A 131,498-nucleotide genomic window follows, 5' to 3' on the forward strand; every position below is an offset into this window, starting at 1 on the left:
ATTTACTTATTTACTTGGCTTCCAGAAGAAGAGGACTGGAAAGGGGGAAAGAGGAGACAGAGCAAATGAAGACAGAGATATGACACAGATAGAGAAAGTAGAGGGAAGAAGGGAAGGGGATAGAGAGAGAGAGAGAGAGAGAGAGAGAGAGAGAGAGAGAGAGAGAGAGAGAAATACAGAGAACCACATCTGGCATATTCTCATCTGTTTCCTGGGATCTTAGAATTCAAAAAGTCTAGTCTCAGTTTATTGATGAGAAAACTGAGGCCCATTCTCATAGTGACTTAACCAGGAATACAGGTATTGAGTGAGTAATAGAGTCAACTTTTGAAATCATGGCTTTGATTCCAAATCCAGTGCTTATTTTATTCTAGAGATGGAATTCACACGACCTTTTTTCAGATTCAAACATCTTGCTAAAAATTCTTGACCCAATAGTTTCATCATTATACTATATATTTCATAAATTAGGTTATTCCAGTTGGCCAAATATACCTTCTTGTTAGCCACAGAAGCTATGCAAAGAGTTGTATGTGAAATGATTGATCCATCTGTTTTGTTTCTGATAAAGAATATATTTAACTTATTTGTGATATTACTTCATTTAATAATGATTGGACCATAGCATCTTAGAATTAGAATAGGATGGGACTCCCCAAGTTACTTTACCTAAATATTTGAGGGCTATAAGTGACCTAGTTGCCTGAATGGATGGATAGATAGATATATAGATGGATAGATAGATAGATAGATAGATAGATAGATAGATAGATAGATAGACAGACAGACAAACAAACAGATACATAAGGATTTTAGTCATGGTTTCACCTTACTTGTTTCAACTTTTAAGAGCATATTAGTTTTTATGTCTTAATTGCCTCACCAAGATGTGTGAATATCACAGTACCTTGGAGGGCTACATCTATGTATTCATGTTTTGCAATCTTAAGAGAAATACAGTTTAAAAATGGTATAATTTTAGCAATTATGAGGGCATACTATTATCTCCTTATAACACTCTTTGACCTCTAAGTAACATTTGACACTGTTAATCACACTCTTCTCAATATTATAGGATTCATGGAACCACACTCTTCTGGCTCTCCTTCTATTGCTCTGACCTCTCCACAGCTCCATTTTTGAGTTCTTTATTCTTTATTTATGTCATACTCTATAACCAAAGGTATTCCCCAAGCTCTGTTTTATGTCCCCTTCTCTTCCCTGTACATACTACTTCACTTGGTGATCTCATCAGCTTCCTAGGTTTCAGTTATTATCTTTAGGGAGATGATTTTAAAATTTCTATATCTAATGCAATTGTCCCTCCTGAGCAACCCAACTATCTCTTGCACATCTCAGCCTAAGCATCCTATAGGCATATCAGACTTCAGCATGTCCAAAATGGAACTCATTCTCTTTTACCCCAAAATCTCCCCTTTTCTGAAATTCCCTGTTACTATTAAGGTCACCTCCATCTCCCCAAATGGGGCAAGTAGCTGGCACAGAGGACACCAAGTCTGGAGTTAGGAAGACTCATCTTCCTTAGATCAAATATGGCTTTAGACACTTACTAGCTATATGATCCTGGTCAAGTCACTTCACCCTATTTGTCACAATTTCTTCAACTGTAAAATGAATTGGAGAAGGAAATGGCAAATCATTGACAAGATAACCACAAATGGCACCTTGAAGAGTTGGACATAACTAAAGAAACAACTGAACAACAAATCTTCCCCATCACTCAGGCCCACAACCTCAATGTCACCCACTTGTACTCATTCAATATATCCAATCTATTGCCAAGTCCTGTCATTTCTGCCTTCACAACAAGTTTTATATGTATCTTTCTCTCTACTCATATAACTACAATGTTAGCTCAGACCCTCACTTCCTCTTTCCTGGTGTATTATAAGAACTTTCTAGGTGGTCTTTCTGCTTCATGCTTCTCCTTATTCCAATCCATCCTTCACTCAGTTCCCAATATCCTTTTTCTAAAGCATGTGTATGGCTTATTCCATTCTTCAGTGGTCAAAGACTTTGGTGTATTTATATCTATATCTATATCTATATCTATATCTATATCTATATCTATATCTATATATAGCAGTTAAGGACTGGGGAGGAGGATGTTGTAAAGGAAGTAGAATGAAAGAAAAATTCTTATGTCTGTTGTTATTTGATCATTTTCAACTCTTCATGACCCCATTTGGATTTTTTGTTTCTTTGTTCTGTTTTTAAGGAAAGATAATGGAATGGTTTGCCATTTCCTTCTCTAAGACATTTTCCAGATGAGGAATTGAGGCAAAAAGGGTTAAGTGACTTAGTCAGGGTTACACACCTATTAAGTATCTAAGACCATATTTGAACTTAGGAATATGAGTCTTCCTGACTCCAGGCTCAGCATTCTATTTATTGTACTACATAGCTAACCCCGTAGTCTTTTTGGTTGGTCAGTCATTTTTCAGGTATGCCTAACTCTTCCTGACACCATTTGGATTTCCTTGACAAAGATAATGGAGTGGTTTATCATTTCCTTCTCCGGTGAGGAACTAAGACAAACAGGGTTCAATGACTTACCCAGGGGCACACAGCTAGATTTGTCTGAGTATAGATTTGAATTCATGAGGGTGAGTTTTCTTGATTCCAAGGTCAATCAATGCTCCATCCATGGAACCATGTACCTGACATTTAGAGGTAGAGCAAATAATAGTTCCTGTCTTATATCATAGAAGTATGCTAGATAAAATATAAAGCCCTTTCAGTAGCTAGATCCTCAGTTTTCATTTTAAATAAATTAGTGGACACTTATACTTGGGGGTTGCTCCAGTTGTCAGTCTTAGTGTCACTTTGTATTTAAAGTTTATATATGTTGTATGAGTTTAGATGGATTGAAATACAGCAAGAAAACAAGTAGGCATTCGAAACTCATACTAACAGTTAAACCTGAGGTATTATTACTTTTGTTGGTCCCCACCTACTTTGAATTTCTCTTTTAAAGGGTTCCTTTATCAGTCTTGCTAAACAATGGGAAGGATAAAAATATTGTTAAAATTGAGGAACAGAAATGAGTGATAACTGACAAATGATGACTAGCCTTTCCATAGTGCTTTAAGCTTTACAAAAACACTTTCTCTACTAATCTTTAATTTAATCTTCCCAACTATCCTGTGAAGTAAGGGGTGTAGTTATTATTATTCCTACTTTACAGGTAAGAAAACTGAGTCTGATAAAAGTTGTGATTTGCCCAGAGTCAAACAGCTGGTATGGATATTTGAGGCAGGATTAAAACCCAGGTCTTCCCAACTCTGAGTTCTTTCCTCTGTCTATTGTAATAAAACATGCACTGTTAAGTAAAAAGGAAGACAGACATTAAAGTGGGGAAGTAATATCTGTGAACTTAATGGTTAAATGCTTTAGGTGACTAAAACTTTACATTTCAGAGATGTCAGTCTGTGTTAGTAGAGTGAATTCCCCATAGATTCAGTTCCTATTCTAATTGTATTTTTAAGTTAATCTATTTATTTAGTGTTACTTATAGAGAAGATTAAAATGTTATTAGGTATATATTCCATAGTTTCCTATTAACTATAAATAAGAGAATATTAGCTAATAATTTCTGCATTACTTTTGTGTAAGTAGTCCACCTTGTACAGTACTGACTTCACAGCTGGGCAATTCACTTAACCTGTCTCAGCCTTAATTTCTTCATCTCCAAAATATGGATAACAATACACTAACCTCACAACATTGTTATGAGGATAAAATAAGAGTATTTATAGCACTCTAAAAACCCTAAGTTGCTATATGAATACTATTATCTTTATGATTATTAATTAAAGCTATTATATTCTCTTCATTTTTTCTTTTTCTTTTAGCCTGGAAGTCTAAGGTTTTATTATATATGTAGAGTACTTTCTCTGGAACTACTTTTCCAACTCCCAGTTATATTGGTAAACTGGGATTAGGGCTCCATAAGATAGCCGACTACTTCCCTCATAGACATAATCTTAAGAGGCTAGACTTTTTAGTACTATCGGCTCATGACCCCAGTCTGATGTGCTGGGAAACTTTAATAGAGTTTGTGAGCAAGATTCACAGGGTCTTCAAATTTTCCAACTTGTTGAAGTTTACGATGCTGTTATTTAGACAACTCCCCCCTCCTATGGTTAATTATGCTTAACCTCTTTTTAAGAAATTTATTTATTTTTAATATTCTTTTAAAAAATTTTAGAGTTCCAAATTCTCACCCTCTATCTAGCTTCTCTCCCACCCAGGAAGAAAGCAAGCAATATGATATAATTTATTCATATAGAATCATACAAAATATACTTCCATATCAACCATGTTACAGAAAAATAAAGAAAAATAAAAAAAAGCAAAAAAATAGACTACATTTTTCATTTAAAGTTAATCAGTTCTCTCTCTGCAGGTGGGTAATATTGTTCATCCTGAATCTTTTGAAACTGTCATTATATTGATCAGAGCAACTGCCACATTTTTTATAATTGATGCTTACACTGCATACAATGATCTTGTTCTGCTCAATTTGGCCTACATCAGTTCATATAAGTTTTTCCAGTTTTTAAAGAAATATCTCCTATGGCATTTCTTATAGCACAATAGTATCCCATCATATTTATATACCACAATTTGTTCAGTTATTTCTCAAATTGATAGGCATCCCTTCAATTTCTAATTATTTTTCTACCACAAAAAACTACTATAAATATTTTTATACAAATAGGTTCTTCTCTCGTTTCTTTGATCTCTTTGGCATGCAGTTCTAGTAGATGTATTACTATATCAAAGGGTATGCACTATTTCATAGCATTTATCTTTTCCCTTTTCTGTCCTGTTAGCTAATCTGAGAGGTCTGAGGTGATACCTAAGAGTCATTTTGATTTGTATTTTTCTAATCATTAGTGATTTACAGTATTTTTTCATATCTATGGCTTTGATTTTTTTTTTTGAAAACTACCTGATCATATCCTTTGACCATTTATCAGTTGGGGATTGGCTTTTATTTTTATACATTTGACTCCATGTCCTAAATATTTGAGAAATATGCCTCCTTTTGCTACTCTGAAAAATTCTGTCTCCTCAAGGTTCTCTTGAACCTGGAAGCTTTTGAATCTTGACTGTGTCACTGTGAGACACCTTGCTTCTGAAATGGCTTGCCCTATTACACATAGCCCCACAGAGCATCACTAATCAAAAAATAACATCAGAACACTTGAATCCATAATTGACTAAGAACTGTCTTCCTTTAATATGTACCTTTAATTGTTTGATCCAATTAAGAAGATTAAATCGTCTGTATTTAACTGGGGTATGGGTCAATACCCTTTTTAATTACCCAAATATATTCTTAAAACAGGTTGTTTAATCAGATTTCTATGCTAAAGACCTACATCCTTACTATGTATAAATGACCTTGGGTTCAAATGTTTAGCCAGTACAACATAAGATATGAGAGGTCCTAACTAAATTGGAAAAAGTTTCATATGTAGTCTTGGAAAAAGACTTTCTGTTAGTTGAGGATAATAAAAGTTCATCCCCAAAAGACTGGCCATAGAGTGATGATCTTTTTTCCCTCCATCAGTTCATTAAACCATCTCCTACCTAAACATAAGCAAAGAACTTTCTGTATTGGTAAAGAGAATACCTGTAGGGATGAATTGTAGATCCTCAAAGTACTGAACAAATAATAATTAGAATGAATATATTCCATTTGTACCTATTAGTAAACAGAGGCATTCTCATAAATGATAACTAATTTGCTCCTATATTTAAGAATGTTCCTAAATTGAATTTCAAATGGGCTTCAGACAACTAGGCAGAAGGCCAAATTATTTCAGAATCTGCTAGGAAACTCTTTAGAGGAGATGAAAATTTTCCTCATTAGGGCTATTGTTACTGGAACACCTAATTAGTAGATGTGTTCATGTGTTAAATGGAAGAGTGCACTGCAGCTGGATTTGATTCTTTACATTTCTCAGGCATTAGAAATGGATAGATTTAAATAAGTCTGGACCATTATGACAAAAGTTATCCAGTGGTTTTACTTTTATCCTCAGTGGGTTGACTGTGGATTGTTTCCAGATGCATCCTAGGTTAGTATAAAGAATAATGGAATATGAGTCTAAACTTTGTTGCTTATTTTCTATGTAATAATGGAACAGTCATTTATGCTTTCTGGGACTCAGTGTCCTAAAAGGGGGTGTTTAACTAGATATTCTTGAAAGTCCATTATAATTCTGAATCCTATGAATATGAAGAGTAAAGATAAAATATATATGAAGCAGATTTTCTGCTATTATTTCAAAGATTCATCATGATTCACAGTTAGGTCTTCCTATTTTTAGGATGATCCCATGGCAACCTCTCTGTAAATCTTATCACAGGTCCCTAGTTGTTACTATTTATCAATTTTCATTTCTGAGTCTATTTCCTAACATTGTATATTTTTAACTTCTGACATCTCAGGCTCTTGTAATAAGTTCAATGCTCTGACATTGGGAGAAACATTTGTCTTATTGATAATGATAGAATGCCATTTTCATTGTTCCATTTTTAAAACTCTTAGCATTCTAGATATGACCTATTTTTCCAGGCTAATTACAGACTATTTCCCCTCTCACTTGTTGGTCCTACTATTCATTTTCCCAGTACTTGACATTCAAAATTCTACCTTCTTTCTCCATGTCTTTACACAGAGTTTTACTCTGTGCCTGGAAAGCTTTCCCTTTTCACCTCTACCTTTTCAATCCCTCAGCTCCCTTCAAGGCTCTTCCCAAATGAATCTCCTATAAGAGGTCTTTTTTGACTATTACAGTTTTAGTAAACTGACTTTCAATTACTTGATATTTATTTTGTATGAATTTTGCATCTGCATATGTAGGTACATATCCCCCCTCCAATAGAATATATGTTCTGTGAGGCCAGGAACTAGTTCATTATTTTATCTTCAACACCTATCACTAAGTCAGCACTTAATACATTTTTATTGAATTGAATATCTGGTATTAAAAACAAAATCAAGACATTTTATTGTTTTCATTAAAAGTACTCTCTATGTGGTAGACAGAAAATACATTGATTAATTAATCAGTGGTTTGGCTATTCTTTCTTTTTCTTATTTATTTCTTATGCTAGGTGGCTTAGTAGATTTAGAACTTCAGGTTTGGAGACAGGAAGAACCGAGGTATAATCCTGTCTAGTTGTGTGATCCTGGGCAAGTTACTTAGCTTTTCCTGCTTCAGGTTCCTCATGTGTAAAATGGGCTGGAGAAGAAAATAGCAAACCATTCATGTATCTTTCCTAAGAAAACCATAAATGGAGTCAAAAAGCTAGACATGACTGAAAATGACTGAAAATGACAACAATAAATGTTTATTGATTAGTTGGCTGGGGGACAAGGGGATGTCACGTGCTGATGATTCTCTAAATTTCATCAGAGCACTAGAATAAAGAAGCTAGACATGAGAAACTGTAGCAGAAGAAATGTGGCTCTTAGAACTTGCACAGGAATTTCTCCTCATATCTTCAATCAGCTCATTTGCTTCATCTACTCTGTAACTATTTGTTGAGAGTTTATTGTGTGGAAATTGTGGCATGGAGAAGAACCCAAGGAATTATAATTTGAAACAAATCTTGAAAGATAGGTAAGATTTGCACAAAAAAGATTCAGTAGAACACTTCCCAGCTGAGTGACCCTGGGCAAGTCACTTGACCCCCATTGCCTACCCTTACCATTCTTCTACCTTGGAGCCAATACACAGTATTGACTCCAAGACGGAAGGTAAAGGTTTAAAAAAAAGATTCAGTAGAGCAGAAGACATAGGGAACAAGGGGGTAAGCAAAAACACAGGAAAAGCATGCAGCCCAATATGTCTGGACATTAAATAACACAAATAAAGGGGTATAGTAGAAATTAATCTGGAAAGGTAAGCTGGATTCAAATTATAGGAGGTCTTGAATGTAAGATAGTATTTATGATAATACTTATGGGAAGTCACTGGAGGATTCTGAGGAAGTGATCATGCTACATGATCAAAGCTATACTTTAAGGAGATGACTCTGCTGCCAGTGAATTGTGAGAATGGAGAAAGCTTAGGAGCAGAGAATCTGGTAGAAAATTATTGTAGTAGCAAATAAAGAAAGAATGATAAGATTAATCTAGAATGGTAAACTTGGAATGGAAAGAAGGAGGTAAATTGAAAAGATATTTTGGTGATTAAAAATTATTTCAGCATTTGACTACATGGTATAGAATGGAAAAAAGAAAAAAAAGAGTAAAAGATTATTTAAAGGATTTAAGCCTAAATCTAAAGATGCTCATATCAGGAGGACATCAGAAGTGAAAGCAGAATTGGGGATAAGATTAATGACTTCTATTTTGGATATGTTGAGTCTGAAGTACCAGGGTGACATTAAAGTTGAGATATTCAGGAGGTGCCGAGAAATGTCAATGTGGAGTTCAGGAGAGAAGTGTTATAGTATAGATTTTAAAGTCTTTTACAAAAATGTAATCATCGAATCCTTGGAAGCAAATGAGCTCATCAAAGGGGAGAATAGAGAAAGTGAAAAGAGAGAAAGGCTAAGGACAGAATTCTGGGGTAGGTTAACACTGATGGGGTTCAAAAAAGAAGAACTTCTTTAATTGCTGGTATTGTTTTAATTTTATTTGTCTACTGTATAGTCAAGTCCCTAAAATAAATTTACTGATGGATATTATGGTTACATTGTTATAGAATTTTTAAAAACAGGGTCAAACTTACCAGAACCACTTAAATCCATCTGCTACTAGACTCTGCAAACTTGCAAATGCTTATTACTAGTACTCCTTAAACAGATTTGAATTCTCTTCTCTTTGTGTTTAACAACTTCCTGGAAGTTAGTTAAACCTTTTGTTGCTGAGTAGCAAAGGTAATATGTCATGTCAAATAAAGAAATACATGGTAATGTAGGACTGAAAAATGAATTTCTAAACCTAGAGGCAAAGAATGATGTAGCCATGATGGGGCTATGTATCTGACTTATTTTTATGCAACGATTCATCTTGTTTCTATTTCTAACCTAAGAATAGTTGATCGAAGTATAATGAACCTCCCAAAACTAGTCTGCATCTGCATAGCCCCATACAATTCTTCAATTGCATTATTTCATTTTATCTTGTAGCTCTTTAAGGAAAGGAAAGTAATTTTTACCATCTCCATCATATAAGATGAAACTGAATTCCAGAAGAGTTAACTGAATGGCCTCAAATCATAGGACAGCTAAGAAATGTCAGATTTGGAAGTTCCCATCCTAATGTGCTGCCTTATATTTTACTTATGGTCAATAGTATACAAACCAGAATGGGGAGCCCCCATTGAATTTCTAACCTAGACTTAATCAAAACTCCTTGTTTGTAATATACAGAAACTTGTGATATCTCAAATAATATTTTGAAGTTCATGACATTCAGGACTCACTGAAGATGCCACTCATGGGAATCCAAGAGAATATGTTACTGCTGGTAGAACGGCCTATAAAAGTAGACTCTGTATCTAATGGTTCCACAGAGGAGATGGTTGCTTCTCATTGCATTCAAGGAGATATCTATAGCAATACCATGGAGAAGATCAGTGATATTAAAAAGAAGAATGATGGAAAAGGTCATTGCTATATCTAGGAAGATATTGGTCAAGGAAAAAAATTTGAGAAGTTTCAATAAATTCCAATCACCTAAGCACTTCAACAGAGCCAAAGTGTTTTCCCACTGCCTTCACACAAACAAAATGATATTTGTAGCCCTTCTCCTCTTAAATAACTAGTAGAGATTTCAATAACAGGTTAGGTGCTGTGCAATTTCTAGCCACAGTCTCCTACTCTGCTCTTCTCTATTACCTGCCACACCAGCCAGTTCTAGCTGATAAAAGGCTGATTCAGATGACTCATTCATTTTTGAGATTCTCCTGTTCTCCAAGAGAAAGAAGTTTACTCTAGCTATTTCCTGTATTTTTAAAGGTGATAATTATCTCAACACTTTTAGGATATGTCCCTTAACAAAAACTAGATGAAATAAAAAATCATTTCTCATTTTGTAACCCCTATTTTTGAACCTTCTATCAAACTTATATACAAACACCATGCAAGAGTTTATGCCATGTAGCAGATGACACTGCTGCTCTTGAATGCAAGAGAGATCATATCAGTCCCTCCCCATCACCACCCACTTTGACCAAGGTTTCCTACCTATCTGTTTCATGGTGTCAATTAACAATAATTTCCCTGGAGAGAGTCCAATTTAGAGTTACATCATTGATAACTAAACTTCAAAAGATTTAGAGTAAACCTTCAGAGAAGAAAACACTCTTCGCCTCATAACACGTTCTAAACGAGTGGTTATGCTATAGAACTATCATTATTCCTCTTTACCCCAATGGAAAAAAACTGGAGAACAGTACAAGATAGTATTAAATAAATGACTATATTGTACAGTAAAGGTCAAGAAAAAATGAATGAAAAAGATATTTATCATTGTACACAGTAACAGCCGTATTGTTCAATGATCAACTATAAATGGCTTAGCTATTTTCAGCAGTCCCAAGACAATTCTGAATTACTTATGATAAAAAAATGCTATCTACTTTCAGAAAAAGAACTAATGGAGCCTGAATTTAGATCAAAGGATACTATTTTTTACTTTATTTTTTTTATAGTTTTTTGGGTGTGTGTGTGTTTTTTTTTTACAATGAGACTAATGAAAATATATTTTGCATGTCCACACAGATATAACCTATATCGATTTGCTTACCATCTTAGGGAAGGGCAAGAGAAGGGAGTAAGGGAGAGAATTTGGAGAATAAAAAAAATTAGAAACAAATATTAAAATTGTTTTTACATATAATTAAAAAATAAAATATTATAAAATATTTAAAGGTGTTTATTAAGTACTATATGCCAAACACTGAGGTTAACAACAGAGATACAATTAAAAAAAAGAAAAACAGATCTTGCCCTATGGAGGTTATATTTTAATGAAGAAGACAATGCATTGGAATTGTGGCCTGAGAGGAAGATCATTTTACTTGGAAAGTTATAGGGATGGTTAGTGGAAAGACTCATCTTGAAGTATATTCTCTGCTTACTTCTCCCTGTTGGAAACCCTTCTTTTTCTTCAAGACTCATCTCAGGGAGTAACTTCTTTGAGAAGCCTTTCTCTGTTAGAAGGGATCCTTTCCTCCTTCTTACATGCCTGGGTAAACTCACTTGTGTACTTATCATCCTCCCATCTGTATTATATATTACAGACATGGTTTTACTCTGCCACCCTGCTCCCCAACTATGTTGTAAGCTCAGTGGTGAAAATTATGCCATTTTTCATCTTTTCATCCCTAGAAGCTAAAACAACCCTAAGACATATAGTAAGTAGATAATAGTTTGCGATGATATGAAGAATAGTAAGCCTATATACAGGCAAGAGTATTTCTGTTTTGGCCAAAAGGCACAGGTAAATTCTGAATGAAGTTATTTTGCAATAACATCATTGTTATAGTATCACCAAACCCCTCTAAAATGGTGACACCCTATTGTAACATCCTTTGAGTGATCATTCATTTCCAATATTGTTCTTGTGCAAGTAACTGCTCTTCATCATCTCACCTAACATTCAATTTTCACAGAACCAATTAACAGTGTTAAGCAAGAAATACCTGGTATAAATTTCCAAAATCAGTCTATTTCCCTTAAAATGTATATACCAATGAGAAGCAGCTCTTCTCTAGATATGACCTTCTATTTAAAAAAAATTGTTTATTACATTGAAATATCCAGTTAACACCTTGCTTTCTTCCTTTCCTCCTCTTAGAGAAGGCATCATTTGAGAGAAAGATATATGGTTATATAAAAATATGTCTTACTTATTTCTATTTATCAGTACTTTCTCTGGAGGTAAAAATATACATTGTTCTCCAAACAGTATTTCTTTTGCTATATATGATGTTTTCTTGGTTCTGTTCATTTCACTTTTTGGAATTTCATGTAGATCTTCCACATTTTTCTAAGAGAAACCTGATTGCCATCTCTTATTGCATAGTAATATTCCATCACAATCATATGCTACAACTTGTTTAGTCATTCCTCAATTGATGACCTTGAATTTTCAGTTCTTTGTCACTATAAAGAAAGCTACCATAAATATTTTAGAACATATAGGTTCTTTTCCCTGATCACTTTAGAAAATAAATCAAATAATGGTATTGCTGTATCAAAATGTATTTACAGTTTTATAACTCTTTCGAGTTACATAATTCCAAATTACTCTCCAAAATGGGTTGATCAGTTGTAAAATATATTTTGGAAGCTTTTAGTACTGAACCAAAAAGTTACAATGGAACATAAGCAGTAATAATACTGTACAGAGGACCTAAGAATTACAGAATCAAAGGCCAACTAACCAAATACTTCTATTCCTAGGAACTGTGATATAACACATATATCAAGATTTATCTTATTTCTATATCCCAGCAAAGGAGCAGTGCTATATAATCAAGAAATCATTAAGTAAGCATTAAGTATCTTCTCAGTGCTAATCACTGTGCTAAGTGATGTAGATACAAAAACAAAAATCACTTAATACTTTCGCTCAAGAAAAGGGCAAAAATTATATGTAATTGTTGTTTTTTTTTTTGGAGGGGGGGAATGTTAGAGGGAAGAGCTGAGGAGACGATATGTCCATAAATCTAGATAGGGAGAAGACATCAATATAGGGAACTTCCTGGTGAAAAAAATTTGCCCACCAACTTAGGTTGCTACTTTGTGTGGTGTCACAGTCTTTGAAAGATGACTGAAGACAGACAGTTTAAGTGAAAATGCTCTGGTCACATGGGATAGATATTTATCAGAGAAGATTTGAACTCATGTCTTCTGCCTTTAAGATTATATCTCTCTTCAGTGTGCCATATATACAAATACACAGAAGGTAATGTGTCAAGGACAGAGTCAGGGAGGAAGAGGACACTAGAGGCTGAGGGCAGGAATCAGGCACAGTTTCAAGTAGAAGTTGGCATTTGAGGTGGGTTTTAAAGGAAACCAGAATTCTAAGAGATAAAGATGAGGACAGAGTACATTCTATGCATGAGGATGAGTTGCAGTAGGGTCATCAGTACATAAACATGAATATGAGACATGGAATATTCTAATAGACCAAATACATGGAAAATAACAGGATATATATATATATATATATACATATATATATATATATACACACACACACATATATATATATATATATAACAAGGTTTAAAAAATATGTTGCGGCCAAGTTGGGAAGGGTTTAAAAAACCCAACAAAGGGAGTTATATTTGATGTTAAGGGCAGCAGGAAACTATTCAACTGATTGAATAGAATAATACTTGAGAAAAAAATAACTTTGGCAAGGAGACTGATTAGAAGTCTATTTCAATAATCCAAGTAAGGTGCTGAGGACCTGAACAAGGGTGGTAACAAGAGGAGATAGATGTGAGTAATGTTACTTTAGTCGCCTCAACAAGACTTAACAATTGACTAGATATGAAGGATGAGGGAAAGTGAGTAGTCAGGGTTGAAAACTCAAGTCATTATAAGGATGATGTTACTCTCAACAGCTACAAAGAAATGCAGAAGAGGCTTAGGTTTAGAGGAAAGATAAATTCTGTCTTGGTAAGACTGAGTTTGAGATGTTGATGGGAAATTCAAATAGATATGTCCAATAGTCCACATGTCTATTTAGAGATAAGAGACTGAAAGTCAGGAGTCATTATGGCGGGGATAATTAAAAACATGGAAGATAATGAAGTCACCCTCAGGAAACACAGGGCACAGCTTTGAGGTAAAGCAACAGTTGGTGGCAGGATATGAATGAGGAACCAGAAAAGAAAATTGTGAAGAAGCTTTCAGATAGGTAGGAAAAAATAGTAATGTCACAAAAGCCAAGAGAAGAGTTATCTATAAGTTAGCAAGTCAAATGCTACAAAGAGATCACGAATAAGGGAAAAAATTAGAAATCAGCAATTAAGAGATCATTGATGAATTTTGAGAGAGTGGTTTTAGTCCAGGGTACAGTTAGACATCAGGCACAATGATGAGGTTGGAAACCAGAATAGAGAGGATTGAGAATTGAGGGAAAGGAAAGAAAGTAGAGGTAGCGAGCACAATTGACTTTTTAAAGTATTTGTGAAAAAGAGAATTTATATACATAAACATATGTAATACATATGTACATATATATAGATATATAAATACATATGATACATATATTAGATGATAGCTAGCTAGATAGGTAGACAGATAGATAGGCAGATAGATAGACAGACAGGCAGCTAAATAGATAGACAGATAGGCAGATAGATAGATAGATAGGTAGATAGATAGATAGATAGATAGATAGATAGATAGATAGATAGATAGATAGATAGATAGATAGATAGATGAATAAATTGATTGATTGATGATAGGGTCCAATGAGGGTTTTTTCTTTTCTTTCAGAATGGAAGTAGCTTGGGGGGGCAGCTAGGTAGCTCAATGGATTGAGAGCCAGGCCTAGAGATGGGAGGTCCTAGGTTCAAGTCTGGCCTCAGTCACTTCCCAGCTGTGTGACCCTGGGCAAGTCACTTGACCCCCATTGCCTACCCTTACAACTTTTCTGCCTTGGAGTCAATACATAGTATTGTAAGGGTTTAAAAAAAAGAATGGAAGTAGCTTGGTCACATAGGTAACAGAGAAGGCAGAGAAAGATAGAGGATCATTGTGGACACAATTTGTTGGAAAAGACCAAACAGGGTGGGATCAAGAGGGATTAATTTTTGTTAATAGAAGGTTACCTCTTCATCAGAGATTGATGTAAAGAGGAGAGGATGGTGGATAATGTCAAATTCTCTTGAGATTTAGAGGGAGAAGTGACAGATCATGTCAGATTCCTTCTGTTTTCTCCAATGAAGTGTGAATGGTGGTCCTTAGCTTGGAATATAGTGAGAGAAGAGAAGATTTGGCATTTCTGTGTGGGGAGTGGAATAAAGAATCAGTTTTGGTGTTTTGGAAATTAGTTCAGTTATTCTCCTTCCTAGGCTTGGGACATATTAAATATATAAAACGGAAGACAAGAAATGCATATTCTGGATGCAATCTTGTACCTATCTAGGATCATAGAATTTAGAACTGAAATTGATGTAAGATATCATTTACTGTAAACCTTTAATCTTATAGAGCAACAAATTGATGCCCTGGAAGATTAAGTAACTTGTCCAAGATCACAGAAGTAGTAATCAAATTATATTTTTCTACTTAATGCTGGGATTCAAGGAAGACACTAATTACCACTGGTTCTTATAATTTTGTGATTTGGTGTCAATTGTCACTAACTTACAAACTACCCTTTAGTGGAGTTGTGTGCCAGTTCATAACACTTTGTGCTAGTGGATAACTTCAATTTTCTCTTGTGCATTACTACGTTCCTCATGAATAAACAAAAGTAGTTATATATGTGATAGTTAACAAAGCAATTTGCATATATTATCTCATTATATTTTGTGTTGGTCAGTGCTATTATTGGCCCCCTTTTACAGAAGAGAAAACTGAGGTTGGAAGAAGTCAAGTGACTTGATCAGGATCACAGAGGTAATAAGTCCCTAGATCATGATTTGAACTCGGTTGCTGTTTGCCTCAGCTTCTTCATCTATAAAACAGAGTGCTTACCTCAAAATGTTGTTGCAAAGATTAAATGAGGAAACAAAGTATTTTGCAAAATTTAATTTCTTCATAAACACTAAAAATAATTTTCAGGAACGTTAAGTGAAAAGACAATAGGGGAAAGAAAGCATATGTGGTTCCATCATTTGACAATTATTTCAATTTAGCTTCTTAAGAATTTTGAATGAGACAGTACTAATCACTGAGCAGCAAGTGATAGTCCAGTGTCTGGGTATCAGCCACTTTTGAAATCACAAACCAGAGAGCTTATTAAAATTAATTAGTGGGGGGGGTGGGCTTTCACACCTATCTATTTAACCATGATTGCACCCTTCTCATCAAAGGACTTGCCTCTTAAAGAAGACATAGCTCACAGTCTTAATTGTTCATCCACCCAGAAGGGTTATTTTTGGAGGGTATTGTTGACATTGTTTGGTCTCTCTTTTAGACACAAGGAGGGAGGCTAAAAGACACAAAAAGAGGTTTCAGGTCACACTATTTTAGGACTTAACTTTCTGATCTGTCAGCCAATGGGGTTTACTAGGCTCTCCTGCTTGTGCTGCTTGGCTGAGTTAGAAAGTAATAGAAATTGTTTAGTTTCATTTAGATAAAAGGGGGTCCTGGCAATTAGCAATAAGTACCGGAGAGGAATATAGCAAGAATGGCAACTGTAAAAACTAAAAGAAAATTAAAATTAATTTCTCTTTGTTACCAATGCTTAAAGCTTGGAAAGAAATATTCTTGGTTTGTAGCTTCTTCTCTAGTAGCAATGGTTTCAGAGACAGCCAGAATATACCAAAGATCTTACTCCTTAATCTCAGAAGCTTCACAGGAATGGCAGCATCTCATGACATGCATAGTATGCTTTACTTTCAATATTTGCTGAGTTGTTTGAAGTGTACAGAATGTCCTCAAATGTTGCCATTTCCATTTGGAAGGTAATACTGGATTTGTAGTAACTAGTTGTTATCTGTCATATGCAAAAACACACATCATATTCCGCACAAAACCTGCTTTTCTCTATAGCATATGCTTTCATTGTTGGCACTATCATTCTCTCAGTCACACAAATCAAAAACTTTAAAGTCAATTTTAATTCTTCACTGACCTTGACCTGCTTTATCCAACCACCAGTCAATTCCTGTCTAATTTGTCTCCAAGGTATCTTGTGCATCTGACCTTATCCCTTCTACAACCAGTCCAGCTCAGATATTCATTCTTCTCTATGGTAATAATCTGCTCTGTCCTGCCTCAACTCTCTCAGTCTCTCCTAGGTAATCAATCATTCACATGGCTTCAAAAATATTCTTTCTAATGCACATCTCTAGTCATATCCCTAATTTATTCAAAACCTTTAGGGATATCCCATTACCTAATGAATAAAGTATCAACCGCATATCCTGGCATTCAGGACCCTCCAAATTTCAGTGCCAATTTAGCTTTCAGACTTCCATTTCAGACTATATCTATTCAGGAATGTTATCTTCTAACAATTCCTCTGTGTCTCCCATTGTGAGCTAACATTATCCCATTTCTATGACTTGTTCATGCTATCTTCCAACTTGTAATAGGTCTTCCCTGATTCCATTTGTAGAAATCTATTGTTTCCCTCAAACCTGGAGTCTTTTTATGGCAGTTCTTTCCTTCAGTGATTGTAATGACCTCACCAGATTTTCATTTCTTTTAATTAAAAAATTATCTTTTTAAATAATTTTTAAATTTAGAATATTTTTCCATTGTTACATTATTCATGATTCAATTTTCCCTCCCCCCTTCTGGAGCTGACAAGTAGTTCCACTGGGTTATACATGTATCATTATTCAAAACCCATTTCCATGTTATTCATATTTGCAGTAGAGTGATCTTTTAACATCAAAACCCTAATCATATCCCTATCAAACTATGTGATTGATCGTATGTTTTTCTTCTGTGTCTCTCCTCCCACAGTTCTTTCTCTAAATGTGGATAGAGTTCTTTCTCATAAATTCCTCTGAATTGTCCTGGGTCATTGCATTGCTGCTAGTAGAAAAGTTAGTTTCATTCGATTGTGCCATAGTGTATCAGTCTCTGTGTACAATCTTATCCTGGTTCTGCTCCTTTCACTCTGCTTCAATTCCTGGAGTTCTTTCCAGTTCACATGGAATTCCTCTAGTTCATCATTCCTTTCAGCACAATAGTATTCCATCACCATCAGAGACCACAACTTGTTCAGCCATTCCCCAATCGATGGGCACCCCCTCATTTTCCAAATTTTTGTCACCACAAAGAGCATGGCTATAAATATTTTTGTAAAAAATTATTTTTATATCACATTAATTTCCTAATATAATCGTACCAATTCTCTATCTAATGAATCATCCCTTGTAATAAAAATGACAATAAAGAAGTTTATAAAAGAGGTTGGTAACATTAATCAATAGAGTGAGATAGAATGTAAAATATTCCACATTCATTCCCCCTTCTTGCAAAGAAGTAAGATAGGTACATTTTCAAAACTCTTCTTTAGGATAGAGTTGGTCATGCTGATTAGATAGCAATAGGTTTCTTTTGTTGCTATTCTCTTCATTCATATTATTATAGTGGTTCTGTATATTATTTTCTGGGGTCTGCCTGCTTTATGCAAATTAGTAGATTTAAGTCTTTCTCATGCTTTGCTGAAACTTCAGATCTACTATTTCTTATGGTATGGTGAATATGGAACTATATCACTCTCTTTGACCTCCTTGAGGAATATACATAACAATGGGATTTCTAGGTCAAAGGGGTATGGACGTTTCAGTGATTTTCTTAGAATTATTCAGAACAGTTTTTTCCAGATTACTTAAATAATTTGTACTCCCTATAAAAATTTTTAAAAATGAATGCCACACAGAGATCAATGGCTTATGAGTGTGACTAGGTAGTGACATAAACAATGAGATTCCAAAGAATATGTAAAAGGTGCTTGTAAGGGATTGTATGATTAGAATAAAAAATAGGCTGATCATATGGCAAGGACAGGCAGGCAGCCAGAAGGCTCCATTGCTACCATTCTGATGTCAGGGAAAGTGAGAAAGCCTCTGGGAGGACATGAACAAAAGCCACATAGAACATATAGGCATGGATGGATTGTGATCCATATTGTGGAGAGAAAGTTTGACTATATGACCTTATGTTTATTTGAGTATTTGAGAACATGTCACATGAATTAGTTCTACTTTACACTTGATGTATTCCATCTAGGCTGGATTAAAAGTCATTTCCTGAACTTGCCCAGTATTCTCCTATCTCTGTGAACTTTCAAAGGACACAGCCCATGACTGAAATGGATACCTTTCATTATTCCACTTATTAAAACTCTTCTCTTCTAAGGCTTACTATAGGGATGTTCTCCTACATGAAGCCTTCTGAGATACCCTCTGCTGAAAGTAATCTCATCCCATGCAAATTTTTCATAATGCTTGGGTTGGAGGAATAATTGTGCTCTATTTCTACTGTATATTACTTTTTTGTATACTAATTATTCCCCCAAACTCCTATAAAATTGTAAGTTCTTTGAAAGAAGAGACTTTAAAAAATATAATATTTTACATGTAAGTGATGAATAAATTCATAAATTTTAACTGAATTGTAGTAATCGAAACCAAAATGAACTGAATTGATATTTGAGAAAAGAGCATTCATTATATTCAGTCAGAAGACTCACTATCTATTCTGCTCCTGGATCTCCTTATTAATACAATTTTAGACAAATCACTTAATTTTTCTGGGTCTCACTTTTTGTTCCTAAAGTGAGAGGGTTAAGCTAAAAGATTTCTACAGTATATTTTACTTCTTCTTTTGCTCTGATGTTGATCCAAACAGGAAAAAACATTCAACATCATTCATTACCATTAGGATCATTGACTCTCATTTAGCTAAACAAGATAAATACATCGTGGGCCAAGTAGGAACAGGTTCAGCTCCTTTCCCCTGTCTCTCCAATTCAGACAAAGCCAACGTGATTTTTAAAAAACCACTTTATTTTTATTATTATTTTTTTTAAATCCTTATGGCTAGGCAATGGGGGTTAAGTGATTTGGCTAGGGTCACACATCTAGAACATGTCGAAGGTCTCCTGTTCTGATGCCTGGCTCTCACTCCACCAAGCCACTTAGCAGTCCCCAAGGTGATGTTCTTTAATATGTAGTGGCAAGAACACTGATGCCTTGTAGATAGGAGGACTGGATTCACAATTCCATGTCAGCTATTTAAACCTGCCAAGCTTCAGATTCTTCCTTCATTAATTATTATTAGTACTTGTATGACCTATCGCATAAGTTTATTTGGAGTAGAATCCTTTGAAAAATATAAAATGATAGACTGCCATGTCATTGCTATAATTATTTAAGACAATTTTTGATTGTTCAAACTGTGTTCAATTATTCCAAGTCATAAATAACCGGTAGAATATTTCTTCTGGTGCAGCAAGCACACTTTTGTAGAAGATATAAGATTTATCAGTAAGCTTAGCTGCATAAATTACACAGATAGCATGTACGTGCAAATGGAACAATTAGCCCTAATACATTTGGAAGAAACTTTAAAGGCCATTCAAAAATACTGGGATAATTTATTCTATCTTTAGATAAACAGAGTAAACCAATATTGGGCCAAGTAAAAACTGGTTTAGCTTCCTTTCTTGGCCTCTCTAATTTAGTCAAGACAAGTTCTCTAAATTGAATTTTGCGGAAGTCACTCTGTTGTTTGCCGTGTTCATCAGAAGTAACTTTACATTTGCATCACTAATAGATCTAGCTCAAAACATGTTGACATTTCAGCAGTTTTTTTTTTTTTAAATAACCTCTAGTGTTTTCGTCAATTGGGGCAAACCCCACCTCTCAGGAAATCCTCATTATGTTTCCGCATTCTATAGAGCCATAGGCATGAATAACTCTGGAAACCAATACCCAGTGCACATTATTTCAGATACTATAAAACATAGTTGTAAATGCTCCAGGTCATTCTGGAAAACGTAGCGACTCTACAAAAGGGCCAACTGAGTCAGGGGTGTGTGTACATGTAATTGAGAGAGGGAAGGTTTGGGAAGGAGAGAGGAAAGGGGAGAAAGAGAAGGGGTGGGGGATCTAGGCAGTTCAATAAACATGAGACACTAGAATTGTCTTTTGAACTGGAAGAATTTTTTCATTACTTCTTCATTCTCTTGTCTGTACTGCTCCTGCTCCCACCAAGGGTCAATAATGAAAGTAGTTAGAAAAAGCATCCAGATAAAGCACAACCTGAATAACCCAATAGAATTGTCCAGTGCCCCATGGTGATCCACAGATCTATTGAGTTTGGATAGCAAAGTTTCCTTACTTTATGTCAGGAACTAGTATCCTCAACCTAAAATGCAGCACGCCCCTTTTCTTTTTTCTTTTTAAATTTGTCTAAGAGATGCAAGTTAAAACTCAAAATTGGATATTAGAGAGACAGTGAGGAGGAAATCATCTTAAAGATGTTTTCTTTTTGATCCATTCCTAAGGATAAGATCAAGTAACAAATTACCAGTGAAGAAAAAAAGCCCTAGAGGTCCATGTCTTCTGGCAGCACATCAATTCAATTTACTTTTATAAACATTTACAAAACACCTGCCTATTACCGTCAGGCACTGTGTAGACAAGAACAACAAATCATCTTTGGTCTCAAGGAATTTACATTCTGCTATCAAAGACTACAAATGTAAATAAATAAGTGAATATAAAATGATATGAAATTTTATACTTTTGATGGACCAATCCATATCCTCAGGGAGCTCAATAACTATCAAAATTTTGGGATAATATTGAACTCAAGATATATTAAAGCAGGAAGCATTACACTTGATGGAGAAAATAAGGGAGGATCAGCAATGTGGGTTGAGAGACTTTATATGTAGAGAGGAAAAAAATCTCGAGATTTGGAATATATATTTCTGTTTTGGTGAGATCATTTGCTCAGTTACAAATCAGATAACCTCACTTTTATATGACCAGTTGAATCTTCTTGAGTACAAAAACTTCATTCTGAGTATAAAAAAGAATAATTTATTTGAAAGATAAAAAAGAATCACTTCCATTATGTTGAAAAATAGAAGGCAATAAAAGAAAAACTGAATAAAAAATGAATGCTATATTAACTTTATTTGTAAAATTATTATCAATGTGATGTTTTAAGATTAATTTTATGTTTTGGGAAGAGCATGGAAAGTGGATAGGAGACTGGTTTTGGAGTCAGAATGTTGCCATCTGAAATATACTACTTATCTAATCATTAAAGTCACTTACCCTCCCAGCATCTCCTTAAGACTGTAAGTCACAAATGAAGTACCAATTCACATCAGTAGAGGGAGTTACTAATGTAGGAGTTCTCTTTATCATACCAGAAATATCAGAAATTCAAACTTCCTCCTTTCACACACAAAATTAGTAGTTAAAATCATCTTTAACATTTTCTCTAGTGATATTTGAGGGTTTGAATCTTCCAAAAATGCCAAATATGATAGAAGTTTAGTAGCAAAATGTTCTTACTTGCAAATATTAAAAATTTAAGAATAAAAATTATTCTTCCTATCATCATCATCATCCCATTTCTACTATAAAAAATGAGAAAGACTTGATGGCTAACCAGAATACAGAAAATCTTCCTGAGATAGGATGCTGCATAGTTCAAAATATTTTTCTTTTTATATAAATCAAACCAGAAAATAGTTCTGAAGATAAGAATCGAATTTGTCATGAGCTAAAAGATGATTTCTTTGATCCTGTGAAAAGAAAACAAGATGAATCTGCTTATCAACAGAAGATCTTTTAGATAATTACAATCTCAGTAAATCAGCCTGAAAGCTAAGGAGCTAGATATCTATGAATGAAAGTCTAGTGACATATTTAAGGTCTACAAATTTGGATATTGTACAAACATGAGGTTTTCCCAAATGAAACATGGTTTAAAAATAATATGGGTAGGATTATGATCCCTGCTTAGTACTATCTAAGTTTTATATTTCTTTCTGTCACCATAGACCAGTCGTGTGCCCACAAGCCAAGTATCCACGAGCTAACTATCCAAGAAGACAAGACCAATTTTGGAACCCTCTCAGGCTTGCTATTCTCACATTGGTAATTGTGATAATCATAGCGATCGCCATTGCTATTGTTGCACGCTTGGTCATTGCGGGTAAGTATCAATAGCAATCTCTGTTTATGATCAAAATTCATTACAACTTAATACTTTGACATGTGTTTAAGAATAATATTTGAATAATGTAAAAAAGTCATATTGGTTAACTTTTGAAAATAATCTGTATTTTAGGATTGACAGTGCTAACAGAGGTAACCATGATCCTGGGTCTTTACAGTCTGATCTAAACTAGACAAATAAATATCTCCTTCAGTAGTATATTTACTTATTGGTCATCGGACAAAGATACCTCAGTTACCAATAGCTACATTAAAGTTTATCAGTACTTTAAAATGTTTGTGATTCTTTGGACCTTTTGTCCCCCTTTTTTGCCACTCTATATAAGCAGAGGGGTGTCAACCATGGTAAGGGCTTCTTCATGTGTTGCCATGATCAAATAATTCATCATTAAGCATCCCACCTCTGTGATAAACCTCTCTTTACTTAGTGAGGCTGAACATTGGAAAGATAACTCAATTTGCTGCCAAGACCACATTGTAAAGATTAAAAGGAAATTTCGGGAAATACTAAGGGACTTGTGGGGGATGCAGTCCAAGGTTCAAAATCTCCATTTATACAATATCCAGTGCCTTTGCATGATGGTGGAAACTTTCAGAATTTTTGCTCTATTGGAATAACCTTTGAGACACCAGAGGACCTTCCACACAATATTGAGATTTTGGAATAGGACCTTGGGGAAGAAATAAACTAACACTTGTTAGTTTAGAATAGATCATCAAAAGAGAGAATAGTAATGAAAAGTGCGTGGTAGAATAGAAAGAGCACTACCTCTAGGGTAAGAGGACTGAGTTTGAATCCAAGATATGTTACTTGTCAGCTCTATGACTTTGAACGTGTCAATCAATCTGCCTGAGCCTTAATTCCTCCCGCTGTCAAATGGGAGGATTGAGTTAGCTAATGTCTAAGGTTCTATTCCTCTCTAATCTTATGATTATCTTACAATAAAGATGTCACAAAAAATACAAAAGTTAATGTATTGCCATAAGATCATGAATCAATTAATGTATTTTCATAAGAATCAGTATCTTGAAGTAAACTTAGGGTGGTATAAGAAGACTTCTTGAAAGATTAATAGAATTTTAAAACTGTAAGGGATAGAGATAATTTCTTAATGGCCAATAGTACACATTTGCATATTCAACAGACTTGAGAAATAGCTCTCTTTCTTCTGAAACCAGGGGTGTGCTGCTTTTGAAACTGGCCCAGGTGGGAAACACTAGGACCATTTATGGGCACAGAAGCACCTGCTCTGTTTTTGATCCAGGACAGTTTGTCCCTCATTAAGAACTACTACATGCCAGACACAAACCCTCACAACAATCTTGGGAGGTAGATGCTGTTATTAAGGGAAGCTAGGTGGCGAAGTGGATAGAGTACTGGACCTAGAGTCAATGAGACCTGAATTAGAATCTGGTCTCATATACTTACTTGCTGTGTGACCTTGGACAAGTCACTTAGCCCTGTTTGCCTCAGTTTCCTCATCTGTAAAATGAGCTAGAGATGGAATAGAAAACTACTCTAGTATCTATGCCAGGAAAACCTCAAATGTGGTCATGAAGAGTCAGACATGACTGAAATGACCGAAAAACAAAAAGAAGATGCTGTTTGTTATCCCCACTTTATAGCTGAGGAAACTGCATCAAACACAGGTTAAGTGATTTTCCCAGCTATTAAATATCTGAAATCAAATCTGAACTCGGGTTTTCCTGACTCCACTACATCCACCATGCGACCAAGCTGCCTCTAGTGCCTAGCCCATCGGTGCCTGACTTGGTGCAGACAACCAATCAGCGTTAGCCCTATTGTAGCTCAGAACAGCTCACAGAGTATAAGAAGAAGAGGAGGAGGAAGAGGGGGAGGAGGAAAACAGTAATACGTTAAAAATATGTAGAATAGAGAAGAGGGGAGTTGAAAAGGGGACATAGAGAAGCAGATAAGTGTCCAAACTAGCATACTTTGAAAAAAACTCAGGCTGTACAGAGCGGATTCGTAGCTTTATAGATAAACCTTTCTTTCTGGCCTTTATATGTGGAAATGTTTATGTCTGCTGATTTTCTAGTTCATAATGAAAATATACAAATTAAAGAATTAGAGAAATAGATGCTCCATGACTAAAAAATAAATGAATGAATGGAGAATTGATTCTTCCTTTTACCTAGCAGTAAAAGAAAGAAACGCTATTCAAAATGATAGACAACTTGTGGTCTTTGGAACATGTTTTTGCACTGACATCTGAATATGGGTGTGCCTGATGCTTGGGGAAATCATGTCAAACAAGATTAAAATGTTGTCTTGTGAAGACCTAACTAGGGAGGAGCTGAAAATGTATTCATTGTCTCCAGCTTACCTCACTGCTCACCTCCCTCCTCCCTACTGCCCACTCCATTCTGGACATAGAAAGAGTCAGTCAGCTCTGAGAGTGCCACAGTGCATTCATCTAAACTGAGTTAACACCTCCCTGATTTTTTTTTTTTTTTTGCCTTTCTTGTTTACACTTTTCTTAAGTTGGGGGAATGTAATTAAGTCTTCAAATTTGTCTTGGGGGGAAAGCTGGGTGGCTCAATGGATTGAGAGCCAGGTCTCAGATACTTCCTAGCTGTGTGACCCTGGGCAAGTCTTTTAACTCTCATTGCTTAGCTCTTACCACTATTCTGCCTTGGAACCAATATATAGTATTGATTCTAAGATGGAAGGTCAGGGTTCTTTTTTAAAAATTGTCTTCTGGGCTAAAGGCTTCATGAAAGAATAGAACTAAAGAAAAGATAGAAAATAATAGCACTAAAAACTTTATGTTTGCAAGGAAAATGGCAACTTTAAGAATTAGACAAATTTATCTATTGATAGTGGAAATAGGACCACACATAGATTAAAATTTATTTTAAAATCTTGAGTTAACAAATTCTGAACTTCAGTGGGCTAAGTCAATTAGATGTTTGTACTAATATAGAACACAAAATCATGAGGTCCTGGAAATGGGGATTAAAGTAGATGAGGGGTAGCAGGTAGCTTAAGGAGGAATAAATTGATTTATGTCAGAAAATAGGGAATGGGAAAGATCACAGATCTATTAGAATAGACCAAACTAATGATTACCCTTGTACTTCCAGCCTGGAAAAAAAAAGAGAGACAGAGACAGAGACAGAAAGAGACAGAGAAAGAGACAGAGAGAAAGAGAGAGAAAGGTAAAAAGGAAGAAATGTAGAGAGACAGAAAGAAAAAAAGAATGAGAGAGAGAAAGAAAAAGACAAAGAAAGAGAAAAGGAAGAGAGAGAGAAAGAAGGATGGAGGGAAGAAAAGGAAAAAAGAATAGGAAATAAAGGAAAATAAAATAAGAGTCATGTGAGGGAGTTTTAACAGTTGTCACTGTTATTAGTAATATACAACAAATATTCAGCCACGGTGGGGGGGAGCTCGGGGTGGGGTGAAGGGGAAAGTAAGATCATGAATTATGTAACCATGTTAACTTTTCTAAAAAATAAATATTAATAAATGTTTAAAAAAAGAAATAAAGGAACTTTCAAAAATATACAACAAATATTATTTCAGCAGCATTCTTCTTTTTTTTTTTTAAACCCTTACCTTCTGTCTTAGAGTCAATACTGTGTATTGGCTCCAAGGCAATGGGGGTCAAGTGACTTGCCCAGGGTCACACAACTGGGAAGTGTCTGAAGCCGGATTTGAACCTAGGACCTCCCATCTTTAGGCCTGACTCTCAATCCACTGAGCTACCCAGCTGCCCCCTCAGCAGCATTATTCTGAAGAAATAGAACTGAGGGATAGGAAGGCAATACTATTTAAACAATTGAAAAAAAACTTGTTAGTTTTCACAGTAAAGAATACAGCTCCTAGTAGATCAAAAGTAGATTTACCTTATTCATAAACACTGAGGATGGCAGGGGTGGGAGCAGATAGGGAACAATCATTAAACCTCATCTTTCCTGGCTGTATCTTAAGCCACTCATTCCATGGACCTTCCTCAACATTCATCTAACATTTATAAACAGTTGAAAGTCAGCATGCTTTAGTGGCTAGAGCATTGCCTTGATGGTAGGAAGGCCTGAGTTCGAGTCCCACCTCAGAAAAATATTTGCTGTGTGACACTAGGCAGGTTATCTAACCTCTTTGTGCCCTGGGCAACTTTCTTAAGTTGAAAAGAAGCTTCCAGCCTGGGTTGATAGAGGAAATTTCTTCATCAAAGAATTCCCAATAACAATGAAATCATAGTTCTAGTCCCTATGAATACCTCTCTGAAGGACCTCCTGTTTGCTTTTATTATAGCATTACAGTTTTCCCTTATATCTTTCCCATTTCTAGATTAGTCATGTTGGAACTTCTGAGTAATCCAACCTTCGGTATCTCTTATTTGACATTTTAATGTTACACTGGATCTAGCTCATTTCCTTAAGTATGTAGATTGATAACTAACACCATTTATGGCAGACAGACACTAATGAATATGTCACAATCTCAAACTATTACAAGATCCAACCTAGATCACAAAGAGATTTGTTGTTTTCCTTAAGGAATGTCCACCTTTGCAAACCTACACAACTTGGATTAACTAAGAGAATACATTTTCCCATGCTGGAAAGACTGTTTAGAACCTTTCTAGTGAATCTTGACCCCACCTAAAATAAAAGAGATCTTGAAAAATGAATGGAAATTTACCAATGGGTGACAGGTCTTATCAGGCTTCTTTGGAACTTTGTAGTCTCCCACACTGAAATAAAGGAATTTTCTGTAAAGTATAGGTGTTCTCTTCATCAGCACGTGAAAATGTGATTGTGAAAGTGTTATGATAACAATTTGGTAAGCACACCTCTGAAGATACTCTTCATGCCTGCTTCGGGAAGGTAGGCTGTAATTTATTCAATTCAAATCAATTTAACACAAATATAGTTAATATCTACTATATGCTCAAGGTTGCAATGTAGCTTCCCTTAATGAACAAGAACTACCTTTAGAGATAAGATCTGGTTTGAAGATCTGCCTCTGTGTCATACTGGCTGTCTGGCCCTGGGGAAGTCACTTAACTTTTTAGGGCTGTGGGCCACTATCTAAGGTCATAAATTGCAAAGAAAGTTTTGGATATGTATTCTCAAAGGGAGCTTCTGCACTTGGGATATGTCTGTAAATAGGCAGCTAGGAGATAAAGTGGAGTGAGAGCTGGACATGGGATCAAAAGATCTGACAGGTCCATATCCCGCTTCAGATACTACCCTATGACCTTAGATAAGTTATTTAATGTCTCAGTTTCCTCAGCTGTAAATCATAGATGATAATAGCATCTATTTCCCAAGATTGTTGTGAGAATCAAATAAAATAATATTAGCAGAATCCCTAGAATATAATAGACCCTTGAAAATGTTTGTTCTCTTTCCCTTCTCCATGCCGATTAAATCACAGGTCCAGTTCCCATCCTTACACCTAAGGTGGTATAGAAACATAGATATAACACAGGTCCTATTCTAAAAAAAGTTTATAATCTAGTAGGGGTGTTTTCTTTCTAGTGACTCTTGACCCCACATAAAATAAAATGGATCTCGAATAATGTATGGAAAGTTTTCTTCCTGATTTTTAATATGAATAGTTCCTAAATTTTTCTTCTTGGTTTGCTCCTCTTCCTACTCCCTTGATAATTTAATTCATGCACATGGATTCAACTCTTTAACATCACTTCTTTTTAGATGATTCCAAACATCCATTCATCCACATCCCTGCCTTTATTTTTCTTTCTCTGCCTCTTTTCCCCTGGGAGATTCACTGATATCTCAAATAACCTTCACCTGATACTGACTTTACTATTTCTGCCTTTATTACAATCATCATTTGCCCATTGTTGGGTTATCTTTGATTTTTCTTTCACTTCTCCTATCCATTTTGTTATTAGGTTTGGTTGACTCTACTTTCATAATATTCCCTTCTGTTTCTCTTATTTCTTTTCCTTTCTCTATATTCCCACTGTTACTATCCCAGTCATCAAAATTTCTTAAGAGATTGTCCACCTCCTTTTATTCTTTCTTTAATTCATCTGTTGGTTTATTGTAAGCCTAAATAACTAATATATATAAAGGCTTAGAATATGTTTATTCCCATTTAAAAGAGTAGCAGATGAAGATTTTCCTGGCACTTTAAATAATATGATAAAAATGTTATAACGATTATACTAGTAATGGCATACCATGAATTTGTACAGCTTATCAAATCATGAATTACATTTTCATATGTTATTTCATTTTCTCCTCTACATGACTCCAGGGGATACATTGTTTCACCATGGGAAATCAGGATGAGGAACTGGAATTCATATTTATTACACAATGATTAGAAGTGATTCTTTTACATTTAGGAAATCTTAATTTTAATTTATGCAAAATTATTTACATTATGAAATCTCATTGCTGCAATGTCATGATCAGAGTTTATATGTAGTATTAGAAAAGCACATTTTAAAAAATAGATGGATCAGATTAAAGTAGTAATTTGGAAAATCCAAATAATTATTTTTTAATTCTTAAAGATAATTACTGAAAAAATATGTTGTTTTATACAGAGACTAGGATTTTGCTTATGGGATTTGTCGAACCAGAAATATTCTCCCATCTCTTCTCAACATCACTGTCATAAATTCCTCCCTCTCCTCTAAAGTAGAGTTCTTTTAGCTTCTTTCATATAAATTAACTTTTAATTACATGTTGTCTTGTATTGAAATTTAGTTGTGTCATTTATATCAATTTTGACTTTCCAAATAGCATGTAAGCTCTTTGAGGGCATGAAAGTAATGATCAATACCTTTTTGCTGACTTCTGACTGACACTCCCAATGATCAGTTAAATTGTAATAGTAGTTAAATTTTCATTAAAATAAAACATTAAATTCTAACCTTTTCCATTTGCTAATAACAATGATAACTTACTAAGTTACACAAAACGGTCACTTCAGCCATCTGGCCAAAATAGGTGATGTAGTACATTATCTATACAAAACAATAGCAGAAAAATAACTTCTCATTGAGAAGAGAAAAATGAGATAAATGATGATGATATAGTATCCACTATATAGTGCTCTGAGGTGGGGAATGCATGAAAATACTATTAAATATGAATGTTTTGTGGAGAAGAAAACTAAAACTTAAAAGGGGATAAGTGATTTATCCATGGCCACACTGCTCATAAATATCAGATCCTGAATCTGAACCAAAGTCTCTTGACAACAAGGACTAATGCTCCTTTTGTTGTAGACACATCCAGTGATGCTCTAGGCTGTACAAATATTTGAGACTTCCCCTTCCCCTGCACCTCTCCTGCCCCAAGTTTAACTAAAAGTACTTCTTTTTCCCATGTGGAGACTGCTGGGTTCTCGGTTCTACCCAGTATGACAGGAAACATCACTGTTTCCCAAAATATTGGAATGACTCCATGGAGAGAAAGTTAGGACTCTATGTGTGCATACCCTTACCAGCTAGCCCATAGGCTTCCTGCCTTTGTGCTTGCCTCTTATCTGCAACTCTCCTTGCATTACTTTAATTAACATTTAACCCAGGACAAACCCAGATCTCTAAGAATCCATACTCAAATTCAGGTATAAACTTCTCTGACTCTAGACCCAAACAGCCCCTCATTTACACTCTCTAACAAATTATTTTCTCTGTCCCTCTCAGTGGTATTCTAGGACTTTCTCAATAGTACCTCCCTCTCTCACACTAGTATTTTATTTTCATGTTTTATATACATTCAATAACTGCTACTAACCAGATTCCGAGCTAGTCCTACCAATTCATGGTTACTAGCAATAGGAGAAGGGAAGCTAGGTGGGACAGTAGAGAGAGCACCTGGTCTGGGGTCAAGAAGACCTGAGTAAAAATCTGGTCTCAACGTTTACTAGTTATGTGACCCTGGGCAAGTTTCTTAACCCTGTTTGCCTCGGTTTCCTCATCTGTAAAATGAACTAGAGAAGGAAATGACAAACTACTCCAGTGCCTTTGCCAAGAAAACCTCAAATGGGGTCATGAAGAGTCTGACATGATGGAAACAAATGAACAAAGCCTCAGCAGAATATACTGTAATGATCCTTTATGGCCATAATGAATAATTATGGAATGTTCTGAACCCTCTTTCATTCAGCTGCAAAGCTATTCACTTCTAAGTTTCTATACTTTCCACTCTATCATTCTGCTTCAAAACACTTGGCATCAAGTCAAATTTTAGGAAATGCAAAATTACCCTCCTTCGTCGCACAGACAATTGGACTATTAAATGCATCTTCAAAAATATATGCTAGCTATGACGTGGCAGAGTTAGCATTTCTATGAAGGTGGTGACAGTTTCACAATATGACTTGATATTTATTTACATTAGATGTAATTTTCATGCCTAATTGTACACGTTCCTAAACTGTACTAAATGAATTGTCAGACTCTCTGTTGTCTGATTAATTTGATGAATGGATACTGCTAGGAAATGTGACATCAGCAAAGCAGAATGGGGGGGGGAGGTAGGGTTAAGTCTTTCTATAATAATCAAGGGAAGAAACAATTTTCAACTATGCTTCTCTGGTGTGTAATACATTTCATACATGTGACCAAATGTTTATATGTATAAGTATGTGTCATATATGTGTGTGTAAATATATCGATCAGTGTTTCATTTACTTTACCTTACAGATGAAAGGACCTTCTATTACCTTGTAACCTTTAAGGTCACCAACATCAAATATAAAGAAAAATATGCAAGAAAAACTTCAAGAGAATTCGTAGAACGGAGCCATCAGATTGAAAGAATGGTAAGGTTAATTGCCTTTATGAAATGCTTATATTGGCCTTAGTATAGTGACTGCTATTTCTTTTCTTTCAGTGCCACTTAGCATAATACTATATACAACCCAGGACTTATAAATGCCATATCAGCTCTACATTCTTATTCCTATCCTGTTCAATAAGGAAATAAAGCGTTTTAATTCACTCTGACAAATTTCACTAAATGTTCTTATGTCCAAGGCATATCCTAGGTGGTAGGGTTAGGAAGACAAAAGAAAAATATTCCCCACCCTCAAGGAGCTTACTGTTTACTTGGAAAACTGTTCAAATCAGATCAGTGTATAAGCAATTAATTTTTTAGCTCCTTAGCAAATGGATTGGAGAAGGGATCTGATTCCAGTGTTTCCCTCTTCTCCAATCCATCACCCACAAAACTGAAAAATTAATTTGGTTATACACTGATCTGATAACACACACAACACAGATGGAGGCAAAGAAGGTAAAATTGAATGATTAAAGTCCTACTAAGACTTAGTGGCAGAGTTAGATCTATTTTTTTATTTGTCTTTATTTTTTTTAATCTTTGAAAATTTTATTTAATAAATTTAGAATATTTTTCCATGGTTACAAGATTCATGTTCTTTCCATCCCCTCCCCCCTCTCATAGCTGACGCACAATTCTACTGGGTTTTACATGTGTCATTGATCAAGATTTATTTCCATACTATTGATATTTGGAGCAGGGTGATGGTTTAGAGTCAACACCCCCCAATCATTTCCCCATCCAACCATGTGATAAAGCACTTGTTTTTCTTCTGTGTTTTCACTCCCAGAGTACTTCCTCTGAATGTGGATAGCATTCTTTCTTATAAGTCCTTCCGAGTCATCCTGGATCCTTGCATTTCCACTAGTAGAGAAGTCCTTTATGTTGGATTGTGCCACAGTGTATCAGTCTCTGTGTACAATGTTCTCCAGATTTTGCTCCTTTTGCTCTTCATCAGTTCCTGGAGGTTGTTACAGTTCACATGGAATTCCTCCAGTTCATTATTCCTTTGAGCACAATAGTATTCCACCACCAGCATATACCACAATTTGTTCAGCTGTTCCCCAATTGAAGGACATTCTCTCATTTTCCAATTTTTTGCTAACACAAAGAGTGCAGCTATAAATATTTTTGCACAAGTATTTTTCCTTATTATCTCTTTGGGGTACAAACCCAGCAGTGGTATAGCTGGGTCAAAGGGCAGACAGTCTTTTAAAGCCCCTTGGGCTTAATTCCAAATTGCCATTCAGAATGGTTGGATCAATTCACAACTTCACTAGCAATGCATTAAAGTCCCAATTTTGCCACAACCCCTCCAACACTCATTACTTTCCTTTGCTGTCATTTTATTCACTTATTCACTTATTTAAAAGTGTTTTAAATTTAAGTTATTAATTTATAAAATTTCTCCATGGTTCCACCTATGAGACAATACACTGAAGTACAAGGGTTTTAAAAAAAAGGCTACATGATTAAAAAAAACAAACTCTTACCTTATGTCTTAGAATCAATATTAAGTATCAGTTCCAAGGCAGAAGAGCAGTAAGAGCTAAGAAATTGGGGCTAGATGACTTGCCCAGGGTCACACAGCAATCTGAGTATTTGAACCCAAGTCCTCTCAACTACAGATCTGACCCTCTTTATCTGTTGTGCTAGCTAGCTGCCCCAAGACTTATATGCTTTTGAAGCTCAAGGCCTTGCAGGTTTTATCAAGATATAAAGGTTTTACATATAAGCTTGTCAACAGACTTTGTCATCTGAGAACCAAACTCATAAAAATTTGGAGGTTTTCCACAGCAATTATTAAAGAATATTTACTAAATAACAGAGAGATTGAAATCAGCATCAGTGGAGGGAGCACCCATACCTCTGAAATAACAGATTCTTGAAATATTTATTTGTCCCAGGATGATTTTTTCTCAAAATAGGTAATTCTCTTCTATTTCTGGTGTATTGTGTTTCAATGGACAAATCTACTATCGATTTATCTGTAGATTTCAGTCATATTATTTGTTATTGATTGTCTTTTCAGATTGATGTATCCTAATCTTTTTAGCCACCTTCTCATTCAACAGGCATCCCATCTGAAACTGATCTACTTTTCTATTAAAAAAAAAAACTCTTACCTTCCACTTTGGAATCAATACTGAGTACTGGTTTTGAGGCAGAAGAGCAGTAGAAGGGCAATGCAATGGGGATTAAGTGATTTTCCCTGGATCTCACAGCTGGGAAGTGTCTGAAGCCAGATTTGAACCTGGGACCTCCACTCCCTATGCCTAGCTCTTAATCCACTAAGCCACTTAGCTGCCCCTTGCTTTTCTATTTTTTTAAAATTATCATCAAAAAGCTTTGATGATTATGGTTTTAAATGTAATTTGAGGTCTTCAAGTACTATTCTCCTTTCAGTCCTACAATTTTTCTCCCATAAGACCTCTTTTCTCTAGATGGATTTTGTGATTTCTCTGTCTAGCTCTAAAGAACTTGTTTGGCAGTCTTATTGGTGGCACACTTTGGTTTGGGGCCAGCCTTGTGATAACTCTAGTGTAAGAAACTACTTCTAAGGAAACTCTATGCCAAAGCAGATCTGCAAATGTTCTGCAACTTCAAGTTTTAGGTTGTTACCTAGGCTCTGAGAAAGCAGTGCATTTCTATAAAAAGCAGACGTATACATGATACCATAGTGAGGAAATCTGGGGAAAGGGAAGTTGGAATACCAAGATTAACAAATGGTATCTATGTGTGTGTTTAGCCTAAAGGTGATATATAGTCAGTGGCCTTGAGAGGTGCAGTTATCCCATGATAGGAAGTGTGACTTTTTTAGATACTAATAAATATTCTGAGAGTGACCCCAATAGAAGCTACCATTATCTTCAAGTTGGGGTGTAAGGTAAGGGAAGGGCATTTACAGAAATTAGGAGAAAAGAAAAAAGACTTTTTCACTTTTAAGGTAAAGTTACAAGGAGCTTCCAAAGATATTGTTCTAAGTACTATAAAGAAAACTATTAACTCTTAAAATACAAACAAAAAAGAGATTCTCTTTCTTATCATTATAGCATATCATAAAAACCTTGTGAGGTAAGTGCTATTATTATCCACATTTTACAAATGAGAAAACTAAGGCTGAGAGAGGTTAAATAACTTCTTTCTCATCACACAACTTGTATCTGAGGTAGAAATTAAATTCTCTACTCAAAGTCCAGCACTCAGTGCACTATATATATATAGTACCTAACTGCCTAATATAGATTGTTTTTAGTTAGTAAAGGATTCTCCTCAAATTGATGACATGGGGAAAAAAGGGATTTGCATTTTCAGTTTCAGTATGCAATAGCTAGTAACAACAATAACAACAAAACAATAATGCAGGCTAAGTACATCCCAGCCTCATTATTGTTTTAGCCTCATTTTAGCAGGTGGAATTCATACATCAGTAGTATCTCAAACCATAAGGTGGATCAAAACAATGCACTGGTACTCCCCAAGACAATTCCATCTCTAGCCAGGAGCCTTTCTTTCCAATATTTTAAGCTATGATCTATAAATCCAAATCCTCTTCTCAGACACCATCTCCATAATCCATGGTTACCTAACTCTCTTCGGTATTGCTTGTCTTCAAACATCAAAAGCAGAGATGAAATTGCCACCTTTGCCCTAAAGTCATTAGTTTCTTATCAAAGACTTTAATTCTATAGATTCCTCCAGGCTGTATCGTTTGTGCTCTCATGAATCACTAGAAGTGAGAAGTCATCTAGTTTGAGCTCTCTTGGAAGGTTTTCTTTCACATCATATACATTTCCTGGGGGAAAATAGTAAACCCAAGACACTTCAATAACTGGCAGACTTGTTGGCTAAAATTCTGGAGATGGTCTTGGAGGAATTGTGGAGAAAGTGGGAGAGGTGCCACAGGACTAAGGTTAACAAATCAAACCTGATGAAATTCTAAAGTGTTTTACAAACAGGATTTACAACCAGCACTTAGAGGAAGGGCAGCAGTGATCACTAGAAGCCAATATGTATTCATGAAGAATAGGTCCCACCATACCAAATCACCTTGTTTCCTTTTCTAACAAGGCTAGTAAACTGGTTTATTTATTGCTTTATCTTGTGGAGAATATGGAAAAATTTGAGACAGATAATAGTACAAATAGTCTCAATCATTATTGATTGAATGTTCTTACCCAATAATTGATCAATGGAAGTCTGATCCCTAGTAGTATGCTTCAAGACAATATTATTAGTCCTCTTCCTTTATGCATAACTTTCTGAAGATTTGAATCTAAAATAATGAAATTTAATAGTGCTAAATGTAAAATTATTCTCTTTGGTTTTAAAAATCTTCTGTACAAATATAGAATGGAAGAGATGTGGCTAGGCAAAAATTCATTAGAAGAATATCTGAGGCCTAGAGACAAGAGGTTCTGGATTCAAATCTGACCTTGGACACTTCCTAGCTTTGTGTTCATGGGCAAGTTACTTAACGCCCATTCCATAACCCTTCCCATTCTTCTACCTTGGAACCAATATACATTATTGATTCTAAGATAGAAGATAAGAGTTTCAAAAAGAGAAAACACATGGGGATTTTAATGGACTTTAAGCTGAGTACAATCCAGTGGTGTGATGAGTCAACCAAAAAAGTTAATGTAATCTTGGGCTGAATTTGAAGAAATATACTGCTGAGAATAAGAGAGATGTTAGCAGTCCTGCTTCTTTTTTTTTTTTTATCAAGAAGTAATATGTTCAATGCTGGGCTTTGCATTTTTGAAGGGTTATTGATATTCTATAGAACCTTCAAAGCAAGACAGTTATGAGGATGGGGAGGCCAGACATTTGAAAATATATGACATAAGGATCACCTAAAGAGATAAAGGATCTTTAAATCAGAAAATAAAAAAATCATGAGAAGTAGCTTTTGTGAGAGTAGCTTTTGTGAAGAGTTGTCCATGGGGAAGTGATGGGACTTCTTAGATATAGCCCCAAAGGTCAAAAGTGGGTAAAATGGCTAGAAATTATAGGGAGGCAACTTTTAGATCAATAAAAGAAAAACACAATACCTCCATTGGGCATCACTGGAATGAAGTCAATTCAGTGCCATATGTGACTCAATTGAAGAGCTAACAAAACACACACACACACACACACACACATGTATATCTAATAAGAAAAAAACACTGAATAGAACTAGAAAAGGGCATTCACTATTTTTGGTGAATGATTGCCATCTACTCCAAGGAGCCCATCTGCTACACAAATAAATCCATATTCCAATTAATACATTTATTTCCTTAGTGAGCAACTGAAAATCATAGGTTCTACCATCTTGGATAAACTCTAAAGGATGATATTCTGAATGAGAACTATCCATGGTCTACTCTCTAGATTCAAATATGGTGAGACTCTAGCTATGAGGTTGGTATTTTGCTTAAGAAGAACATATACATGCCCATGACTAATATGTTTTGGCTAATTCTGAAGAGTGCATACCACCTTCTCTCTCTCACCTCCCCCTCCAAATAAAGTCATAAATTACTCACTCCTTAGGGTTAGCATTAGAGTTTCTATTAAGATAGAAATGTTCCCAGAGAGCATTGAGTCATTATCATCCATTATGATCTCAAAGTAAATACGTACAAAAATTAGCTAGCAGGATATCTGGCAGTTCCTGACAGAATGAAACTCAAAGCAAGATGTATTTTGATAAAAAAAGAAAGAGTCCAAGGAAGATCAAGAGCTTTGAGCACTGTCCATAGATGGTACCTACATAGGCAGAGAATTATGGAATAATAAACAGGAGGGCAATGAGCATGGGATACAATGGAAAGGACAGAATATGATGATGAAATGATCAGGGAATGCTGAAATAGAAGTGAAGAGAATAAAAGGTGCTTCAGGGTTTTGATTCAATAGAGTTCTATCTGTAAGACTCCAAAAAATAAATCAAGACATATCTCCTGGCGGAATGGAAAGAACCCCTGATTAGAGGACCTGGGTTCTAATCCCTGCTGTGCCATAAACTTTCTGCATAGTCTTGTATAAATTATTTCATTTCTCTGGGCTTCACTTAACCTGTAAAATGAGAGGGATTGATTAGAAATCTTGTCAGAAGGGTCAAACATACTGTGGGATGTGCTTAACAGTCTTGAGTATGTCTTGAACCAGTTTAAAATGTAATTGTGGAATATTTAACAAAATAAAAATGAAATGGAATATAGATAATATTAATATGAAATTTTCTAAGTCAGTTTGAAACCTTCAGACATCTTTATGTATGTATTTTATATTTATACATTTTACATGTGTATATTTGTGGACCCTATTTCTGAGTTTGACACTGCTAGACTACATGACACTCAACTTTCTGAGAATTCTAAAAATGATCCAGTGCCCTTTCCCATGCAGACCTACCTAGAACTGTGGTAGGCACTATCAGGGCACAAAGCATTTGCATATTTCTATTTAATGCCAACCCTTAAATGAATTTACCATCTAATTAGGTAAAGAAAATAAATTGTAAATGCACAGTACAAGAGAATCATTAGTAGTTCATTATAAAAAAAACAAGAAAAATCATGTGTCAAGCAATATAATTCTGAGGAGGGGAAGGTCATCGTGAGCTGGAACAAACCTGAAAGAGCTGAGAATGACTCAAATTTTTTTGCCCTCTGGTGTATCCTTACCACTGGGTATCTTACACTAATGACATGAAGACTGCAGGGCTTAGAAGGCTTCCTTTCATGGGTGTACCTTGTAGTCTTCCCCATTTTTAATCTGAGATAAAGGATCTTCCTAGAATACTTAATCACAGAGCAATTACAAACTATGAAAACCTACATGTTCAAACTTGCAAAACATAGTAACTAGGTGTGTACAGGACCATTCAAAAATATATTGCTTTGAAGATGTCACTTGTTTTTTTTTTCTGTTGTAGTTCAAAACAGTTGTATTTTTGCACGAATTGATTTGTTCTTACTGCCATGAATCCAATGTTTTAGATACGATCTTGCCTGAAATGGCATAGCAGCCTGAGTGTAAAACAACCTAAATCATTACTTTGAACTGAAACCATCAAAGGAGACAATTGATTTATAGGGAGAGGATCAAGATCTGAGCCAGGATAGAACAGAGTATAAGAAACTATTGACTTTCCTGGAGGAAAAATGTCGCAAACATTAATTACATTAACTAACAAATTGGTCACAGGAATTATAAGTCACTGAAGAACATCAGCTGCCTCATAACAGTCTTTATAAGCCAAATTGAGCAGCTTTGTAATAGACAACCCTCTTCATGAGGTTAAGATAAAAAGAGAGGGAACCTCAGGTTTTCAAAGAACCGTCTCTACTCTCCTAACTTATACTGTTATACCTTTGCTTTTATGCAAAGGAGGAGTTGGATATCATGGAAATGACTTTTGCACTAATTCCAAATATCACAGAACCATTTCTAGGCTTTATTCTTTATTGAAGTAGATAACTTAGTGGGTTAATATCAAATGCATTTAATTTTTTGATTTTGATATTTTCTAAAAAATTTCTGGAAGGACATTAGCCTTCTCTAGCTCAGTGTTCAGAAAAGAAATCATGAACCCCTTTTCTGAGGCTTTACTTTGATGGAAGAGATGAGACTCCCAACAGATCTGGAGAAGACCAAAGTAGAGATAACATCAGATTGAACCCCTCTAACTACTGTCTCTCTGGGAACTGATTCCTTTGATTTTTGTTGTTGTTGAGTCATAATTGGGCTTTCCTAGTGTCTTATTCCTCCTTGATTGATACATATGATCTCTACATTTCCTAATTTCCTAATTTGCTTTATTTCTTAGAAAGGAAAGTAAGTTATATATTAATACCTCATTGAATTATATGTCAATACCTCTTGAAGTGATGTTAACACAACTTCATCTAGTTGGTGAAGGGTCTCAAAGCTTTGCCATCTATCTCACTACTTTACCCTTAGAATTTCTGGGCCTTTTCATCTGATCTGCAGCTGAATCTTCCTTGAGAGCAAGGTTTATTCTATTCAGGAATTCTTAGGCTTTTTGTGCTATGGGTCTATTTGGCAGTTGATTTAAGCCCATTGACTTTAATATTACTGTAGTATATTGCCTATATTCATAATAAAAATGCTAAATTTCATTTAGAAATGAATGAAAATAAGGATGTAATCTCCCCCCCCACAAAGTTTATGTGCCATCTAAAATCCGTCTATATATTCCAGATTATGGACTCAGCTAGATTTTTTTTCTTGATTGATATCCCTAACTTCTAACATAGTGATTGGTACAGAGCAAATGCTTATTTAATAAATGTTTTTTCATTCATTCATTCATGAATTCATTCATTCATTTGTGCATTCAAAGAAATGGATCTCCATCTTATTTTCCTCTTGGATTCACTCTGCTTTCTTTCTCACACAATGACTTATAATTTCAGGAACCTTCCCTGACTCTTGGCAGTAACCCTTGGGACGCAGGTGCCTTTAGAGAATTGTGAAATTTTGGTAATCCCATCAATGACTCTGATTCAAAGGGCTGGACAAAAAGATATTTACCTTACAGGCTACACTAAAACCAGCTCATAACTGTAATCTTCATTATGAAAGAGTATGAACCAGAGAAATAGATGACTAACACTTGGAGTTCCACAACAGACATTCCACAACAGACATTCCTATGTCAACTGCCTTCCTAAGGCTATAGGAATGGGAAACAGACTGTAAATTTGTATCTAATAACATATTCTGGATCCAAGTATATAGCCTCTTTATTGTGAGACCTCTCATAACAGTGTTGAAATGGGAATTAATTAAATTAAATTAATCAAGTAACTTAATGACCTTGACACTATGTTCTCATTTGATTATGTTTTCTCTTACTACTGATTTAAATGCACTTCAAGGTCATCAAATTTCCTGATTTTTTTTTTATAGATAGAAAAGTTAAGTTGGTGTGTATGAATAAGCTATTCCATTTTCTTAGTTCACAAATTGAAATGACTTGCAAACCATAAAACAGCTAGAATTTTGTGTTCTTTCTTTTTATCTTTTATTGATCTCAAGTACTGTCTAATCTTTTTTTCGTAACAAAATAGATGTCTAAGATCTTTCGACAGTCATCTCAGAAAGGGAGATTCATCAAATCCCATGTTATCAAACTGAGGTATGTGAAACCAGCTTTCTATATCTAAATATTTGCCATCATAATGAAATTAATTAATTGTATGGGGCTTGTAGTACAATAAGGTTTCCTATTGAAAACTCTCTATCTTGTGGCTTTCATGGAAGGGAGAGTGCCAACCTGAACATGACTTTGACAGATCTCAAACTCAGCTACTACTACCTATTCTTAGTATGGATTGAAAAAGACTTACAAAAAGACATTGACATACTAGACATCTCCCATGAATTAAAACATAACAACCCAGAAGGAATTTCTGTCATTAGTCTGTGCCTCTGGGTACCGATTCTTTTACGTTACATAGACTGATGATATATTGAGCAGTTAAGAAACCCCACCCCACTTTAAAAATAATTTATTTGATTTATGTAAATAGTCTGGTGGCACATTTACAATGATTTAATTTAAACAAACATTATTTACATCCAATCTTTTACCAATAAAGAAATATACAAAATATAGTATGATTTTATTAATGTTTAAATCATTCGTTTGTTCTCTACTTATGACATTGCTTTTAGATTTATGTCACATGTTGCTTAGGTCAATTAAAGGTGAATAATAGCATTTACAGGAAAGTTAGGTTCCAGGTCACCACAATGAAGAACAAGCTAAACCAATTTTTTGGTTTCCCAGTACATATAAAAGTTAAGTTTAGGTCAAACTGTTGCAAGTGTGAAAGAGCATTATAGCTAAAAGAGCAGTATATGTACCTTAATTAAAAGTAATTTATTGCCAAAAATTATCATTGGAGCCTTCAGTGAGTTATCAACTTTTTGTTGGTAGACAGTTTTACCTCAATTTTCGTGGTTATTGACTGATCAGGGTGACGCTTGCTGAAGACTGAGGTGGCTGTGGCAAATTCTTAAACTAAGGCAACAATGAAATTTGCCACATTGATTGGCTCTTCCTTTCACTTGAACACTTAAAGGCCACTGTAGGGTTATTAGTTGGACTAGTCTCAATGCTATAGTGTCTCAGGGAATAGGGAAGCCTGAGGGGAGAGAGAGAGAGAGAGAGAGAGAGAGAGAGAGAGAGAGAGAGAGAGAGAGAGAGANAGGTCAAACTGTTGCAAGTGTGAAAGAGCATTATAGCTAAAAGAGCAGTATATGTACCTTAATTAAAAGTAATTTATTGCCAAAAATTATCATTGGAGCCTTCAGTGAGTTATCAACTTTTTGTTGGTAGACAGTTTTACCTCAATTTTCGTGGTTATTGACTGATCAGGGTGACGCTTGCTGAAGACTGAGGTGGCTGTGGCAAATTCTTAAACTAAGGCAACAATGAAATTTGCCACATTGATTGGCTCTTCCTTTCACTTGAACACTTAAAGGCCACTGTAGGGTTATTAGTTGGACTAGTCTCAATGCTATAGTGTCTCAGGGAATAGGGAAGCCTGAGGGGGGAGAGAGAGAGAGAGACAGAGAGAGAGAGAGAGAGAGAGAGAGAGAGAGAGAGAGAGAGAGAGAGAGAGAGAGAGAGACTGGGAACAGCCAGTTAGGGGGGCAGTCAGAACCTATATGACATTTATTAAGTTAGCAGTAAAACAAATATAATAGTAACATCAAAGATCATTGATCAAAGATCATCGTAACATGTAATAATAATGAAAAAGTGAAAAATAGTGCAAGAAGTGCCAAAATAGGACACAAACATGATGTGAGCACATGCTGTTGGTTCAAAAATAGACTTGTTCAATGCAGGGTTGCTACAAAACTTCAATTAAAAAATGCAATATCTGCAAAGTGTAATAAAATGATATATGCCTACATATGACATTAAGCACTTTTATAAAACTTTACAATTTGCAAAGGGGTTTACAAAAGACTCAGCTAGATAACCCACTGGATAGATCATCAGACCTGAAGTCAAGAAAATGGAGTTCAAATGTGGCTTTAGATGCTTACTAGCTGTATGAATCTTGGCGAGTCACTTCATCTCCATTTACTTCAGTTTCTTCTCCTGTAAAATGAACATAATCATAGCACCTAATTCCCAGGGTTATTGTGAAGATCAAATGAGATAATAATTATAAAGGATCTTGCACATAGTAAGCACCACATGAATGCTAGTTAAGTTTATTATTATATATAATAATTTTTAAAAATATTCAAGGCCAGATTTGAGCTCATTTTCCTAATTCCAGGTCTAATGCCTTTGTACCACTGGGGTGGATAATATAGCTTCTGGGATAGAAAGAGTTGATGATGATGGAATGCCAGTACTGACTTTTACTTTTATTTTTGTGGATGACCTACAGCCCTGATACAGATGGTGTGAAAGTTCTTATGTTGCTCCTTTTTCGCTACCCTGCCTCGGTTGGTGTAGTAAGAATTAAGAAAAAACTTGAAAGTATAATATATCAAGCCCTGAAAACCAAAAAGTTCTCTTTGGCCATAAGTAATCCTTCAATTAAAATCACACGTAAGTGGCTTTCCCTCCATTCCCTACCCCTGCCCCAAGTCTTCATCTTTGTTTCATTTTTTTTCTGTGTAATTGCTTTAGTATGAAATGAATTGGAATCATCACTTGTCTTTTATCAAGAATCTGCCACCAAGAGTACAATCATTTATGTATTACCCCTGGAATTATAATAGAGGATTAATTCAGGTTAGTTTTATGGTTGAATTACTCAAGTCCTAAAGGTTTATTAAATAAAAGACCTTAAAGGTTTATCTTTAGGAAACACGGTGGAATGGCACATAAGGATAGCATTATAGAGAATGCCTAGGTTTCTTCTTAGCTCAGTATTGTTTTTCAGTTCTTTTGACATTTATTTCTTATAATTAAAAAATGAAAATGGTTTTGGACATTCTATAGAAGAAATTGATGTTCAGGGGCTTGATTTTCCTTGAAGTCACACAAGTGGTTGGTAGAAATACCCAGATTAATGGCCAATAGTTTATTATTTAAACACTTTGACAGTTTGCCAGGGACTCACCACCAATGGTATCTTTGTACAACTAGATAAAAGTCAGATGACTATGTGCTTTATATTGTTTTCTGAGGGTAGACACTTCAACTTGTCTTTCTTTATAGCCCCACAATGCCTTGTATACTGTAGACATTTAATAATCCTTTGATTTAGGGTTAACCTATATTCTATGTCTCTAAAGTCAAACTAGAATAGCATTTTTCAGTATTAGCAAAGATTTAGCCTCTGATTTAATATCTAATCACTTTCCCAAACCCAAGATGGAACTTTGTAAAGGAGAAAAGTTTATATCTCCATCATTGAAAGAAGTTCTATTTCTGTCACCATTTCTGGATTCCTACTGAAATTTTGGGCACACAGTCTCATCCTTTAGCCTAGAAATATATAGTCAATCATTATGTTTTAATGGTCTAGTTAAAAAATCCTAAAAGGCCCCAGAGAAAAAGTCCATGGACTCTCCACAAAGGTTTTTAAAGCTTCAGAATAGCCTACAATGAGAAATAATGTTCATAAAGAAGAACCTGAGGTAATATAAGATTATGAAGTCCTTTTGCAATCATCAAATTAAAACTAAATCTTAAAGAACTGTATATATATACATATATATATGTGAGTGTTGATGACATTACTCAAGTACAAATTTAGGTTCAATATCTTATTTTACATAAATTCTTTGAGAACTGCTTAAAACAGTTATTGAATCTAGGTTAATAGTTATTAATTATTTTATTGAATATTATATAAGAAGCTTATTATTTACACAAGTATATAATTAATTTATCTAATACATTTAATATCATATATTAATATAGTAAAACAAATTCAACAAAATAGATGTATTTTTTGCATACTATTATTATTTAATAATTTACTATATACAATTATTTATTAATCAAAATATCTGAGCCATTAGAATACTATACTGCATGCAAAACTAGAGGGCAAAAGGTTATGTAAGTAGACAAATGAGTAAAATTATAATAAGTAGTCTATATTTACATTTGCTAAATCCATATTTATATGAATATAAATGGATGAAGACAAAGAAAATAGGATGTCTGGATATATCCTGTGGAGCTTAGACCTAGTTTATCCTTAAAAGGTATCTGATGACAATAACAATGCATTTCTTTATTCTCTATTATTAAATCATAGTTATACATATACAAGAACAAACACACAGATATATAAATATTTAATGCCAAATTACTGTGTATATATATATATATGTGTGTGTATGCATATATATTGACATTACACCAAATTAAAATGTAATCTGAATTCAAAGGTAACAAAGGAGGAAGAAATTATAAAGTTCAAACATGAGCCTGAGGGCTCTGTAGGGAAGAAGGAAAGCAAGAGATTTGTCTACTTTGACTCAGTGACGGAAGAAGAAATCGTGCACTGACTTGATACAAAGATGCTCAGATACTTTTTATTATGAGCTGGGAAAGCAGCTTCTACTAGTTGTCTCCTTCCTTAGATCACTACCTCAGCAACAATGGGACTCTCAAAGACTAAGTATTTCAATTTGCCCTGCCCAAGAGAAAGCTCTGGTTGTGTCATCTTTTTCAGACTTCTAATGCTCAGTCAAGAAACAAAACAAGCAAACCAAAAGATAGTTGCATCTAAAATCAGAAAATACTTTAATTTGTACCAGACAGAACTTTTTTTCATTCTTTTCACTAACTTGCTCACTAATATTTCCTATCTTTAGCTATCATCTAAGTAATGTATTTTTTCTGGTAAATATTCTTATTATAGAGCACTTGAAAGAAATCAAGTCAACTATCATAGCATGCTTCTGACATGAATGTATTCACATTTCATTTGTTTTAGCCATTGATTCATTGAGGACAAGAGACCTTCTCAACAGCCGTGAGTTTAAAAGCATATTTAATTTTTCCATAGCATGATCCACAGTTCATCAACTGGATGAGAAACAGAGTGACATTGTCAATAAAAAAAACTGACATTGGAGTCAGGAAAGCTGGGGTCAGATCCTCCCTCTGTCACATATCATAAGAAAGTCATTTTTAGTATTTCAAGCAATTCTCTGGAATTTTCACACCCAGATAAAATGCTACTTGTGCAGATTAATTAATTAATGAGTATGAGGTGATCATGAGTGCTATGGCTAGATCTCAAGGGTCAATCAGGAAGCTCCAAGTCAAATCCAGCTTCAGACATTTACTTGCTTCAAGGAATTCACTTAGTTTCTGTCTGCCTTAGTTTCCACATGTATACAAAGAGAACAATAATAATAATATCTACCTGTAGGATTGCAGTGAAGCTAAAATAAGATAATATTTGCAAAGCCTTTTTAAACTAAAGTGCTACATAAATGCTATAATTAATAGAGGGAGTTCCCCAGTGGAAGTTCCCCACACTGAAGAAACCACAGGTCCAGTCCCCTCTTTCCAAAGGAAAAAAAGACAGCAATTTGTAACCACAGCTAATGAGTAAAGATCAGGAAGACTTTTTAGTCAGAGTCTGTCTCACAGTGATTTAATTTGAGACATATTCCTTATGTTGAGGAAAAGTACAAGAATGTCTATTATGCAAAGTCCCAAAGGAAAAAAAAATAGAGCTTAAGACTTCTCCAGGACCATGTTGTCTTAAATAGAGCTTTTCAAAATTTCCATATCTGAATTTGAGACTTTTTGTTTTTGGTGAGGTAGATTTTTTCCCCTCTTGAATGTTTACTTCTCCTTTCAACTCATTTTCCAATACAATTGTATGATACAATATCATGCAGTTCTCTTCAATGAAGCCCTTACCACTGGAAGAGGTTATAAATCCATTATAAATTTATAAACCTAGCTTGGGGGAAGATGTTAGCTGTTTTCCTTTTAGAATACTCTATCTCTAAGTTACAATAATAGAGATAACTCAAAATTTATCATTCATTGATCGACTTGAAAAATAGGGCTTTATTAGTGCTAGCTCAATATTATAACGCAGGCAGTGGGAAATCAATGTTTAGAAATGCTGGATATTGAACTAGAGATCTATTATTTAAAAATTAATGAGTTCAAAATGTAGTAATGTAGGATGATGGAAAGAAAATTTAATTATGTGTCAGATGAATTGAATACAATTCCTGGTGCTGTTATTTACTACCTTCATGATCTTGGGAATGTCAGTCTCTTCATCTGTAAGATGAATGGACTGGACTAGATGATGTATAATAACCTTTTCAACTCTAGAAATTCTATTTTTAGTAAGTAAAAACCCAATTTTAGTAAGGACTGTTCTTTTGATCAATAGAAGCTTTCTATTAATCAATAGAAAATATTATAAGGTACTTTCTGAGGCCAGGTGTTATGGATGGAAGGATAGAGACAATGTTGACCTCTCTAGTCCTTCATTTCCTCATCTATAAAATGAGGGGGTGGGACTAATTCCCTTCCATCTTTATATCTGTTTTAAGGGAAAATGACATAGAATTGACTGGATATGATGACAACAAAAATTAATCAAATGAATACTGAATGACATTTTCTCTTTTTTTGATGAAAACAAATTGATCAGTCTTTCTGTGGCAGGTTGTGGGATACGTACAACCTCAGGATCCTTGCCATTAACAGCAGCTTCAACAACCGATAGGATAGTCATGGGTACTTCAGCTGCATTAACAGGAGAGTGGCCCTGGCAAGCTAGCCTCCAGTTAAAGGATGCTGGCCACCAATGTGGTGGCAGCTTGATCAGTAACACATGGATCGTGACAGCAGCTCACTGTTTTCAGAAGTAAGTTCACAAGGACTAATGTATACCAACTACTCTGTGTGGGTAAGTTATTTTCCCTTCAGACTTCAGTTTTCTCATCTGTGAAATGAGGGGCTTTGATCAGGTTCTCTCAAGTCTCAAGCAGTTCTAATGGTCAATGATTCTATTACCTGTTTTTTTAACATCATCATCATGTGACAGCCTTTGGGTGGGTAAAGAATAGAAAACTTCATCATCTCCAAATGTACTTAATTTTCTCTTGCACAAAGTATGGTCACACTTTTATTCTTCCTCCACCATTCTACTTTTCTCTCTTCTGGGAAAAAAAAACACTTTTCTCCTCCCTTTGAAGAGACTCCTATAGTACTTTGGCTGTACCATTCTTATGACTTGGTAAGCAGTGTTACAAATGACCTCAGGGACATTGTGCCATAAAATAAACATTTACAACAATTCCTGCTATAGTGCACATACTGGAGTCTCAGTAAATATTTATTATATAATTTTGGAGATTATTTGGATAGTTTGGCAAAAACTAGGAAAGGTAGCTAATATACTGAAAAACAAATCATATATATATATATTAATATAGATATAGATATGCTGACTGTGACAATGTAAATGAAAAAGAATACTGATGAAATTGTAATTAAATGTTAAGCTATTTGATAATCAAGCTTGCTCCAGTGAAGAGAAATAAGAATGTATTTTCCTCCTCTCCTGGCAGAGATAGAGAATTATAGTTGTGTAATATTGCATATGACATGAGTTGATTGATGCACTATTTAATTTTACAGAATTGTTTTTCCCCATCTTTTTAATTCTTTGCTATAAGGGGATGTCTCCTGGGAAAGTAGAAAAACATATTAGAAAATTAAGTTGATATAAAAATAAGGTTTTATTTTTTATTTATTTTAATTAATTTATTTTAGAAACTCTTACCTTCTGTATCAATCAATATTGTGTATTGGTTGAAAGGCAGAAGAGTGTTGAGGGCTAATCAATGAGGTTTAAGTGACTTGCCAAAAGTCACAAATTTGGGAAGTGTCTGAGGTCACTCCCCTTCTCTGAGTCTGGCTCTTAGTATACTGAGCTACATAGGTGCCCTCTAATTTTCTTCTTTAAATTATATTTTACTCCCCCAATTACTTGCAAAAATTATTTTTATCATTTTTAAAAAATTTTTTGAATCCCAAATTTTTTCTCTTATCTCCACTCTCAGCACCCAACTCCCTGAGACATTAAGCAATCTGATATAGAGTTTACATTGCAATCATGTAAAGCATATATGTCTATACATATAATTTTGTGGAAGAGATCTCAAACAAAAAATAATAAAGAAGAAAAAGAGAAACATGGTATGCTCTGGTCTACATTTAGACTCTTTCAGTTCTTTCTCTGGAAGTGGATGGCATTTTTCATCATGAGTCCTTTGGAATTATCTTTGATCATAGTATTACTGAGAATAGCTAGATTCCATTATTACTTTTACTGGGCATAATGTTCTTTTGGTTCTGCTCACTACACCTTGAATCAGTTTATGTAAGTCTTTCCAGGTTTCTCTGAAATCATCTTATTTGTCATTTCATACTGTGCAATAGTATTACATTATAATCATATACCACAACTTGGTCAGCCCCAAATGGTGGTTATCGCCTGAATTTTTAATTCTTTGCTACCACAAAAGAGAACTGCTATGAATATTAAAATTTTTTTGCAAATAGGTCCTTTTTCCCATTTTTTAATCTCTTTAGGATACAGTCCTAGTAGTAGTATTGCTGGATCAAAGGATATACACAATTTTAGAGCCCTTTGGGTATAGTTCCAAATTGCTCTCCAGAATGGTTATAACAGAACACAACTCTACCAACAGTGCATCAATGTCCTAATTTTTTCATACTCCCTCTGACATTGATCATTTTTCTTTTCTGTCATGCTGACCATTCTGATGTATGAGGTGGTACCTCAGAGTTGTTTTAATTCAAATTTCTCTAATCAAGAGTAATTTAGAATATTTTTTCATAAGACTATATATGTAGCAAGATATAATTTTCTAAAAATCTCTTGGCAGTCTAGAACATTGCCTTAATTCAAACAATATTGAATTTAATAGAAGTACAAATAAATTCTTATCCTATCCTTCAAAAATCTGTTTCACTAGCACAAGGTTAGAGAGGCCTGGCTAAATAGAACTTTCCTAAAATGATTGGAGAATTTTAGTGGATTATAAGGTCAATATGAATCTACAACATGACTAGGTATCCAAAAGAGCAAATGAGATCTTAGGCTCTATTCAGAAAGACTTAGCATTCAGGCATAGATAGGTTTCATATATTCAGCCCTGCTCAGACTACTGGAGTACTGTGTTCATTTCTGAGAAGCTATAACAACCATGATCTTAAGTAGGGTGAAACTGCCTGACAGAATTCCACAGGATGACCCAGAACTCCAGGAGAGGGGGCATTTGGGGCAGTTAAAAATGTGTCTATATAAGCTAGGACCCCCAACTTGCAAGGGCACTCTTTTTGGGGGGTTTCATGGGTGGCTGAGGAGAGTAGGATTGTTCTTTTTGTTAGCTCATCTCTGACCTCAGGGAGAGGGAGTTACTTTGCTGTTTACTCCATACAGATGATAGCAGGCTGTGTGCACTGGGAAAATACCTCATGTGCAATATCTCAACTAATTTCTAATTTAAATAGATCTTCAATCAAGATTACCTTTACCATCTTAAAATTGATAACATTAGATTAAGAGATAAGTTAGTTTGTGAGGGAGATAGAAGTTAAGTTAGTCAAAAACACATTCCCCAAGTTTCCTAAAGATAGTAGGTAGCTTACCTCACCCTTATCCTAAAATTTACCTCTCCTTCCCCTGTTTTCCTGAAATTAATAAATCCCTTCCCTTGTTAAGTCTGAGAGCCTGTGTGAAGTTATTCTTGGGTTATTCAACCAATGTCATACATTACCTAGGTAAAATCTTCATCCAGGCAAGCACTGGAACAGCTGTTATCCAGAGAGCAAGTCTGCTGTAATTAGAAGACATCCTGAACCTTTATCTATCTCAGGTTTTGGGAAATAATCTTCTAACAGTAGAAGTTGCTAATCTCAGTGGGATTATTTCCTATCTGTCTACCAATTTAGACTTGGATTAGTCAAGCCTAAACAGCCTCCATTTCTTGATGTAAAGGGGATTCAGTTAAAACTGTTACCCCTTCTGCTACAACTGCCTCAGGAGGGCGTGGAGAAATAATTCTATTGACTCTCACCCCTCCCCCTTGCTAGGATAACCAGCTTGATCCTTTGCACTGACTCCATTACCAAACATTGTCAATCTTAATCAATCATACAAAGAACATTTTGAAAAGGGTATTGATAGGGAGAGTACTAGAGGAAGTAGACCAGGACATTCTAAGTCTCGAAGTTCATGCCATATGAGGATAAGTTAAAGAAATTGTTTGTGTTTCGCCTAGAGAAGACACAGGGAAATCATGAAAACAATCTTTAAGTATCTGAAGACTTAACATGATGAAGCAAGATTAGATTTATTCTGTGTCCCCAGAGGGAAGACAAGGATAAATGGATGTTGTTACAGAAAAGAAGCTTTCAGGAAATGTAAGAAAAATCTTCTTAAACTTGAGGTATCCTGAAATACAACTGATAACTTTAGGAGCCAGTGGTCTCTCTCTCCCTGGAGGCCCTTGGACATGTTGTTAAAAGCAAATTAGGTGACAAACAGGATAGATCATTTGTCTTGGTGTCAGGAAGAATTAGTTTCAAATTCTTATCTCAAATACTTACTGCAGAAGTTACTAAATTTCTCTTGTTTTACAAATAGCTTCACATTATGCCCTTACAGCAACCGTAAGAGGTAGGCACCATTATTATCCCCGTTTTATAGTCAAGGAACCTAAGGCAGCCAGAGATTAAGTGACTTGCCCAGGGTCACATAGCCAGTAAGTGTCTGATGCTAGATTTGAATTTGGACCTTCTTGACTCTAAGCTCAGCACTCTGGTTTCCAAACTACTTAGCTGCTTCTGTGTACATAGTTTGTCTTTTCCTAACATTTCTGGCAAAAATGAAGGAAAGGATAGTAAAAAATAGCAAATAGTAAAAAATTCCACCTAAATCTCAGTTTTAGTAAGCTAAATGCCTTTTGAAAGCTTTTCACATATATTGTATAAACCTGAGAGAGAGAGTAGAGAGATCTGGACTTAAAGACAACTAGATAGCCTCAAATATTTATTACCTGTGTGACCCTGGGAAAGCCACTTAACTTCTCTGCCTGCCTCTGTTTCCACATCTATAACAAGAGGATATCAATAGCACCTTCCTATTAGAGTTGTTGTAAGGGAAAAAATGATAATATTTGCAAAGTTCAGTGTAAAAGCTTCTTAAGAATACTTTGACTTGAATTCTTACCCTGTCACTTACTAGGTATGTGATAAAGTCATTCAGTTCTGCTTGTTGCTTCATAGGCAAAATTGGAAAAATAATCTTTATATCGCTTTCCTAATTGGATAAGGTGAGGATCAAATGAAATACTTTATATGAAAGCACTTCTCAATCAGAAAATGCTACCTAAATATATTCTATTTGTAGTATTGTTATTTCATCTTTCATCTTTTTTAAAGAGGTCCAGATAGAAATGTTCTTGGCATTAAATGCTATCCTAGTATTATTATTTTACATTTAATATTTTGTGAACTATTGTAGAGGTAGATTAAAATTGTTGCATTTTGTAATTCATTAAAATATGATAATGGAAGCTTACCTTCTGTAGGCTCACTGAAAGTATCTTCAATACAACTCTAGGAACACATGGGAGGACTAGAATGATCTGAGCCTAATCCTGTGTCCATATGGATTTGAACTCCTCTGCTAGGTCTTCATATTTTAAAAGCTCTTTGTTCCAACTAGCTTGAAGATTAAGGCTATCTGGTATATTTACGTCTCTTAAACTATTGTTTTCAATTACATATGTAGTCTATGTATGGTCTGATATACAATATTATATATACATAGATGTATAGCTATACATACATGTATAGAGATATACATACATATATACTAAATAAGACTATAATTCTTGAGGATCCATAATGAAGCATGTACTCCATTCAGGAGAGAAGAGTGATTGACTCAAGGGATAGTCTGAGACAAGTATGTTATATTATTTTTTAAAATACATAGCCAATGCAGGAATTTATTTTGACTATGTATATTCATTATATGGATGTTGTTTTAATTTTTTTAAAGAGGATATGGTAGCAAGAAAAATATATATTTTGTTAATGGAAAATAAATTTATGTACTCACCACACACCTAGCAAGACATTAACTTGTAACTATAAAACTGGTGATGTATACATACATACATATATATAAATATATATATATGTGTGTGTGTGTTAATCCTTATAGTCATATCTTGTTAGACATGTGATTGATGAACATATTTTTACAGACTCTAATGATATATTAAATAGTTTAAAGCACTTCCTTACATAAACTACAATTATCACTAAATTTAGTCTTCTTAAGTAGTCAAATATAAAATAATTGTAAGTAGGGATTATTGCTTTCTTTGTACTTGCATCTCTAGGACCTAAAAGAGTACCTGGCACTAGGCAAGTGCTTAATAAATACTTATTGGTTGACTGACATAACTTTTTATAATTTGCCAATAACTGCCATCTTAAATCCAAGAATCTCCACAAACAAATCCACATGATTCAGTCATTTGTTTGTGTCATCTCTGTTGAGCGAGAATTGGTAAATTCATGTAGATATTGCCTACAGAAGGACTTATAAATCCATTCTTGGATTTTAGTCATTTCATAGGATTCATCTACAATTAAATTACTTTCAGTTACATTCTCAAATCCAATGGTATAAACCTATTACATGCTTTGAATATTGCTGGGTGAAATGAAACCTGTTCTCAAAGTATTTCTGTAGGTCAGAGGTTCTCAAAGTACAGTCTATAGATCTTTGAGATCTCTGAGACTTTGCAAGGGGCTGGGGAGGTCAAAATTATTTTCATAATAATGTTTTGAAGTTGCCTTTTAAAATATTCCTCTTTTTCCGATTACGTATCTGTGCCCAGATTTTCTTCATATACAGCAACATATACAGCTGAATGCAGAAGCAGATATGAGAACCTAACTCTATTATTAAGCCAAATATTAAAGAGATTTGTGAAAATTTGTAAAACAATACCATACTTCAATTTTTTGTTTTTGGAAAATATAGATTTTTAAAGTGAAATTTTATTTATGCTAATGTATGATGAATTTATAATTATTTTTAAAAATTATTGATCTCAATCTTTAAATTAAATATTGATAGATATGACTCACATTATGAAAGTTGAAAAGAAATGTTTATTAAGCACTACAGTCAGATATTATGTGAAAGTGCTTTAAAAATATTATTTCATTTGCTTTGTATAACAACCCTAAAAAGTAGGTTCTATGGTTTTCCCCATTTTATGTTGTACAAACTGAGTCAGACAGAAGTTAAATCATCTATACAGCTATTAAATATCTATTAATGATCGATATAGCTATTAAGTATCTGAGGCCTGATTTGAACACATATTTTTCTGACTCTAGGTACAGTGCTCTACCTATTGCATCACCTAGCCCTTTCAAAATAAAGGATCTTTGGAGTCCACAATAATTTTTTTTTTTTGTTTAAACCCTTAACTTCTGTGTATTGACTCCTTGGTGAAAAAGTGGTAAGGGTGGGCAATGGGGGTCAAGTGACTTGCCCAGGGTCACACAGCTGGGAAGTGTCTGAGGCCGGATTTGAACCTAGGACCTCCTGCCTCTAGGCCTGACTCTCAATCCACTGAGCTACCCAGATGCCCCTCCACAATAATTTTTGATTATAAATTTATCCTAAGAACAAAAACATTTTAGAATTGGCACCATAGATTTATCATTTGCTTTAATTATATCTATCAATCATCACCCTCCTTTTTTGTGCCAAGGAAGTGTTCATTCTTCCAGAATTTACAAGAGACAATATTTGTAAATACACTTATCATAGTGCCTGGCACGGAGTAGTATATAAATGCTTATCTGTCTTTCCTTCTTCTCTAATGGTGATGGATTCTGTATTTTGATATAATAGGGAGTTTTGTGAGGATTCTTTCCAACTCTGTTCTAGACGATTTTAGGGTTCCAAAAGTTTATTATTATTGTTGTTAACCTCTGCTAAATACTTATTTTGATGTTTCATTTAATTTAAGAGATTCCAGAAAATCATTCCTGGTTCTAGAATGTCTTTCCAGTGGAATTCAATATTTAGCAGTTCTTATCAAGCTGCAAAAGCTTCAGGTATAGGCTTGATGGCTGACTCTGCTTGGTGTACAAGGATCATTCTAGTTATGTTCCTTCATGAACAGATTATCTGCAGGGGGATTTTTTTTTGGTGGGGGAGGGTATAGTAATTCTTAAAGACTGTCTACCATTGGCATATGATCCACACCAATGGAAAGAGTATCCATAATGATCCCTTAAATATTGAAAAATTATAATTAAATGTTTAAATTCTGTTTTATGGCAGTTAGACAAAAATCTCAATGCTCCAATAGTGAAAAAATTCTGGATTAAATATCAGGACACATAGACCCTAGATGTAGCTCAGTCAATAACTATATATAGAGTATTGGGTAAGTTTCTTCAACTTTCTATGCCTTAACTGTTTCTTCTAGCAAATGAAAAGGTTGGACTCACTTTTCTTCATGATCTCTTTTTCAATCATAAAGTTATGCATCCTGATATCTCTACTTGATAAAGGTAAAGGTTAAACTTAGCACATTATCTGAAGGTTAATTTTGGCACATTATACAAAACAGTACTTGTTTAAATTTTTTGCAGAATCAAGAATCCAAAACAATGGATTGTGACCTTTGGAACAACCATTATTCCACCTTTAGCAAGACGAAATGTTGGCACAATTATTGTTCATGAAAAGTACAACAACATCACACATGAAAATGATATTGCCTTGCTGCAATTAGCTGAACAAGTTGAATATTCCCATGATATCCAACGAGTTTGTCTCCCAGAATCTTATATAAAATTGCCACCTCAAACAAGTGTGTTTGTCACTGGATTTGGATCTGTAGAAGATGATGGTGAGTACTTTTTAAATTGCACAGTTTAATTGTAAACAGAGATCTAGTTATTTGTTATTGGGAAAGCATGTTTTGGTTCATCTTTTGAAGAGATGCAGTCTACTCTAATAGAAAGTGAATTCAGGTGATAAGTGAGTTAATTCTCAGTCTTATTCTCCTTTTCTGTAAAATGAAAGAATGATATCTATACTATCAACAACACATTGTTTTAAGGAAAGCATTTTTTAAAACTAAAGTACTGGATCCAAGTGAGCTATTACTGGAAGGGATTCAGAAACTGGAAAAAAGCAATCATATTTATACTTTGGAAGCACAAGAGCCATTCAGCAATATAAAAATCCATTGTTAGGGTCTTCAGTAATCTAACTTCCAAGGAACTATAAGACCCCTTGAATGTAACTATCAAAAAGAATGAGGAAGGGCCATTAGGTGCAAAGATATAGCTATGAAAGATCTAGGTGCAAAGATATAGCTATGAAAGATCTTGTAATAAGGGACCACCACCCAGGCCCTTCTCTGTTTTCTATGGCCAAGACATCATTTAGAAAGCACATAGCACCATTTAGTTCTGGGTCTTTTGTATTTTATTTATGGCCTCTTCTTCCAAGTTTTCTCAACCTTTTAAAATCTTTCTAAATACAGTTTTTAATATCAACATCTTTCTAAAAATTCTTTTAGGATGATCCTCTTACTGGCCTGAAAATCTTCTTTTTGACCTATTAATATTTAAGGGACTTAATACAAGTTGTCCATCTTTGTTGATTATTTTCACTATGTGATATCTAATTTTCAAATCATTCATATACCAAATAATGTGTTTTATCTTCATGTTGGTAAAGAAATCAAGAAACAAATTTTAACATACAACTTATACCTAGTACCTTCTAACTATTTCATTGAGAATACCTACTACACAGGAATTTGTCTTAATCCATATTTAACTAACATAGCAGTTCCAAACTTTTAGACGATTTTTTTGCTTGTTGATGATTTTCTGTCGAATATGACATTTTTTAATTCCTTTTGGAGTTTTCTTGGCAAAGATATTAGAGTGGGGTGGAACTAAAATGGCAGAGAAGATATATACACATACCCACCTAATTTCTACCAAGTTACCTTCTATAAAACTATGATTTAATGCCTCAAAATAATATTCTGGAGTAGCAAAAAACAAACTCAGAAGATGACAACCAAGCCAATACTGCTGGATCCAAAGCCTCCCAGAAAAATAGTAATTACTCTCAAGCTGAAAAACGAATTAATTGAGGAGATCAGAAAGGACTTTAAAAATCAAATAAGAGAGGTAGAAAAAATGGGAAAAGAAACTAGAGTGATATAGGAAAATCTTGAAAAAGAATCGCCAGCTTGGTTAAGGAGGCACAAAAATACTGAAGATATTAATATCTTAAAAAACAGAAATAGAATAATTGATAAAAAGAGGCAAAAATCAAATAAAGAAAATAATTCTTAAAAGCAGAATTGTCCATATGGAGAAAAGGAACACAAATTTATCGAAGAAAGGAACTCTTTACAAAGTAGAATTGCCTAAATGAAAAAAAAAGGGACAAAAGTTCACTCAAGAAAATCATGACTTAAAAATTAGAATAGGGCAAGTGAAAGCTAATGACTTCCTGCAATATCAATAGACAATCAAACAAAGTAAAAAGTATGAAAAAATAAAAGACAATGTGAAGTATCTCATTGGAAAAACAACAAAATAAATCAAAGAGAGATAATCTAAAAATTATTGGACTACTTGAAAGCCATGTTTGAAAAAAAAAGCAGCTTAGACAACATCATTCAAGAAATTGCTAAGAAATTATCAGGAAAATTGCTCTGATATTCTAGAACCGGAGGGTAAAATAGAAATGGAAAGAATTCTTAGATCACCTTCTGAAAGTGATCCCCAAACATTAACTTCTAGGAATATAATAGTCAAATTCCAGAACTTCCAGGTCAAGGAAAAAATATTGCAAGCAACCAAAAAGAAACAATTCATATATTAAAGAGTCATAGTAAGGATTACAAAAGACTTAGCAGTTATTTCATTAACTGGAATATGATATTCCAGAGGTCAAAATAGCTGAATGGAAAACCTGATACTCAAAAACTCAAGAGAAGCATAAAAACAGTAAACAAAAAAGAGAAATCAAGAGACATTCAATAAGATTAAACTGTTTATATACCTAAGCGGAAATAAGATTCTTGTAACTCCAGAATTTTAGCATTATTAGGGCAATTAGAAGGAGTATACAAAGTATACAAAGAAGGAGTATACAAAGGGCAAGAATGTGAGTTGAATATGATAGGATGATTAAAAAAATTAAAGCATAAGAAAGAGAAATATATTGGGAGGAGGGGAAAGGGAAAAAGAAAATGGGGTAAATTATCTATGTAAAAGAGGCATGAAAGAACTTTTACAGTGTAGGGAAAGATGAAGGAGGTCAGGAAGGAGTATGTGAACCTCACTCTCACTGGAATTGACTCAGTGAGAAAAGAACATACACAATAAATTGGCATAGAAATCAATTTTAACCAACCGGAAAGTAGGAGGGGGAGGGGATAAGAGAAGGAGGTACAGCTGATAGAAAAGAGTGCAAATAGGGAAGGTGGTGGTCAGAAACTAAGAAGAGGGAAATAGGATACAGAGTAATATACAGCATAATGGCACAAAATTTTTACAAGTCTTTCTAATAAAGGCCTCATCTATTAAAAATTTAAAAGATAATAGAGTGGTTTGCCACTCCCTTCTCCAGCTCATTTTATAGATGAGAAAACTGAGGCAAACAAGGTTAAGTGACTTGCCCAATGTCACACAGCTAGGAAGTGTCTGAGGTCAGATTTGAACTTGGGTCTTTCTGGCACTCTATCCACTGCATCACTTAGCTGCCCCAGACAATAAGTACTTCTTTTGAATATTAAAAAAAATTCATAGATTCCTACCGAAGAGTAGCTGTATTCACAGTAGGAATTAAAGAAGATGAAGGCCTTGAAAAGGACCAGAGATGAAGAGAAAAATGGGATTCAAGGAGAAGATAGTTAATAAGATAGTAAGAGGCTAGCTTGGTAGGGATTTGCTTATCAGAATGTCAATAAGATTCAAACAGGGCAAGATGAAGAGGGTAAAGAAAGAAAAGAAGGAAATGGGAGACAGGACTAGAAAATAAAATAAATGAACACAGAAGTCCTGGTTGAATGGTTGGATCCAAGGAGCAGTCACTAATAGCTGTGTTTCAAATTGAAACTTGATGTCCCATGAAATGCCACAGGGAACTTTACTTTTCAACAATTAAAAATTTAAATTTCTATGCCTTTCAGAATTTTAGATATCTGAGGGGTGGCTAACATATTTGGTGACAATTAAATTTCAAAAACTTATTGACATACCAGAATATTGTATTGAACCAAACAAGATGAAATTTATTATTATAATATTATTATTATTTTATTAATAATTAACATTTGTGTCAAGCTTTAAAGGTTAGCATGCTGTCTTATGTTGTTTTGTCTTCATGACTACCCTCTTATTTACTAAGGCTAAATGTAAAATTTCATCATTTGTTTTAAAAAATAAATTTCTTAAGTACAGGAGCTACAGTGAGATGAAAATTCATGAGAAAGAAATCTAGGGACTTTAGTAGCCTGCATGTAGACCTACTCGAAATAAGTAGTTTGATAACATTGTCAAGAAAGTCAATGTGATCTTGGGTTACATTAAGAGGGCCATACCAAAAAATTGTCCCCTTAAACTATATCCTAGTCAGTTCTTCTCTAAAATGTTCAATGTTATCACACAAATGTCAGTTGCTGTTACTATGATATGATGATGATGATGATGATATGTTAAATTAATTCATACATGTTCGTGGTTCACACTATCCATATTTTTACAGAATGAAAAATGAACACTGAACAATATTCAAATGATTTTAATAAATTCATTCATACATTTGATCTTGTCTTGTCTTGACCTTGCTAGTCTTGGCTTCACATACAATGCTGTATCCACTAAAGGCCTTTTGTGTTCATAGGACCAACTCAAAACGTTCTTCGCCAAGCTAGAGTGGAAACCATTAGCACTGAAGTGTGTAACAGAACAGATGTGTATAATGGCCTTATAAAAAAGGGAATGCTGTGTGCTGGATTCATGGAAGGAAAAGTTGATGCCTGTAAGGTAGGTTTAATGTTCATATGAATCACTTTTAGACAGATATTTAGTATTCCAAAGTTATCAAAAACTACTCCATGGAATTATGAACCATATTTCACTTGCCTGAGGACAAATTGTCCATAGTTTAAACCAAGATCAGTCTTAAAGACTTATAAAGTGAAGTGGACTTTCGAAGAAAACAAAATCTGAAGAAATTTCCCCTATGTTCTCACAAACTAAGATTAGGTATATACTAATGAGTGCATATTATAATTCTTTAACAAATTAAAGACTATTTTCAAATACTCCAAATACCAAATAGTACAGTTGATTCCTACAATGGAATAATAAGATATCTAATTACATGATTTACTTGCAAGTTATGGAAGCGTTCTGTAACATAATGTTCAGCTTTTGTTCAATTTCAATTCTTCTTACCCTACTAAATTACAGTACTCTACTGGATATTTATCTTTTTATTTCTTTTTCCCTAGGGTGATTCTGGTGGACCTCTGGTTTACCCTGATCATAGGGATATCTGGTACCTTATTGGAATAGTAAGTTGGGGAGAATCATGTGCTCGTCCCAAAAGACCTGGAGTCTACACTCAAGTGACTCAGTATCTGAGCTGGATTAATTCCAAAATTGGTATATAATGCAAAGTCTGCAGTTGAGTAAAATGCAAGCATTCGATATAAGTAATATTCATTTGAAATTCTTACATCATATGTATTTTTCATCTGCATGAGGTTTGGGTCAATAGCCTGAAGACATCGTGAATAACAAAAGGCTCCTATTCACTTTTTGTTGTGCAAATCACTTATATTCTTCCAACCATGAAGAAAATGGAAACTAAGATGACAGATAAAACAAAGCTCTAACAAAGGACCTCTCTAATATGATTTTAAAAATAAGTCTCATTAATGTCTTTTGTTTTAACATCATATCCTTTCCCAAATATATGACCCACATATTAGACCTATCCTTAAAAACAATGAAATATAATTCCCCCAAATCAACATGTATTTGATAATGCATTCAACATTCTGTACCTATAGTCCCCACATCTTTTCACTAAGAAGATCTCTGTCATATTATTTTATTTCCTAACTTTATAATGCTTTTCTCCATGGAGAAGGGAGAGGGCATTTTCCTCTAAAATATGAGGGAAATTCCACCATTGTATAACAATTCTTGCCACTTCTTGGTTCTTGCAATAAATACAACCACTTCATTTGTGGTTGGGGACCATAGGTAGAACCATTTCTTCTAGGGACATAGTAACTGAATTATGTAACTTATTTACACTATCTACCAGTGCCAGAGCATAGATGTTCATATATATAAACTCTGAAGTTTTACCTGAGACCAATAGCTCAAAGGACAGAACATTAACAAGAGAGCCAGGATTCACAAAGAATAGGCTGACATTTGGGGATAATAGTACAATTTCTTCTTTATATGCTTCAAAGTTCACCCAACTTAAAATAATTTGCATAAATATATTTTCTTAAAACCATATGATTGACTTCATTTCATTTGCAAAACAAAAACAAAAAATGAAGGAAATTCCTGGACTTTCATAATGATTTGCATTTCTGATTAATATGTTTCAAAGAACTTTTGCCCATAAACAAGATTTCATGAGATACTAAGATCTACTGGCTTCAACAGCAGCATGGAGATTCCGGATGCATTTATGCTCAACTCAGAGAATAATGTGCAAAGCACATTCTCTTGTAGCTGTGAATTATTAATGAAGAGTCTAACTTGTGTTTTTTCATTTTTTGTCTTGACCTCCCTCTACCCCCAGTTGTCAGTGCTTTCTCTTTCCTCAAATTACCTCATATTTATTACTTATCTGTAACATTGGTATCCCCTAACTGCCTCTCCCCCTATAGATCATAAGGTTTTTGAGAGCAGGCAATACTCATTTTTTCTTTGTCTCTAAAAAAATGCCTAGCGCAGTACCTGATACATAATGAAGAGTTTTAAAATGTTTGTTGAATCAAGTCGAAATACACAGGGTTACTGACAAAGCCTCGGTTAGCAACTCTCACAGATGGTACCAATTTTTATTAATTTTTTGTTAGTTTGTTTTTTTAAAGGTGCCACATATGAGAAAGATAGAAGCTTGAGGAAAAAAAAAATCTCATAATAATCATTAGCCTCTAAGTACTGACTAGATTTAGGAGGAAATATTCCTATTGTGTTTTCATTTTATAGAAATGTTTATTCTTAAATTCCATGTGAATAGCAGCTAACAGTAAAAAATAGAGTCTGTATGGTGTAGTGGATAGCACACTAGCCTTAGAGTCAGTAAAAATTGGGTTCAAATCCTTTTTCTGACACACTCACGTGGCTGTGTAAGCTTTGGCAAGTCATTTAATTTCTCCATTCCAGGAAAAATTCTTTAGTACTCTACATTTAAAAAAAAAACCCACCTATTACTGATCTGTGCTGGTGGATGGAGTTTCTACATCAGGAGATGCAAACATCAAAGAAATCATGTTCTGGATCAAAATAAATATAGTTGTTGAATACCACTAGGGGAAGCAAGATAAACATAAAATAAAACTCCTGTCTTTTGTAGGCAAACACTTCCAAAGTTTTCTGGGCAATCTCTATGGTTCTCAACACATATGTGGTTAATAATAAAACTTGCCTATGCTCCTCCCAAGCTTCTCAACTACTAAGAAAAAGAAGCATAGGACACTTTTAGGAATTTCCATTTTACTCAGTTTCTGTACTAGACTGATGGGTACCATACTGTTGTATCCTTCTGATTTCTCACTTAGAATTTTCATTGTAGTTAGATTGATGCTTTATCAGTCTCCATGCTGTGAGGTTTTTTTTTTTTCCTCTCAAGGTATTCTGGCTATGTATTCCTTAATTCAGTTTAATTTAATTACATTTTTGAAACGACAGCAACAGTTGAAGCTTTAAAGTTGTAGCATTACTAAAACGGTTCTGTATCATAGGTGCATCACAGGCCTCCCATGCTCTAGAATTAGTTTAGTCTCTTCTTTGTTGCGATCTTATATGTTACGTTGTATAAATCATTGTAAACGACTCATTGTATAAATGATCATATCAATCTTTTAACCTCAATTCCTCTGTCTGTTAAGTGATATACTGGCCTACCTCATATGGCTGTTGTGAGGCATAACACATGTACTAACATCTATTCGTCTTTGAGTGCTTGGATAAAAGCTGTTATAAAAATGCAAAGTCTATTATTGTAAACTGCTAGCAATGCAGAGGGTGACTTTCTGTCGCCATATACATTAAGATTTTAATGTACTTTTTATACAGTTATCAACATTTTTATGTAGGATGTTGCTTTGTATATTTTACAAATATATTTATGGTAACAAAGATCCTGGGCTTTGTCTCTTTTGTGATGGATTATATTCACATTCTGGAATTTTAAAAAGCCACGTTATGATATTTCTAGTTCACTGTTTCTGGAAATGAGGGTAAATAATGAAGCACATAATTCCACTTATCTTGTGCTAAAAATAAGTCCAATTCAAGTAATTCTGTTACTTCCTGCCAGTGTGACCTTGGGCAAGTCATTTCACATCGCTGAGCCCATTTCTTAATTTGTAAAATGAGGATGTTGGACTGGAAAGCCTGTGATATTTTCTAGATTTTAATCTGTGATTCTAAAACTACTCTCCCTGTTTCCAAATTCCAATACGCTGCTTCCTTTCCTCTCTTTTTGTGGAGAGGTAATATAATACAGCAGTCACTTCTGGATATTTACAGATAGAGAATGCTATGAACCATTGCTGTAGATAATGAACTCAGTAGTCACCAAGTTCCAAGGGACCCTTCAAAACCTATCTATAACCCTTACTTTAATAGATAAGGCTCCTGAGCCCCAGACAAGGTGACTTGTCTAAAGAGACTCAGTAAGTTGCTGATAAAGTGAGGACTTAGAATTCAGGACTCCTAAACAGCCAGAACTAATGATGGGTAAGATAGATAGCTATCAAGCTACAAAATAGAAAAGACCAAGGACAATTTTAAAGATTATTTTAAATAAACATTTTAAGGGTTAGGAAATTACCACCTCCATGGAATGTAGGTATTTATTTACTGGTAGGTCAAGTTATAAGCATTACAAGTGAAGGTTCAAAATAAAGGCTTTGATAGACAATAATGGACCTTTGCATAGATGCAACTTTGAGGGTAAACAGACTTTATTTTTAAAAAATTCAATCTGTAGAATTCTGCCCAATTCAAAGAAAAAAATAGCACTTTTTCTATTGTAATATTTTTCTGTGTGTGTAAAGCATAAAAGAGCTGCAAAATATGTGTATAGACAAGGGGTCTGTCATCCAGTCTAAAGCACTGCCTTCCTTTAGGGTTGAGACACTCATAGTTTTAATTGATATGCTTGCTGATATGGGTTTGTTCCCTTTATCTTCGTATAACATTTCCAGGAAATTGGACAATAAACCTTCTTTTAAATAGACAATTCTAGATATTAAGGTATATTTTTTAGTAACTTGATTTACTGTAACTGACTGAACATTGCCCAAAGCTTCAATTTCAAAGAAGGAAGGAAAATGAGTATTACTTTTAGGTTACTGGTTTGCCAATGGATATTGCATGTTACCCTGCAATTAAAATAATTTTTTTCCTTTTCTTACTGTAATATAGAGGAATTCCATCCTGCCATTTTCTATATTACACTTACATGAAAGGGGAAGGAAGGGGAGGGGAGGGAAAACAAGGAAAGGGAAGGGAAGGGAAGGGAAATAAAACAAGTTCTCACTATATTCTGAAAGAGGGAATTAGGTAGCTAGTATACATATTTTGAAGTCAGAAGGACATGAATTTGAATCCTACCTCAGATACTTCCTAGCTGTGTGACCCTAGGCAAGCCACTTAAACTCTCTGTGCTTTAGGTCCTTCATTTGCAAAATGGGGCTAATAATAATATTTAACTCACATGGTAGCTGAGGGGATCAATGAGTTAACATATGTAAAATCTGCCAGAGCCATAACTAAAAACTGTTGGAACCCAGGGCAGATTGCCTTGAACCAGTAGTACTAAGTTAGGTAGATGACACAGAATTCCCTTTCCCATAAGATTTAAAATTTATGTTATGAAAATAACACCAAAATAAAGTAATGAAAAAATTCTGTTTGGGACAGGAATACTTAACTACTTTATAATGACTTTGGAGTCCAATCTCAAGAATTGGAAAGGACTTCATTGATTCAGTCTAGTACAAACACAAGAATATAGAGGTCATATATTCTTTCCATTCCACCTGAGAGGGCTAGAGGAGGTTCTCAACCAAGTGCCGAATGGCATTTGGCAGAGGATCGTTACTCATCCTTATGGTGAGAAACATTACTCTTTTTAAAGAATTAATAAGATCAGTTTTATTTGATTCCTTTGATAAAGAGAAAAGAATTTAGATAATCTATAATCTAAATTCATATAAGTGGACATTCTTTTTTATAGAACATATAGAATTTAATTTAAACAGTCTCTTGCTTACCCTGTGTCCCTGGGACCATTAGCCAACCACCTATTGCCCATATTCTGTGTTCTTCACGCACACTCCCTCACCTTTTAGGAAAAAAGTTTAATATTCTCTGGTCCTGAAAGACTATGAGGGAGAAATGCCATTTGTAGGATTCAATTTTGATCATTTGAAAGATCTATGATTCAGTCAGTATAGTTGTCCTTACCTTTCTATATCATAAATTATTTCCCTTCTTTAAGGATTATATTAGGAAAAAATAACTAAAATGAGTAAATATGCCACTAACATTGAAAGAATTGCAATACATTTAAAAAACATCCTCTTCTATACATTGTAGACGATATATGGTAGTCTTAGATTTCCAGGGCTACTGTGGTCCTTGCCCAAATTTTAAGACCCTGGGAGACTTTAGAGCAGGTGTGTGTGTATGTGTCTGTGTGTGTGTGTGTGTGTGTGTGTGTGTATGCATGTTTAACAACTGGATCTCAGAAGGGGGTTATGTATGCTATGAATGACACACTTTTGAGTTTTATGTACATTATTAACATTTTCTTTATCATTTTCATCAATCTAAAAAATCAGCCGAACAATAAACCAAGCCCTGATTTGTAGCATTCACCAATTTCAGAGGTACACATGTGAACATTGAACATTTTACAATCTTATCCTGAAAACTGCTCAATCTGGCTCCAGCACACTCCTGTCCTAAGATCTATATCACTCCAGAACTAAACTAGCCATTTCTCCAACAAATATCTGTTAGTTCTATTCATCAGTAGTCTCAAAGTGACTCTGGAAGACACAAACAACAAATTCTCATTCATTAATCTTCAGATACTAGTATTTGAATTTATTCTTCACCGTATAGTGGTACATTAAAATAGAAATGTGTCTTTGGAAACTTTGTATGTAAGGAAGTTTCATTCATACTTGGACTGACTCCAGACTAAATAGAATGACAGAAGGCCATGACTCTGAATTAAGTAGTATTGAAACTAGTTCCAAGCCCTTTCCCACTCTTAAAATTAATGACAACCTTTAGGAAGGAAGGAAAATATCACAGATTAAAGTACAATTCATTGAGAAGCAGTCACAAATTTGCCACCAAGTAGAAGGTCCTTGAGTAAGTTTTTTATTGTTGTCCAGTTATGCCTGTTTGTGACTCTGTGGACCATCTTATCTATGAAGCTTTCTTGGCAGATACTGACATGGTTTGCCACTTACTTCTTGAATGGATTAAGGTAAACAGAGGTAAAGTGAGTTACCCAGGGTCAGATTTGATCTCAAGTCTTCATTCAGCATTCTACCTACTGAGCCATCATATGCCTCAGTAACTTGAGCAAGTCATACACCTAATTTCTGTGGGCTTTTGTTTTTTCAGCTGTTAGATGAAAAAGGTGGGCAACCACAAGGTCCTTCCTCTAGGTCCAGCTACCATTACTCTAACCTCTTGGCTCCTCTCTTCAGGGCCATGAACATTGCCTCTTAGATCCTTCTTCTCTCTGTTGACATGTAGCCCAGCCCTGGGTGTGGCATCATCTCCCTAGTTGTGGTTACACATCTTCCCGGAGCAGAAAGAAGGGGAGATCCAGACTGGGGAGGTATGGGATTGGTTGGGGGGTGGGGAGGCATCCTGGAAAAACCACCCAAGAAGAGTAGAGACAAAGTGGCCTTCAAGCCTGATGAGGATGCCCTGACTGGAGAAAATGAAGTTTTGGTGGAGCTGTAAGCCGTAGGTGTCATACAGGGGCACCGTGACCTCTGTAAATTCCTGAAAGATGGGAAAGGCAGCTGATCAAGAGACTAAAGAGACAACCTGACCCTCCTGAAACCAAGACTGGGCCAGTATCTGTATGGGAGAATCTTCTTGAAACATGTCTGGGGCTCTCTTCCCCCTTCCTGGGGCCCCTTGTATCTGTGGCCCTTGTACTAGTTCTAGACGTGAAATCATATGCAAATAATAAAGTACCTTATCTGTACTGGGTGGGGGCAGAGAGGAGATGCAAACAAACAAGATGAAAAGAATATGAATTAGATGAGCTCCAAGGTCCTAATAACCAAAAACTACCAACCTGTTAAGAGGGACTTCTGTTAAAATTTAAAGGCAAGACTTTATTTTGAGGACATCTGGGTGGCTCATTGGATTAAGAGCCAGGCCTAAAGATGGGAGGTCCTAGATTCAAATCTGGTCTCAGACACTTCCCAGCTGTGTGACCCTGGGCAAGTCACTTAACCCTCATTGCCTAGCCCTTACCACTCTTCTGTCTTGGAACCAATACATAGTACCAATACATTGGTTCCAAGGCAGAAGGTAAGGGTTTAAAACAAAATTGAAGACAGTAAAGGATATGTTGTAATAGAGAGACTTCTCTCTAGGATATGGAACAACCTAAATTCAGGCATTATTGAAAGCTGTGAAAAACTGAAGAGAGAAATCATAAAAAAGAAAAAAAAAACAGGCTAGGACAGAAGACACAGAAGAGAGAGGTGAGAATATAGAGGTTGGGTAGAATCTGCTGGTGAAAACCTTTGAAATCATTGTCTAAATTTTGTAGGACAGGTAGGTAGTTCAGAGGATAAAGTGCTGGGCCTGAAATCAGGAAGACATGAGTTCAAATCTAGCTTTGGATACTTACTAGCTATGACCTTTAACCCTGCTTGCTTTAGTTTTCTCATATGGAAAATGAGCTACAAAAAGAAATGGCAAATGACTCCAGTAAACTTGGCCAAGAAAAACCTAAAGGGATAAAGAGTCAGACATGTCTGAACAACAACAACAAATATTTGTAGTAATCAAAATACTTTTAGTTTCCCATCCATTCATCTTTTTAAGCTTGATATCAAATGAATTTTTAGACAAAAAAGATAGAAAAATTTCACTGCCAAAAATGAAATGAAGATGGAACAAAGATACAAACTCTTGTAACATTCCATTTTGCTATGAATTTTGCCTTTCTCAAAGATTCACTGACTCAGAAGAGACAATACCGCCTCCTGATTCACAAATGCATCACTTCCCAAAACTGAGAAAGGTGTTCTTGGTATCCTGAAATCACAATTGTTTTGTAACATTTCTAATTAACCAGAACCAGGAAATTTTTACTTCCTTACAGAAAGTTTTATCTTACACGTCTTCATTTCAAACAACACTGTTGGTTAAAGTTGCCTATTCCTGACTTGTTAAACTAGTTTTAGGTTAAATCCCTCTGTACCCTTACTTTAGTCAGTGTGCAAGCCTCATATACTGCATAGGACGTCACTCACTTGCCTGGGAATCCAAAAGCAGCACAAAAGTGGAGGAGACCAGGTCATTCTCGGCAGGGCAAAATGTACCAGTAAGTTTTGTTTGTTTTCTTTTTTGACAGATAAGTTTGCAGGCACTTACAGGTTGCCAAATGTAAAGTTTTTAGGCTTATAGACAGCTAGGTTTTTCCTACCTTTCTTTTGGGAAAATTCTGACAGTTTCCTGTTATATATTTAACATTAAGGAAAATAAATGGTGCTTAAGATATGAAATTTACAGGTACGAAAAAAATAATGCAGAGCAATGTCTGTGTGAGAAAAAGGCATAGACTGTAGGAGAAGACAAAGAAATAATAAAATAGACAGAGAAAAGGACAGAGAGTTATTAAGAAAAAGAATATGTATTTTTAGCAAGGAGGAGAAGTTTCTTATTCTTTCATATGGTAGAAGTTAAGTAAGGCTTTGGGTTGAGTTTTCTTTTAGTCCAGGAAAAAGTCTTACTAAAGAGAGGAGGGCCCAGTGACTTTAAAATAATAAAATACCAGCCTGAATATTAATTCAGTGAAACTTCTTAAAAGAACTGTTGCCATAATAAATCACGTGCATTTATAATTGCACATACCAAACAAAAGTAACATTCCATTATACAGTCTTCTTTATCAGAAGTAAAATGAGAAAAAATGAAAAAATAGGAAGGTCATATTTGATTCATAAAAATTTATATTTTCATGATTTCATAATAATTTTACTGGAAATTACAACAATTTTTTTGATTCCCAATTTTGCCCTGTTCGTTGTTTTGACCAGAATAAGGACCCGGGTTTTCACATCATCTTGATTGTGTTGCTTCACTCACAATTAATCTGGAAAAGCTGGATTTTTAAAATTTTATTTAAGTATCTTTAAGGTTCTCATACATAATCATCCTCTGTCTCTTTGCCAGTTAATGTTTGACCCAATGTCTCTCTTCAACCATTATCCTACCTTAATATTCCCGCCTCTAGGTTCCAAAACACAAATATCCTCTCTAGCTTCTTTTACAATTCTAAATTTAAATTTTTAATATGCCAGATCTAACAGTAATTACAGAACTAAATTTGTTGTAATTTTAAAATATAATATATGTATGCAAAAATTAATCAAGTTTCTTTAATAAATTAAAAGTGAAGAATAATTTTTGGAAGACATTTGGGGATTAAAATATACTTTATATGTATTTAAAATCACAATGGAAACATCTGATTTTATCAAATAAAAAAATAACTTTTAAAAAGTATATTTTAGCTCCACATTATAAAAATTTAAATGTGAAAGATATCTAGGAGAAAGAGAAGGATCCAGAGAGAGAGAGAAGCATCAAAGTCACAGAAAATGGGGACAGAATGAAGAAGGAAAAGAGATTGAAAGATTAGAAAATGCCAATATCTACTATGCAATAAGTCATTAAATATTATACTCAACCTTCTGCTTCCCTCTGTCTGCCTTGTTCTCATTTCCCATTTACACTTCAATACATAAAAATGATCCATTATTTCATCAGTGTGAATAATACTCCCTCTACTGATACATATTGAAAAATCTCCATGACTCAGGAAATTGTTTCATGATTTGCTGCATCCAAAAACCTTCATCACCTGATGGCCAACTGCTCCAGATTTAGGCTGCATCTTGTGCACAGTCAATTGCTAGACCTATTTTGAAGACTTTTTAGCTTGACTCTGATGGATAAAGTAAATGACCTACTGTTAAACTTTACTGAACCACATAAACTTCCCTAACTAGCATTCTCTGAGAATGTACCCAGAGGACCTTAATTCACCCCAAACCCCAAAGTCTTTAGTCATATCTAACCTCATTGAATTCCACCTCAAGGCAGAGACTCCTTAGCTTCTTGATGCTTGAGCTTTCTTGGTTTCTTGGGTTCAGGGGAGGACTTCATTCAATCCAAAATTATCTCATTTCCTTCTTTTGCTGCTTCTATGCTACCTAATATCCATTCCTCTTACCCCCTTCTTAACTCCCGTCTTCCACATACTCTAAACCACAAGAGTACATCTTCTAAGGTTTATTCATGAAAGAAAAGAGAATAAACATGTAAGGGCTGTATACTGTGTTGCCTTCGAAAGTTACATATATATGCATGAGTCTGTCTAGAAATCTATAGGACCTAAATGTGTGTAGTAGGCAGTTGGTGACATTGGATTACACTTCAGGAGAGAGACTATGGATGATATATAGATCTGTCAGTAACCTGCATAGAGATAATAATTTTATTCTTAGGGAAATGAATGAGGTCATCGGGTGAGAAAATACAGAGAAAGAAGAGAAGACCTGGCTAGGATAGAGCCCTGGAGTACATTTAGGGATGGCGATCTAGCAAAGGAGATTGAGAAGGGATAAATGAGATAGGTAGTCTCAATAGAATAGCATCACAAAAACTCAAAGGGGAGAGAGTGTCCAGAAGATAGGATACCACTTAATGTTGATAGGTCAAGAAGGATGTGAATGAAAAAAAAAAAAAAGACACTCTACTACAGTTAGCACACTGGTCACCTTGGAGAGGCCAGATTCAAGTGGGTAATATGGGGAGATATCAGACTGCAAGAAATTGAGAAGAGAGTGGAAGGGAAGTGATAGTTTAGGCAGCCTATTCTAAGGAATTTGGTTGTAAAAGAGAGGAGAAATGTGTGCTAATAGCTCAAGAAGATTGTGAGATTGTGATGATTTGCTAAGAATGAAGGAGAGTTGGGTATTTTTGTAGGAATTGAGGAATAAACTAGTAGATTAGGAGAAAGTGGAGATTAGAGAGAAAAAGGGAATGAGTATGGGGACAATATGCTTGGGGAGATGGGAGAGAATACAATTAAGAGTAAAAGTAGAGATGCTGACCTTTTTGAAAACAAAGGCCACCTCTTCATTAGAAAGTGTAATAAAGATGAAGAGAAGAGAGAATGATAACAGATTTTGAAACATAGAGTAGAAGGAAGAGGGAATTGGTCTCCATTTTCTTCATAAAATTAGGGGAGGTCTTCTGCTGAAGATTGCTATAGGACAGTTATGGCAAACCTTTTACAGACAGAATGCTGTGTCCCTTCCCCCATGAGTGCTGGGTGCACCCTGCCCCGCTTACCTCACACAGGGGAGCAAGAAAGTGCTCCCATTGGGCTGTTTGGTAGAGGTGCAGGTGAAGTGAAGAAGAGGAATGGCCTGAGCACTCTACTCCCATCCAGCTCTGCTACCTGTGAGCCTCCCACCTTATCTCCTGTGTGCTCCCATTGGGCTACTGGGCAGAGGAGCTGGTGATGTGAAAAAATGTCATCAGGCACGGGGAGAAGGGGAAGGGAGCAACTCCACAGGAGTCCCTCTGCCTTTCTAGTAACAAACTAGGTAGGGGGTAGGGCAGTTTTGGGCCCACTGAGAGTGTTCTGCATACCATCTTTGGCACCTGTGCCATAGGTTCACCATCATTGCTTTAGGAATACTGTGAGGGAACTGAGAAGTCTTTCTTACCTTGGCACCTTCTTACCTTTCCAGTATTTTAGTTTTAAATCATTTTACTGCCTTTTATATACTCTGCGGTGGCGGAATCCTCCTTGCTTCTCCTTACACACAACACTTAATCTTCTGATTCCGAGCACTTCGTTGGCCATCTCCTATGCATATAACGTTCCCCCTCCTCATGTCCACCTTCAAATTTAAGCTAAATTCCTACCTTCTGCAAGAAGTAATTCCCAATCCTCCTTAAGCTCAATGCATTCCCTCTGAAACAACAATCATGAGATTCTGCATTTGTCTTGTCTGTGCACAGTCAATGTTGTTACTCCCAATTAGTCTATGAGCTCTTTGGAACAAAAGATTTTTTTTGTCTTATTTTGTATTGCTGACATTTAGCACAGGACCTTGATAAATGCTACTTGATTTGACAAATATCAATACATTATTATCGATTTATAAATCAAGGCACACCTGCCTTAGTAGTTAATGAATTATTTCTCAAATTTATTTAAGAGAAGTGGTATGGCATAATGAAAAGAATACTAGATTGACAATCAGAAGCCCCAAATTCACACTCTGACTCTCATTCACTAGCTGTTTGACCCTAGGCCAGTGTTGGCAAACCTATGGCTCGTGTGCCAGAGGGGGATGCTCTCCTTCCCCTCTCTACTAAGCCTAAGGACATTTTTCACATGACTTGCCCCTCTGCCCAGCGGCCCAATGGGAGTGATTCCTCCACTGTCTAGGGTAAGGGGGCAGTTCACATGCCGTGTGAGGGTTGCAGTTTAGGCACTCAGTCTCTAAAAGGTTCACTATCACTACCCTAGGCAAATCACTTAATCTCTAAAAGGTTTTTTACCTTCAAATGGGAAGTATAATACATACAATATCTATCATATGAAGCTGTTACAAGCTAAACAATTAGTAATCTTATGTAAAACATTAAACCAGTTTTTAGGGCTTCAATATTCATATGCACCATTAAAAAGAAAATTTGAAATCTTTTTAAAGTTGCAAGGATCAGATTATGGTTCTCCTGGAAAGTAGTAGAATATTCAGTCAGTTGCCTTTGGGGTAGACTACACATGTATATACTACTTGGTAGTCTAATTACATGGTAATTCATCTTCACTTCCAAAAAGGGGGCTAAGAATACATACTTTTTTGGTTCATAAAACAAAAAAGGAGACACTGAGCACTAATTTGAGTTGTGTCACACCCTCCCAGGCTGCCAAGGAAGGAAATACAGTATTAGAATGGTCTACATATAAGAGAAAAGCAGGGTTTTCCTTTAAAATATCCTAATAACTGCCTCAGTTTCCTACTTCCATTTTCTAACTGAAGTTTGGCAAGTTGTTCAAGGCTGAAACTAGAAACTTAGCTTCAATTCAGCATAGAGCTAGAGGATGAGTCTTGGATCTGGAATCAGAGGACTGGTTCAATTTTCAACCTATGGCACTAATTATCTGTGTTACTTCAGAGAATTAATCTGACCTCTATGAGTTTTAGTTTTTTCTTCTGTAATAATGATGAAGTTGTACTAGATTATTTCTATTGTTCTTTTTAGATCTAAATTCTATTAACCCTGTAACTCAAAGCATAACAGATTCTCCAAGTTGTTAGGGACCTCTGAGGTGATCTAATTCAACTATCCCCATACAAGAACATTCCTTACTCCATTCCTGGAAAATGATTATCCATTCTCAAATTGAAAACCTCCAATGGTGGGAAAGCCATTACCTCCAAAGACTGAACCATTTCACTTCTATAGAGCTCTGAGTATTAGGTATTTTCTCTTATATTGAGTCCTTCAATTTCTATCCATTCTGTGTTCTGGGGCCAAATAGAATAAGATGAATCGCTCTTCCACATGATTTCCTTTTGAATTCTTGAAATCAGCTGTCATATTCCCACCATACCTCCATGTCACTGTCTTCTCTCCTCTAGGTTAAACATCACCAGTTCCTTCAACTGTCCTTCATATGACATAAAGTATAATTTTTCACCAACCTAGCTTCCTCCTCAGATATGTTTCATATTGTCAATATACTTCATAAAGTGGGACATCCATTAAAGACAAACATTCAGGCCAAGACAGTACAGAAGTACTATAATCTCCCTCACTTTGGATATCCACTACATCTCTCTATGTACAACATAAAAATCACATTACTTTTTTTTTGTTCCTTGTCATGTCACCCAATCAATTTACATTAAACATAAGGTCTACTAAAAAATTCAGATTTTTTATCCTTGCATTTTTTAAGTCATATCTCTTCTACATTATGCTTCTAGATTTGATTTTTAAAATTCAAATAAATACAAGGCACTACATTCATTTTTATTAAATTTCATATTATTCAATTTGAGTCATTCCTTTCTGATGAATTTTTTTATTATGAACCTATCATGTGACACTTAAGAAAAAAAGTATATATTTTTCCACTTTCATCCCAATGATTACATTAATGTCCTATTTCCTCCCTTTTTAAAAGTAGAACTGTTCAGCTAAACTAGATGATTCCTCTTAGTTTTATGTGTGGCCTATCATCTATGCTATTATTTAAGTTTGATTAGAAGTAAAGTTAAGGTAGGAGGAAGCACATATTTCTGGGAAATTCTATTCGATTCCTATTTTCAAGATAATATTAATCCATTAATGACTGCTTTTTGGTTCAAATCATTTAATCAGCTCCAAGGTCATGAAGCCATTACATCATAGAATACTTGTTTCTCCATCCAAAAGAATGCCATTAAGGACTTTGACAATTTCTTTACTGAAATGTCTAGGGAGGGAAAGAAGCAACATTTATTAAGGACCTACTATGTGCCAGGCACTGTATGTACCTAGCAACCTAGTACTAAAAATATCTCATTTGCATTTTGCTATAATCCCAAAAGGTAGGTTCTATTACTATTCCCATTTTATAGTTGAGGAATCTGAGGTACACAAAATAGTTTGTTCAGGGACTTGCAGCTAGAAAGCATTTGAGGCCATATTTAGACTCAGGTCTTCTTGACACTAGGCCTGGCTATCTCTCCACTTTGCCTTTGAGTATTCTGCCACCTTGCTGCCTCGATGGCATTTCCCTAATCTACCAGATTAGCAATGCTGTCAGAAAAGAAAAGGAGATGAAATTGTCATATGCTAGCTCTTCATGATTATTACTTTTTTGTGTAAGGGTTCACAGACCATTTTAGTCTGAAACTCTTATTATTAACTGACATTCCCTCTCTATCACACACTAAGCAATAATCTATTAATTTATCAGCAATAAATGAATCAATAATTTTTTTTTCTTAAATTTCACCAGATGGCACTGTGCTGGAGTCCTAGGAGTTCATATTCTGTCAAGTTTGTTGTTGTTTTGTTGATTAATCACGTTTAGCTCTTTGTAGTACCATATTTCCACATCCATTATACTGTGAAAGAAGACACACATAATTTACACTAGAGAAAAACTCATGGATGAAACATAATGAAGAATGGCACTCTCCAGTCTCCATTGAGACTCTATCAGTTCCTCATGTGGTGATGGATAGTCTTTTTCCTCATGAGTTCCTTGGAGCTGTCCTGGATCCTTGTATTGCCGATAATAGTTAATTCGTTCGCAGTTGAACATTGTATTTCATTGCTGTTACTGAGTACAATGGCTCCTGGTTCTGCTCACTTCTCTTTGTATTACTTCATATAAATTTTTTCCAGGTTTGTCATATGATCATCCCGTTCCTTATTTCTTAAAACATAATAGTATTCCATTACAATCACATACCACAATTTACTTACCCATTCCCCAACTGATAGACATCCCTTCAGCTTTCAGTTTTTAGCCACCACAAAAAAAGAGCTGCTTGCTAAAATATTTTTTGTACAAGTAGATCCTCTTCCCTTATCCCTGATCTCTTTGGGATTCAGAGCTCGTGATAATATTGCTGGGCCAAATGCACGGTTCTATTGTCCATTGGGCATGGTTCCAAATTGCTCTCTGGTTATATTTATGACTTTTTGTAGTAGCAAAGAATTGACAGTGGGGTGCTCATAAATTGGCAGAATGGGAGAAGAAATTTTGTTACACAAATGCAATGGTATATTAATATATCTTAAGAAATGATGAGAGACAATTTCAGAGAAATCTAGGAAGACTTGAATGGTGTGTAATCAGGATGACAATTTATATAATGCTAACAACATACAGACAACTGTGAAAGACTTAAGAACTCTGATCAATGAAAATGACCACCTGCAACAGCAGAGATGTGATGATGAAGCATAGAGCCCACTTTCTGACAGAGGTGATGAACTCAAGAAGTACAATGAGACACACTTCTTTGTATATGACCAATGATAAATTTTTTTTTGTCTGGGTATGGATATTTGTTAGAAGAGTTGCCCTCTGTTTGTTTTGTTTTTATGTTTTTAATGGAGCTGGAGATGGGAAGAGAAACTAAGGTTCAGGAGAAGAAGGCAAATATTTTCTGACAAAAACAATCTATTGATTTATTTTATTTGTTTTACTTCCTTATTATGAAGGAAGGTTTTATGGATGGGAGAATGGTGAGAGTGACATATGTTTTAGGAAGTGACATTAATTTCTATTTTTTAATTAAAGACAGCAATAAAATATTTAAAAGAAAAAATAAGGGACAAATACTGTGAACTAAAAAAACTTCAAGCAAAATCTTTTGGCTCAAAATAAATTTAGGAATTTAGCATCCCTGTCCTATTCTCTTCTTGTTTGTTTTACATGGGAATCATTTTCACAAATTATTATCTACTTTTATCAGATTTGGACATGAGTAAAAGCTGTGTGAAACTTCACCAAAACCAAATAGCTTTTTCCTGTTTTGAATACGAAATTAATATATTTCTATTCTTTCTTCCTTTCCAATTAAATACTTATGAGCACAACTTTAAGAAGCATTGTCCTTAACACTAGTGATTCAGGGATGTAGTAGATTCCCAGTTATTGAAAATCCTCAAAAAAAATTCTTGGTGACTACATATTGACTTTTGTAGAGAGAATTCCTGCTCAGGAATATACTTCAAGGTACATTACAACTTTGAGAATCTGGAACCAGTAACTTTTGGCAAAAAGGTTCAATTTAACCTTTTTGGTTTTCCTAACTGATATGACATGTAAAAAGATAAGACCAGAAATAGACTTGAAAATAACTAAAAAGAAAGAATTCTGCTATAAGAGATAATCAGAAACGTAATAGTATTCCAGAGTCCAGGAGAAACTTGGATTAAAGAAAGAAATCTTCAACATTAATAATAACATCATGAATAAGTCATAATATCTCTGACCCTCAGAATGATAATAACTGTAGTATTTATCTCACAATCTGTGTACATAAAAGCACTTTGCAAATATTTGAGTGTGAAATAAATGTATTATTATAAAACAAGAATGCTTACAAGATCCTAGTGCATCATTCTTTACCAGATCCCTTCTTGGATGAGTTTCAAGCTAAGCTCATCTTAAACCAAATTCAAAGTTATTACAGCTTTATTCTAAATAGTCTCTAGTATAGAAATAAAAAAATGGCTGGGGGAAGATTAGTGCATAATTGGCTGCCTCACAGCTGATAACTAGTCTCAAAGGGGAATATTTAAATCAATCTGAAATTTTTGGCAGGAAAATTCACTTGGGATAAATTATAGATTTTTTAAAAATAGGACTAAAATATTTCACTTTGGTTTGGAGATGACCCTGGGAGGGTTATTCTGCTAAAGAGTAAGCTCTGGGAGGTTTTAAGTATAGCCTAATGGGTAAGTTTGTGAATCAGCTGAGGACAAGTCTAGATAAATTTAAAAAGGTTTGCTATCAGATTGACCACAGGGTGATGAATTATTTTGGCCACATCCATTCTCAAAACTCATCTACTAAGGCCTAGAGGTTGTTGAAACTAAGTTAATTGGGAGGGTACCCACACCTGCAAAATCACATATCTGTAAGAGATTGGAGTTAGGAATTAAATATTATCTTGATGATGCCATAAGAAGGTAATGAAGGGGGGGGGGCGGAATAAAACTGATGATTGAAGGGAATAAGACCAAAATAATTTCAAAAACTGATCAAAATTTCTTTAGATCTATATATGTCTGAATTCTATCTTCAAAATTAAGTGCACTTATGACACATAAAAATATTTGTTAAATCTAGATAATGTGTGATAGTTGCAATATCATCCTGGAAAAAGGAAAGAAGCAAATGTTTAAGACTAGGGATTGAAACTTTAAAAGGTATTATTTTCTAATTTAATTCTATTTAATTTAATAATTTTTAAAAGTATACTTTATCCCCATAATCACTTAAAATTTGTGACAAAGAGGGGGGGAAGAAGAAAAAAATTGAGCAGTGACAGAATAATGACAAAGGGAGAACAGAAGAAACAGAAAAAGATTGACAAATAAAATAGAGAGGTATAGAAAAAGAAAGAATGATTCAAAGAGAGAAAAAAAAAAGGAAGGAGAAACAAAGAGAATGGAGAGGGGAGTTCAGAGTATGATGTATAAAGGTATAAATCTATATAAGTACATGTGTATGAAGAGCTCATACACAAATTTGTTGGAGGTTCACATTGTTTTAGAAACATAAATATGTAAAATATTCAAATACCAGCTCTATACGATAAAGATCAACATGAAATTGTTTGTGTTACATCTGAGTGGTCACTTGAGGAATGGATATTATAGTGTTATAATATCCTTTGAAATCCAGATTCCTTCTCTCTCTAAGCTCAGTAGAGAACTTCATGAAGAGAGAAACAACTTGTTGAATTGCAATTTCAAATTTAATATTTTATTTTTAGTTTTTAATTTTGTACTTTCATAAAATTCTGAAGTTTTTTTAGTGTATTATTTAGATTTTGGACATTTCTTTTGAATGCTTAGAGGTATCAGTTTATTAACTACTTTAAAAATCCCTCTAACATCTAAATATGGAAAACACTTTTATTTGTTCCTTGAAAGATTTTCAATTTGGAGGTCAAATTTGGAGACATTATTTTAACAGCTCTAAGTATTTTTTCAAATGAAATTTATTGTTTTTCTTTTTTAAAAAATATATAGCAAAAAAATAACTAAAATCACTTGAACATTTCAATTTTTTATTAATAGTTGAATTTTATATGCAATGGAAATGGGAAAGCCACAGCAGCCAAACAAGTTTTAAGTTAGCACATATATGAGAAGGAGAGTGGGAAGCCGGGATTTAGAGTCCTAGGAAGCAAATTCTAATTTTACAAAGTTACGCCAACATCAGGCATATTCTATGTGCCAAGTAGTATGCTAAATCCCTGTAGAGTAGACAAAGAAAGACAAAAACAATCTTTACTTGAAGGAGATCACAGTATAATGGGGAAGTCAAAATTAAAAAACTGATTTGTAAATGAGATTCATACATACCCAATATATACTTGTTTGTGATAAAGTGGATATAATCTTGGAAGGAAGGCACTAGCCTTAAGGAGAGTATAGGAAAGTTTTCTTAAATAAGGTTAGACTTTAGCTTGAAGGAAATCAGGGAGATCAGGAAATGGAAATGAGGAATGAGGGAGTTCCAGGCATGGAGGACAGCTGGTATAGTTTTAACTGGAACACAAAGAAAAAAACAGAAGGTAGCAAAAAATATATATCTTCCACCAAGGAGTAATTATTTTGTCTTCTCTGTTTTCAAAGCTCTATCACCTTCAATGCTGAAATGAACCCTGAAAATGAAATGTTGAGTAGGAGATAAAGTGACATAAAATGAGAGCCATATGTGAAAAAGAATTGATACTATAATAAAAGAAGCACAGAAACCAGTGCAAAGAGCATAATCATTCATTCACCTGCTCAAAAGTGAGTTCAGGTAAAACCTAACTCAATGGAATTTTTTAAATGGTGAGAATTCATTTCAACAAAGATTTATTAAGCATTTGTTAATTTTACATAACTCTATTAGGTTCTTTTGGATACAAGGGGGAAAGACTGCTCTGTGACTACATAAGGAATTAACTAAATGAATATTAATTGAGTACCTATTATGCACAAAGTACAATGCTAGGTATTGAGGAGAAACTGAAAACATGACACCCCTCCTTTAGGAAAAATAAAAAGTATATTAGAATAATATTGGGAAAATTCTTAGCAGGTTAGAAGAAAATTTTGTTGGTTTTTTTCCAGAAGACTTAAAATAAAATCTCAAAAATGGAAAACAGTAAGAATAAATAAGACATATAACATTTGTATTAAAATTAGAAGTGCTACAGAACAGAATGAACACATCATATAGGATCAGGAGTTGTTGGGGGTTTTTCTGCCACTCATTAGGTATGTGAGTTAGGAGACTCACCTAATCACTTTGGATTTCCTTTTTTTCCACTTTAAAATGGATGGTTGGACGAGCAGACCTTGAAGTTGACTTGAAAATTTAAAATTATATTATTCTAATTAAGATTTCAAACATTTATCTAGTTGTATCAATTGTAATTCTTGGGTTTCTGTTTATTTGCTCTTTAACTGAAGAACCCAAGAAGGATTCATTGGCCAGACTATGTACAAAGATCTTGTATTCATGGGATTCCAGAAGCAATTATAGAGCAGATTAAGAAAAAAATCCATTCCAATTTCCTAGTGAGAGAGGAGGAGGGAATAAATCCTTCTCAATTACGCTGACTTTAATGGAATGGTGTCACTGCCTGTCCTGAGGAAGACTAACATTTCCTTTATTGATTTTCTATTTAAAAAAAAGTAAGTTCTCCAATAGCAGTCTGAGGATGCAAATCATTAACCTTTACAACAGAAATTATTCTACTTGGAAAGTGCCCACTTCACTCAGTTCTCTTGCTTTGTAGAAGCAAAGGAGTTGCAATGGAAAGAAAGTAAAGGGAGTTGAAGGGATGTTGACAATATCCTTCATCATGGCATTACTACAACAAAATTCAACAAAACAAAAATCAACAAAATTACAGATGACAATATTGTCACAGCATTTAAATAGGCAGCTCCCTAAACATTGGGTAAGTCATTTTCACCTCTCTGGGCCTTATTCTCTCATATGCAGTAGGGGAATGTTGGACTGAATAATCACAAAAGTCCTGTTAGAATTGAAATATATCGGGAAAGCTAGGTGGCTCAGTAGATTGAAAGCCAGGCCTAGAAACAGGAGGTCCTGGGTTCAAATATGGCCGCAGACACTTCCTAACTGTGTGATCCTGGGAAAGTCACTTAACCTATAATGCCTAGCCTTTACTGCTCTTCTGCCTTAAAATCAATACATAGTATTGATTCTTAGATGGAAGGTAAGAGTTAAAAAAAGAACTGAAATATATCAACCTATGAATATGTTTTGTGAAATTAGTTGAAAAGTCATAGACAATAAGATTATGTTGATGAATGATACCACTGTATAGATACAAATATGCAAGAAGCAGAATATCGTGGGAGAAAGAACTGGCTTTGGAGACAGGAAGACCTAAGTTCAAGATCTAAGTTTAACACATATTGGCTGTTTGATCCTGGGCAAAGCATTTGATCTCTCATTTTTTGTCTTCGTTGTCTAGTCATTTCAGTAATGCCAATTCTTTGTGACTCCATTTTGGGTTTTCTTGAAAAAGATGCTGGAGTAGTCTGTTATTTCCTTCTCCAGCTCACTTTACAGATGAGGAAACTGAGACAAACAGGATTAAGTAACTTGTCCAGCTATTAAGAATCTGAGGATGAATGCGAATGTAGATCTTCCTGATTTCAGTGCTAACACTCTATCCAGTACACCATCTAGCTGCTCCTTAACCTCTCATTGTTGTGGGCAATTCTCTAATTGTTTAAATTGCAGAGAAGGTGTCAACCTGCATGGGTAGAGGAACTTTGGTACATGAGTTTTCTGCACCAACAAAATTACATATCCAATACCCATCCCTCTTTCTTTGTAGATTACAAACATAAACTTCTCTGAGGGAGGGACTATTTCATTTTTGTCTTCATGTCCCCAGCACCAAGCAGAGCGAATATTCTCCACCTTATAGGTGTTGCATAAATTTGTTGAATTGACTTGAAATTAAGCATGTAGTAAGTAGCTAAAAGCTGAATTCTCTCAGATATGACAACAAAATAAATAACTTTCTTCATGTGTTTCTAAGTATTTGTCATCTTAGAATTATAGCATTTTTGGAGCTGTAAGAGATAATTCCAGCCATATATTACAGATGACAAAACTGGGATGCAGAGAAAGGGAAGGGAACAAGCATTTATTAAATACCAATTATGTACTGGTAAATATGATAATGTTATCTCATTTAATTTTCACAATAGCCCTGAGAAAAGGGAAGTGACTTGCTAAAGGTCACACAAATATTCTAGCAAGAATGTAGAACAATAAAAACAAAATCTATCCATTGAAAAGGAACTACACTGTGACATGAGTCATTTGTTCACCTTCCATAAGTGGCTTCATCTCCATTATGAATGGCAAAAAAACAATATCAAGTTGTTCTTGTTTTGAGAAAATCATACTCTATTTTGTATTCAGAGTTCATCAGCTCTCTCTCTCTGGAAGTGGATAGCATATTTTCATCATGAGTCCTTGGGAATTGTCTGGGATCATTAATCAGAGTAGTCAAGTCTGTCACAGTTGTTCATCATTGCAACACTGCCATTATAACAACAAAGACCTCCTGGTTCTTATCACTTCACTTTTCCTCAGTATATACAAGTCTTACCATGTTGTTTTTTTCTGAACTTCCCATCCTACTTCTTATAGAACAATAACACTCCATCTCTACAATATGCCACAACTTGATCAGTCATTCCCCAACTGATGAGCATTTCCTCTATTTCCAGTTTTTTTCCACCACAAAAAGAGTTGCTCTAAGTGTTTTTGTAATATATATAGCAGATTGGGAAATTAAGAGATTAACTTTGACAAGTAAACCCTTTCAGTTGAATAATGAGATCTTAATTCATCTCTCAAAGAGTTGAAAAGTAAGTAAAAAGTAAATGAAAAGAGAAGCCACTGAGACAATGATTTTAGACAGCTTTAAAATGATCATGGGATAAGAGAATTGAAAAGGACCTCAGTCTCTTTTACCTTTTGATTTCAGGGGCTACCCTGAGGTCTGGAAAGATGAAATGAATTACTCAAATCCACTTGTGTAGTAAATAGTAAGAGAATTAATTATATTTTACATTTTTCTGTTTCACGAGTTGTCATGATCAGTTAGTTTGGAAGTTGGATTCAGGTATTTCATTTTCCAGTATATTGTCTTTTCCAGTAGACAATGTAACCTCTTTTAATTATGTATAAAACTATAGCATCAAAAAAGATCTAGGAATCCTCCTTAAACAAAGAAGAAAAAGATTATGAGAAGGGAGGAAGAAGAAAAGAAGAGAGAATAGAGAATAGGAAGAGAGGGGAGGAACACCTGAGACAGTCAAGGCAAAGAGCCATCTGGAATTAAAAATGAAGGTAGGGAAGGGATTAGAAGGACAAGACTTTTCAAAAATGCCTTGACTCCTGTTGTAGGATTTTCTGGATCAACCTGCTTAAAGAGCAACTTTTGTCACCACTTTTCTTCACTTGGGCATGAACACTTCTAGGGTGAGGTCAGTCATGTTTGGCTTGCATTGTTTGGATATCAGTAGGTTTCTATCAGCTTGGGTACAGCTCTACAGCAGTGACACTTTTTAGTTTTTCCTAATGACAGAATCAGACTAAAGCTTAATTCTTTATGGAGAGTGGTGAAGCCTGGGGAAAAAAAATGATTATCTGTTCAGATTTAGTTTAAGTGCAAAATTTGAAGGATACCTTTGTTTTCACTAGAATATTTTCAGTTAATCCTCTTCCTGGTATGGGTGGAGTATATCTCTTGTATCAAAAGGCAATGTCAAAAGAAGTTTTCATGTTGTAAATTGAGGATTGCCCTTGTAGGTTTGTGATCTGTTCATTTATTCAATCATTAACTGAAGATTGAGCACGTACTATGTACAGGGTACTGTGCTCACAGTAAGAAGTGCCATGAAAAGCAGCACGAGGCAATGAATGCTTCCAAGAAAATAAAATTGTCAGGCAAAAATCAGCTAGAGTTGTTCTTTAAAAAAAAAATCTGCAAATGTCTCAGGGTGCGTTAACATGATTAAAGGAACAAGCTATAAGCCAAGGGCCTCATATGAGCAATTCTCAGAAGTCTATTTCAGCCTTTGATTTTTCAGATGTCTCAGTTGGGACATTTCAATATGCTTTTGATGACAGGGATTCCTATGCCAAATACACTTCCTCATCCAAAAGTACTTCCTGTTTCCTGACTTGGTAAGAAGGATACTAAGGTTGGCACTGCATTTTCAGCTTTAGGAAACATTAATTATTTCTTTTTTTGGCCAGTGAATCTTTTGCTCCTTCTGGAGACTTTTATTTTTATTTTCTTAGTAATAGCTTCCCCCTAATTTTGATTATTTTTCCTCTTTGTTATTGTTGTTTGATTATTGTTGATTATTTTCCCCCTTTCCCAACTGTAATCTACTCATACATATAAATGTATAAAGAATACAAAATTGTGAGTCAGCGGACTAGAATTCTAGTCACTGCTCAGCCATTATCCAGATATGTGGTCTTCAACATGATTTTTAGGCATTGGTTTTTTTACACCTGAAAAATGAAGTTGGATTAGATCCCAATCAGATGTCTCTATTTAACCTGCCCTTTTTTTAAAAAGATTTTTTGTACTCGGGGATTTTTTTTTCAGAAAGGAGATTATTGTGAATTATGTCCCATTTGTCTGAATGTTCAGATTTAAAGTGATTTTTAAAACTGAAAAAATCCTGTGATTTTATGAGTTTTTGCTGAGCCAGATAGTTGAAATTGGATTGGCTAAAGTATAAAACTAAAAAGTTGAGAGGTTCTGGGAGGAAATTAGTCTTTTACTCTAAGCAGGATATGAAATAGTGGTAACAATGATGATAGGTAACATTTATCTATTTTTGTTTTTATTTTTTATAATTTTATACTTCATAAAGAATGTTTCTCATGACAACTTGGGAAACTAGATAGCTACAATGAGTAATCAGTAGAATGGTGAGCAATGTTTTCATCCAAATAGAGGAAGGCTAGCGAATTACATTCTTAATTTTAAAAACCTATGATTTGGAAGATAACAGTAACTTGTAAGAGGAAAATCATTAAATTAAAATTAAAATGCAAATGTTTTAAAAGCAAATTGTGACTCCCTTCCAATTAAAAAAAATTGAAAAGCTAGAAACTGAGTCTCAGCTGACAGAATTAAAATAATTATTTTTATTGCTAGTTCAGAAAAAAGTTCCCATTAACATCATGCTGTCTGCTTTACAAAGTACTTTCCTCAGAACTTTATAAGGCAAAAAGCATAAGTAATATTATAAGTGTTCTACAAATAAGGAAACTGGGTTTCAAATAGGTCACATTTCTTGCTCCAGGTTGCAGAAGTAGTGTGGGTCAAGGCAAGCTTCCCATCTATGTCTTCGAATTCTATGAGCAGGCAGCGTTCCTTCCTTTATTCAAAGTGCCTCTCTCTCATGTACAATGTCTATGTTTTCTTTTCTCAAGACCACCAAGACTAGGCTTCAGAAAGCTCCCTCTGAATCCTTGGAAGATTGGCCTTATGGTTGGGGCTGTTGTTTTGGTTCTGGCACTTGTCATTGGTCTCCCTGTTCATTTTTTAGTATTTGGTAAGTATGAATTTATGCTCATTTTGTCAGTTTATTGCGTAGTTCTCTTCTTCTTCAAGAACATAGCAGTTCTTTTATTTCAACATTCATTTATTATCCAAATCAATATCATATCTAGGAAATAACAAGACATTATATAGACAAGTCTATATTATTAATAATAATTTCTTTTTCATTTAAATTCTATGGTTTATTTCATATTGTGATGTCTCCATGTCATGCCTCATATATTGATATTTTAATATTGATATCACCGTATAATATATCATATAATGATGCTTCCATATAATGATATTTCTTGTTGAATAGGATAGCAAGTATTATCATTCTTTTCTCTCTGGAGTGTGCTTATTAGGTTTAATGATTTAATAATTCTGATGATGTGCTTGGGATAGTCTTTATTTTTTTTAAACCCTTACCTTCTCTCTTTATAATCAATATCAGGTTTTGGTTCCTAGGCAAAAGAATGGTAAGGGCCAGGCAATGTGGGATAAGTGATTTGCTCAGGATCACACAGCGAGAAAATATATGAGGTCAGAAATGAACCAAGAACCACCTGTCTCCAGGTCTGGCTCTCAATTAATTGAGCCACCCAGTTGCTGCCATGGCATAGTCTTCTGAGATGTGTCTTTAAAGTCAGGAAGACCTGGGTTCAAGTCATTTATCTTATACACACTGGCTTTCTGATCCTAGGAAATCATATCTTTTTGTTCCTTAGGCACTTCTCTAATATCAGTGTTGACCTCCACTGGTAGAAGGAGTTTCCTCACTTAACAGTTCCCTCTAACAATAAAATCATATTTTTAGTCCCCTTCCTAAAGCTCACAATTCACCCCAACACAAATTCTGATCTGTAGAGGCAATCATTAGACTCTCCTGTTATCTACCATATTTAATGTGGCTATTCAGACTTTCATCATTCTCCCAGTGTTCCCGTATCCCAAGTCTCCAGGGGCCATCTATCCAATATGTCAGATACTTTCCCCACAGATGTAGTTGTTAAATACTGAAGATCTGAATGCTGAGCTTTCAGTGACCTTTGTAATCTTTAGACCAGTTTGCAAACTACTAATTCTAGAACTAAAATGTATATATTAGTTAAGAATAAAGGAATTTGTTGGGTGTCAGACTAATGCTTTTAATCATTGTTCCTCAGGAGAAAGGCTAGTGGACCACTGGAACTTGGGAATTTTGGTTTGTAGTGGGTTTAGCTATAAGGTATCTTCAATAAACCTGGGACAAATATGGTGTGTCTATGGTATGAAGAGGCCACCAGTTTCCCTAAGGGTTTTGAGTAAGGGGGAAAACCAGGCTAGATCAGAAAAATATAGCAGATCAAAGTTACTGAGTCAATCTGAAAGGGATTGATTCCACCAACAGTCCCTGAACCTCCAGTCTGAATGGCATGGGGAAGTCTAGTTTAAAAAGAAAAATTAAAGGAATCCATGTATGCATCTCTCACATACATTCTAATCTGTAAATAGAAAAAAAATAGCTGCATCAGTTTTCTTCATTAAAGGAATATTTACTAAATTATTTCAAATTTAAATGATATTTTTCAAATCAAAAATCACACAAGAATGATTCATTAATTATACAGGAATAATGTTTCAAACCTTCGTAGATTAGAATTAATAGGTCATTCATTATCAGTCATAATGAGAAATCATTTACTAAAAATGTAACATCCTGAAAGAGTGAGCCTGTAAGATTTCCAAATTAAATTTTCTAGTTTTCATAAACCATAAACATTATCATCAAATATCATGCATTAAGTGCCCATCAGGGATGAACGTGGACTCACTCCGCCTAAGTACGTGTACTTTCCACATTGAATTTTGGAATTTGTTTATCTGTCCATTATCCTCCAATATATTATAAACTCCAGAGTGACAATGACCATATCTTCATACCTGGTCTTCCTTGCCTTTCTTCAGGTTCTACCTAAAATCTCTTTCTTCAATAAGCCTTTCTTGATCCCCTTCAGTGCTAATATCTTTCCTCTATGATCCTTTTCACTTAAAGCTATATTTAACTTGTTTGTATATAATTGTTCATATCTTTTCTCCCTCATTGGAGCAGCTACGTGGTGCAATAGACAAGGAGCTTGAGACTGGGTTTGGGAAGACCAAAGTTCAAATCTGATCTCAAGCACTTATTGCTCGGTGACCCTGGGCAAGTCACTTAATCTTATTTCCTAAATTTTCTCTTCTGTTAAATAAGCTGAGGAAAGAAATGGCAAACCCCTCCATTATCACTACAAAGAAAACCCAAAATGGGGTTACAAAGAGTTGCACACAACTGAATAAATTAGCACACGATTTCTCCTGCAAAGGACTAGGAACCCTTTGAGAGAAAGGACTTTTTTTGTTTTTAAACCTTTACTTTCCATCTTGGAGTTAATATTGTGTATTGGTTCCAAGACAGAAGAGTGGTAAGGGTAGGCAATGGGAGGTCAAGTGACTTGCCCAGGGTCACACAGCTGGGAAGTGTCTGAGGTGAGATTTGAACCTAGAACCTCCAGTCTCTAGGCTTGGCTCTTAATCCACTGAGCTACCCAGCTACCCCTTAGAGAAAGGACTTTTGCCTTGTTTGGTTTTACTTTTCTTTTTATTCCCACTACTTAGCATAATGACTAGAATATAGTAGGTACTTTTTAGTGCTTATCAATTTGACTTATGAAAGACTTTGGGCTACAATGTTAATAGCATTAAATTTGGAGTCAAAGGCCTTTGAAGGTGAAACAGAGCATTTCATCTTTTATCCTAGAACCAATAGGGAATTGGTAAACTTTATTAAATGGAGGGAGTGATAGGGCTAGACAGGCATGGATTATAGTGGATTTGTGACAGGCAGATCAACAGGCAAGCTATTCCAGTAACCCAGGCATCAGGGAATGAGGGCCTGCACTGGGGTGGTAGCAGTTTCAGAAGAGAGAAGGAGGTACACATGGGGGATGCTACACAGCTAAAAATGACAAGATCTGACTACTGAGGGTATATGGAGAGACAGCGAGATAAAACCTAGGTTCCTAGCTTGGGTGACAATAATGTGGAAGTTCAGAAGAAGGAAAGAGAAAAAGATGGGTTCAGTTTTGGAAATACTGGTTTTAAGATGTCTACAAGACATCTAGTTCAAGATACACGAGAAGCAATTTTGGGATGCGGCACTCTAAGCTAGGAAGAAAGCAAGGGTTGGATGAGTTGACCTGAGATTCATCTACATAGAGATGGTGATTAAAACAATAGATATTGATGAGATACCAAGTGAAATAGTCTAGAAAGAGAAGAGAAAATGGCTCAGAAAAGAGCATTAGGGGATACTCACTATTTGGGTGGGGGTGATAGGGATGAAGATATAGCAAAACAGAGAAGGAGAGATCAGACAGGTAGGATGAGATCCTGAAGAGATCTGTATCACAAAAACCTAGAGAGAAGAGTTTTATGAAGAGGATGACCAACAGTAAGTACCAAAGCCTATAGAGAAGTCCAGAAGGATGAAGACTGAGAAAAAGCCATGAGACTTGGCCATTAAGAGACCACTGAGAACTACAGGGAATACAAAGATGGATTTGGCGCAGGTCCTGCTCATAAGTTTATAATCTAATAGATGAGACACAGCTATGACATAATTCAAGAAAAATGTACTAAGTACTTACTATGTGCAAGGCCTTATGCTAGGTGTTGGGAATACAAAGGATATTCTTTATTTAGAAGCTGAATTAATGAAAATAATGATAACAATTATAATTAATTATTATAAAAAGCACTAGTAGTACTTTAAGGCTTGCAAAGTGCTGTGCAAACATATACATATGTAAACTTATTTGACAATCATAACAATCCAATGAGACAGGCGATATTATCTTCATTTTATAGATCGAGAAACTGAGGCACAGAGAGATTAAGGTCATGGTATATTGGACTTTAGATCTTCAGATAATTTTAAATTTGGGCAGCTGGGTAGAGAATGGATAGAGGGGCTGGGCCTGGAGTTAGGAAGACCTGAGTTCAAATCCAATATCAGATACTAGCTGTGTGACCCTGAACAAGTCACTTAACTCTTGTCTGCCTCTGTTTCCTCATATGTAAAATGTGGATAATAATAACACCTCCCTTTCAGGGTTTTTGTAAAGATTAAATGAGATAATAATTGTCAAGTGTTTAGCATAGTTTCTGGTATACAGTAAATGCTACATAAATGTTAGTTAAGAGGGAGGAGAAGGAGGAGGAAGAGGAAGAAGGAGAAAAAGAAGAGGAAGAAGAAAAATAGTAGTTAGAAGTACATAAATACATGACAATTTCCTCAATTATCCTTCTACTTCATATATTTCTTCTTATTCTCAAAAACAAGTTCCCTCTGGTCTTGCTTTCCCTTCCAGATCAGAAGCCACATTACTATCAAACCTCTTTCAGGATACCTGGAGTGGAATATAATAATGAATTGGAGGCATCACATTCTGAATCTGGGAACCTCCTGAAAACAAGGATCACCAACTGGGTAAGCTGGACTGATGCTGATCTTCTTCTGCAAGCATCAATACATACCCAAGAATGGTATTAGAAAGAATTCTAGTGGAGGGAGAGGTTAGTTGTGGTTAAATCTGTCTGAGACAGTTACAAAAGGGCAACTAAAGGGGAACATTATATCTGCTAGAGAAGACAGCAGTCAAAAGAAAAACAATTTATGCAAGTTCATAATAACAGCAACTAGTATAGTCATCTGAAGATAATTATATTGAATCTTCAACAAAAGTCATCACTACCATTTATAGAGAGAACATTAATTTTAGACCATTACCTTATAGGACATGCCACAATCATTAAAACTGAATACATAATTTAAATATTAAAAGTCATACCATAAAATATTAGAACAGAATCAAACCAGGTTCCTTTCATGCATAAAAGTAGGAGTGGGATGAAATTTTAATCAAACAGGAATATAAGCAACCACAAAAGAGATAGATAATTTTAATTATATCAAACTTAAAAGAGTTTACAGGAACATATGATGAGACCAGGATAAGAAATATGAAGATGAATAAAAAGAAAAATTTTTTTACCAAATATCTTTGAAAGGCAACAGAAGAAATACAACATGTTCCAAAAGTCTTAGTTCAGGTTTAAGCTGTTGCAACTGAATAGTTTCACGCTATTAGCATTTAAACCAAATTAAGGCTTTTGGTGCATATTGTATAAAATCAAAATCCACTTCCCAGTACTTAAGTGCTCAAAGTATGTAAACAAACTGTTCTCAAAATAGTTACAAACTATTAACAATCATATAAAAGAATGCTCCAGATCACTCATAATTAAAGTTTCAATTCAAAACAACTAAGAGCTTTCACTTCATACTCAAGGAGTTAAGATAACAAAAGATTAGACTAGATCAGTGATGGGCAAACTATGGCCCTGCGGGCCAGGTGCCACCCCCTGAAATGTTCTATCCAGCCGTGTGACATTATTTCTAATCTGACAAATATGAGTAGGATACAATACAATGAAACTTCAAAAGATTTGCCTTAGAAACAGACTGACAGATGAGCATTTCCTTTCCTTTGGCCCCCCTCTTTTAGTTTGCCCATCATTGGACTAGATAATGCTAAAGGAGTGTATGGAAAGAAGGACATTAACGCATCTTTGGTGGAGTTATGGATTAGCTAAACCTTTGGGAAAAGCAATTTGGAATCATGCTAAGAGAATGATTAAAAAAACTCCATATTTCTGGGCCCAAGAAAGTCTGTTGCTAGGTATATGATATAATGGAAGGAGATCAATGACGAAAATAAAGATTCTAAAAGCAACAAAAAATTATAGCAATTCTTTTCATAGTAGCAAAGAAATGGAAATTAAATAAGTATCCTAGAAACCTAATGTTTGGGTAATGATTGGACAAGCTGTGGCACATGATTGTGAGAGAAAATTAATTACTATGATTATAATAAATATAGAAATATATGGACAGACACATAAGCTGCCGTGAAGTGAAGGAAGCAGAATCAGAAGGAAAAAAAGGAGTTCACACAATAATTATAACATTGTTAATAGAAGGAATAACTAGAAACAAAACAATTGAAATAATATATGAAATTATAAGTATACCTTGAAATTTAACAAAAAGGCAAATAGAGGCAATTCTCCACACCCAGGTAACCATTTATTAATAGAGTATCAAATTTATTAATAAAGGATGGATCTATTTCACTACTTCCGGCCAGAATTATAGATGCAACTCATTTTTATCAGCATAGAACAAAGAACAGAACAGAAATCATATAATTGGTCAGCATCACAAGAATGAGGATATATGATTAGTTACCTTTAAAAAAGTGAGCATCGCATACACATGGGGAAGAATATTCCCTTTCTCTAACTCTAAGGAATGCTTTTGTGAATGTTATGGGTCCTAGATGCCAGCTGAGGTCACCAATAAAGACGTAGTAGGCTTGTAGCTTCACCAGTTCCTGGGGGATTTGGTAAGACCATCTTTTTAATGACTAACTATGGGATAAGGTCAGCAGGTTTATCTTTTAAGAATAACATACGAACCTTGCAGGAAGTGCTGAGATAATGTTTTATGATAGTGAGAACAGAGTTTTTCTTTAAGAGTGATTGTGGGAAAAGTATACATCTTTGGCATCTAATTTCAGAAGGAATAGGCAGGCTTTGAACTCGTGAGCTTCTTCACTCCAATACAGAGAAGAGACTTAAGTTTGTTACACAAAATACCAAATATGGTTAGAGAATAAAATCATTCAGAATGTAAAAATATAAAATGCACAAACAATGGCTGATTTTGCCATCAGCTTGGCCCAAAAGTCAATCAGTGAACAAGAATTTGTAAAATTCTTACAGTTTTAGCACTGTGCTAATGAAAGATCTTCTTTGCAGAGGCAGAGGGGGTAATAAGTATAGAATAGCAGATATATTGTCAGATTTTTGTGATGTGTTGGTTAGTTTTACTGGATTTTATTTCCTCTCATTTTCTTACTTTTTCTTATATTGATTATCATTGGAGGGGAGAGATACATGGAGAAGTTTAGATGATCTAAAAATGAAAAAATGCTCATACAATTTATTAAAAAAAACACCAAAGAATGAACTTCATTACATATTCTTGGTCCACTACACAAGACAATGTTTTTCCTTTCATATCAGCATATGCACCTAGTTTGCTTTTAATAATATATAGAAAGAGTAAAATCAGTGAAGCCAAAAGCCATTGTTGAATGCAATGAACAGCACTGTAATACGGCACACATTAAGCCCTGAAAAAAAAGCATATATAATAACTAACAAAGAAAGTCAGTGAATAGCTGAATCATATCTTTAAGAAGACCCTCAAGGGAAAATGAGCAGACAGTGAAGAGAGTTGGGGATAGAATAAATCATTTCAAAAACATGTTTAGGGGGCAGTTAGGTAGCTCAGTAGATGGAGAGCCAGGCCTAGATGGGAAGTCCTGGGTTCAAATCTTGATTCAGATATTTCCTAGCCCTTACTGCTCTTCTGCCTTGGAATCAATATATAGTATTGATTTCCAGATAGAAAGTAAGAGTTTAAAAAAGGGGGGCAGGCAGCTGGGTGGTTCAGTGGACTGAGAGCTAGGTCTAGAGATGGGAACTCCTGGGTTCAAATCTGTACTCAGACACTTCCTAGTTGTGTGACCCTGGGCAAGTCACTTAACCTTCATTGTCTAGCTCTTACCACTTTTCTGTCTTGGAACCAATACACCATATTGAGTCTAGGACAGAAGGTGAAAGTTTTAATATATATGCTAGAAAAATATGATTAATTATGGGACTACAAATATCAGGAGTGGGGTGGGATATATGTCAGTGCCAAAGGGATAATCACAGTGGTCCTTCCCATTTGGGAGAAAATCAGAATAAGAATCACTGGCTTGTTATGCATGCCATAAGATTAGCACAGCACAGTCATAACAGCCCAGATTCTATGTTAATTCAGAAACTTTTTTTTAAAACCCTTACCTTCTGTCTTGGAGTCAATCCCATGTATTGGCTCCAAGGCAGAAGAGTGGTAAGGGCTAGGCAATGGGGGTTAAGTGACTTGCTCAGGGTCACACAGCTGGGAAGTGTCTGAGGCCAGATTTGAACTGAGGACCTCCCATCTCTAGGTCTGGCTCTCAATCCACTGAGCTACCCAGCTGCCCCAAATTCAAAACTTTTAGGGCACCAAAGATGCCCTCTGCCCAAGTTGAGGAGCAAAGTTAGGAATAGTCTGAATACAAGGTGAATTCTATATTATTATATAAGCATTTTAATTAGTTCCATAGGTCACAAAGCATAACAAAACATCTATTTCCTTCTTAGAGTCCCCTATATATTCTATAGATAGAAAACACAAAGAAAAAAACAAAAAGCAAAATGAACCCAAATTGGAGATAAAAAACAAAAGGTGTCTGTAAATCATAAACTGAAATTATTCATACCCTAAGGCTGACCTTCTAGATATCCTTTACTTTACCAGATTACCTCTAAACTAGAATTAGTTGCCCTATCTGATGGCATCCATGACCATAGAACCAACCTGAGGTAGAAAGAAATCAATACAAGTAAAACCTTGTAGATAGCACTGTGAGAAGCACTGCGGAAGACACAAAACACCACATCGTACGTACGTAGTCTGTGATATGATTTTGTATCCTGAGAGTTTACAACACAAATGGGGAGAGATAAGACAACTACAAGTGAAATAGTAACAACGTAATGTATAGTATGATTTCTTTAAATGTCAAATGAATTGTAGTTATTAAGTGAAATAGAACTTTAGAAGAGGCAGTGAAGTCATTCTAGGCTGGAACAGTCAGGGCTGAAGCCTCTGTGAAGGAGATGTGACTTGAGACAGATCCTGAAAGGAGGGTGCAGAGGAAGGTGGAGCGAGAGTAAAAGTATGCAAGAATAAAAGGACAGAGAGAAGTTACTATATAAATGGCTCCACTCTTAATTAGTTGATCATTTTAGGCAAATTGTTTAAGTTTCTCCAAGCCTCAGCTTCCTCTCTATAAAATTGGAGGATTTATACTAGATCCCTGAGATACTTTCCAGATTTAAAATTATCCTAGGGATGGGGACAGAAGGACAAAATGGTGAAGGTAGAGAAAAATGTCAATGACAGGACCTCAGGGAACCAGGAAATCCAGCAATCCTTTGATGTTGTGAGAATTAGTTGCAGATGATAAAGACAAAACTTAATTAATAGGGAATTAATGATACCACTTCTGGATCTTTTCATCTCCTCCCTTTCCCTTCTGCCACCCACTTTGTGGCTTAATCTTTCTTTATTCTAAAAATATATTGAGCCATAGATTCACTTAAGGTTTGGCACATGATCAGTCAATTCCCCCACATCTAGTTTGACAGGTAAGTGATGATAGAGAATCAAGAGGGTAAGACCATATATTTCGAAAACCAGCTGTGGTTTGGGGAATAACAATTTACACTACGAGTTTAGCCTACAATGGGATTACTCCACAGGGGCAGTGTGTAAGAACACAAGTGGGTTTTGTAGTTTTGTTCTATTTATTCTTTTCTACTTAGCTCTCCATTTGTATTTTTCTTTTCCTGAAAGTGTTAAATGTATATACGCCTCAGTTAATATAAATAACAAACAACTAGGCAATCTCATTTTACCTTTGGAAAGAGACGGTCAAATTAGATCAAGAATTCCAGCCTAAAATGATACATACATTGTTTTGACAACCAGATGGTCCATGATCTTAAGGTTATATGATAATGGTTGAAGAAAAGGGCGCAAAATTATTCAAAATGATCCTTCAGTGAGAATGCCCTCCCTCAAAGACCCTAACTTTTAAATCTGCATTGTTCTATACTGTATATTATTATGTTATATATATTGTATATGTACTATATATATATAAAATGTATATACAGTACCAACACTAGGCTAAACCAAATGCTATCACTTATCTGTAACTACTGGTCAAGTTTGCTGTATATTCGCTCCATCTCACCTTATATGAGGTTGATCTTGGTACAAGCAGAATAGTTAGTGCTTAGTATACAAAGACTTTTCTGAAGGCAATTATAAATAAATACTGACATAAGCATTAAAAATTGTAATACCATCCTATTCAAGTCCTTTTTATCTCAGAGGCAGGTTGAGGTAACTGGCTATTCTTCAGAGTATCATCTTTAATTTTGCTAATATTTCCTTTTCTTTTCTCAGGTAGATAATATATTTCGAAAATCCAATTTAAACCGACAATATGTCAAATCTCACGTCACCAAATTCAGGTAATCACAAATAATCACTTTGTAAATTGAAATTGGAAAATTTGAATGTTTTAGTTTCTCTTTAATCATATATTTATAAGAAGGATGAAAATGGCGATTACAATTTTAAATGCACCAAGAGAATAAGTAATTTAATAATATCACAGTTAAATTATTCCCAAGTATATGTTGGAAAAAGAAGTGTCAAACCACTCCAGTTGGATCTTTGCCAAGAAAACCCCACAGACAGATCTATGGAGTCATGAAGAGTCAGATGTGACTGAACTGCTAAACATCAAAAACAAAACATATTTACCAAAAAAAATTCAGAATTAGGAAACATGGGAAGTGTAAAAAGCATGACCTTGCTTTTTAAGTTATTTTTGAAGGGCCGGTTAAGTTTTCTTGTAATTAATCAGAATGCCCCATCTGCCAGTAGTCATGAAACTTTGTCCCACAATAGATATACTTATGTAGTTATTATGGATATTGAAGGCTTAAGTTATTCATGACATTGATTGAGATAACAATAATTTTTTTCTTCAGAAAAAAGAAAAAAATCTAAAATTTCCCAAGACTTTAAGGGAACTCTGCTCCCTCAGTATGACTAATGCCTTAAAAATACAAAAACACTAGGTAGTACATCTTTTTTCTCTGAGAGGGCAAAAAAGTAACTAAACATAATTCTAATCAGAGTCATAAGCTATGTTTTTTTTTTGAGAATGTAACTCATGATAAATAAAATAATTAAGGAAACTATCATGCTTTGCATTACTTAACCTATTTTGCTTTTATTAATTTCCAGGCCAAGCACTAATGGTCTGAAAGCTGATATATTGCTTAAATTTCAATTTGCTTCTGCTGACAATGAAAATAAAATAAAAAATACGGCTGAGAACATTTTGAATCAGAACCTAAAAGATGGCACAGATTTCTTGGAATTAGATGATTCATCACCTTATCTTGGAGGCAAGGAGTATTTTCTTTTATCTCAATCTTCTAGGCCTCTTGATTTTCCTCATTAACCCATATATTTCTTTTCTAGCACAATTTTATTTCTGTTTTCTCACAAAATGCGTTTTAACAATTAATTTATTTTATGCTTTCGATCTGTTATCTACTGGAATGTGAATTAGACCCCTCGCAATGTGTACAGACAATTTTATGTTCCTCAGTTACTTTGGAAGTGATTACATTTATTTAAGCATCTCTTTAGCACTATTACAAATATCACCACAGAAGGAAATCCATTTCGACTTCAAGTCCACCCTTACCTTCAAGGTATGATCCTATTCCCTAAATAAAGTCTTCTCAGACCCCAGTCCCAGGTACCTTTCTTACCTCACAAGTGAAAGCACTTTCTCCCTTTTCATATTTTCCTAGCTTATTTTTCTCTGGATCTTCCCTTTGCTCTGATACAAAACCACGTTGAGCATGTATGTGTTTATACATCCTATCACCTAAAGTAGACTGTAGACTTCATGAGGGTTGGGAGTACATTGTTTTTCATCTTTGAATGCCCAGAATTCCTAGCATGCTGGCTTGCACATAAGAGGATGGTTGGACTGTAGATTTAGAGCTGAAAGGGACCTCAGCTATCATCTAGTCCAAATTAAGATGTTTTGAAGCCAAGTTGGTATTTATACCAAGGAAAATAGCAAAAGTGGTTTAATGAGTTTTGATGATTGTCTAGACTTAAAAAAGTGATTGATAAATAAATAATAAATTAAAATAAAGACAAAGAAAATGTTAATATTACAGATTAAACTTAAAAGTATATTGTGCATTCTTTTTGCTGGGGAGAGCTGGTTGTTGAATATTTTGGCAGTATGCTAATGTCCAATCCTCTCTTTTTACAAATTAAAAAAAATCAAAGCCCAGAGAAGTGAAAGCACTCAGGTAGAGGAAGAGGAATGTTTAAATCCAAGACCTCTTTCTCTAAAGTCAGTTTGCCCTCATAAAAAAATTTAATAAATGTTTGTCTAGTTTTTGTATAAGGAAATAAAAAGTAGAAAGAGTGTAGAATTTTGATCAGAGGCCATGAGTTTTAATTCTACCACATGTGTAAACTTAGTAAAATCATTTTGTTTCTCTAAACTTCAGTTTCCTCATATGTAAAATTAAGGGATTGGACTAATTAACCTATTTATTCCTTTCCAGTTCTTTTTTTTTAACCCTTACCTTCCCTCTTGGAGCCAATGGCTCCAAGACAGAAGAGTGTTAAGGGTAGGCAATGGGGGTCAAGTGACATGCCCAGGGTCACACAGCTGGGAAGTGTCTGAGGCCAGATTTGAACCTAGGACCTCTCATCTTTAGGCCTGGCTCTCAATCCACTGAGCTACCCAGCTGCCCTCTAAGTGTCCTTTCCAGTTCTAAATGTCTGATTTAGCATAATTTTGATAGCAAAGTTTGATTAGCAGCATAATTTTCTTTTTGGACCAAATCTGTGATCTCTAGTAAGAGTAAGTAATATTTTATAAAGAAACTACTTTTACCAATACAGATTGCCATCTACTCTGTAATGTATAATATGAGAAGACTTCTGAGGCATTGAGAGCTTCTGTCAGTTGCCAATGTCTCAGAGTCACTATGTATTAGAAGCGTACCTGGAACCTTGGTAATTCTGGATCTGAAGCTTTCTCAAAACAACTAATGCTTCTCTAAAACATTGAAACACATTACATATATGATATAAAAATTTCTTCCCTGTGATACAATACTTTCATAAAATCAAGAGCTACTTAGGAAAATGGACTGTGCCAATAAACAAAATAAATATCTCTTCTTTCTTCTTTGCTGCCAATTTACCCACCTACTACTGCCTCTGGCATTCATCCTCCTCCTCTGCTTTCTTCCCATCTCACACGACTTCTCTTTCATACAATCCAGATTTGAGCCATAATAAGTGGGGTAGAAGTTGGTAGTTGGGGCATAGATTGAATCACAGAAATCGTTAAGGGCTACAACTATGTTATGGTAGATTTGTTCCTCCCAGACAGGACAGAGGTGGCCAGTGGGGCCACCGTCAAGAAAAGTAGGGTACCTCTGCCTAAGAACATAGCGAGGCACCTTATCAGCTGCACTGGCATAAATAGTTCACAAATGTTTGGTGTATGATGTTAAAGATGGCTCATTAAATTCCAAGATTGTTATCACCACCCCCCTCCAAATTAACTTTGAAGTTGCCATATTTTCTGAGAACATTTAACACACAAGTTGGCAAATAGAGAAATCTCATTGTAGAACTATCAAAATATTTTCCATGCCCAGTAATTCTTTTCTTATTACTTATTCCTCAAAAGACTTCTGGGAAATAATACACATATTAAAATGTAACTTTCAAAGAGGAGGAGAGAAACTGAGTCATATACTGGTTGAGATCAGATAGTGAGAAAATTATGCCAAGATCAGAAGTTGAAAGTACTTCTGTGCTCTGCTCTTTTTTTCAGTAATATTAACCCTATAATGGAAAATAAAACAGAATCTGAGAGCACCCCAAGTTCTAGACAACCAAAACTTGTGTCCCTATTTAAATTCCTTTGTTTTAAAATAATTAAATTCATTATTTACTTTTGACATTTTTTGAGTTCTAAATTCTCTAGTTCCCTCCAATCTCTAGCTTTCAATCTATACTCCACTCAAATCTATGTCAATTATACAAGTGAAATCATGCAAAATATATTTTCATATTACCCATATCACAAAAAAGCAAGAAAAATTAAAGTGAAAAAAGTACCCTTCAATTAGCACTCAGTTAAGCAGTTCTCTCACAGATGGTGAGTAATATCTTTTATGATGAGACTTTTGCAGTTGTCGGGGATTGTTGTACTGAGCAGAGCAACTAAGTCTTTTAGAGTTTATCATTACATGCTACAATATACAATGGTACTCTTTATCTGCTTACTTCACTTGGCATCAATTCACACATGCCTTGCCAGGTTTTTCTGAAACCATTCTGCTAATCATTTCTTATAATACAGTAGTATTCCGTTACAATCATATATCACAACTTGTTCAGCCATTCCCCAAATGATATGTATCTCTTCAATTTCTAAATTTTTGCCACCACAAATAAAGTCATTATAATATATAAAACGTTATATATATATTATATACATTATATATTATTTACAAAATATATGTTATATATAATGTTCTTTTCCTTTTCCTTTGTTCTCTCTGGTATACAGACTTAATAGTAATATTGCTGGAACAAAGAGTATGTATCATTTTATAGTTATTTGCATGTAGTTCTAAAGGGTTCTCCAGAATAGTTGGGTCAATTCACTACTCCACCAACAGTTCATAATTGTACCTATTTCCCCTTATCCCCTCCAACATTTGCCATTTCGGATAGGTATAAGGGGATATCTCAGATTGATTTAATTCTTATTTTTCTAATCAATAATGATTGAGAGCATTTTTCTTATGACTAATGAAAGCATTGATTCCTTCTTTTGAAAACCGTATGTTCCAATTCTTTGACTATCAAATAGTAAATGGCTTATTTTCATAAATTTGACTTAGTTCCCTATGTGTTTGAGAAATGAGGCTTTTATCAAAGCAAGTTCTGTAATTTTTTATTTCATTATCTATGATACTGTTTATCAAACTATATTTTCTCTGATTATCTCTTTTGCTTATGATTTTTATTTTTACTTAGTTTGAGATGGTGATTGCTACCATGCCATTTTTTATTTCAGCTAAAGTTCAATAGATTTTATTCTAGTCTTTATTTTCACTGTGTATATATCTTTTTTGCTTAAAGAATGTCTCCTGTAAACAATGCATTGTTTGATTCTAGTTTCTAATTCATTCTGGAATTTGCTTTCATTTTATGGATGAATTAATCCATTTACATTCAAAGCTATGATTACAATTTTCTTCCATACTATTTTCTTCTGTTTATTTTTCTCACTCTTTTTATTCAGTCCTTCTTCAAAATCTGCTTTGCTTCAAGACAACTGCCTCCTTTAATACACCCCTGCCTTTTATCACTCCTTTCTTTGTTTATCCCCTTCACTTTGTGCTTATCCATTAGGTATGATAGATTTCTCTACTTACCTAAATGTGCATATATATTCTTTCCTCTTTGGACAAATTCTAATGAGTGTTGAGATTCAAGCATTTCCTGTTCCACCTCCATTTTTCTACTCCTAGGTAAAAGCTATTCCTTGTAAATCTCTTTTCTGTGAGATAATTTTCTCTACTCTTCTCCCTTCTACCCATGCATTCCTCTCCCTCTTCTCCCCTTTTCGAAAATCATCCCAACATAAATTCACATTTATGTTCTCTGTCTATGTAGACTTCTTCTAAGTGTTCTAATAATGATGAAGTTCTTAGGAATCACACGGATCATCTTCCCATATAATAATGTAAACAATTTGACTGTACTGAGTATATTATGATTACTCTTTCTTATTTACCTCTTGAGTTTTGTGTTTAAAAGACAATTTTTTATTCAGCCCTTGTCTTTTCATTAATGCTTGAAAGTTCTCAGTTTCATTAAATATCCATTTTTTCTTCTGAAGGTTTCTACTCAGTATTTCTGGGTATAATATCTTGGTTGTAATCCTAGCACCTTTTGTCTTCCAGAATATCACATTCTAATCCTTCTTCTCTTCTGATGTGAAAGTTACTAAATCTTTTGTGATCCTGACCATGGAGAACATATTTAATCATTTCTTTCTGGATGCTTACAATAGTTTTTCCTCAACTTGGATGCTCTGGAATTTCCTACTACATTCCTGGCAATTTTCATTTTAGGATCTTTTTACAGAAGATGATTTATGGTTTCTTTTATTTCAATTTTAAACTGTGGATCTAACACATTGGGGCAATTTTTCCTTATAATTTCTTGATATGTGATGTTGAGGCTCTTTTATCATAGCTTTTGCTTTGTAAGCTACTTCAAAACCTTTTGTAAGTCAATATTTTAATTATGATCATTATAATTCAATACTGGTAATCCCAAATTAATTCTTCCCCTTTGTTTTGTTTGAAAAATAGATAAATGGGAGTAGGGGGAAAGATTTTTACTTAGAAACCAGTATTAAGTCAATTATTAAAAATTAAATGTTTACTATGATCCCAACTATGCTAAGTGTTAGAAACACAAAAATTAAAGAATTTTTGTTCTCAAGCAACTTACATTCTATCAAAGGAGACAAATAAATACATATTATACACACACACACACACACACACACACATATATATATATACATTTACAAATGTATATATATATATACATGTACATGTGCATATACTTACACATATATTTATATAATTTATCTGTATCTATCTATATCTATCCAGAGAGAGACAGAGACAGAGACAGAAACAGAGACCGAGACAGACAGAGATAGAGATAGAGAGACAGAGACAGACTGAGACAGAGAGAACCTAATATGTGAAACATATTTAGATTTGTCCTTCCTAGAAGACTGGAGAAAGTATAAGCAAATGTTCTCCAATCCAACATCTAAGACTTTAGGATACTGTTTTTTTTATCTATGCATAACTGAGGGGCTGATATTGTGTGTTGAGAAGGGGTTTTCAAATATAATTGGCCTTGGGGAAAGAACTTCTAGGATGAGTTTTGAAAGAAATTAGTGATGAAAAAAGCAGAGGCAAGATGGGAATGCATTCTAGACATGAGGAAAACCAATATAAAGGCAAAAATGACAGAAGATGAAACATTTTATGTGAGGATGAGCAAGAAAGTCAGTGGGGGTTATGGGAATGGACAGAAAGTAACATATAATAGAAATGTTGGGAAGGTAGAAATGACAAGATGTGGCTAGCAATTGTTTATGTGGAATGACTGAAAAGAAAGAGTTGAGGACATCTTTTGAGTTGTGATCCTGGGTGATTAAAAGGACAAAGGGGATAGAAAAAAAAGTGCTGAAAATGGGAAGGGGATTATGTAGAGGAGAGTTTTTACTTAGAAACCAGCATTTAAAACAATGTGAGTCAGGGTTTCAGGAAGTACTATTGCAGAAACATGAACTATATTTTTTAAAATTCTTGACATTAATTTTAAGGGGAGGAGGCATGCTGTCATAGTAATAACATGACAGCAGTCATTTCAACTCTTATTGGGAGTTTCTGTACCTGGGAATTCCTTATATTAGCAAAATCATAGGACTAGTCCTTTTCCTTATCCCAAAGTATATGGCTTTATAAGGTTTACTTATGAAAGGGATTTACTTATAATAACTCCATGAAGTACTTTGTGGGCAATCTTCTTATCTCCATTTTTCACATAAGGAAATTGAAGCTCAGAAAAATTAAATGAATAAATCAAGTTTTAGTGGTTTATGGCAGAGCTAGGCCGTGAACCCAAGAATGGTAACTCAGAGACTATTCATCTCCCTCCTTCTTCTTAATGCATTATTTTAAACAGCGAAAAACATATTATAATCCTGCTTCTCCAACTGACATGTGTGGTCTTGGTTACATTTCTCCTTAACTGTTCTGTGTTTTGGTTTCTCCACATTCCAAATGGAGATAATAACACCTGCTCTAGATAGCCTGTAGGGTAATGAGTGGTAAATGTAGACTGGCATACGGTTTGAAATTGCTTTGAAAAGCTTAAAGCACTCTACCAGCACTTGAGGCAGCTGGGTGCTGTAGAGGATAACTGGGCTTTGAGTAGGAAAGATTGTTTTCAAATCTTGCCTCATTTCTTTACTAGTTGTGTGACTCTGGGTAAGGCATTTAACATCTCAGTCTCAGTTTCCTCATTTGTAAAATGGGAATAATTATAGGAACCACATTATAAAATTGTTTTGTGGATTAAATATAATAATATATGGAGAACACTTTGAAAACTTTACTATGATAAATATTATTATTATATTGTATGTTATGATGAATAATTATATTTATTATTATAAATATTTAATCAGATAAGGATTGATTAAGCTCCTACTATGTTCCAGGCACTTTCTCAAGTCCTGAGAATAAAAAAGAGAAAAACAAGAAGATGGTGAGAGCCCTGAGGGCTCATTTTTCCCCCTTCTTTCTTTGTCATCCCAGGGCTTAGCACTGTTCCTGGCACATGGTAGATGCTCATTAAATACTTGTTGTCGATGTTTCTACCAGTTCTAAAAATTCATGCTATGTAGCTGTACTACTTGAAAGTATTAATGCAATCATAGTTGTGTCCTTACTGAACAAATATCTTACTCTACCTTTCTGTTTCAGCTATAAATGTAATACAAGCGGAGCACCTTATAAACAGTGGTAAGTCCAATATCATTAACACAGGACTCACAACATAATTATGAAAATTTTGACAAATGGTTTTAGCTTGTCCTTATTTGCATATTTCCCTCAAAAATGGGAATTTGGGCGCGTTTCCCCTAAAACATCAGAAATGATGACATTATACAATTTTCACTGGGGTGAGATGAGGAGAGTTTTTCTCCTAGAATTTACTTTTGTAATTCTCATGATTGCTGTAGTTCATTTTTTTTCTTCTTAAGTTCTCTCCAATACATAAAAGCCAAACAAACAAACAAAAAGCTTCTTTCCTCCACAAAATGCTCCTTGTACAATGGAGGGGGTTTGGGTTCTTATGCCAGTTGAAAACAAATTTAAAAAGTTTTCCCAAGACAAAAAGGCTGCAAATACAGTCCCAGTGGCAGACTTGTTCGACCTCAGTTTCAAATCTGTGAAATGACCTCTAAGAATCCATCTCTAAAGCTTTTGATCCTACAATCATATGACTACACACACTGTCCTAGGACCAGCCTAACCAATTACAGAAAGCTTTGTCACCAGCAGATTTACTACTGAGTGATGGATTGCTTTGCCATAGCAACCTATGAAAAGAAAAAGAAAAGTAGAAAATGGCTCTCAGTCTTGTAAGTAAAATTCCTGCATCTACAGTTAAATTGACAGAGGAATGGAAAAAGAAAAATATGTTAGGAGACATATTTAAACTATAATAATTAAACTATAAATCACCACAACAAAGGAGTACAAAAGAGCTGCCAGAACACTTTAGCCAGAAAATGCTTGTTCTCCTTGCCAAGCAGAGAGACATAATATCCAAAGCAAAAGCAGTTTAGAGTAAAGCTTGTTTACAAAATATTAGTGGAGAAGGATGTAATATCATAAACAGTATCACTTCGGAAAGTAAGAAAGTCTAAAAGAGAGAGGCACGAGCGTGCCAAAGGTGTTTATTACTATAATGGAGAATATTCTTAAGTGGATCAATGTGAGGTACTCCAGGTACTTGCAGATTTGATTGTACTGATTAAACCTACCTCTAGGATGCTACAGAGCCTCTTCAATGAGACCAGGTCAACTAAAACAGATCATTCTAGTAATCCACAAAGGAAAAACTAAGTGGAGGAAAAATGTGTGCTGCACATATAATGAAATACAATTAGATGAGTAGATCCATCATTATGTCTATTTGAACAGGCCCTGCACATGAACAAGGAGGAAGGCCCATAATCATATGGGAAGAAGAAACTGGAATGGATTGTTTTGGGGAAATTGCACAATGTTTCCATGATCCTAGTGTGTTCCCTGACACAAAACTCTCCTTGTTAATACAAGTGCTCTCTTGCTATTAATAATAGGGCTATGGATCATTGAATACCATAATATCTAAAAATAGGTATTATCGGTGATTTATGTATATTTACACCTAAACTTTTGGTGTCTAAATATGTAAAAAAGACACTATATTCACTGATGAAATTCAAAAAAAATTTTTTAAATCAAAGTTACCTAAATACCACATACAAATGCAATGCCAAATATACTTTTAGCCCTCTGAAATGAAATGTGTTATGGCTATAAATTGCACGTGAATCATTTTTTAAATCAATGATATATTTAAGGAATATTTAAATCATTTATTTAAAATATTTGAATAGCTTATTTCTTATAATGCTATGATTATTACTTTTATAATATTAATAATTTAATTGTTAAATGTTTAGATAGATTTTACTAAAAAACAACTGGCTATTTCCAAAGATGACTTAAAACATGTCAGGGGGGGATTTGGGGGTAGGGGGCAGGAGGAGAGGAAAAATATTCTTGCCAACATTAATGTACCAAAGGTGACCATGACTATAATTTCCTCACCATAACTTGCCTTGGGAAACCACCCCCCTCAAAAAAAAAAAAAAAAAAAAGAGTTTGTATTACAGCAGGTAAGGGGAAGGCTAAACATTGGACATAGCCCAATGTAATAGAAAGTCTACTGAATCACAAGAACTGGATTCCCATATTGTATTTCTTTTAAAGTAAGTGTATGATCACAGACAAGTCAGTTTACATTTCTGAGTCTCAATTTCTCCATCTCTAAAATGATGTGGTTAAATTAGATGGCTTCTAGATCCATTGAAGCTCTAGAGTTCTATAATTCTATGAAAATCCCTTTTTACTCTGTCTTCATCAGAATGGATCTAAATTGTTATGTCCAGTTCTACAGATTCCATTTTTGAAAGGGCACTGACAAATTAGAATGCATTTGAAAGAGGGAATTAGGATGAATAAAATGGGCTGAAGAAGTCAGGGTCTTAGGCTGGGGCAGAGAAAACCAAAAGGAAACTTGCTAGGAAATATTAGAAGTACTTATATAGAAAAGGGATTGAACACGTCCTTCTTGATCCTGGAGGGCATAACTACAAGACATGAATGGAAGTTTCCAGGAAGGCATATTTCAACTCAACATAATAAAGACAGATAAACGTCCAAAAAGAAAAGAACTGTCTCAGGGGGTAATGAACTCACCTAACACTGGAGATGTTTAATCTGAGACTAGATCATTACTTGTCAGAAATACTATTGAGGGATTTCCTATTTATTTACTGGTTGGGCTACATGATCTCAAAAGTCTACAATTCTATTATTAAAATATCCATGTACATGATACATATTATGGAAAACATAAGCAAATAAATTAATAATTCTTTGGTAATAACCATGCTTGTTGACCTCATACAGGTTGTGGGTTGGGGAAAGACCCTTCCTTTCTCACTGAAAGAATTTTTGGAGGGAAAGCCTCAAAGAAGGGTTCTTGGCCATGGCAAGCTAGCTTGCAGGTGGATAAACATCATATCTGTGGTGCTTCTCTGATAAGTGACCGGTGGCTGCTGACTGCAGCTCATTGCTTTATCAAGTAAGTTCATTATGTCTAGCTTACCATTTTATGAATGAATCAATCATTTGTTGACAGAGGTATTGCCTATTATTATGAAGTGTTGGTCAAGAAACCAAAGATCAGAGAGGAAAAAGTTATGCCCTCCTTACTTTCATATTTTGAAGGTGAGAGATAAAGAAGGAAAAGAATAATTTGGGAAGTGAACTGCTGGCTAAAAAGGCGGTGATTAAAAATGAAATTTGGATTTCTGGATTCTGGCTTTAAATATAGTATAATTATGATAGATTCCTAGCAAAAGATGAAATATTTCTAATGGGCTGATAAGAATGCTTTCCTTTGGTATTTTGAAAATCAAATTCAATGAAATAGATTGGTAGGGAGCTAGGTGGCTCAGTGGATTGAGAGCCAGGCCTAGAGACTTCCTAACTGTGTGACCCTGGGCAAGTCACTTAACCTCCATTGCCTACCCCTTAATGCTCTTCTGCCTTGGAACCAATACACCGTAGTGATTCTAATTTATAAAAAATTATCCATCTGCCAGGGTTTATAAACGGTCAAAGGATTTGAATAGGAAGTTTTGAGAAGAAATCAAAGGTATCAATAATCACATAAAAATAGCCCAAATCACTACTGATTGGAGAAATGCAAAATAAATCAAATCTGAGGTACCACCTCACAACTATCAGATTGACTAACCTGACAGAAAAGGGAAACAAAAATCCAGGAGGGCATGTGGAAAAATAGACAACAGTGTATTTGCTGATCAAGTTGTGAATTGGTCCAGTGCTTCTAGATATAACAATAAAAGGGGCACTCTCTCAGAAATGGATGTTGATAGAAGGGAGAGAGAGAGAGAAAGAGGTCTGTGTGGTGACTATCCTTCAGCATTCCCCTTGGGCTGAATACACACTGGGAGACTTTAAGGGGGTGTCACCCTGAAACTGGGTGACCTAGATAGTCATGCCACCCCTCAGGAGTTGGGGACAAGGCTTCCCTACAAGAGGAGGTATGTGGTACCCCAATCTGATCCTGAATAAGGACGGGGTTCACTCAAACCTCCCCCAGGTTGGTTAATTTCATAGCGGGTGGTCTGGCTTTAAAATGGAGGCAGCCAGACCAAGCTGTGGTTCCTCTCTCCCTTGTTGTCTCTCAGGCACACTGGAATGCTATCTGACAGTTAAATGGTTTTTATTATTCACGAATCAGGGACTGAGGAAAGGGGTGAAAGACAGAGGGATTTTGGGCGTGCCCTCTATGCTATTCCTATGGGATCCATCACTTAGGTAGGAATCCTAGTGGTTCCAACTCCTAAGCTTCTTCCCCCCACCCCCTTTTTTTCTATTTTCTATTTCTATCCTTTCCTATCATTGTAAGCTTTGACAGAAAAGCAAGTCTCAGCAAGGTTGGGCAATGGGTGAGGGAGACTAAGAGATTGCTCCCAGTGGAGTCCAAAATCTTAGCTAACTAGATGATTGTAGTCTTGAAGGATGTGTTGTGATGAAATGGCTGTGATTAGGGAATCAGGGTTTCAATTTCCAAGAGAAAGATCCTCGGGAAGCACTGGGTTGTCTTCTTCCTCACTCTTCCCAGCCCTCAGCCCAAAGACCCTCCTCTCACTCCTCCTGGGAGAAAATCCCCAGAATCCTCCACTGGTTTCAACTGCCAGCAACTGCCATCATCTGCCTTCTCCTCCTTTGGTTCCACTCTCCTTTGCACAAAATCCCATCCTTACATTGAGATCAAATTAGAATGATATCCAAAGGACTATAAAACTCTACTTTTGATCCAGTAATACCACTATTAGGTCTGTCTCCCAAAGAGATCAAAGAAAAGGGGGGAAAGTACCCATATGTACAAAAATATTCATAGTAGCTCTTACTGTAGTAGCAAAGAATTTAAAATTGAGGTGATGTCCATCAATTGGGGAATGGCTGAACAAGTTGTAGTATATTATTGTGATGGAATACTATTGTGCTATAAGAAATGACATGGAAGATTATTTTTATAATAAATCTTAGACCTCTATGAACCAATGCAGAGTGAAATGAGCAGAACCAGGACACCATTGTATATTGTAAAATCAATACTATAAAAATGATCGCCTGTGAAAGACTTTATGGCTACTTTCATCAACACAATGATTTGAGACAATTTTGAAGGACTTACGCTGAGAAATGTTACCTACTTCTTGGGGGAGAACTGATGGACTTTGAGTGCAAAGTGAAGTATTTTTGCTTCCTTTATTTTTCTTGCTTTTTTGCAACTTGACTAAAACAGAAATATTTGCATGATTTCATATGTATAGATGACTTCATATTGCTTACCTTCCCAGTGAGTGGGGGTAAACTAGAGAGAGGAAGAAAATTGGAACTCAATGTATTTAAAAATAAAAGTTGAAAATAACTAATATTTTAAAAAATATTAGAGGCTAGTGTCACTTTTAACTGATTGACTAAAGGGGGGAAGTAAAATCAGAGGAGGGATGATGGTCACAGAGAATATAGAATGGAAGAAGAATGAAGATCATGATGAGAATTAAGAAGAGATTTTAATTGCTGTTTTTTCAGGTTTTTTGGTTAATAAAATACTCATAAAATTAAAGGCATTTATACCTGGGGTGAGTCAATATGTAGAGAGCTTATTTGAGAGCTATTTGGAAATTTCTTTTGACACTCCTCCCCCCACCCACCACCCCCAGCCAATCTATATCCCTCACTGTCTATTACATCTCCTGAAATCTCAACATTCACAATTCATTTATTTTGGTTCTTGAAGACTTTTGAATCTTTCAGAATTTCATTAGAGATCTTTAGTAGGAGTTTGACAATTAGCTAAGAGCAAGATAGGTATAAGAGAAGGTACCTTGAAAGTGAACATGGGAGACAACAAAGTCAAACTTCAAAATTTTGTCTCCATTGTTACCTGCAGATTACAATATGTCTTTAAACCAGACATAAACTAACTTATCTTTTTCCTCCATGATTAGCAATAAAAACCCAAGGCGATGGACAGCTACTTTTGGATCAACCCTTAGACCTGCCCTGATGAGGCGAAATGTACAGTCAATCATCACTCATGAAAATTATGCCTCCTACAAATATGAAGATGACATTGCTGTTGTACTTCTGTCCACTCCAGTTACTTTTTCACCTGATATTCATAGAGTTTGTCTTCCAGAAGCCACTTTTGAAGCTGTGCCCCGGGATACTGTGGTGGTTACTGGATGGGGAGCAACTAAAGCAAGTGGTGAGGATCTTGGTATTGTGATATCATTTCCCCGTACATTTACCTTGACTATAGATAGGATGATTTGGCTACTGACTTGAGAACTTCACTAGCCTACAAACTGAATTTGGCAACAAGTCTTTGTGAACAACAACAACAAAAAAAAAAGATTTGGTTGCCCCACATGACAATATTTTAATTTGATCATGTTGTTTTATGGTTAATTTGAGTAGTCAATATGATTTCCATTTCCATGAAAAGAAACTTCTGAGCCTACAATGCTGTGTAAGCCATAATCAGGAAGATGGGGCAGTTCTCTAAATGAAACAGGAGTCATATCACCCTTTGTGTATACAGCATTTTAAGGTCTTCTAAGGAAACTGTTCTACCAATTTGAGGGAGGAGGTAGAGAGTTACATTAGTGTCTCCCTTCAAAAGCTTTTTTCCCCCATTTTCTTTTTGTTTGCCTTGGCTGATGGGTGAGTTGGAAATTATCTTTTGTTAGCAAAGTGCAATAGGCTACTGTTAGTCTGCTGTTTTCTTTTTTTTCTTCTTTTTTAAATTTAGATTATTTTTCCATGGTTACATGATTCATGATTCTACGCCCCCTTCCCTCACCCCTCCTGGAGCTGACAAGCAGTTCCACTGGGTTATATATGTATCATTGTTCAGAACCTATTTCCATGTTATTCATATTTGCAGTAGAGTGATCTTTTAACATCAAAACCCTAATCATATCCATATCGAACTAAGTGATCAATTATATGTTTTTCTTTTGTGTTTATGCTCCCATAGTTCTTTCTCTGTATGTGGATAGCATTCTTTCTCATAAGTTCCTCAGAATTGTCCTGGATCATTGCATTGCTGCTAGTAGAGAAGTCCATTACATTTGATTGTACCACAGTGTGTCTGTCTCTGTGTACAATGTTCTCCTTTCACTCTGCATCAATTCCTGGAAGTCTTTCCAGTTCACATGGAATTCCTCCAGTTCATTATTCTTTTTATCACAATAATATTCTATCACCATCATATACCACAATTTATTCAGCCGTTCCACAATCTATGGACACCCAATTTTTTGCCCCCACAAAGAGTGTGGCTATAAGTAATTTTGTACAAATCTTTTTCCTTATTAATCTCTTTGAGGTACAAACCCAGCAGTGGTGTGGCTGGGTCAAGGGTCAAGCACTCTTTTAAAGTTCTTTACATACAGTTTCAAATTACCATCCAGAATAGTTGGACCAATTCACAACTCCACCAGCAGTGTATTAGTGTCCCAATTTTTCCACATCCCCTCCTACATTTATCACTTTTCTTTGCTGCCATATTGGCCAGTCTGCTAGGTATAAGGTGGTACCTCAGAGTTGTTTTAATTTGCATTTTTCTAATCAGGAGGTATTCAGAACACTTTTTTCATGTGCTTATTGATAGTTTTGATTACATTATGTGAAAACTGCCTATTCATGTTCCTTGATCATTTGTCAATTGGGGAATAGCTTGATTTTTTTTTTGTAAATTTGACTTAGTTCCTTATATATTTAGGAAATTCAACCTTTGTCAGAAAGTTTTGTTATAAAAATGTTCTCTCAGTTTGTTGTTTTCTTTTTAATTTTGGTTGCATTGGTTTTGTTTGTACAAAAAGGAATGCCACCCACATCATTGGGCTAAAAGAATATGCTTCCACACCAAAACTATGAGCCCAGGGCCCAAAAGGACTTAGTTAGGAAATTCCATAGAGAAATCAGGTCTCCATATGGCCTCTCTTAATCTAGAACCAAAATTCTCTTGTCTTTCCATGGATTCATTTCTCCCCTCTCCAAATGAAAATTCACAAACACTTCCAGGTCAAGTGATGAGAATGCTACCATATGAGCCTAGTTTCCTGCCACTGCCAATTCCCTCCTGAGTTGTATAGCCTAGTTGGAGGAGTATCAGGAACCACAACTATTTCATCATATAGATACTTTCTCCTAGGAACACATATTTGACTATATGTGCAAGTAACATGTAACCCTATGAAAATTTGCAAACCATTTTCAGTCTTAATAGGAAAGAAAATAGAGGCTATATTCAAAAAATATTCTGGGACTTGTCTAACAAGAAAATTACACTACTTTCTTTCCCATTTTGAAGTTCTTAAGTGATAAGTAGGTCTGGAGTTACAGAAGTTTGGCTTAACTTTAAGATTTATTCCTAAAAATAAAACGCTAACCATTAGGTGTAGTCATGAGGTGGGCTAAAGCGGTTACACAATAATGGATAGGAAACCCATCAATGAAAAAATGCTTGATATTTTTTTCCCTCCTTCTTAGGTTCATTCCCAAATAAGCTGCTAGAAGCTAAAATAGAGATTATAGACAATGATGTCTGTAATAGGATAGATGTTTATGGTGGAGCTGTCTCATCAGGAATGATATGTGCGGGATTTTTGTTAGGACAAATTGATGCTTGTGAGGTAAGTTTTAAATGACAACCACATAAATTATCATTTTAAGTGAGGAAAGGAATTTTTAACCCATCAATAGTCACTTTAAGAATCTCTATGAAACTTAGACAAGGCAAAGGGAAGGAGGGAAATTGAAGGCAAAAGCTATTGAAGAGACTTCTCTCAATGCTTAATTGCTGTTCAGGACAGCCTAGACCAATTGGAGTTTGGAAGTAAATGATATCTCTGAAATGAGAAAATAGCAACAGAAGATAGAAGGGGCCAAGCTAGGTAGCCACATGTAGGTGAATGGCAACGATATAAAATGATATCTGCTAAATATTGTGTGTTTAGCATAAAGTGCTATTTAAGTTCAGTGGAGGGAGAGATTACTTCTATTACAGTCAGGAGAGTTTTGAAAAAGACTCAATCAAAGAAGCAGCTTTTGGATGAGGCCTTGAAAGGATCCTTTTTTTGCCTCTTAAAGGAAAAACTTCCTGATTGGATTCAATCCAGTTTGGAGACTGAATAGGAAATTTTAGCCACATTATCTCCATCCTCCCGCTAAAGGAATAAAGAATGATTCACCACAGAATAAAGATGATCCAAAATCACCAAACAAGTAATGGTGGTAGGAAGAGGAAGACAGGCTGATAAATATCGCAATTAGGAATTTGTGGGTGACTTGCTCTTTTCTCTTTCTTATGATATTAATGATATTGATACTACTGTTAGAGGCAGGTAGGTAGCATAGTGGACTTAGCATGTGAAAGTTCTCAGTTTGAATTCTACCTCTGACTTAATAACTGTGATCCTGAGCAAGTCATTTAATTTTATCTCTGTCTCAATTTCCCCTTCTATAAAACAGGGATAATTAGAGAACTTTTTCTCAGGGCTATTGTATAGCTCAAATGGGATATGGAAAGTGCTTTATAAACCTTAAGAAGCGATATAAATATTAGCTGTTATTATTTCTGATACTCCTTTCTAAAGTTATTTTATCTAATATAAAGAATATTTCTATTATTCCCTTAGGGTGATTCTGGAGGACCACTGGTTATACCACAGAGCGGTCTCTGGTACATTATTGGCGTAGTAAGCTGGGGAATAGACTGTGGAAAGGAATACAAACCTGGAATCTATACCAAAGTGGCCCATTATCGAAACTGGATTAAATCAAAAACTCTAATATAATATCTTTATCATTGTTATGAAAGAAATGCACAAGTCATTTGTAGGTCAAAATTCTCAAAATTATATTTAATTTATGTTTAATTTATGTAAAATTGCATTTATATGTTTTTAGTCTCAGAATAAGGAACAGAAAGTTCCGCAATCTTTTAGACCAGTGATGGGCAAACTTTTTAAAGAGGGGGCCAAGGAAAGGAAATGCTCCTCTGTCAGTCTGTTTCTAAGGCAACTCTTTTGAAGTTTCATTGTATTGTAGCCTACTCATTGCATTCATCAGATTAGGAATAGTGTTGCGTGGCTGTATAGAATATTTCAGGGGGCTGCATCTGGGTAGTTTGCCCATCACTGCTTTAGACAATTCACCTCACAATTCAACAAGTTTTTATTATATGTCTGTTACTATCTGAGTCAAGCACTGGGATTTCTCATCAAATGTGTACAGCATGAGACAAATAGAAATGTTGTTACCTTAAATGGCTTGTTTTTCCATGGGAGTAGAAGACATTCAATCTTTATTCCTATAAGATCTACCAAAGCTCTGAGTATGTTTGTTCATTCCTAATTTTTCTCTTGCTCAAACATAACATAAAAGAAAGAACAAAGAGTAGGAGGTGGGAGTTTTAGGTTCCAGTTACAACTGTGCCATTAATTGGTTGCAGAATCTTGGACAAGAGACTCAACATTTTTGGCCTCAGTTTCCTTGTATTCAAGTGAGAAGACTAAATTGAATGAAAGATCTAAGCTTCCTTAAGTATGATCTGGTTTCCCTTGAATGCCATTCTTTAAACCCAGAGGGCTTAAAACTATTTTTGTGTCATGGACCCCTTTGACAGTCTGATAAAAGCCCTTTGACTCCTTAGAACATTTTTTAAAAAAAACTTACAATTAAAAGAAAAGCAAATTTTTTCAGTTAAACATAAAGATAGAATTTTTCACTTACTCCCTGAAATCTATCTATAAGCTCCCTTGTCTTTACACTATAGACTCTTGCTTTAAATAAGCCAAAGCCTGACTGATGGCTCAAGCAGGTGAGGAAACATCTACCCTGAAAATTCTTTCACTTGGCTGAGCTGATTGGCCCTTCCCGACAGGACCTTACTCTCCTTTGTCCTCAACATCAAATAATTCTTTTAAAGTACCTTCATGTGTTCTATTCTAAGCAAACCAAGAGAGACATCACTCTGATGTTCCAGAACTTTCCTTTTTAAACAGCACCAAGAGAGAGTGAGAAGCCTAAGGAAAGACTTACATTCCAGAGAGCATTCCTTTAATAACTTGAAACTCAACATTGTTTACATCCATATTTATATCTAATGACTTCAGAAGGCTAAGTCCTTAGCCAGTGGCACTGATACTTTTAGTTCTTCAGCAAGGAATGAATGAATTCTTAGACTGACAATGATGACAGTATTGAACTAAACTACTAAAAATTCTGAATGAGGCTGTAAAACTAAGAGAAAGACTCTTAAACATTGGACTACAATAACGAGTCAATGAAAAGGAAATGAAAACAATGAGACAAAGTCTTAAAGAACCACCAGATATTTTTGATTATAGAAATGGGAGTGAGTTCCATCCTGCTATTCGGGACCTTTTCAACAACAGATTTTTTAAAATGTATTATATTTTACTAAACAATGCTATTTTAAATTAACTATAGTACAATAAAATGTCCTAAAATATGGAAATCAACAATGAATCTAGATTTTTTCATTTTTTTGATCATTTTAATCCATCTAATCTAAAATGTGAATACAAAAATATGTATCGTTACAAAATTTTTAAGTGCCCAAAGGAAATCATCTCAGGAGGTTTCCATACTATTTGTAAAGAGCATTAAGATAATGAGCATATCCACCTTAGGATGGTTTATGATAGTCTTTTGCTTAACAAACAATTTATTAACCACTACTATGTGACAGGTACTATGCTAAACTCTTCATAATAGCTTATTTGACCTTCACAACAATCCCAGGAGGTAGGTGATATTATTATCCTCATTTTACAATTGAGGAAGCTGCAATAGATGGCAGTTTAGTGACTTTTATAAGGTCACTCAACTAGTAAACATCTGAGGTCATATTTGAATTCAGATCTCCCTAAGTCTAGTTGAGGAACTCTGTCAATGGCATCATGTAGCTATCCCAAAAGGGAAAGATAGTACTTGCTCTTAATGGGGGTGATGATATTAAAATTGTATAAATTTGATATGTACAAACAAATTAAACATATGTTTATAAATAAATGTATATGTATATGCAAATAAATATATATAAATAAAATATACATGTAAAATAAATTGAAGATAATCAATAGAGGAAGGGTATTAGCATCAATGGGAACTCAGAATGACTTCTTACAGAATATAAGACCTTAGCAAATAATTGAAGGAATCCAGGGAATTCAGTAAGATTAGATAAGGATGGAGAAAGTTCCAGCTGGAGGGAGAGTTATAAGTAAATATTTTCAGAGTGGGAATACAGGGGGCAGATGAAATTCTAGTGCACGTATTTGCAAGGCATGTACAGGATGGGGGTGAAATGTAAGGTATAAGAAATCATTTAATAGCCAAATGTAAACTGGTTATTATCTGTATTTACATGCATTCTCCCTTCCCAGTAGAAGCACCCTGCATGCTCCTTTTCCCCCAGGATGTGCATTTTTTCCCCCTCTGTGATCCTATAGAACTACATTTTCTCTTGTGTTGCATTTCCTTATCTTTTGCAATTAAATTAATGAAATAAGTCCTTCTCTGGGGATTTCTGCAATATCAAAAGATTTTGTTTCCCTCCCCAATATTCTTTTGTGCAAGTTAAAAGTTTATCTATGGTAATAAATATAGACTCAATTTCATTGATCACTTGCTATAATGGGATATATGCTTAAGGCAAAAGCTGCCAGTTTTTTTAAAAAATCATCCAGAAGAGAAAAATAATTGCTAGCATTTACATAGCACTTTAAATGTATTTTGTTTTGTCCTCACAACACCCTCAAAAAGTAGGTGCTATCATTATCCCCATTTCACAGATGATAAAACTAGAGGCTTAGAGAAGTTAAATGACTTGCCTGGTGGTCACACTTGGTGAGTTTCTTAAGCAGATTTTAAACTCAAATATCCCTACTCCATATTAAATTCTCTATCACCAAAGCTGCCATTTTCTTAGAAGATGCAAATCATATTTTATTTTTCTTCCTTTTGGTCATTCTCCCAGATTGAAATAATTGGATCATAAATTTAGAGCTCGGAGGATCTCAGAGATCATTTAGCCCACATTTCTTTTTACAGATGGAAAAAAATAGGCCCAGATATGAAATGTCAATTATTGTTTTTTTTAAAGAAAGAATAATCTACCATGACTATACATGAGCTGGACACAAATGAAGAACCCTTGATGATGGATTTTACCTTGGAGATTAATTGAAACATGAGTTTTCTTTGTCAAATATATCATATCACTTTGCTTTCTTACCTTAACTTAAGCATTAACTTAACTAAATTTTTACTGAAAGCAGAATGTTCCTAGAGAAATTGAAGCAATATGTTCGGCACATTTTGACTCCATTATAATGTAGAATAAGCAGGGAAGTTAGTGCAGGGGATAGATTGCTGGGCTTGAAGTAAAAAAGATTGATTTTCCTGACTTCAAAACCCACCTCAAACACATACTAGCAGTGTGACCCTGGGCAAGTCACTTAACCTTGTTTGCCTTGGTTCCTCATCTGCAAAATGAGCTGGAGAAGGAAATGGAAAAACACTGCATTATCTTTGCCAAGAATAGCCCAAAATAGGGTCACAAAGAGTTGTATCTGACTGAAACCACTAAACAACAACAACGAAGAATAAACTGTTTTTGTACCTAAGTACGAGGTGAACAAGGGATTTTGTGTGAGTGCTTATTCACTATAGCTGTTACTTCCAGACCTTAGAAAATCTTCTTCCTAGTCATCAAGTGGATAGTGTTCTGTGACAACAATCTCCAGGTCCAACCATCTATAGGAGATGTATAGTTATCTAAGCTGCCCAAAATCTAGAGCACTGCCATTTGAAACAAAGGCGTTGTTCAAAGTTCTTAGTTTCGTGGTTTAAAACACTTAAGGAAATGCATAAAGGAGCTCATGGGACTTTTTCTTTTTAAATAAAAATGGGCACTTCTTACTAACCAAAGGATGAAAGTAAAAGTAAATAAAATTTAAGAAATAAAATAGTAAAATAAAAAAGTAAAGAGACATCACAGATTTTTTATTATGAACATGAAAAAGTAACAAATGGCATGTTGAGCAAGCTGTCAACCCAAAACAAAAATAAGGTCTGTACAATTCCGCGATGCAATTTCAATTATAATCAAATTCAGGAGGGGGCAACATGACAGACTCATGCATCCAATTCTCACATCAAGAAAGTGGTAAAAAAGCAAAACAAAACAAGGCTGGGTCTATTGCTATGCTGCCATCTCCTGGTCTGTGTAAAGCAAAAGAAACTTTAGACAAAGATGCAATTCAATTCAACAAATATTTATAAGTATCTATTATATGTCAGATGTTATCAATACAGAAATGAAAAAGTAGCATAGTCTGTGACCTCAGTTCCTAGAAGCATGGCACTTCTGAGACCATAGAGACCATGTAGTCCAACTTTCTGCTGTGTGACTCCCTGCTACAATATCTCAATTTATGGTCAACCAGTCTTTGATTCAATACATCTATTTCAAGTAAAGTCAAATCATCCAACATTTATTGAGGACCTACTATGAGCATAATACAAAGATAAATAAAATGTAGCCCATGCTACTGAGAATGTAATTCTACTTCTTACATCCGACTCATGAATTTTGCCATCACTATCTGCCATTTCTTGTACACAGCATTCCATTTTCTTTCCCTGCCTTTGTACTGGTTATCTCCTCCTGCTTGGAATGATCTCCATACCAACCTCTACTGTTGGTATTCTGTTGTCATCTCTTTCTTGAGGGAAAAGTATACTTTTGTGTTTTTTTAAGGATCCCCACTACTTGCCACATTACTTGACACATTATAAGTGCTTAATAAAGACTTCTGGTTTGGTAGGTTGACTGATAATCTTTTGAGAAGACTTGTGCTTAATTTATTCACAAATGCCTAATATGGGTAGAAAGAGGTAAGTAATAAAAGAAATGGATAGTGAGACAAACTATGAGGTTCGAGGGAGCAAGGATTAAGTTTATAAAAGTCAGTTGTGTGTCAATAAAATTCTACAATAAAAATTATTGAATATCATGCAATAATATGATGCTTGTCTCAGATTGATAAAATCATCCTAATTAGTTATCAATAGACTTGATGTTTTTCCTCAGGAGGAGTAAACTAGAACAGAAGAAACACTTCTCCTTTAATAACATACAGTAATTTTTTGTCTTAGTGGCTTGACTCATTTTTCCTTCTTTCATTAAAAAGCATTTATTTTGAACCTACTATTCACAATGGTGAATGAGTGTTGGAAGAGTCCGTGAGACTAATAATACAGTAGCTCCAGACCCCCTGAAATGTTAGGAGGAATTAAATGAAAAGGTGTGGGGTACCATAAAGAATACCAAGCAAACTTCAAATTCAGATTTGAGATCTTTAAGGATGGGGACTCTCTTTTGCTTCCTTTTGTATCCCCAGAACTTAGCATAGTGCTCGACGGACAGAAGGCACTCAATAAATGTTTTCTGATTGGTTGATCAAATCACAGGACTATAGATCAAGAACTAAAAGAGGTCTAAGAGGTCATTTCAGACTTTCTGATTTAACAGATGAAGAAAATGAATAAAGTTGCCAAGACAGAGGGTAGTGAATTGCACATAACACTATATCTTCCAAGAACTACATTTTCACTGACCATCCCTGATGCCTAGAGTAATACTTTACCTTTTTATCTTTGCTTCTCTGACTTACTTCAAGAAAACTCAAATACCATCTTCTTTTTTAGTATTTGTTATTTTAATTTATTATAGGTAGCATTGTTCTGTATGACGCTCATTTTGTAAACCACTTACATCCTTTAAGTCGGTTTACACAGATACATTTTTCCTATTTTGTCTTAAGAATTCAACAAAAGATTGAGACATTTCTAATATTGAAGTGAATAAAAACTTGACTGCTATTTAATGAGGATAATTAAAATACATTTCCAGGTTTTAGATGTGAATATGTATTACTTCTGGTCAATGACAACTTTTAGAAACTAATCTTTTTTAGAAGGTATATGAGTGATGCTAGCATTACTACTTGACTCTTTGTTCTTTTATTTTTCTCCTGGTCATCTTTAAGAAATCTTTAAGAAAGCTTGTAGGTACCATGTATTTCTCCATTACCCTTTGAGTTTTCTTGTTGCATGATTGATATGACTTCTATTATATCCAAAATGTTTATTTTTCTCTGATAATTATATCACAAGGTTGAAGCATTGCATAATTATAAATTGACTTAAAATTTGTGTTAGTGAGAATATTAGGTTTTATATCAGCACGAAGTAAATCCCATCTTCTTCAAGAAGCTTTTATTTCCCCCCTGAACATCCTCCTTCCCTACTTTTCCTCTTAGATTATCTTCCATTTCCACTGTAAACATCTTGTTTATATGTAGTTGTTTCATGTTGTCTCTGCCTTTAGAACATCACCTCGATAAAGGACTGTATTTTCTTTTTGTATCCTCAAAGCTTAGCATGATACCTAGAATATAGTCACCACTTAATATATGCTTTTGATTGCTTTTGGACAATTAAAACACTGATAAAGTTTCTTTAGGAAAAATAAGGAAGAAATAGACATAGTTATTTTATGGTGTCTAATCTTTGTGGGAAAAGAACATTTCCCTCAGTCACCTTAGCTTAAGGACTGAAGCCACATCCTGGGGGAAATAGAAAAGGGCAAGAAATCTGTATTTAACCATTTCCTAAATAGCACCTGTCATTACAATGAATTATTCATACAGTGCAGGTCCATTGGGAAGGGCATTGGTATTTAGCAGCTCCAAAAGGGTCATTTCCCTTCCAGAGACATCCAACTCTTCTGAAGATTCTCAGAAAGAGTTCAACTCTCTTTGAAGTTAAAGAGGAACCAACTGGAATGGATTTTCCATCTGCTTTCTGTGTTATATGGATTCTGTGTTATGTATTACTGAGTCCTTCATATGTTCAGTATGTTTTTTGTTATCTTTTGGGGGGTCAGTGGCATCAGTCCATTGTACCTTCTGCATTTTTGGTGAGGGAAAATAAAGGTGGTACTCTACCTATTCCAGTTGTTACCTAGAATGTCTACAGGAACTGAAAACTTTACTATATATATTTGGAGGAAACTAAGACACAAACTTTAGCTCAGCTACATCAGAAGATTTCTTCATAGTAAACTCTGGGGTGGGAGCAAAATGAGTCACAAAGAGAAACTGGCACTCTTGTCTAAGGGCTCAGGATTTGATTTGTTCTCAATTAGATCAGGTTTTTGTGGCAACCTTACTCATGCTTTATTTTTTAAATTATTTACACTGTTGACTTTTTAATCTGAAAGTTTTATTTGCAAAATAAGAAATAAAACATTAGTCTTTGTGTAATATTTTCCAGTTCTAACAGTTTTAAAAAAGGATATTTTATTTCTGCATTGTAATTCAATGGCTCATGAGAGCTGGGTAGGAGTAATGATGCTTTTGCAACTCCTGTAGCTTTCCAGGGTAGGAACAATAAATGAGAGAATCACAGAAGGCATTGCAATGCAAAGTCAAAATCATATAAATGTTGCTTCTTTGAGAGTTATGGGGAATAGAAAGAGAATAAACTGTTGTTTATCAGTCTTTTTATTTAAACAAATGTTTTCAAATTTATACTTGATGCTCGTCGCTGAAAATATAACAACTTTTGCTAAAATATTGAGCCATATTCTCCATTTTATTATCATTGGTGGTGGTGGTGGTGGTGGTGGTGACCAGACCTGTAATTCTATAGATTTGTGGAGTTCCCAGAAATACAAATGGACAACTTACAATTTTTCTCTATGTCACAATGCTCTGATTCTTCCCACTATTCTTTTCCAAATCTTGAATAGGGAATGTTGATGAGAGAAGATAATTATAATTATGTTAAAACAAGAGAAGGGAGAGAGGATAACTTTGATGTGTAGATGAATAATAACTAAAATTCACATAGTGCTTTTAAGGTTCTCAAAGCACTTTGCATATATTATCTCATTTGATCTTCCATACTCGCCTGTGTTATAATAATTTATAGATGAGAAATCTAAGAGTTAGATTGGTTAAGTAACTTGCCCAAGATCACAAAGCTAAGTAAGTGTCTAAGGCAGGATTTGAACTTAGATCTTCCTGACTTCAAGTCCAGCACTCTAACCAATGAACAATCTTGTTACTTGTATAAGTCATGTGGCTAGATTATAAACTCAAGATGACAGAAATTGTCTTATTCCTCTTCTTGTCTCCTCAATGCATCCAGAAGAGTTGCTCTGCATATAGAAGCTAAATAAATAATCACTGAATTGAATCAAACTGATGGATAGGTAGACCTTTTCCTGGATACTGTCTTGCTCTCTAAATTCACAAGTATGTTCAATTTAAAATGATATAGAAATATTCTTACAGATTAATGTAATCTAAAGTCATTCTCTAAACCTCTTGAGAAGCAACACCCAGCACAGGTCTTGCACACAGAAGCTGCCTAATAAGGGTTTGCTGAATGAGAACCCATTACATTCAATGCACTGTGCTAGATGCTGCAGGCACAATCCCTGCCCTTAATAAGATTATGACCCAATAGAGGAGATAAAAACTATGCACAGCACACTTAATTCTAATACAAGGCAGAATGTCATGTATACCATAATAAAAATAGCTAACATTTGTATAGAGCATTAAGGTTTACAAAATACTTCACATTTGTTAGCTTATATGAACCTCATTAACTACCCTGTAGGGCAGGTTCTAGTATTAACCTCTTTGGAAACTGAGGCTTAGCGAACTTAAGTATCTAGTATAGAATCACACAGTAGTATCTGGATCAGGATTCAAACTTATATGTTTTTCTAACTCCAAATTCATGATTCTCTCTACTATGCCCTCTAGATGTACACAAAAAAGAGACCAGATATACTTGGGAGACCAAGGAAAGTTTTAGTGAGGTGCCATTTGGGTTAACCTAGAAATATGAGTAAGAATTCAAAATCAAGAAATATTTGCAGGATGATCTCAGGTAGCAGGGATATAATAAATCAAATGGAGGCAGTAATAAATCAAAAAGCATGTTGAGAACACAATGAACTTTGGTTAGTACAGTAAAATATATATTTGGAAACAATGTGAGCTAATATTGTAAAGAGAGATTGGGATCAAGGAAGAGAGAACTTCAAAACCCAGCTTGGTTTTCATTCAGTGAGCAACATGAATAAGTTAAAGACTTTCATCAAGGCCAGCAATGCTCCATATCTGTGATTTAAAAGGATTAGTCTGAGATATATTGGAGAGGGGAACAATTGGTAGACTTCTGTAATTTTCTAAGTGAGAAGCAATGAAATTCTCACCCAGAGTGACATCAACAGGAATGACAAGGGGAAGAAAATGCAAGAGCTATTGTGGAAGTGACTAAATGTGTGGAAGTGACTGAAATAACTTGCCCAGGATCACACAACTAGTGTTTGAAATCAGGTTTAAATTCAAGACAATGAATCTTCCTGACTTCGGGTCCAGCACTCTACCCACTGTGCCACCTAGCTGGCTATTTCCCTTCATATTTGTTACATTTTCCTGGGGAAAGAGATCATTATTTATCTTACAGCTTCCCACATTATATGTACCATGTTTCCTATCATTCTTTCTTCTTATCCTTCTACTGAAAGATTTTTGTATTTTAGTGATGATCACTGCCCTGCTATTCCCTTTGCCTTCTTCATACCTTTAGGATTTTGACAATAAAGAAGAGCTCATATACATTGTTCTTTCTTCCTGAGATTTCCTAACCTGGGACAAAGACTTGAATTGAGAGATTCTGGCTTCTTATTCTTATGGATGGCACCATTGAAATGAAAATTAGTTTTTGGTCAATCTAGCTTCCTGATTTTGTTTTCTCAGTTTCATGGAATCAGAATTTCAGTTGCATGAGAGATCAGCAGTTGGTGCCAACCTGTCCCTAAGAAAGGTCATTTCTTCAATACACTTGAGAAGATGTTATCCAGTATACCATCTTCCAAGGCAAGACCATTCCACTAAGTATAGTTCTTAAATCACATCTAAATTTGTCATTTTCCAGTTTTATCTTTGGATCTAGTTTGGCCCTCTAGGCTGAACAGAATAACTACTACACTTTACAAAAACAACCCTTCAAAAATAATTGATAAAAGCTAGCCTGTATTCTCTTCTCTAGCTTAAAAATTATCAGTTCCTTCAACTGCTTGAATGAGGCTTTAAATGAGTAGGGGGTCTGAGAGAGAAAAAGAATAATGATATGATTAAAGAAATAAGGAAGTCAAGGGATGAGCTGGGCTTGGGGAAAAAGCTATTGATATCTGTATGGAACAATTTGATTTCGATGTGTCAAATGATATCCAATATGGTACAGTAGAATAGCACTTGATTTAGAAACAGAGGACCAGGGTTTGAATGATGTCTCTTAGATTTCAAAAATAAATCCCACTATTTTCAGACCTTGATGTTTTTACATCTTTATTTTATTATTACTTATCATATGCTATGGCCTCTTTATGTCTATCCTTATGCCTTCTCCTTGTACTCTAAGAACCTATAATTTTAATTATTTTTAGATCATTATAGTTTATGATTTCTATTTTAAGCCCTTAACTTCTGCCTTAGAATAGATACTAAGTGGGGGCAGCTGGGTAGCTCAGTGGAGTGAGAGTCAGGCCTAGAGACAGGAGGTCCTAGGTTCAAACCCGGCCTCAGCCACTTCCCAGCTATGTGACCCTGGGCAAGTCACTTGACCCCCATTGCCCACCCTTACCACTCTTCCACCTATAAGACGATACACCAAAAATTAAGGGTTAAAAAAAAAGATTCTAAAAAAAAAAAAAAGAATAGATACTAAGCATTAGCTCCAAGGCAGAAGAATGGCAAGAGCTAGGCAATAGTGGGTAAGTGACTTGGCGAAGATAACATGGTTAAGAAATGTCTGAGGCCAGATTTGAACTTAGGACCCCTTCTCCACCCTCTCCACTTTGTACCCTGGCTCTCTACTGAAGGAGAGGAATTTGGGTAAAATGTGAAAGGCCAGAGTGAAGATACAGAAGTTGCTGGATGCAGTAAAATGGATTGTGCAAAAGAGAAGCTCAGAATGCTCAGAGAGGGTTCTGGAGTGGCTGAACTGTCAGTTGGGCAGAGTGAGCAGGTTATGAAGAAAGACACAGCTTCTGACCTCAGCTCTTTCCCTGATCGAGTGTGAAACCTATCTTCTTAGACTACTTTTTGGTTCCTGTCAGCACTGCATGATCTTAGCCCTCTACATGACGTCTAGTGAACTCCCAAGAAGAGAATAGCAGTGAAAATGACCTGGGCTTGTTAGTCACCTTTGTAGAACCATCCTACAGATTGGGTGACTAGTTCATTCCTAGCCTCAGACTCTTGCTCTAATAATCAACTCTGAACATGTCTATGACAACTATCTGGATGGGCTTAGACTAGGTTATTTAAACAGGATATTGTGAATTAGGCCAAGAGGGAGTCAGTGTAGGTCCAACAGTGTTGGACACCGAAGCGACCCGTGAGGATCAGTGGGTTCTGGGACAGCTAGATCTTTATTAGTTTCAGGACTATCTTAGCCCTCCTTCCTTACCTCCATCATACTTTTAATTGTTAAAAACCTGTTTTGATAAGATTTAAAAGTCAAATTGCAATCTTAGGAATCACAGGCCTGGGATTATCCATCTGGATCTCTGGGCCAGAAAGAAAATAATTAGTAATAACTTGAAGGTCATCTACTTCATTCAGTGATCAAAATACCATCTCACACTATCCATTGAGTCATCTAGATGCCCAGTGGTACATAATTTGTAGTCATATAATATATCAAAAAGGATGCCAAGGTTTACAAGATAGACTGATTTTCTGATATGTCATGAAAGTACCATACAATTTCTTAGTCACAATCTTCTTCCCTTTAGAGTCTAGGCTCTGATAACTACTAATTGTACATCTAGAGGACCTGATAATGTACATAATAATAGATGAATTCAACAGACTGACCATGTTGTTTATACTCTGGAAAACAGTCATTCTACATCTATGTGTTTTGTTTTGTTTTTCTTGTGCAGATTTTCAGGTCAACCTCTTTTGACTGATTTTTGTTCTTGTTAAGGAAATCTATGTTATTCTAGGGTTTGATGTAATCAAAAAATTTTTATTGATTTGGAGCTATGAATAGTTCCAACAATATCAAAGAGCAAATTATCAGGCCAAGATAACCTTCAAATAGAGATAAGACAAATATTAAAGCTATATGTCCAATTCTTTGTGACTCTATCTGGGGTTTTCTTGGCAAAGGTGCTAGAGTGGTGGACAGGACTCCCTCCATCACAGGAGAGCTAAGCTTCACCATATAGGCCAGTGATGGGCAACCTTTTGAGGTTATGTCAAAATTCACCAAAAAAATGAGCATAACTCAGGTGGTTTGTCACTTCAAGAAAAAAAACCCATAATTTTGTGATATTTATAGTTTAAATAACAAAAATATATAATTGTAATACATAACTGTATTTAATAAACCTTGTTATCTATAATGCACAGAGTGTTTACACTACACTACACTACACTACAGCAAATGTTTCATCCTCGGCATATGGCATGAGGTCGTGTGTCATCGAAAATGGCTACACAAGTTAGTGCTGACATGTGTGTCATAGGTTTGCCACCACCAATATAGGCAAATTCAAGGGGAAAAGCAACTTCAAAATGAGCAATAAACAGCAAAAGAGCTTGTTCCTAGAAAAACATTTCAGCAACAGAGATATCCAAAACACAAGCTCAGAAGAGGACAGCAAAACAAAAATGAAAATGTGCGAAGCCTTAAAGGAAATAAAAAAGGGTGCCAAGCCCCAAATCAACTCCTAGAAGAGGTCCAAACAAGAATAAAAATTAATAGATTTAGAAGAAAAAATGATAGAAAAACCAACAGTGTAAAACAAAAACTTACTGAGGAAAATTGTTTCCTAAAAAAAAGAAATACAATACTTCAGACAGGAAAATAACCACCCAAGAAAAAAAGTACAAAACATCAAAGAAGAAAATTTCTCCTTAAAAATTAGAACTGGACAAATAGTAGCTAATGAATCCATAAAACATCAGGAAACCAAAAAAAGCTACATTTGAAGGAAGGAAAAAGGGGGGAAATGGACTATCTAACTGGAAAAAAAATTGACTTGGAAAACAGATACATATGAAATAAACCAAGAACCACTGGATTATCTGAAAACCATGTTTTAAAAAAAGGTTCCTGGACACCATATTGTAAGAAATTAGTGAAAACTGCTTTGATGTCTTTGAACATGAAGGGAAAAATGTAAATCAAAAGAATGCTCTAATCATCTACTGAAAGAAATCCCAAATTTAAAAATCTCAGGACTATTATAGTCAAATTCTAGAACTCCTAAGCCAAGGATAAAATACTATAAGCAGCCAGAAATAAGAAATTCAAAAATTGTGGAATGATAGGATTACACAGGACTTAGTAGTGTCTATATGAAAGGACCAAAAGGCATGGAATATGATTTTATGCAAGGCAAAGAACCAAGGCCTACAACCAAAAATCACCTCTTTAGCAAAAAAGCATAATAGTCAAATGGGAGAAATGGATATTTAATGAAAAAGAGGCATTCCAAGCACCCCTGATGAAAAGACCAGAGCTAAAAAATAATCTCAATGAGAAATTAGACACTCAAGAGAAGCAGAAAAAGCTAAACAGAAAATACTCAAGGGAATCAATGAGTTTAACTGATTACATTCCTTGCATGGGAAAATGATAACTAGGATTCTTGACATTACTAATATACCTAAGTACATGGGGGCAACTGGGTAGCTCAGTGGATTGAGAGCCAGGCCTAGAGACAGGAGGTCCTAGGTTCAAATCCAGCCTCAGACACTTCCCAGCTGTGTGACCCTGGGCAAGTTACTTGACCCCCATTGCCTACCCTTGCCAATCTTCTACCTATAAGTCAATACACAGAAGTTAAGGGTTTAAAATAAAAAAATAAAAATAAATATACCTAAGTACCTAATATACCTAAGATACTATAAGGTAATAAAAGGAAGCAATAGTATTAAACTGATTATATTACTAGTAAGAAGGTGATAACTAAAATGCATAAGATATTTGTGATTTTTGAAATACCTAAAGTAGTTAGGATACTTAAGGTAGTGAAGACACTTAAGAATTTTATCACTATTAGGGCAATTAATAAGAGCATACATAGTCAGAGACCAGGGAATAAGTTGAATATGATGGAATGATAGTAAAAAAAAACAAGGGATAAAAAGAATATACCAGGAAAAAAGAAAAGGAGAGAAAACTGAGGGTAAGTTATTTTACATGAGGAGGTGAAAAATGATCAATACAGTGGAAGGAAAGATTAGAGGGAAGCTATTACAGGCAATACGTGAACCTTGCTTTCTTTGGAATTGGCACAAATCAGGAATAACATCAACAATCAATTAGCTATAGAAACCTGTCTTACTCTATAGGGAAATAAGAAGAGAAGAGGAAAGAAAAAGGGGGGATACATAAAAGGAAGGGGGAATTTGGGGAGGTGGGTTGTCAGAAGCAAAAACACCTGTTATCAGGGAAAGGGTGAAAACAGAGAAAGTGGTATAAACAGGGGGAAAATAAGATGGAGGGAAACAAATAGTAACCATAAATATGAATGTGAATGGGCTGAACTTAATCATAAAAGTGATGATAATAGCAGAGTACATTAAAAGCCAGAATTTCACAATATTCTGTCCACAAGAAACACATTTAAAGCAGGAAGACATACACAGAGCAAAGGTAAAGGTCTGGAGCAGAATCAGTTATCCTTCAGCTAAAGTTTAAAAAGTATGGGAGTAATTATGATCTCAGACAAAGTAAAAGTAAAAATTGACCTAATTAAAAGAGATAAGGAAGGAAATTATATATTAATAAAAGGGACAATAGATAATGAAGCAATATCAATTTTAAACATAATGCACCAAATGGCATACCATCTAGATTCCTAAAGGAGAAACCATATGAATTATAAGAGGAAATAGACAATAAGAGGAAATAGACAATAATATTATATTAGTAGAAGATATTAACCTTTCCCTCTCAGAATAAGATAAATCAAACTAAAAAATAAATAAGAAAGAAATTAGAAGTGAATAATTTTTTAAAAGTTAGAATTGATAGACCTCTGGAGAAAAATGAATTGAAAGGGAAAGGAATATATATTTCCTTCAGCAGTATATGGCACCTTCATAAGAATTCATCATGCAATAGGATATAAAAGGTTCACAAACCAAATGCGAAAAGTAGAAATATTAAATACATGCTTTTTAGACCATAATACTATTAAAATTACAGTAAATAAGAGTCACAAAAGACTATAATTTAATTAGAAACTAAATAAACATCTTAAAGAATGAGTAGGTCAAAGAACAAATCATAAAAACAATCAACAATTTCATTAAAGAGAATGACAATAAGGAGACAACATAGCAAAAATTTTGAGATGTAGCCAAAGCAGAATTTAGGGAAAATTTTGTATCACTAAATAGTTACATAAATAAAATAAGGAACGAGCAAATGAATGAATGGTTCTATAACTAAAAATACTATAAGAAGAACAAATTAAAAATTCTCAAACACCAAATTTGCCTTCACAGATGGGGGACTGAAACAACCCTGAAAATCAAAGTATAGATTAATAAAATTGAAATAAAAAATCATTGAACTAATAAATAAGGCAAGGAGATGGTTTTATGAAAAAAATCAAAAAATGAATCATTTGTCAATTTGATAAAAAAAGGAAGAAGAAAACCTAAATACCATTATCAAGAATGAAATAGGCAAAATTATAACCAATGAAGAGTAAACTTAAGTAGTTATCAGGAGTTATTTTGCCCAATTATATGTTATATGCCAATAAATCTGATAATTTAAGTGAAATAGATGGATATTTAAAGAAATACAAATTTCCCAGATAAAAAGAAGAGGAAATAAAACACATAAGAATCTTATTGTAGAAAAAGAAATTGAACTAATCATCAATGAATTCCTTAAGATAAAAGCCCTAAGAGCAGATAGATTCACAAGTGAATTCTACCAAACATTTAAAGAACAATTAATTCCAAAAATCTATAAATACTTTAGAAAAACAGCACAGAAAGTAACACTACCAAATTCCTTTTATGACACAAATATTGTATTGATACCTAAATAAGAAAGAGGGAAAATAGAGAAATAAAAGTATATAGCAAAATACTTGAACAATAATATATCACAAGGATCATAAACACTGACTACTTGGGGTTTTTCTGTTTGCTTGTTTCTTTAACCAGGAATACAGGGATAGTTTGATATTGGGAAAACTATGAGCACAATAGGTCATATCAATAACAAAATCATATGATTATCTTAATAGATGCAGAAAATCTTTCAACAAAAGACAATACCCATTTTTATTAAAAACACTAGAGAACATTAGAATATATGGAACATTCCTCAAAATGACCAATAGCATCTATCTAAAACTGTCAGCAAGAATTATCTGTAATGGAGATAAGTTAAAAACCTTTTCAATAAGATCAGGAGTGAAACAAGGATGCCCATTATAATTCCTACTATTCAATATTGTAACAGAAATCTAGCTTTAGCAATAATAGAAGAAACAATTGAACTAAAATAAGCAATGAAGAAAAATTATCACTCTTTGTAGATTATATGATGGTACACTTAGAGAATCCTAGAGACTCAAATAAAAAACTAAAAAAAAACTCAGAAGCTTGTAGAAATAATCAACAATTTTAGCAAAGTTGCAGGATACAAAATAAATGCACATAAATCATCAGCATTTCTATACATTTCCAACACACTAGAGCAGCAAGAAGTAAAGAGAAACACCATTCAAAATCTCCCTAGACAATATAAAATACTTAGGAATCTACCTACCAAAACAAACACAGCAATTATATGAAAACAACTACAAAACACTTTCCAAACAAATAAAACTGTATCTAAACAATTAGAAAGCCATTGATTGCTCATGGGTAGGACGAGCTAACATAATAAAAATGACAATTCTACCCAAATTAATTTACCTATTTAGCGCCATACCTATCAAGCTACCAAAAAACTTCTTTACTGAATTAGAAAAAACTATAACAAATTTCATTTGGAATAACAAAAGATCAAGAATATCAAGGGAAATAATGAAAAAAATGTGAAGGAAGGGGGCCTAGCAGTACCAGATATTAAACTATACTATAAAGCAGCAGTCATCAAAACAATATGGTACTGGCT

At 34.9% G+C, this 131,498-nt stretch overlaps 2 protein-coding genes across 2 annotated transcripts; both read left to right on the forward strand.

The window, feature by feature from the left end:
• The first annotated feature begins 20,618 nt into the window (after positions 1-20,618).
• Positions 20,619-60,500, forward strand: LOC123251879 (transmembrane protease serine 11F-like). The gene is given in 11 exon segments (XM_044681206.1): positions 20,619-20,698; positions 20,700-20,744; positions 22,733-22,887; positions 31,574-31,692; positions 40,799-40,866; positions 43,145-43,308; positions 45,659-45,697; positions 47,368-47,569; positions 55,435-55,694; positions 59,726-59,868; positions 60,339-60,500. Coding segments are annotated over 11 exon segments (1,437 nt in total).
• A 6,002-nt stretch (positions 60,501-66,502) lies between these two features.
• On the forward strand, positions 66,503-114,007 carry LOC123252381 (transmembrane protease serine 11G-like). Its single transcript, XM_044681718.1, has 11 exons — positions 66,503-66,595; positions 66,871-67,079; positions 85,652-85,773; positions 90,155-90,273; positions 95,983-96,050; positions 96,835-96,998; positions 104,241-104,279; positions 107,007-107,181; positions 110,150-110,409; positions 112,701-112,843; positions 113,849-114,007. Exons 1-11 carry the CDS (start codon positions 66,503-66,505, stop codon positions 114,005-114,007), a joined length of 1,551 nt encoding a protein of 516 aa, XP_044537653.1.
• The last annotated feature ends 17,491 nt before the right edge of the window (positions 114,008-131,498 follow it).

Source organism: Gracilinanus agilis, chromosome 6, assembly GCF_016433145.1.
Source record: "Gracilinanus agilis isolate LMUSP501 chromosome 6, AgileGrace, whole genome shotgun sequence".
Lineage (NCBI taxonomy): Eukaryota > Metazoa > Chordata > Mammalia > Didelphimorphia > Didelphidae > Gracilinanus > Gracilinanus agilis.

Coding starts and splice junctions, on each gene's coding strand:
- LOC123252381 (XM_044681718.1), top strand. CDS start 66,503: ATGCCTGTTTGTGACTCTGTGGACCATCTTATCTATGAAGCTTTCTTG. Junction 104,280..107,006: donor GGAGCACCTTATAAACAGTG/GTAAGTCCAATA, acceptor GACCTCATACAG/GTTGTGGGTTGGGGAAAGAC. Junction 110,410..112,700: donor GGGAGCAACTAAAGCAAGTG/GTGAGGATCTTG, acceptor CCTCCTTCTTAG/GTTCATTCCCAAATAAGCTG.